Here is a 119,707-nt window from a genome sequence, read left to right on the forward strand (position 1 = left end):
GCGCTGAGGGTGAGCCAAAGTTCATTCGGTGTGTGTGCGTGCGTGCGCGCGCGCGGCCGGCTGCCACTGACAAGAGTGTGCGACTGTCGGCGCGTTGTGAAACAAATGGGGGAGTTTGTCGGCTGGCGCGGCCGCCGCTTAATGTGACCGGCGAGCACCGAGGTGGCACCGCAAACCGCGGCGTCGTGTGTAAACGCCGCGGTCGGCCCACCTACGTGTGACATGTAGCCGACAAGACACAAACTTGTTGTCTGAACAGCAAAAAAAAAAAAAAAAAAAAAAAAATCTAAAGTATGATAGACGTACCTTCCATGAAGCAAATTTCCAGGAACCTGGATGAACTTTCAACCCAGTGACTTCCAGCGCAGTGGCGGGAAAATTAGCTAAAAATTATTATCATGATATAAGTACCGTTATTTGAAAATAAAAAAAACATCTCGATAAAACTTTTATACAGTGTCTACGTTCTTCTTTCTAGCTAATAAAAACTGCTATAGTTCAAAGGTCAGTGTGGCGCCAAAGCATAGAATGGATGTAGACAAGCTAGGCTACACAATAAGAAAATGATTACCCCGACTCAAGTCAAGTCAAGTCATCTTTATTTGTATAGCGCTTTCAAACAGCCTTAGCTGACACAAAGCGCTTTACAGAAACACAACAAAACAAGCACAACATAAAAGCACATTTGTTATTTCAGTTAGCGCTGTTGAACTGTTAAATAAGATTTAGCATTTAGCATTAAGCATTTAGCATTTAGCGGCCGTCTAATCGCTAGAAGCCTCGACGAAGATCGACTAGCGATTAAATTTGGTGACATTTATTGTAGCGCCCTGTTTTTTAATTTTGAAAATCTGGTCACCCTAACATAAGAGGTTTTGCGTCACAGTTTGCGAAGCAAAAATTAGCATTTTGCACCTCACTCAAACACATTGAATAGCAAAACTGAGGACCAACCTTTGGAACATCCACAAACAGCTTCACAGGGCTCACGTCACCTGTCGCAGGTTGGCAAAAAGTGAGGGAAGGTCTGTGCTACTTGTGTGGTAGCAGCTAGCTAAAAACTGGCTACTTGTGTGACTAAGCGTGTTACGGAGTCACTCTTAAAATTGGAAGTCAATCTGAAACATTTCTTGACAATAATATGTGACCACACTAGTCTAAACATGACATTCTGATGAATATTACATTTGTGGAATATGAGCCGTTTTTGTCCATCTCAGGGGGCGACCATTTTGCCACTTGCTGTCGACTGAAGATGGCATCACAGTCGCGCAGGGATTATGCTGCATTCGAGGATGGTCAGAAGTGGAATGCTTATGAAATCAGATAAAAACAATAAATGAAGCAAAATTGCGAGCAGGTAGTTTGCTGGAGGTCAAAATAAAAAAGCAATTTACCGCTCTCCGCCATTTTGGTTGTTGACTTTCGCCTCGAACGCTTTCAGGTCGGAACTGGGAAAAAAACAACTCGGGTATATCCGACTTCCGACCGTCCTCGAATGCAACATCAGGCAACGACCAATCACAGCTCACCTGTTTTCTGAAGCTGAGATGTGATTGGTTGTTACCTAAGCAACTGTGATGTCATTTTCACTCAAGTGGTAAAATGGCCGCCGTCTGTTATTGATTGCTGCTTAACTCATATTCCACTAGCGTGATAGACTCGTGGGGCTGCATGGAACAATTTATTGTCAAGAATTTTGTGGGGTTGACTTCCCCTTTTTTAAGTCTGTAATCTTCCCCTCAGTGGTGGCGAGCGAGCAACGTTTCGGATTAGTATCATTTTCATGAAGTGATGACAAGACGGAGAAGCCATGCTAGTTGCTAAGCTAACCTAAGATTGACATGTTTAATTAAGTACTTGGATAATCGAGGTCACTTTTTTGCACTTCCGGCTAGAACCGCATTAAAGCGGAGAACAGTCAGCTTTAAGTATGGCGGAAAATGACGACTTTTACCGGATGTGCGAAAGGAGAAGTTTCAGTAAACTCCACCCACTCTTCTCATCCGGTCGGACATTTTAGTCCTCATATTGTGATGACAGACTGTCAGTATTATCTATTTAGCCCAATAAGGAAGTGGATTTTGTCTTTTTTTTTTTGCATTTATTTCCCTCACTTGAAGAAAGCTGACACCCACACAGTGCCACAAATGTTGTTGTCATGCTGCGAGGGCGTTTGTATGGGCCCGTGATGGTCGTTTGGTCTGCGTGTTGTTTGCAGAGGGCGAGTCGTGTCTCCGTCCTCGGCCTCATCTAACCCCTGACTTGACGCTTTGTCTTGGGCCAACCGTCTGTCTCCAGACACACACATGCAAACTTCTCTCCTCGTAGGCGAATGAAAAAAAAAAAAAAAAAAAAAAATCTGTCAAGCCTATGATTCTGGACTGGCTACAAATTGCTTGATGGCAAATCCAAGACCAACCCACCTAAAAGTTCACACAAAGACACAACAAAAACAATGCACTTTTTTTTTTTTTTTTTTTTTTAGCTCCATGCTCCAAATTTATCACAATAGTTTGACCTTCCTGTAAATGGTGCGACACAATTTCCTGTTATTATCTTACAAGCGGGCTGAAGTTATGATAACTGAAGTCGATGTGTGCATGCTTGTGGCAATGGAAAGATAATCTTTTCATCACAAGTTGTCACACTTGGGTTGCCGTCTCACGCCCTGTCCACTTTTCTGCTCGTTTAGATGTCCCTTTGGTGCTTACAATTATGTCGTTTTGAGTTAAAATTATGAAACAACTAAAGCTGTTTGTAGAATAATGTGCAAAATTGGTTGCCCCAAAATCCAAAACTGGTGAGGGAAGGAAGGTCGAACAGTCGTTTGGGAATTGGAGTTTACAAAAAGCAATAAAAACTCAATTAAAACATTTATGAAAAAATAAAAACTAATACAAACTAAAAAAACAAAAACAAAAACAAAAAAACCTACTCTATTGACGAATTAAAATAAACTGAATTAAAAAAAAATACTGATTTTTCATAGAGTAATGTGTAAATGTTGCTTGTTCTTACTTTTCAATGTGTTAATGTGTTTAAAAAAAATTGAAAAATTCCAAATGTTTGCACATTTTCTAGAAGGGGAATTTTTAAACGTCATTGTCTTTGTGAAAAAAAAAAAAAGTCAATGTGGAAAAAATAGCAAAAATCCATTTTTGTAATGACTTTTTTGGGAGGGTGATGTTTGAATGTCAACATTCAAATTATTTTTACATTGTAATTTATTATCTGTTAAGTTTTTGTTATAACTATATCGTGAGAATATCGTATCATGATGTTTGGATATCGTTACATCCCTAGTTAATGTAGTTTAAAAAAAAATAGCAAAAAAAACAAAATCTATTTTTACTGATTTTAAAAGTGGTAATATCGGCTGATTAAATGGCCCACCAATTAATTGGTCCTGTAGTTTTAAATTAAGTATTTTTTGTTTGTTTTGTTTACATTGTCAACATTTGACTGACTTTTACATTGTACTTTTAGTATTTAAGTATTTGTTTAACTTTTGTTTAACAGAAAGGAAATATGAAATATAGTCAAAAATCGACCTTTTTTTGCATTTTTTTGCATTCATCTTTGTCGCATGGTGTAGTGTGTTAATGTTAGGCATGTTAGGACAATATTGTGATATCGTGATATTAAAACTGCCACAATATCGTCGCCATGTTCACAATATTTAAAAGGAACACATCTGTTAAAAAAAAGTCAGGTTGATTTCCCTTTGTGCAGTTCTAGCACCCTCTGGTGGTGAGTTTTTTAGTGCAATTTAATTTTCATTAGGGATGTTTTGGCCCTTAAATTCTATGTTTAAAATCTACGCTAATTGTCAGATGAAGGGGAATGTAATGGGTGGTTTCTATGCATTTCTGTTATGTACAAAATCACAATATTGTGCTTTTTTTTTAATATGAGCTTTTTTTTTTCTTTTACAATATTTTTTAAACCTTTACCTTTTTTAAATATCACCAACCTGCCCACAATGTCGTGACAATTATCATATCGTGAGAATATCGTATCGTGATGTTTGGATATCGTTACATCCCTAGTTAATGTCGTTTAAAAAAAATAGCAAAAAAAACAAACAAACAAAATCTGCCTATTTTTACTGTTTTTAAAAGTGGTAATATCGGCAGATTAAATGGCCCACCAATTAATTGGTCCTGTAGTTTTAATATAAGTATTTTTTGTTTGTTTTGTTTACATTTTCAACATTTGACTGACTTTTTCATTATACTTTAGTATTTAAGTGTTTGTTTAACTTTACAACAGAGAGGAAATATGAAATATGATCAAAAATCGACCTTTTTTTGGGGGGGTATTTGAATTTCATTATCTTTGTCTTATGTTGGTGTGTGTTCATTAAATGAAAAAAAAAAATCAGCCTATTATTGCTGATTTTAAAAAGTGCTAATATCGGCCGATTGATTGGTCCCACCGTCGCTTTAATTGTACATTGCTCACATTTTTTGACTGTGTTGATTACTTTGAGTCCTTCTATTTATGTATGCAAAGTGGCAAGTTATGAATAACTGGCAAGGAACCACAAAAGTCATCTAAAAAGATGCGGTTTGTTTGCATCCACTGTGGCAACCGGCAGCCACGATCTCATTTCCACATCGACATTTACAGAAGCGAAACGAGAAGTGCATCCTTTTCTATTCCCTCTTCTGCCTTGGTGTTATTCATGAAAATCTGCAGATACGTTTCTCGCATTTCCATCCTCATCACGCCGCTCCGCGGAAAAGGGAACTGGCTTCGTTGTTTTGTTTTTGTTTCCCTAATGGCCACATTTGTCGATGTCGCTTGTGTGGCAACACGCCTCACATCCTCAAAAACGCACTTTTTCCCCGACTGAAAGTGTCGCGCTTGCTCAACGTCGCGGTTGTTATGTTTTGTTAATCGGGACATAATCATCGGAATAACTCCGGTGTCATGTTTTTAGTGTTTGCCATGAGCTCATCGCACCGCAATATGACCCTGATCTGTCACTTTTTTTTTTATTTTTTATCCTTATTGCACTGCACTCAAGCCACACACTGTTCTCTCGGATTAAAGTGCACACGCAGTCAAGTTGATTAAAAGGAGGACTTAAAGCGACAAATTAAAACGATTGAGATATTCAGAAACTTACCTTATAGTTGGGCAAGAATATTGTCATTATATTGCACTTTGTTATGTGAAAATGTTTCCAATTCAATAATGAATGGAGAAATGAAGAATGAAGGCAGATCTGGTGGGATAACCGGAATAATAGTCAATAATATCGATAGTATTGATATCAAGCCAGTATCTATATCGGATCGATACTGGCACTAAAATGTCGATCTCGTCGTTTAGTTTCAGTTTGGCTCTTTTATGCGCTGCTGCTTGTATTTGTAGTTTCTGACAATATATAATAAATCATTTGTTTAAATTTCTTTTCTTATGATCACCTTGTGCACTTTGTTTAAGAATGTTAAAAAATATATTTTGTCATGGCTGGAATGTTTATGGGGAGGAACATTGATAAAGTATGTTTTATTTATCAATTAATTTTGTGCTTTAAAAAAAAGAACACAAGAACACTTAAAGGTTGAAATTTGTTTGTGAATAATCAAAGATACAGCTACCTCTTTTTTTTTTTTTTTTTTAAATATATACTATAATTTAAAAAAGTATCGATATCGATGTCCGTATCGGCGATAGTGGTGATACTTGGTATTGGATCGATACCAACATTTGTAGAATCGCACACCAGTATTGAATAATATTTTCTTTATTGGCATTTTAAGTATTGGAGTAATCTAAAATCTAAAAAAAAATGATTACATTGCAATTTCTAAAGTAACCCTGTTGAGCAATAGCATCATGAGGTCATCGTAATCGTGCAGAGGGAGGAGCCTATTCGAGATAGACGTGTCGTAAAACTCACTGATCCTGACGCTGAATGAATATTATAAAAGTTGTTATTGTTGCACGGAATGTCAGGCATCCGCGTGTATGCGTGCGCCAGCTTATCAAGAGCGTGAGGTCAGCGCAGTGGAAAGTCTGACAGTGGAGGTGTGTCGCAGCCTCGGAGGCGTGAGCTTACGTAAGGAGCCAGGTGTACTTGTTTATGGCCACACAAACGCGAGCACGCACACACGGCCATGATGATGATGCTGCAGTCTGCCAAAAGCGTCTGCAATAGCGTTAGTAACATTTTCCTTATTTAGTGCTGAGAAACAGACGTTTATGTCTACACTGCTACTCTCTATCTACTGCATGTGTACTTCATCAATGCAACCAACAGATCTAGCTACACAGTATTGCGACGTTTTCTTGACACTTTGGCTTTTCCTGTCATCTAGCGAACAAGCCTGAGTCAAGAATTCTGATTTTATTTTCACCCCCCTGCGCTGCCTCTGATTCCCCCCCCCCTTCATCATCTTCTTGACAGTCATGCCAAGGTCGTGACATCCATGTGGCTCACAAAGGGCCGGGTGAAATACAGCCGAGCTGTCATCCGTCCGACCCGGCGGCCTGCGACAGTACGGAGGGACCCACACAAATATGCACGCGCGCGCACAACGTGACATTTTTGGAGCGTTACTCACTTGGTCACAGCAGACGCCTTTGTCAATATAGGGGGGTGCTGAGTGTTGGGGAGCTTGAGGAGGGAAGGAAGAAGACGACCTATCTATCTATCTATCTATCTATCTATATATCTAGTTAGCTAGCGAGTTAGCTATCTATCTAGTTAGCTAGTGAGTTATCTATCTATCTATCTATCTATCTATCTATCTATCTATCTATCTATCTATCTATCTATCTATCTATCTATCCATCCATCCATCCAGTTAGCTAGCTAGCAGGCTAGCTCACAAGTTAGCTCGACAGTGGGACCAAATAGACTCAGTTTTAGAGTAATATTTACACTTGGAAGAGAGTAAAATAAAGAATTGGGGGAAAAAAATAAAAGTGGCTCAAGGGTGGAGGAACAAACTCACGACCTTCTTGGGAGACAACCGATCGACTCCCCGAGCCACTCAGCTCCCGCTTTCTGTTCGTATATCGCTTGCGTCAGCTGCAGCTGTTTCCATGATGCCATGGAATTTTCCGAACTCCAAGAGACCAAAAACTTGGCTCTCTTAGAGAAAAGCAAACAGTTAGGAGGGGCATAGCTCAGGTGGTAGTGTGGCGGTCTCCCAAGCTGAAGGTCCTGAGTTTGTGCCTCAACTCTTGACTGACTTTTATTGTTATTTTTTTCTCAATTTTGTATTTTACTCTCTTCCTTGTGTAAATCTTAGCCGACTCTAAAACTGAGTCTATTCGGTCCCTCTCTAGATAGAGTCTGTCTATCTATCTATCTATCTATCTATCTATCTATCTATCTATCTATCTATCTATCTAGTTAGCTAGCGAGTTAGCTATCTGTCTATCTATCTATCTATCTATCTAGTTAGCTAGCGAGTTATCTATCTGTCTATCTATCTATCTATCTGTCTATCTATCTATCTATCTATCTATCTATCTATCTATCTATCTATCTATCTATCTATCTATCTATCTAGTTAGCTAGCGAGTTAGCTAGCGAGTTAGCTATCTGTCTATCTATCTATCTATCTATCTATCTATCTATCTATCTATCTATCTATCTATCTAGTTAGCTAGCGAGTTATCTATCTGTCTATCTATCTATCTATCTATCTATCTAGGTAGCTAGCTAATTAGCTAACTATCTAGCTATTGTCACCTCTGTGTACTGCATCTATGTTACCGTTTGTACTGTATCTCCACGACCTATCTATGAGAACTATATTAATATTAACTCCTATCTAGGTGCACTACAAATATGTATACTACCATTCTTGTGTAATCGTACACAAGAATCCAATAATAATACTAAACACGTTTTTGTCAAGTAACGTGTGTTTGGCCACACGTGCGCTTTGTGGTGTTGTGTGTGAGTACCGGTATTTCCCAGCCTCTCAGACAGGAAGTGCTACCTTAGCAATGTGACCAAAACACAGGAAGTGCCTCAAATTCCAACTCCAGTGACGGAGGGAGAGCCCCAGAGTGGGAACAATGGGGGCACGTACTCACACAAACACATGCAAGCTGACAGAAAAACAGGTCGCATGCAGGGTTGGGAGCGTGAGATTAAATTCTGTTTGGCTGTCTATCAAATGAGCATTCAATTCAACTGTTCAGCAGTCAGTCAATCAAGCCTCGTATGTCAGCATTCGCTGGTGGCCTCACGTTGTCGCAGCAAGGGAGACTAAATACGGAAATACTCAGGTTAGCTTAGTGCTATCAAAGCAGCTAATGCGACACATTCATAATGTGTCCACACTTTCATAAAAATAAATAAATACATTTTGTCCAAAAGAAGACCCAGCCTTTGGTTAGTATGAGGTTAAAGAGGTTAAAACTACAAAGGAAAACTTTTCCATGGGTTGATGCAGCTGCATTAGCGCATCATAAAAATGAATATGAGGCTCGGTAAAAGAGCTTTAGACAACTACCGCAGGTGATACAGTATGGAGGACCAAAACAGCCAAAATTCAAAATAAACAAATAACTAAATAAAAAAATAAATGACTAAATGTGAAAATAAAAATAAAATTCGATAATTATCCCCCCAAAAAATATATATAATGGTAATGAATAGCAATGAATTATATTTTTTTATATCCGTATTTATTTTCACTTTTAGTCATTTATTTATTTATTTGGTCATTTATTTAGTCATTTATTTATTTAGAATTTTGGCAGTTTTGGGCTGCACATTTGAATAACATCTCGACTTGGCAGTAAATTAAAAATAAATAAATGACTAAATAAATAAATACATGACTAAATAGATACATGACTAAATAAATAAATGACTTGATGATGAAAATAAAAACGGATATAAAAAATACAATGCAAAAATTAAATACAAATGTATTTATTTTAAGTATATATATAATGTTTTTTTATTTCCATTTATATTTAATTTCTTGTATAATTTTCTAATTACATTTTTTATATCCATTTTTATTTTCACTTGTAATCATTTATTTATTTATTTAGTCATTTATTTATTTTGAACTTTGGTGGTTTTGGTTCTCCATTCAGCACTGTACGTATATAAGTACACTCTATTTACCATTGTGATCAAATTGGATTTGTCATTTTTTTTTAGACTCTCTCTCTCTTTCTCCCCAACTGTATTTCTTTTCCTGAATCCTTCTTCCACCATCCATCAGGCCGAACGCCCCCCTCCGTCCGCCAACCACCTCAATCTCTTTTCCCTTCTCTCGTTCTCCAATCTTCCTCCATCTTTTATCTCCCTCCCCTTCCTCCTCTTATCCATCACTCCTCCTCTTCCATCAGCATCTTTCTCATCCTTCCCCTTTCATCCTCCACCTTCCGCAATCTTTCACCACTCTCACTCTCTCAACCATGACGATGTGTCACTAAAGCTGGATTGACCTTTTCTACTTGTTAACTTCTCAATCCTCACAGCTATATCAGTTGGAATAGTGTTTATGAGCACGTTAAAGTGTCCCCTGCGTCAAAAGAACGTTATGAATGTGACGTTAACGCCGCAGTCCATTAAAAAGTGTCTCGTTGGGGGCACCTCCCTCGCACCTGCGTCCCTCGCTCGCCCTCCTCCTCTCCTTTCTCTCCAACGTCTCTGCTCTGTTCTTTTTCTGACAGCGTGATCCATACGGGCATTATCTTCCCATTATCTGTCCATCCCATAATCTCTCCCCCCCCCACACCCTCATCTCAACTCAGCGCGTCTCGGGAGAATATTAATCAGCTGGCAGACAGGTCTAATCACCGCTGGCCGGCTGGATGCTAAAACAGACACTGCAGTCCATTCGGCAGACTTTTGCGCCAAGGAATTACCACGTGAATGGTTATCACACTTAATTGTGGAAAAACACTTAAAATTGCGGGTAAAAATATAGAAGATATGTTATAGCAAACACTTCACTGTAAGATCAATCCGCCCCCAACACATGCAGCAGATAATCTGTAAAACTGTCAGTTTATTGTGAATGAAGGATTCTATAGAAAGAAAATATGTGTAAATTCTTACTCCAAAAACATAAAAAAAAAAAAAATGTTATAAATTGTTTTGTTTTTTGTTGTTTATAAAAATAAAATTATGTTGTTATTTTTTTTTTATATAACTGTGATGTCTATATAGCAACCACCCTTAGATTGCATTTCTCTGCCCATGATATGAGCAACTAGTCTGGGTGAAGATCCAAAGTCACTTTCAAACAATGGTCTGAAACACAATCATACAGAGGCACAAAAAACGTCATTCCAGGTAAGCAGAGCTGCATTTGGTTTTGGCGGGATGAGCATTAGCGAGCGGCATTAGCTTCTGATAACGACATTTGTATAATTTGTCTCCTTTAAAGATCAATCTTTTATGCACTTCTACTGATTTTATTCATTATTTACATTTGTGGATTCATGGCAAATTTTTTGCTCAAATTCCAAAAACAAGTAAAAGTGTTTTTTTTTGTCTCATTTGCTCATTAGGGTTTAATTTCCATCTTTTTCTCGTCAGCCCAGCTCCTTGTGTCCTCCAATCAACTCCCTCCACCTACTTGTGTCTTGTCCAAGTGTGCCTCGTTGTCTCGTCAATTTGCTTATTTTTCCTTCCCTGCATTTTTGTGACAGGTCATAATTGTTGTTTTTTTCCTAATATATTTATTTATTCTTTTTTTTTTTTTTTGCCCTGAGATTGGCTGGCAACCAGTCCAGGGTGAACCCCCGCTTACTACCCAAAGCCAGCTGGGATAGGCTCCAGCACCACCCTTTGTGAGGAATAAGCGGTCAAGAAAATGGATGGATGGATGTATATTTTTTATTTTTTATTTTTACAGTTTAGATTTTAAAGTGTGCAGATCTCTTGCGCAGCATTTTGGAAACGCTTGTTTACAAAATGTGCTATTGAAATAAAGTGTATTGGATGGGATAATTGTTGCTGCCACCACGCAAACCTGTCGATGGCGAAATGGTTTTAAAAGTAACCCCCCAACCCCCCCCCCACCCCCCCCAGGTAAAACAGTTCGTAGAATGTCACCTTGTGCAATGCCGCGAGCTACGTCAACGTCAGCGCCGACATTAAAAAGTCTTGTGACTTAAGGATCCCGGGAATTCTCTAAGAGGATTTCAGTTACGCAGGTGGCCGTCGCATTGCATCACCCCGCAATGCAGCTGTAAGATGGAAGGACAGCAAGATGAAAGAATATTTTTTTCAGGAGGAGGAGGAGAGAGGAAGATCACAGCCTGAGGAATGTTCCAAACTCACATACTGTAACTGTGGGCGCATGGAAATGAATGCATTTCACATTTCTTTCGTCAGCGTTAATGGGGGTCACGTAGGACCTCACAAGTCAGATGACAATAATGCCTGTTTAAATAAGGAGAAAATATGGGCATCTGTATGGCACAGAACAATATGTTAAAGATCCCCTGATATGAGCTTTGCAGCAAGTTTAATTAACTCATAATTACCGTATTTTCTGCACTATAAGGCGCACCTTCAATGAATTTGCCACTTTATAAAGTCACAAATTTGTGAGTTTTTTTTCTTGCAAATTTGCGACTTTATAAAGTCGCAAATTTGTGAGTTTTTTCTATAAATATTCCGCCCACCCCCTGAAAAAATATATATACTTACCGTATTTTCCGCACTATAAGGCGCACCTCATTATAAGGCGCATCTTCAATGAATGACACATTTGAAAACTTTTTCCATATAAAGTCGCTACAGTAGAGGCTGGGGTTACGTTATGCATCCATTAGATGGTGCTGCGCTAAAGGGAATGTCAACAAAACAGTCAGATAGGTCAGTCAAACTTCATTAATAGATTACAAACCAGCTTTCTGACAACTCCATTCACTCCCAAAATGAATAAACAGCTGTTTTATTATTTTCTCTGAGGTAAAGCATTAGCATTAGCTAGCGATCCAAGATGGCGGGATCTTCTGCGCATGCGCGTCACCGATCGCGCAGGGTCACCGATAGCGTCTTGACAGCGAGACCTGTTGCGACTCAATATTGATCCATATATAAGGCGCACTGGATTATAAGGCGCAGGGTCAGCTTTTGAAAAAATTGAAGGCTTTTAGGTGCGCCTTATAGTACGGAAAATACGGTAATTAAACTTAAAACATTTACTTTGGACTAAATTAATTCAATTGTGCGTTACCAAATGAAGCAATTTTTTTAAAGTTGTCAACAATTCAATTCATAATCTTTAATTCAACATTTTTTTTTTTTTTTTTTTTAAGAGTGTAATGTGGTTTGCTCACTCTTCTTTGATATCGGCCACACTTTTGGGGTTGGAGACGCTCTCTGCCATCTAGTGGTGAAAACTGCGATTACAACTTAAGACTGCGCCGCTACAGGAAACGTTTTTATTTTCCCCAGTCGCTGATATACAGTATAGAACATGTTAAAGTCTGCTATACAGCATCGCTTCCTTCTCTCTGAACAAGCAAGGTGGTGGACAGCTTGGGATGATGCGGCAAATCGAGGATGAGGGCTTAGGTGAGGAAGTGTGTAAATTCCGAGGGGCACTCTGCAGCACACACAGCTGTTTCGCACCCGTCCAGATGTCAGAAGTGAAGGAGAAAGAGGGCACGCATCGGAGAGCGGGGAAGAAACATGCATGGGCCTATGCTGGGCGACATCAAGGACAACACACACACACACATGCGCGTGTATTACGAAACGTGCACACGTAGCAGATGGAAAAGGGGAAAAGCTTTCAACTCAGCGTGCAAGCTCGCCATCCGCACTGGGCTGAATTGATGGTGGACAACTGAATGATTTGCCAAGTTGCGATACAGTAGAACAGATAAAGTGGAACGCCGATGAAGTAGTGCAATTTGGAGTGAAAATACATACATATACATACACATACTGTATTTACAATATACATTATAGATGGAAAAATGTCAGATCATTTCTTAAGACACTTGGGAGCTGTTTTAAACTATGAAAAAAAAAGCATAGTATGTAAAAAGTCTAAACACCCCTTTTCAAATGCCAGGTTTGTTTGCTACATAATTTCATGAACTCATTCAAACCCAAAAACGTATAAATACGTTTTTTAATACATTGTTCTGCACTCATGTTTATATGCTTTTTAAAATATTTTATTATGCTAGAGCATACAGAAGGTTTTAATGCCGCTTCTGACCTGAAGAGGTTGCTTAAAGCAATGTTAGTTATTTCAAAAAACAGAGTATAAGAGATCAGCCAGGGCCATGTTGCAACAAGCTCTTTTTCCCAGTGTTTTCCACAAGTTTGTAAGTAATGATGAAACTTCGCTATATTCTAATGCTAATTGCTGCAAAACGGAAACAGATACAAATATATATTTTTTCCTGATGAAAGAAGAGACTCTAATCTTTCTTTTGGTAGGTTGCATGTATTTATAGCAATACTACACAATATTCTGTGGGCCTTGCAAAATCAGTCAAAATCCAGTAAAACAGGCCGGGAGCGAAGGGGGTTGCTTCAGTGAAAATGGCTGCGAGTGAATGTGTACGATGACCTTTAACCTGTACAACGCAACTGGGAGGAAAAAGGGGGAAAGTAAAACTGAGGAATTGTGGTTGCAAAAGTGTACACACCCTCTGATAACTTGAGGTGAGGCTTCGTTCACAATTAACCAATCATGTTCATTCACTCATGTTAAGTCAAAAATTTTAATTTGACTTCATAATGGAAACAAAATGCTTTGAAATGATTTATCTTGGTCTTGTCGTGGTACATCACAAGACAGGGGTGTGTAGACTTTTTATATCCCCTCGAACCTTGTAATGGAGCTACCATAGTAACAGTATGTCATGCCAGGTGGAATTCCAACTGAATGCGATTCTTGCATTTTATCTTCCAAACGCTCGCACTCATCTATCATCTTCCTGTCAACGTGTTGATGGGGGGGGGGGGGCGGGAACTTTCCTCATTACAGTTACACACGAGGGTGAGGGCACGACCGCAGACGAGAGCTGTATCTATTTCCCCTCCTCAGGATGTTTTGAAAGTGAAAAGCCTTTTCAAACATGGCCGCCAGCATCTCGACGTGCCTCTTTAAGAGAGGAAGATGTGGAGCAGGCACAGCTGCGCACTGGAGGATGTAGGTCAGGAAACAAAGCAAAAAGTCTCACGTCTGACTCTTTACAGCCAACAACCAATTACGTTCAAGCGCATAAAAGCCTACTAGAACAGCTGAAATGTATTTATATGAGGCACCAAAAATGGCGGCAGGTGTGTTCTGACTTCCATTTCACATGCATCTGTAAATATGTTATTAGTTTTAGATTAATATAGATTTATTTCTATTTATTATTGTTTTTATTGTAATGTAGGCATACGCAGTATCTACATTGTGCGTGATTTTTATTTTTACGTACACCACTAAGAAATTTTACTGTTTGATGTTTTTTTTCTGACTTGTTTTTTAAGCTATGGATCATTAATTATTTGTGGAAAATAAATGGATATTTGACATTATAGCATTTGTCCGAATAAAGATGTCTAACCTAAATAATAGAATAAATGATACTACCCAGCACTTTCTGCAGTTGAGCTAAAGAACACCCACAATCTAAAATTATTATTTTTTTCCTTAAATTACAATATGTTGTAATACTTAATGAACATAATTTGCTCATATGCAGGAAAATATCTTTATTTAAATTTATTATACATTTGAATAAACAAATAAATAGAAATACATAAATGTTACAAAACTACTACTAATAATGAGAATTCCAATAAACATCAAATAATATTAAATAAAAAATATATTAGTACTATACTACATGCCTGGCACTCTCTGCAGGAATAGGCATTTATTTATATAAATACAATATAACAAAAATAATAAAAGATGATTGATTCTTATAATACATTTTGTCTGCGATTGGCTAGCAACCAGTTCAGGGTGTACCCCGCCTACTGCCTGAAGCCAGCGGGGATAGTCTCCAGCACCCCCCACAACCCTTATGAGAAGCAAGCGGTTCAGAAAATGGATGGATGGAAAATGTCATTTCTTGAAATTGCACACCTTTGGTAATATCTCCCGACTTTTTGTCTGGAGATATAGCAACATAACATAAATAACATGCATGTTATTTAAAAAATATCAACAAAAACATCTTTTCAAAATATATTGATCAATAATTTGTAATAATAAGTAAATGTCGTTTTTTTTTTTCTTTCAAATAAGAAGACAAAACTGTATACTACTTTGCAAGCCATGAAGCAAATCTTGCATCTTTTCAGACCTACATTAGATGCTGTTATTGCAGCAGAAAAAAAAATATATATTGTAATTATCTCATTAGCAGCTGAGACAGTTAAGAAAATGGATGGATGGATGATTACATTTTGTCATAATAATAATAATAATAATAATAATAAAAAAGAAATAAAAGCCTGATTTCCCATGACAGGTTTGCAGTACACATTTTTGTCTCATTATTTATTTATCTATTTGAATGATTGTGCTGGAAACTGTAAAATAATTAAAAAAAAATATTAATAAATATTTACTGTACATCTAAAATAAAACAATAAATCCCAGATAATGATATTTTTTGCAATTAAAAAAAAAAAAGTTAATCAAATAAAGGCCTCCTCTATAATAATATGAAAACACACCAACCACGCTACATATAGGTTGATCCACCCCCCCCACTCCGAATAAAATCCCACCAAGTCCATCTCAGCACTCATCACCATTAATCTTAGTCACTTGTTTAAGTGTCATCGCCTCACTGCCAATACACTGAATCCCCTCACTGGCTTCTGAAATATGTTTCTCCAGCTGCTGCTCACTTGACAAAATGTTGCTGGACTCAACCCAAACACATCAACAGCACACAAACACACACAAATGCACACAGCATAGCTGTCCGATGTCAGCGTTGCTGACTTGTGAGCCAATGATATTGCTCGTGCGAAGTGTTTTGTAGTAACAGTAGTTGTGATGGCGCCATACGAGAGGATCTTCTCGCTGGGATCGCGACAGTGAGAGCGTGACGAGACATCAATGAAATGTCGCGTGGAATGTCCGTTAGATCGTCAGTCGATGACACCGTATGCCGAATATGACATTGCGTCCATCGCTAAAGTTCACTCAGATAAGAACCTTTATGTTTCATGCCAATTTCTATACCTTATGATAATAAAGTACATATACGATTCACCAAGTTTTACACCATATTCAAATTCATTGAGATGCACATTGGTACACAGTTTAGGCTTGCTACTTGCTAGATATTGTCCTAAAAATGAGTCGGGTTGAATTAAAAAAAAATAAAAATAAAAATAAAAATAAAAAATTGAATAATTGATATCGAATTTTCCTTTTTGAGCCATGAATCGATTATTTTAATATCTTTTTTTTCCCCTCATAGTCTAATGAAAATATAATTTTAAAAGACATCTTTTTAATCTTATGTTTTCTGATCGTTTACGACATGTGGTAAGGCTCCACAAGGATCGGGGGAGAAAAACCTGCAAGCTAGCGTCGCGCTAGCTAGCTGGTACGACAGTAGATTCATTTGTGAAAAGCAAAGAGCAAACTTGTGAGGAGATATTGTACTGTTCAACTAATCAAAGGCAGTTAGTCAGCGCCCGTCAAGTGCAGCAGAACAGCGTACAGTCAAAACCCAGCTGATTACGCTCCACCAATAAAGAAACAAAATGTCTGAGGTTCAAAGGCGTTCATTCCTTTGCGATGCCGACGCAGCAGAAGGCCTTCGAGGAGGAAGCGGCGAGCGAGATAACATTCACAACGCCGCGTTCCGAGCAAAAGAATGCTTTGTGCGGGGGGGGGGGGGGCAAAAAGGCAACCGGGAGACAAAGACAGACGGAGATGGAACAAAAAACGGAAGCGCGATAAGCAAATATGATGGATGCGGAACGCGAACGGCGCGCGCTCTCGCTCGCGGATCGGACGGGCGTCAAGGTCGCGCGAGGGCGGAGACCGAAGTCGCGCGGCAGATGGGAACAATGACGGGGAGATAATTGCAACATCTCATGAGTGCCTTGTCCCACTTTTCGGATGCTTTTATCAATATAGCGTGTGTGCGCGTGTATGTGCGTGTTCTGAGGGACTTTTCCAAACACTTTTTTTTTCTTTCTTCTGTGTATCCTCTGGATAACAATAGTCTATTCTTCCCTCCAACACATGCACCACGCCTGTCTGACCACTAAACACACAAATCAATTGCTACTTTTTTGTTAAAACAATAAGACTGAACAAATGACATCACAATCTGTTAGATAGGTTATAGAATATTTATTTTTGTAATTCTGCTCACTTGAATGTTTACACTGTGCAATACTTGAGTAGTCAAATTCCTACATCTTTCTACAGTACTTTTTTTTTTTTTGCACTAATTAGACTAATACGCTGACCTTCAAGGAAAAAAAAAAGTTTTTAAATTGTACTTATACTTATGTACAATGCCTTGCGCGCCTATTTTCTTAGTAGTTTTCTTATTATTATTAAGGCATTTTTAAATTATTTTATTATTATTATTATTATTATTATTATTATTATTTAATTTAGTATTTTTTATTATTATGGCATTATTATTATTATTATTATTATTATTATTATTATTATTTTAATTGTTAATTATTATTATAATTTAATTATTAATTTAACTATATTAAGGGGAAGTCAAGTAAAAAAATATTCTTTACAATATGTTTTATGCACCCGATCTGGTCTAAGCACGATATTCGGATTAATATCGTATTTGTGAAATATGAATTAAGCAGCAAAATCCACTTGTTTTCATCCATCTCAGGGGGCGGCCATTTTGCCACTGGCTGTCGACTGAAAATGACATCACAGTTGCTCAGGGCTCAGGTAATGACCAATCACAGCTCACCGATTTGCTGAGTTTGGTCATGTGATGTTCGCAGGCTGAGTCGTGATTGGCCGTTACCCGTTACAACTGTGATGTCACTTGCAGTCAACAGGGCTGGCAGAACAAAGTTTCACAATAAATAAATAAATAAATAAAGAATAAAGAAAAATATATTTAATAAATAAATAAATAAAATAACTAAAAAAAAAATAAAATTAAAAAAAAATTATTTAGTTGTCAACACTTTAAAAGTGCTTTGAAAAAAATGTTTAATCATTCATATTATTTGTATAGATTGAGGGATACCAGCAAAGTAAGTGCTAGTATTTCATTTTTATTGTACATATAAAAAATATCTTGATTCTTGAAGAGAATATAAAAACAAATGGTTCACACAGTACACTTTCCAGCCATAAAGCAAATCCCTCCGGCGGCGAAAAGTCACTGCGTGTCACGCGTCAATCACTTCTGTTGTCTTTCATCGCTAAGCTCTTTTCATGTAAATCCTCGCTACCAACTACACAATGAAGTCCCTCTAATCTCAGCACACACACACACACACACACACAAAACAATAAAGTATGTGTCCACTTTACAGTAATCCCCACAAACTGATTTTTCGGACTTTGAGTTGAAGGCATCCACTGTCGATTTGGACTAAGAGTGAAAAAGAACAAGTCACGCGCACGCGCAGTGCATCCTCACACGGACGTCTCAGGCCAAGCAGGAGACGACAGACTGTCTCGTCCACATCTTCACAACTGGCCGTCATCGTGTGTGCGTGTGTTCTTGACATCTCAGTTAGAAGCCAATTGGTTCTGTAGTTTATCCAACCAAAATAAACCTGTCTGTCACTCTGTTCTGTTTTTTTCTTTCTTGGATTATCGAACCCTCGTTAAGTGATTTGAACTAACAAGCAAGTCCATCTGTATTTTCCTCGTTAAGTTAACTGAGACACAGTTCTATCCCATTATGATAATTACATGACATAATATCGTCTATGATCTGTTACATTCAAGCATTACTTAAGTCAATAGCTAAATATAAAATAATATGGACAGTAAAACTATGAGAGCGTAATGAAAAGTGGTTCAACAGCGACCCCTTTTGTTCAGTACGCAAAAGCACAGAGCAAGCTTAATATGGGGATTTGTTCATAGGAGACTGTTATGTATTTTATTTATGCAATTTATTTGATTTTCAGTGTTCATTTTGGACTTTATTTATTTATTTTACATCTAACCTTTTAAATTCAAACATAACTTACCTATGCCAGCCTAAGATAATACAGTTCATAAAATTAGACAAATGAAAACTCTTACATCTTTAGAATGAACATGGTATAGTTTCTGATTTTATACCTCTACTTATTGAAAAAAATATTTTTTTTCAATGTTCTATTTTGCAATTTTATTTCGTATTTATTTATTTATGGATTAAGATGAATAATTTGCCTTTCCAAGTCTAATATAGGATTGTATTAACTGAAAAAATGTTCAAAATGTATATTTGACTATTCTGACATTATTTTATTTTGGCAATTTAAGTCAATTATGTTTTGATTGTTTTTTTTCATATTCAATATAGCTTCCCTTCTTCCCTTTGCAAACATGTTGTTTTTTTTAAGAAAAATTAGCATATTTAACATTTTCAATTTTACTTAGTAAATTGCATTATTTCTGCTGCTTTATTTTTTGTTTGTTTTATTAATTATTTTTATTTTACATTGGGCATAATTTCCCTTATGAGTGGGAGAGTATTTTTGTAAAATAATAATAATAATAATAATAATAATAATAATAATAATAATAATAAATTTAGCATTTTTAAAATCAAGATTTTATTGTTCCTGAAAATACATTGTGAATATAACTCAACTGTTTTTTTTTTATTTTAAAAATGTTTGTTTCTATTTTGTATTTTTTTAATTATTTCTAATTTAAGCATTTGCTTTAAATAGGCACTTATATATAGAAAAACACATACATTACATGTTAACAAGTAGTACTGTATTAGACTTAATTAAAATGACTTCTGACTAATTTTTAAATGTTTTTTTATTTTGCATTTTATTTTGTACTTCCTGTTTTGTTTTTTGTTTTTTAATTAAGTTGTAGTTCTAGCACAATTTCCCCAACTTTCTTCTTATGTAAACTAAAATCTTAGCAGAAAATGATCGAAATAATGAATGAGCATTATTTCTCATATGCAAATGTTTTGTAATGCTTTTTGTGAAAAGGGCTGAACGTTATTGTCGTAATCGGCATCATTTCAACTTTACGGTGTGATTGACCTTTCCCACAATGCCTCAATATAATCTCTTGTTCGTCCAGACTCCATTTTCAATGTGGGCATAATGCAATTTATGGAGAGAAATGCAATCTGCAGCGGCGCCACTTAAAGGCGTGCAGTTAGCAACACGTTCATAGGCTGCTTCTCGGCGAGCGAGGGCGGAATTTTATTCGGCGAGCGCTGCCAAAAGAGCGAGAGAAAAAGTGGGAGGGAGAAGGCGGCGAGGTTAAAGAAGGGCCAGGGCGGAAAAGAGGAGGATGTGAAGACAGGAGAGATCCATACAGGCACGTGTTGTGTTGAGTTGATCCAGCTTCATTGTGTTTAGGGGGAAATTAACTCAACAGCGCCCCCGTTGGAGTCTTGCAAAATTACACATTTTAGACACCGTTTTGACGTCATATTGTTGCATTTCATAAAGAGCACAAAAAGAGGAGGAAGCGAGTTTTAATAGTTGGTTTAGGTCGGCTTTTGCGTTATGAACGTCACCTGAAAACTGTTCTAAATGGTGAAGCAAATTCCACTCGATCTGAATCATTTAAACCGCAAACCACAAGAGCAAAACGTGAAAGGTTGGGCTAAAACATCCTTATCGTTGTCTCACTAAGCTACTTGTGCATTGGAGACACGTTTCACAGGTGCTTGATAGTAAATAAGTCCTTGGCAGGTGACAAGTACGCACGACTTGAGCCCTGATATTCATTAACAGCTTCATTAGGCCGAAGGGCAAAGCTCATATGGTCATTAGGGAAGAGAGATGACAGAAAAGCGTGAAAGTGACATTGTGTCACAAATGCTAATGCACAGTTAGTTGATGCAGCTACCTCTGAAAATAAACAAACAAAAAAAGAAAGAAATAAAACACCATATTATTCCTTTTAACTTGTTAGCTGGACCTGTAAAGTTAACAAAACCAAATGCTAATGCTATAAGCTACATTTTCAATTATCAGCCATTCGTGTCCAGCTTGTATCACTTCATTGCATCTGACTTGTTGCATTTTTTTGCGAATGCACTTAACGTACTGTTAGCATCCTTTCCAAAAATTGTCACAGTTACAAACGGTGTTGAGAGAGAAAGAGAGAAATCAATTTTCAACATTTTAGGTCAGTCACTTGTTTGTAAAAATACCAGACCCATGTAGAGGAGGAAAAAAAAAAAAGTGAAATTGACCAAATTAGGACAGAGGAGGTTTCTGCCCAACCATATGGCACATTTATCCTTTTATATACCACAGTACCCAAAATATCACATTGCTAGCTTAGCTAATAATAATATACGGTAGTTTATTTATACAGTATAGCGCTTTTCAATGTACTTATAGTCACTATACGTAGCACAAGAATCAAACAAAAAAAGATATTTTAAATGTTATTTGAAGGATTTTATCATATTTCAGTCAGGCACTTTTGTCAGTCTGACTCATGCTGCCATGGTGATAGATTTATTTGGTGGTAATAAATATTCGGCTGTCATCAGTTGAAAATTTCGACCATATTACATTTACAGTGGATGTAAAGCCTGAAAAAGAGAGGACCAAGCACTGAACCCTGGGGTACACCATAGGAAAGACAGGTGAAGAGGAACAGCGCATTTGTACAGTACACCACTGCAAACTTCCAAAACGATAAAAAAAACAAAAAAAAATAATTTTAAATTAATACCTCTCAAAAATGTAAATTATCTATTATTTAATCCCATCGTGTCAAATATACAGTACATGGTGTTCATGACTGGTTTGTCCAACTTCCCCCTCCGTGCAATTCAAGTGTGTGAACACGAGGCGTGCAAACTCCTCCTTCTCGTTGCCGCGTGGCTTGCCAATGTGTTCACGCTTCAAAAACGCGGACGCAATTTTCGCTCCTTTTCGCATTAATCGTAGCGACGGTAAACAATTCACGTGTGCTGCACGCACACACATCACTTCATTGTGGCCGTAAAGATGAAAACCATTAACACGCGACAAAGCATCCATTTACGCCTCCATGCACCCAGGGACCTTGTTTTGGGACTTCAGATATTATGTTGCTAAAAAAAATATATATTTTAGACTCGTATTAGACAGAAATGTATTGGAATGAAACTAGCCTGAATAGGAAAGACCATCAAGGGCATTTTCCTAATCGATCGTTTAGAAGAATAACAATTGGTCATGGCAAGACTGATTCAGCTACTTTAACATTTTTCAACCTTTTCAATACCCGAATTATACTAATCTTTCCTGTTGAAAATTAATAATATTCAACTCACTCATAACATTTTGGTAACTATGTTCCACCTTACTATAATTCCCTAATTACACGCTTGTAAAAAATGTATTTCTTCACATTTTCTTTTGAACATTTCTCAACCAGTTTAAAAAAAATATATATTATTCAACTGCGACAACCTCATACTGTTGAGCTCATCTTGGAAAGTATTTGTCACATTACTATTTACATACGAAAATTCAAGACATATTTCACTTACTGTATTTAACACCCTCCTAATTTTTCACCCGAATCAATATTCCATTTTCAAGTCTCACCTTTTAAATTTCATCAATTCCACAGCAGTTCTGTGCAGTTTCAACTCTTCAGCTTTCACATGTAAAAAAATGCGTTCTTGAGTTCATTTATACTCCTGCAGTAAAGTGTGAGTCTCAGCAGCAGCTCTTTTTTTTACACCACCTGTCAACGCAGGCATTTTTACACCTTTTTTCAGGTGGCTGTTTTGCATGAATATCACACAAATTAATAAATACATAAATAAATAAACTTGAACCTTAAAGCAGATCATATTGTGTCTTGTGACTCGACAGAAAAGGCCGCAAAATATGTAATTTTTCACTATTCCATTTTTTTTTTTTCAGTGTCAATCGTTAGGATTTTCCTAGAAAACGCCCTTTTTTAGTTTCCTCTTATTATTTTTTCAAGTGAGTGAGAATAATGAACAAAACCATTAACATTTGTTGCAGCCGAAAATAAAAATAAAAAAATAAAAAAAATTGGTCCATTTTTCAAAATCAAATCTTTATTGTGAGAACTTGATCAAGTAAAAAAAAAAAGCGTAGCCAAATGTCCCATTCCATTAAAATGCACAAAGCGAGTTTTTTAATCAATTTGAGCTGAACATGTTGCTGAGTTTGAAGAACTGTAATAATATGATGCAACATCAGACCAGATTATTATTAACTCTTTAGTTATCTTCCACAGCTCTACGCTTCAGTAAAAAAGCATTAGCTATCACTGAAATGTATAACTGCACTGTGGTTCATAACATGCTAAGTCAGGGGCGGAGCTATGCGGTGGCCAGGGGTGGCCAAAGGCACCCTTTGTCAATTTCTGGCCACCCCACTGAAAACTGTGAATAAAAGTCTTAAATAGCCTAAACTGTATGCACTATTCGTACTATTCAGTTTTTAAAAAATGGTGGGTAAAATTTAACCCATCAAAAATATGAATGAAATGTTTGAACATGAAGGTTTGGTTTACAATTCTGATTTAAGAACTGTAGAAAAAGAAAAAAGAAAAAAAAAAGTTTCAGCCCTCCACATTGTAAACGGAGAGGTCAGAGGCCATGGTCACGAGCAGTTCCCACGGAAACTGATTGACGGGCCTCTGTCCCGCCCCCGCTGCCTGACCTCGACTCTCCTTGATCATCAGCAGCACGTCCTCGTCGTCCAGCATGCGGATGAGGTCGCCCTCGTAGTCGCGGTAGTTCAACACGATGTCATCCACCTTGAATACGTCCCTGATAAGACACATACACACACATGCGCGCGCACGCTTCAATGCAGCAGTTGCCATGGAGATGAAAACAATGAACTGATCTCACATTGGATTAATGATGCTCTGTAACACATTACCTTCCTGCTTCTTTTTATTTTTAGCAAGGAGATACATATTTTATGAAGTGGAAAAGGTAGTTTTTTTTTAACATTCTTTTACTTTAACCCACTATTGCAAATACAGTATATCAGGAATACATAAATTAAACATCTGTTCACCACATAAAAGAATTATATTTGTTGAATCTAATTAAAAAAATGCAAAATAAAAATAATAAATTTGACTTTATATTAACATTTTATAACAAAGCAAGTGATTAATACTAAAATAATATTAATTATAGTAAATATTATTTTACAAAATACTGGTAAATCAGACACAAATGTTAATGATGAATGATTGATTTAAATGCAACTACTTTAAAATATAATATAAGGAATTAAATGAACTGATCAAATTAATTTTGAAACACATTGAAATAAGTGATTAATATGATAATATGTAATCTGAGCTGATATAAAGTGACTATACATGGAAACAAAACCATGTGATTAATCCCAGGCAAGCAGTCAGAACGTTCATTAATTTAGAAGCTATAAATAAATACACACAAATAATAACAAACATTTAATTATGCAATAATGGAAAATGCAAAACTATGTATACATTTGTATTATTATTATTATTATTATTATTATTATTATTATTGTTAGAAATATTTGTTATTTTTCCAATGGGACAATTGTTTATTATTGTTATTATTTAGTTGTTGCAACTGTCATGTAAATAGGATGAATTTTATTAGTAAAATAAGTGTACTAATAACTCATGAATATTGAAAATAATACAATAAAATGAAGTTCATATAAAAAATAAAAAAAATTTCCAATGATTTGCCGGTGTTAAAATCCTGAAGCGTGTTCATGACTGCCGATTGTGTTATGCTACAAACAAACAAAAGAAAGTGTTGTGTATGCATTCAAGTACAGGTTAAATTCAAATAATAAAATTACAGTATAATCTAAATTTCTATAGCTTTATACTGCGCCATTGGTACTACAACAATGTAAATATTGTATTATAGTGACATGACGTATGTTCATTTGTATTGCATTAAGCAAAACAATCAATCACGTTAAAATTAATTATGTCAGGAACCTACTTCTCATTTCATTCACCTGCCTTCATGTACTCTGTCTTACTTTAATAGACTTATCTGACAAACACAAACTAGGCGTTTGAAACCTGGACAACATTGCAGCATGAGTCAAAATGGCCCGACCCAGCACACAATAGAGGAGAGTAGAAATGAAGTGATGAGGGAACAGCTCGGGCTAATCACGTTAGTGCAGCTAACGAGCAGATACTCTGCCGTAATGAGCGCATTGCGCGCGGGCATGCTGCTGCGCTGCTCCGAGATGAGGGCACGGAGGACCTTCAGGGTGGAGAAGGTCCCTCGGGAGCTCATTTGATTGGCAGGCACCAATTTACAAGCTCAAGGTGAGTGCGTGTGTGTGTGTGTTGTACATATTTATACAAACATTCAAATTCAAGTAGGGCTGAACGAATTGGAAAAAGATCTAAATTAGATTTTTTTCTCCCTCAAAATTGCGATTTATTAAGCGTTTATTTTTTTCAAGGTCTTCTTAAAATATATATATATATAAAGCAATAAATTAATCTGTATTACAATACCCAATATCATATTTATTATACATAAATGTTTTGGTTTTAGAGATTAGGCTCATGCTAAAATTGACACCTTGTCTTGCAGTATTTCAACAACTTCACAAAATTCGCCGAAACAACTGTGGCATACATGGCGGAAGTAGCCAATTTATAAATTAGATTAGAACAATAATGGAAACAAATCAGTGGCGTCATCACGTCAACATTTTATGTTTCAGAAATCAATGCTATATAAACATGTGGCCTCCTTCTACCTGCGTGCATCTTCGAAAATACAACGAAAGAAGACTCCACCCTTGCACAAAGTTAGATCACGCTTTGCAATTGGCTTAAAATGGACTTTTTCTTTGACTGTTTATGAAAATAGAGCCCATTTTCTTGGAATTTCAAGCCCCTATCAAAGCCTTGAAAGTGAGCAAGTATATTTCTTTATGAATGGTGACAGATTATTGCCGGGATGTAACAGTGACCTCTGAACCATTTTGCTCTTTGCACTTCATTTTCCTCAATCATCACGTTTCTGTTAATTGTCCTCATGACGACACCACGAATGGAACTTCATTATTTCTGAACGTTCTTCTAAAAGAGGAACAAGTACTGAAAATGGCAACTACCTCATACGAGACATCAGCTCCTTATGTGTTGGCTGGATGTTGAGGTCCTCTTGAACGCACACGTCTCTGCAAGCGCACACACGCACACATTTGCAGTACATCCTGAGGACAATTAGGCCATTTAAAGTAGTCAAGTATACAGAATAATACTGTGTTTATATATATATATATATATATTTGGGGTGTCAGGTGATTAATTTTTTTTAAACATAATTAATCGCATTACTTCGATAGTTAACTCACAATTAATCGTAAATTTTATATCTGTTATAAATGCACAATAAAATGCACAATAAAATATTTTTGTTCTAAGTTTTCATACTAAAAAATGTTAAATAGAAATATGGCTGCATATTTTAAGTTAAAATTAAAAAGATGTACAGTAAAAACGAGTGATATTGATTTGTATTGAGGTCATTTTTCTGCCACTAGATGGCAGAATTGCATTTGTAAGACATTGGTGACAGCTCAATGCATTTTCCTTTTCATACTAAGAGCCAGCTAATCTTTATCATGAAGTAACTTGTGAAATTCTGCACATTTTAAAATTGTAAAATACAATTTGACCCCAGTTTACACAGATATATGCATTATTATTATTACATTTATTATTGACGTGGACGTGTATGCTGCATTGCAACTGGAATTCCCCCAGTTTCAATTCCAAGTAAGGGGCCGTCATTAATCCCGCGTTTAAAAAAAAAATTGTGGCGTTAAAGAACTATAAATTAACATTAAATAATAGGCTCTAAATTGTCTTTGGTATTTCTGAAAACGCGGCCAATACTTTTAATCAAAGGATCTAAATTGTCTTGCACGTTAGTTTAATCCAAATCTTCGACCCGTTTTCAGTTAGGTCCTCGCCTGATGACAAGTGCGCATGTGTTGATATACAGTAAATGTACCTGGCTTGGATTCCAGATGGGGTGAGCAGGTAGCATCGCAGGCAGCTGCAGGCGTGGCTTTCTTCCTCACCCTCCGAGTCACTCTCCGGGAGAGGCTTGATGATCTTCACAAAGGATTGTGGAAAAATACCCGTCTGGTTGTTGACCGTACCCTGTGGGAAATAATAATAATAAAAGACAAGTGTGAGGGATTCGCACCCTGAGACGTGTTAGTCTGACTAATTAGCTCGTGCACGATGTAAGACAATAAGCACAAAAGTCTTGTTACTACACTCTAGTGTGTGTACTGTAAGTGTGATTTGAGTGGAAAACACAACCAAGTAGAAGTAAATAATTAAATAAAAGTTAATAAACCAATTATCACTTTTCATAACACTGCTTGACCTACAAATGGAACGGAAATGGAAATAATTGTCCCTTTGGAAATACGAAAAAAAAAAAAAATACTGTTTCAATCATAAAACCTCTCTTTTATCTGTATGGCCACTATTTTAAGTAAACATTCTTAAAACCTGAACAAAATTTTTAACCACCATTAATATTAACAGGCCAAATTTGCACATGCTGACATGACACAGGAATCAAACTCTTAACACAGCAACAGAAACAATCCACTAATCAGGAGTGGGCGTTCACACAGTAAAATTTGCATATGCCTCTGAAGTCCAATTCTCCCTGACTGCGGAAAGGATGCGTTGCGTTTTCCGTACGGCTTCCGCACGGCTTCCGCAAGGACTGCAATTCACACCGCGTGTGTTGCGTGTCCGAAAATCTGCTCCCGACAGACCACAAGATCACGTGGGGTTCACGCTGGAGAGATCACCCAATAACAACCGTGTATAAAGAGTCCTATTTGTAAACAATACAACGCTTGCCTGTTGTCACGATATGCTTTTTGGAGATTATTTCTGGGACTTCTACCATGGCTGCTCTTCCATGGTTAAGTACGTTTTGTGTTTAAATAGTGTTATTTTGTCATGTTTAATTTATTCTGAGCTCATTTTTTGTCTTAAATGTCCGACTCATGTCACGCTATATAGCTAGCTAGCTTCCCTCCCCCTCCCCAAAAAAACGAGTTCGCAAACGGTTTTATTTTGAAATATACCGGATTTACCTTGATGCAAGACGCACGATTTCCTGTCCGGCTCGTCTAATTTCTTCAACTTCACGAATTCCGCATGCGCCGTCCGGAAGAAATAGAACGCTTGCGGAAACCTTCCGCATCGCCGCAGTCGTTCCGCACCGCAGACGCACCGCACTGCAGCTGGTGTGAATTGACACGTAGACTTGAATGCGTTCTATCCTTGCGGCGTCCGTACGGCCGCCGTACGGAAAATGCACTGCGTCCGTTCCGCAGCCATTGTGAATTGGGCTTGGTAGTAGCTTGGCTGGAAGGAAAACATTGAGTCTCCGCCCCAAAAATGTCCCGGACAGTCCAAAACAAATCCTTCAGACTAAAACTTTAAGTTTCTCAGTACTAGGGATGTCACGATAAGGGCAATATCGTGATATTACAACTGCCACAATATCGTCGTTGTCATGTTCACAATATTTAAAAGGAACATATCTGTTAAAAAAAAAAGTCAGGTTGATTTCAATTTCTGCAGTTCTAGCACCCTCTAGTGGCTAGTTTATTAGTGCAATTTAATTTTCATTAGGGATGTTTTAGCCTTCTATGTTTAAAATCTATGCTAATTGGCAGATGTAAGGGAACCTAATTTGCTTGTGAAGCGATCAATGTGTGCTTGCATTAGCAAGTAAGTGCCTCAATATTGTTATTAGAGATTGTAGGTGGTTTATATGCATTGCTGTTATGCACAAAAGCACAATATTGTGCTTTTTTTTTTTTTTTTTTTTTTACAATATTGTGATCCTTTTTAAATATCACCAACGCCCCCACAATATTGTGATAATTATCGTATTGTGACCTTCATATCGTGATAATATCGTGTCGTGATGTTTGGATATCGTTACATCCCTATTCAGTACTCACTAGTTACTCAGTACTTGAGTAGTTTTTTCACTCAAGTAATAGTTTGGAAGACTTCGTTTTACTTGAGTCAAATTATTTTAAAGCAATACTCGAGGACTTTTTTTTTTCTTTTTTGTTTAGCCACCTTTGCGATTTACTATTCAGTCCTGCTAAAAATCTGTCACGCTCGTCTGCACACAACAGCTGCATTCTGTTTTTGAAATGTATTTTTAGATGGCGCTTAAGCAGTGCTGCGTGACAATAAACAGATTATTTCACTTTTCCATTAGCATTATTGGATCTGTGTGCAGAGCAGCCAGAAGGTAAAAATAAGATGGAGATAAGTGCATCCTCCACGTTCGCTTTGTCACCCCCTCAACCGCCGTCCCTCCATCGCACCCACCTCCTGTTACCTCATCTTTTTTAGTAGCTTTTACTGCTGTCTACGCACTACACACTACTACTTTGATTCACTTGGAACCAAGGTTATTTTAGTTAACTAAAACTAACGAAAAAAATAAAACTAAAATTCAAAAAACAATTTTGTTGACAAAAAAAAACGTTTTTAAAAAACAAAAACTAACTGAAATTACATTTTATGTTTACAAAACTAACTAAAACTAACTATAATTACAGCAAAAAATGTCCTTCTTTTTCATCTTTGATAATTTAATGCATGAGCTTTTGGGGATGATTGTATATGTGATTTATTTTTATATTAACCGTAATAAGGACGACTGAAAGTGTGTCAAACAGAAGTGGCGTCATCTAGCAGCAGCCAATAGAAAAGCACATTCAGATGACGTTGCTTGCATGGTGGTTTTTGAATATTGTGCACAAGTAATACACATTTTTTAAAAGTAAAACGAACGAAGTAAAATTAAACTAAAATAAAGTATTTATTAAATAACTAAAACTAATAAAAACAAACAAAATCACATTGAAAAGTAATTCAAACTAACTAAAAAAAAAAAAAAAACTCAAAACGAAATAAAAACTAACTAAAATGAAAAATTCCAAAACTACAATAACCTTGCTGGGAACACAGAAATAATCACAATTTCACTTTTTTTTTGTTTTTGTTTTGTTTTGTTTTTACGGGGTTTTGGCATGATTCTAAGTCCATAGAGGTAAATCTAATCTAAATCTAACACGCAGATTAGCATCCACTATTTGGGATCTAACAGAAGTCAATCAGGCCTAACAGCTTTGATTTACGCTACACTACAGTTGATAAATGTTGCATCTTTGTGGAGGTCGAGTTGTGCATATTTTTTTGTCAAAAAAGCAAATTATTCTTTCCAGCAGCCCTGATGCGTCGGGACGACCCCCCTCAGTCCACTTAACCCCATCAGCTCCTCTGGATCTCATAATCTGATTTATTGTACCTCCAGCCAGTCTGCGTTGACTCGATGCAGCAGGAAGATCAAGTCTCCTCTCTTCAGGTTCAACTCCGCCTTGCTGCTGCCACAAAAGTCAAACATGGCCTGGTACAACAGCAGAAAGTTTTAGTCAAATTTTATATCGGAATTCATTCGTACTTTTTAGTGTAGCTTCATCCGCCGATTTTTAAGGGTATCGGTGACGAAAAGAGAAAAAGTTTCATGTGTCATGAAAAGTGGCCCACAGGTCGAATAACATGGCTCGAAAATTGCACAAAATCTTTGGTGTTCCTTTGACAGCACAGCTCAGCAAGCATTGGTGGATAGACTTGTGCGTGCGAGTGTTCATGCATGTGATTTTTTTTTTGCTATGATTTATTTTAATTCATATCTTGAAAGCTAGTCACATTAGACAAATCAGTCAGTAATACTATACAATTATGAAAAATAAGATAAAATACGGTACATACTGTACAAAAATAATTCAACAATATTATAAAATATAAAATGTTACACAAATAATAAAAAAGTTTTGTGAAAAAATACCAATATTATATTTAAAATACTAAATATTAGACAAAAATTAATTTTAAGACCATAATAAATATTTTGGATAAAAAGTGGAAAAATACAAATATGAAAAAATATTGGAAAATAATTTTAAAATTGTCAAAAATACCAAATATTAGAAAAAAAATTGTAAAAATGCTAAATTGGTAGAAAATAACACAAAATCCCCCAACGATGCCACGTGTATTTGATTTGATTGAAAATGTGGGTGTTTAAATACACAGTGTTTGATTCAACTTTGTTTCACAGTAAATTTCAACTGGGAGAGACCAAAAAAATGTTTTTCCTTTCATTTAGAGAACTGTTTGAGCAAGAGAGTCTTGTTTTTCATCCTTTCATTTTCTGAACCGCTTATCTCTCAATATGATGTTAAACAATATCTCCCGTTTATTGACAGTGAGAAAATGAGCGATGTGAATGATGTGATAACTCTATAACTGTGGATTTTCATTTTCATTTCTGGAATCTATGCACTACAATAAATGGGGGCTCAGTAGTTTCCAGTGTCTTGGAACACCAATGCCCTTGCTTTCCAACTTTTTAGCGACCCAAAAAGCAAGTTTCAGTGAAAAAGCGCATGTGAGCATCTTGTCCCACTCTCTTAAAATTGCTGGGTCAAAAGAAACCCAAACTGGGCGAAATAGCTAACCCAACAGTGGGTTCAAAAGGGACCGAGCCATTACTGGGTTATACCCAGCGCATTGTGTTGAAAAGTAGACCCAGCACATTGGGTCGAAAAGTGGACCCAGCACATTGGGTCAAGCTGTTGATCCAAAAAGGGGAAAAACAACCAAGAAACATGTTACTTAGTTATCAACATAAAGACAATACAAATTTTATGTCCAACATTTGAAGAAGCAACTTTCCTGTCAGGGGTTGCCACAGCAACTTACTCGCATATGTTTAGCAAAGTTTCTACCCTGGATGCCCATCCTGACCCAGAATGTGACATTACATCTACTTCAACTTCATTTCAAAACTCAAACATGGCAACCAGCTTCAGCTCTACAACCCTGCTGGAAAAAAAACAAAACAATTAACACAACCTTGTGTGGATCATCACGGCAAACATTAAAAGACAAGCGCAGAGGGAGCCGCGACGAGATGAGGCGCGTGAGAAGATGAGCTGGGCGGCGAGGCAGCAGCAGCAGCATCAGCACCAGCGGCGGCGGCAGCAGCAACAGAGCTCGGCTGGCCAAAAAAAGAACGAGGCGCGGCGAGAGCAGTAGGAGGGAGGTGAAGAAGAAGAAGAAGAGGAGGAGGAGGAGGAGGAAGAGGAAGAGGAGGAGGTAGGAATAGTGAAATTTAAAACAGAGGTGCGGGGCTGACAGATCACTGCTGCCTTTGCTGTCCGCTTGGCTCGCAGCGAGTGAGGAAGATCGGGATCAACTTCACGGGACGATGTGTGGTGAGCGACTTTGGATTATATTCAGTTCAACTATGTCACTATTAACAAAATGTTATTGTTGCTGTGCTGTTATTCACACATTCTTATAATTTGGTTTATGTTCTATCTCTCGCACTCTCAATTAGTGGTGCAAACACGGCATGTTAGTATCAAAAGAAAAGAGCAAAAAAAAGTGTACATTAGTCAACAGGTGGGAACGCATGAATACTTTATGTTGATCTGAGAAAATAGGCAACATTTTGATGAATAAATCCAACACATCAAGTTGTAAAGTTGACGTAATATCATGGATTTTGTTGAAAAGGAGTTGTTGGAGAAAAAGAATGCAATCGTCTGCTTGTTTAAAAAAAAAATACTGCACTCATTTATTCTGTCTTTAAATTGTCATCTAATGTTAGTGCAGTGTGACCTAATAGTCCAGGATGGGTCAACATGTATGTGTGTGACTTTAATCCCAGTGTGGACAGAAAAGACAAATCTGGATTAACGATCAGACACAGATTAATTTGACCGTGTTGACACCAACACTCTCACACCCAAAATAAGTGAAAGGCACATTAACGTCTTTGAATTAAGAACATATGACTGCACAGAACTTTTGTTGTGGCGTCGAGTTGTTTGTGGTGTTGATAGCGATAAACTACCAAATTCATGCAACGGTCTTTTCTTCTCTATATCTAAAGTTTGACTAGCTTGGTTTAAGTAGCATACCACTTTAAAAGTTTGTAAATGCTGCTCTACACACAATGTAAAACAGTTTATTTTTGTGGGAGAAATTTTCATTTTTTCCTTTAATTTTTGCTTTTTAATGGCGCTATGTTAGCAAATACACTGTATACTGTGTATTTGTCAAATTTTATATAGATTTGTCATTTTAGTATGGAAATACTGCTACAAAGCATATATGGAGTAGAATTTTACAAATGTCATTATTTTTCATTTATTTTTGTCTAATAATTTAGATTTCATTTATTTAAGTTTTTTTTTTAAGTGTTAATTTTTTTTATTTTTGTGTGAAAATGCTGAAACAAGTAAAAATTTCAAAATTTTAAAATATACTTTTCTTTTAAAATTTGTTCTATAATTACTACAATTATTTTATTTGCTACTACAAAAATGCACATACACATTTTTAAATGTATTTTCATTCAAATTGTATTTTAAAAATAGACACATTTACTTACTACTGTCTGTCCTTTCTTTATTTAAAAAAAAAAACCGTTTTAATACTTTACTACTTTTGCCAAAATGCTAGCCCACAAACAAAAAAGTACACATTTTTCAATGTCATTTTTAAAATTATTTTTAAATGATTTATTTATTTAATTTTATTTTTTTACCTACTTACTACTACCACAATAATGTTTGTCCAAAAATTTCCAAAATGTCGGACTTTTAATGTTATTGATTTTATTTATTTATTTTTATTTTTTTAATAATTGAAAATGCTGATACACGAGTAAAAAAGTACAGTTTTATAAAGCATACAGTATTTTTTATTTTTTTCATTATTATTTTTTTTTATTAAATCAAGTATGGTAGACATATTCTATCAGAGATTATTGGACCCAGAGATGATGTACCTAACTCTAACCCTTTACAAAGGCAACTAGAGTGTCGAAAGAAGCATAGAATAAGGGATTGCAATGATCTGCTTGGAGTTGATTAACAAATTTGTTAGCAGAAACTACACAAGGAATGTTAGCAAGATGTTTAAATAGAATGGAGCGTTTAAGTATTGTTGCACCGGTGCGATTCGTTTGCACAGGGAAGGACTGGAAATGACACCTGGGTTGACCCCGGCACAGGAGCAATCATCTTGCGCAATTAGACGCGCGCCCACCCGCCCTAACAAGCTTGTAAAAAGCTTTCGCTCCTTGATTAGCGGCAGCGAGCAGGGAGCTGGCTTTCCCTCGGTGAAAAGCCAAAAGAGGAATACTTTATGAGGCCTGTACTGTAGGTCCCTACTGGGGGGAGATTTGACTCGGCGGATTGTCAGGCCTAACTACTGTACCTGCAGGCCAATTCGGAACTGCCAGCCATGTTTCCATGGTTACAGCTGCACCGTGTCAAGTGAAAAGAATCCTCACCATTTCTGGCACGCTGAAAGAGATGTGAGGAATGAAGCAGGCTGAAAGTTTTGAGAGAAGCAAGGAGCTGCTGAAAGCAAACAGCAATGAAGAGCCAACCAAAGAAGCTAATCACAAACGAGACAGGAGGAAGTAGTGATGCCGCTGAGATTCGAAATAACTTTGTGACTTCTGCTTTCTTAACGGTGGCTTTCCTGTTTGTCCCATTTAATAAAAGAAAGTGTACCAGTCACCAAGGTTCTCCTTGCCCATTTGTTAGGGAGGACATTTCAATACCTAAAGCAGGGTACACGTGAAATGCCATCTTATGTCTCTCATCTCATGTATTGGTATATTTTGCTTCTGAGACTTCGACTTGAACTGATAAAAACTTATAAAAACTATAAATGTATGGATAGGTCTGAAGCCACTGAACATTTTGAGGCGTTGGAAGTAAAAAAAAAAATATTCAGAAATGACTTAGTTATCACACTTCCAAGAGGGCGCCAACTCTTGGCTCAAATTGAACAAGTGTTGTGGAAAATGTGAAATTGCCATTGTCCCCCCCCAAAAATTTGTTATGATATTAACATATTCAAGGCCCTAATTTGATCATATTGAATATCTATCCATCCATCCATCCATTTTCTTGACCGCTTATTCCTCACAAGGGTTGCGGGGGGTGCTGGCGCCTATCTCAGCTGGCTCTGGGCAGTAGGCGGGGGACACCCTGGACTGGTTGCCAGCCAATCGCAGGGCACACAGAGACATATTGAATATTCCAAATTGAATTTGTTTATATATATATATATATATATAGATAGATAGATCATAGTTAGATTTGCTCTTAGGACAATATTGCTTTTATTGTCCATAGAGGGCATCTAAAATTAAAAAAAAAAAATACATAAAAATGATACATGTATGGATAGGTCTGAAGCCACTGAACATTTTGAGGGGTTGGAAGTAAAAAAATATTCAGAAATGATTTAGTTATCACACTTCCATGAGGGTGCCAACTCTTGGCTCAAATTAAACCACAGGGTTATTATTTAATTTTTTTTAGGCGCACAAGGGTTAAACAAAGACTAATACTGGAATTAATTAAACTAAGCATTTTTAAAATAACTAAAACTAAATAAAAACTACCAGAACTGGCTTCAAATCTAATAAAAAAAAAAAAAAAAAAAAAAGTAAAAACAGGCATTTCTAAAATAACTATTTCTAATAAAAACTACCAGAACCGACCTCAAATCTAATTAAAACTAACTAAAAAATAATAATAATAAAAAAAGTCAAAACAAAATAAAAACTAACTAAAATTAAAATTCCAAAACTATAATAATATCTAAACTATAACAATAACCCTGCATCAGAGTAATGTGGAATTAAACGCTCGGCTCTCTGACGAGAATTGTCACTTAGCGACCATTTTACATAGTTGAGAGAACACGACGCAGGACGAGCGCGAGCTCCGAGAAGCACACCAAGGGGCACTCAGTTCTCCGAGAGAGAACGAGCTAAAATAAAATGTTGAGTAGGCTGGCAGCATTGTGGGTAGATTACACCAGTCTTTTACTGTTGTGTGGGGGAGAGAGTGAGGGAGAGAGCGAGAAGCAAGTAAACTAGAGAAGTTGAGCTTAGTATGCCAATAAAAGACCGCTGGAGTGTGCAGATTGTGTATATTTTCTTTTCTTTTTTTTTTTTTCTTTTTTTTATTAAATGCATTCATTTCTGAGCGATAGCAGTTTCAGGGAAGTTAAGTGTTTCTGCAAGGGCAATAGATGCGCGTAGAACAAAAGCTGCAGCAACACGTGAAGTCAGCCTGTGCACAGTGCGTCACACTTTTGTACAACCTGAAAAACTCGCAGGCCATAAAATTAGGTACACCTGCAAAAGCTAATCAAATCAAATTAAAGAGGTCCAGAAAATGTTGCCTTTGATTTGGAGCGACACTCGTTCGCCAAACATGTTTATTTTGTAGTTTGCAGTGGTTGAGACTTTCACTGCATTATACTGAGAATTGTTTTGATTTATATTCACAGTCACGTACAACGCATACAGAAAGTATTTCTACTCTACTCTAAATCAGTGATTCACAACCACTGTGCCTCAAGAGATTAGAAATGTGCAGTAAGAAATTATTCAATTCCATGTCACCGCTACGAATTAAGACAAATAATTTATATTTTTCATCGATCTATGCCAGCCACGTATAGTGACAGGCAGAACAATTAAATGCTCTTCCACTAGATGGCAGAAGGTCCAATTAACTTATTAACCTGTGCATCCAACTGTTGCCATTCAAAATAGTATGAATTTTTGTTGAACTAATTAAACAGGCTCAGATTTCACACCGAGTTATTCAATTTGTGAGAAAACTGAGACAAGATCATGATTGTTTCAGTACTTTTTGAGATATTTTTGTTTAGTGGTCTGCTGTAATATTTTTCCAATGTGAAACGTGCGCCTTGGCTCAGTGAAAGTTGGCAAACATTGCACTAAGTTGTTTAAACATCTTCAGTATGATCAGTAAAATTATGATGCAATCAATTCAAACTCAGTTGAGCGTAGCATTGCAAAGGAGGTGAATGGGTGATTTTCCTTTTTTTTTTAATACATTTGCATAATTTCTAAAATAAAATTAAAATGAAATAAAAAAAAAATCCAGTTTAACATTATTGAGTATTGTGTGTTGAATTTTGAAGAAAAAACAAAACAAAACATAAATTTAACTTATTTTGGAACATGGCGCATGTGTGGACTAAGTGAAGAGGTATGAATGATTTGTGGAGTCATTGCAGCTAAATTCAGCAGCTAAAAATAACCATTACAATATTAATACCTATATGTGTTCACTTAAATTTGTAATTATACACTGTGCCAATGCAGTACAAATATTCTCACCACAAATGGCAAGTTAAATGTTGATGCATTCACTCCAATTGTGGAGCTAATTGTGTAACATGTTCTGAGCAAACTCGGTATTGATTCTTCACATGTTTGTCTATATTGATTTTTAGTTTGAATGTGCGCGTCTACTCCCCCGCATGGTCACGTGTGATGCTGTGGAGCTGGCTGTCATGGGATGGAGCAAAGTTTTGCTCATATGGATTCAGTGTGGTTGTTACTCTGTGGGTGGCCATGGAGACGGTAACCAGAGCAACAATCACAATAAAATAAGTGCGCATGTACCTCAGCCCTGGGTGATGAGAAGAGGTCTGTCTTAGGTTTGACTGTCTTCCTAAAAGAGCAAGAAAACAATGTGGGTTTATTTGTAATAAACTCAAGAACATTTGGAACAAGCACTGTTTCTGGTGTGGGGATGAAACAAAAGGGAAATGCGCGTGAAGGGGAAGTAATGAGAGTCAAATTTTGCTTTATTTCCTCTTGAGAGAGTCTCTCCTTACCACATATTCTCCTGGCGAAACACGCCATGCGCTAACCATCGGATGGATGAACGTTCATCACAAATAAGGAAGTAGGCTCAACTTCTAAGTACGCCTCTGCGCATTATAAATGAACAACTTGCTCACCTGTTTTAGCATTGAACCTTCTGATAAGACACGGGTGATCATTTGAATCCATTACGTTGATTCCATTTTTTTAGATAGTTTCTTTTTTTTTTTTGTAATTGTACGGTTAAAAATAGACAGCTTCCAGATTATTGCGCGTGTACATGCACATGCGGCAAAGATTCTTCCATTAACAACCCAAGCTTAATTTAGCTCCTCCCTGATGTACAAAGCTTGTCTCTCAGTTGAGATTTGTCCTTTCAACATAGTTCCATGACATGCAAAATGTATTACTTTAAAAAATGCAAATTTTGAGTGAGTTCTTCATTAGGATAGGTCCTCCAAAAAAATGAACCGTAACTGGCATTGAGACTCTCTCAATATATCTCTCTATATATCAATTAAAAAAGAAAAAAATGTCACGCAAGGGTTGAGGAACAAACCCACAACTTCACGTTGGGAGACAGTCAATCTACTCCCTGAGCCATACAGCTCCTACTGTGTGTTAGTATATCGCTCGGGTCAGCTGGAATCTCCGTAAGTCCAAGACCAAAAATTTTTGGTCTCTTTTTGGATACAAGCAGAGAGTAGGAGTGGCATAGCTCAGGTGGTAGAGTGTCAGTGACTGACTGGGAGTGCCAGTCTCCCATGCTAAAGGTCGTGAGTTCGTTCCTGAACCCTTGTATAACTATTTTTGTCTTTAAATAAATTGGTAAAAAGTTAAAATCTGTCTTTGAAAAATGTACTTATAATTTCAGAATGTAAAGTCTTGAATAGTTTTTTTTTTTGTGATAGGCAAATTCTCTCATACAACCTAAACATACTTTGAGTAAAATTTACTCTGAATATTTTACTCTCTTCCCTCCCAAGTGTAAATTTTCCTCTGTTTAGAGTGGGACAAAAAGACTGTTTTAGAGTAAAATTTACTCTACAGAATTTACTGTGTACCCTCATTAAATACAGAGATGTGATTTATGATGCTAATAAAAATAATTGAATTATGCGTTCAGTTCAATTAATGTATTTCTATAATTATTCATAAATGAAATGTGACGACACCCATGGACATGGCTGCGGAACTCAGAATCTATCTGCCTGTGCCCATGACCAAATTCACCAAAATTGTGCATAGATCAGCTGCGCCAATATTTAGACGTGGTCCGAGCAAAAGTTGCACCAACTTTAGACCAACTATCTGCCACCAAATTGTTATTCCGTCAGACGTCTCTTCAAAGACACACCCTCGCTACGACGGAAAAACTCGCATGGCGCAGAGTGGTTTGTCAAATTAATTGTTTGGAAATTCAAGCAGGTGACTGAACTAGATTCATAAAGATTTTGGACTTTTGTTATTCATTGGCACAATGTGGACCAACATAACTTAGCTGATCATTCTTGAACTCTTTCCCAATTCTGCGAATGGTGCTTAGCGAGATACATGGACAAAGGGGCTTACACTCTGCGGGTGGGCGGCCTCAGACGCCTGAGCGCTCGAGGCCGGTGTTGGCTGTCCTGCTCCGTCTGGTAGAAGAACATCCTGAGATCCTCGTCCAGCAGCAACCACGTCGGCAAACCCAACAGTCTCTGCAGGAGAGAGAAGAGAAGGAGGAATCTGATGGGAACGGAAGGGTTGTGGGAGACTAGCGAGGTGGAAAGTGTGAAGCAGGAAAAGATGGTGGGGAAAAAAAACAAAACACGTAGGTTGCGGCCAAACAAGCAAGGCAAGTGAGTAGGAGAAGACGACGTGGTGTGAGTTTGTGTTTTTTTTGGGCTGCACGCAGCGTGTCAAAAGTCCCACAACTGCTGTCAGTCAGGCGTGATGTGGGCACGGGGCAGAAGGAGAGAGAAGAGAAAGAGAGAGAAGAGGCGACGCCTACGTGCGCAGCTTCATCTGCAAACTGATGCGCCAGTGAACGTTCAAGTCAGTGCGGCACCCACCTACAGCATCACTCAGCCCACTTATAGGTGAAGGCGCACAAGTTGGAGCGAGGCGCAACAAGACTTCGCTTCGACTCGAACGCAGCGATTACCTTCATGTACGTGTTCAGCTCGGGAATTCGGCTCTCCGCGATCTCCCGTTTGTTGCCGATGAACACTTTACCTACAGACAGACAAAATGCACTCTAGTATTGTACTGTGAAAAAAAAAAAAAAAAAAACTTACTGTACACCATCGGTGTTCAAACTTTTTTTTCGAGCACCACGGAAAAATGGAAGTATGTAAGGGACACTGACTTTAATTTATTAAACCAATAAAGCTATCTGCTCGTTATTTTTGAAAAACTACTACCGTAATTGCTGGACTAGAAGGCGCACCTGATTATAAGCCACACCCAGTACTTTTCTAAAGGAAAAAGTATTTTGTACATACATAAGCCGCACCTGACTATAAGCCGCATGTGCCCACATTGAAACATGAGATATTTACAAAGAAAGATGGTACACAGAAAGAGTTTTCAAAGGTTTAATAATATATCTTAGCTTTTCTTTTCAAACAGTGCCTGTGTCGCGGCAGTAACACAGCAGCAATACGGTCGTAACTAACAGGGCTGGCTAAAAATAACCATTAAAAATACCGGTAAAAGTCACTGAGACTTCTTGTATTTTCCATGATGAGAGTCTGTTCATGCTAATTTTATTCATGCACAAAAAGCACCAAGTTACATTAAACTTGCATCTTCCTCGAAACATATATTCCACCTGTCTCACTCTTACCTTTTCCGCTCGAGCGCCCCTGGCGGCGGAAAAAATACATATATTAGCCGCATCATTGTATAAGACGCAGGGTTTAAAGTGTGTGAAAAAAGTCGCGGCTTATAGTCCGGCAAATACGGTACATAACTTTGGGTTAAAAGCTAATATTTTAGGATTTTCAAGATTTTTGGGGTGTCCATGGTCTTCTTGCCCACCCCTGCACCAAACAAAAGTGATAAAATCCCATCTCCACATTCAGAACCAAAACAAGAGTAAACTGTCGTGAAGTATTTTTTAAACAGTTACTTAAGGATCATTAATGTTCATAAAAGTGGAAGAAACAATTTTTGCCTTCTAAAATTAATAAATTTTAAAAGACGATATAGAGTATATGCCTGTGATTAATGTTATGTTGCTCAAAGGGTTTTAAAACAGTGCAAAGTCAATCCTAGCTTCATTAGACTGTCTATGGCATTTTACCAATTTGTTAGTATTCAGCTAGTGGTGGTTTTAGTTCTGAAGTTTAGTACTCAACAGTTTCTCAAATGAGGCCCACATTATAAAGACAGAAATCCAAAAACGACACAACCATTGTAAGTCTAGAAAAGATGAGGCGGCACCGAGTAAATCACTCCCGGCCCCAAGGCCATCTAATGCTGTTATTAAATCCCATTTAGCCCACTCTTAATGACCCTCGGTCTTAATGTTCAGCTCACATTCAATCAATTCCTCCTCCTGCTCTCATTCACGCTAAAGCAGTAAATGACTCAGCCACTCTGTGACACGAGTTTGTTTGAATCGAATCAAATTGTCTTTTCTAACCTTCATCTTTGCAATGGTAGAGATCTGTTTCGCAAAATCGACATGGCTGGAAAATCCTGGATTACATCAAAATTACTAGTCAAAAGAGAATCATTCCGCTTTCTAATGACTTGTTTCAAAGTGCCCTAGAAGACCATATGTCTTTTTTTTTTCCTGTCGCCTGACATGCTATCATCCCATGCCTCTCCTTCGGTTTCCCTTTCCATCTTGATGAGCTCCGCAATTAAACGCGTCAGCTCTAATATTATCCACCAGATTCCTCCGTGGCAGATGCTAAAGTTTGTAGAAAAGTTGCGCCCCCCCACCCCCCACCCTCCAAAACCACCCCAGTCCTCCCATTCAGTGAGTGAGACTGATTGAAATCATAATGTATTCCATTTCCGCAAAAGATAAATGGTGATTGGGTAGCATACATTCAAAGCAGCACACTTTTAAAAGGTTTTGCTACTTTCGAATTCCAAAAAAAGGTGCAATCAAATCCTGAATGTAAAAAAAAAAAAAAAAAAAAAAATCAATAATGCAATACTGGGCTGAAATGATGAATATGAGTCATTTCAATTCAAACCCACGCTGGTGAATAAACCAACAAACTTTAAAATAGCACATTAATCAAGTTCCACCCATGAAAACCCAGCAGGCGTAAAAGAAATAAAACTCAGATGGACAACATACAGATGTTTTAGCTCAATAACTTGCTGTCCAGTGGAAAGGAGGTACTGTATCTCCAAATTCCAAATCTGAAATACAAGTTATTTTCTGGATCAAATTCCCTATTCTCATTGGACAGAAACACGACGAGAGCAGTCGTGCTAATGCTACTTAGTGATGTTACACACACTGAATGTTAAAAATAGTCTTTCACTGCATGTTGTACATATGGATGACATTTTTGTTTTAAAAGGAGAGCAGTTATAAGCAAGCTACACACTTCTAAGTCACAGCAGCTTCCTCAAGCTAGCAAGCTAACCAGATAGTGATGGCTGACACTAGCTAGCTCAATGTTAGGCGTCTTTTTATGCTAACTAGCAGGCTCAGTGTTGACGTCAAACATTGATGGATGTACCTTTTCATCATCAAGCCACTGACTTATACTTGTCAATTAAATGCAATCCTATAAAATGTATTTAAGGACAGTAATTCATTCATTCATTACTTCCCACCACTGACTTCTCCCACTATATACCACAAGGCTTCAAAACAGTCAGTTTATGAGCTAACCAAGTCAGTTATTGCAAAAATCCAACATTGAGTCACTACAAACAGCTGATATAATACATAAGTGTTTCTGGCAGTCCAACACTTTCATGTTTTTCTCCATTCTAAGCGCTTTTATTGCTTTCTCAGTACTTTTGGTACAAAACGTTTAAACGGCCTCCTGTGGTGCAATCAACAGCTACACCGATCTCGCAAACAGGTGTGCCGCAACTCCAGCACCGCAATCAAAGGCCAAATTGTTTGTAAGCTACTTTTTGCACACAGCAGGCAAAAAAAAAAAAAAAAAAACTTTTTGGATGCCAGAATGAATAAATCGACAGTGACTGAGAGGTTCTCTTAACCAGATACCTGGAAGTATGGGCAGCACGCAGGTGTTGGGACCAGGTCTGTCCGGATCTTCTGGAGAGTATCTGGACTCCAGGATCTGGTGAAGACTGAAAAACTCTCGGTAGCGCCTGTAGATCAGATACTTGCTCGATCCTTTGGTCTTCACCTCAACAACAAATCTCTGCCACAGTGGAAGGAAGACGAAGACGTTTTCTAGGTCGCCGTGAGCCTGCTTTTAGATTGTGTTATTTTTCAAACTCACAAAATAGTCGATGAAGCCTTTTTTCTCCTCGATATCCGCAATGGTGGCACTGATGGGGACGTTATTAGGTAGCTGGTCAAAGTCACTAGATGGGTAAAAAGGTAACAGGAAACACTTTGTTGTCCAATCAATGACAGTAGCGCTTACCTTTCCAATATGTACTGACAGTTTGGCAAATATGAGAAACGCACAACATGTATACATAGATACAACAGGACAAACATACATGTAAATATGCATTCCATACATGCATATTTAAACAAATTACTCATGTTTACCAAAATTTTAGTATCTCAATACCAATTTCTATTTTGTTACAGAGAATTAAATTTGCTGTGATTTCTACATTCTAAAATGTTACTCAATCAACTCAATGTACATATTATTTTTAATGTTTATACTTCAACAATGGTCATTTTAATTAGTTGTGGTTTCTTCTATGTTAAAAAACAAAACAAAACAAAAAAACAGTAAATTACTGGACCTCAACCAGTGAAAGGACACTCACCTCTCATCACGTAGCTGCTGCGGTAGCGACATGGCTGAAGGTGTCAGACGGTGTAGAAAGCAAACAAAATGGCTTCAAAAGTGTGAATGACTGTGCAGTGGAAAGAAGCATCAGGAAGTGAGAGTTCCCTCTGATGATGATCCACATACGCACGACCAGGGGCGGACCAGAGCGAGACTGGTAACCAGGAAGTGTTATGCGGTGCTCCAAAGCCACCAAAAAAGGGAAAACAACTAACAACACATTGTCTTTTGAATTGCTGACTAGAAATAAAAAGTATACTAAATTAAACTATGCAGATCATCCCTTCCAAAAAATATTTGGACTCATTCATACTTTTAGTTGAAGTAGCCCGTTTTAAGAAATGTGCCATTCTATGATAGGCTATCATCCAATCATAATTCAGTGGTAGCTCTCCAACGTAACGTTAAAATACTGAACATTTCATTTAAAATTAATTTAGGGATTTCCACATATCACGTGTCAATTATTTTGTGGCCTGCTAAAACAATTTGTTTCATGTTAAAGTTTGTACCCAAATTATTTTCACTTTTAATAAGACTAAAGTCTTGCAAGCATTTTTCTTACCTAAACCCTTTTCAAAATAAATTCCTCAATAGTTGAATATTCTACAGTTTGTTCCTTGACTTCTTATTTCAAACCAAGCTATCCATTATTTAGGTGTGTTCAGTGATCCAGCTCTGTTGCAAATGGTGAAAATCCGCAAATAGCTAATGCAGCCACTAAATGGTTTGCAATCACGTATAGGTGACACAAGATGGCGGCAAATCACTTAAAATGTAAAGCATCAACACCATGCGTTTGACACGTACACGATCATGAATTTATATTACATAAACAACTCTACTCAATACTTAAATTATTCACCACCTTCACCTTCATGAGGTTCAACAATATATTAGCTAACATACTAGCATTAGCATAAATACCATCCTAGCACAACCTGACGTGGGGCGTGGGGAAGCTATTCTGGTACAAAATCTCGATTATCGGGACATTCGTATCCCACCTAAAACGCAAAACACTTCTTTGTAATGACTGACAATTAAAATTGGCGTGGAATCAGGTGTGCAGTGTGATGCAAAGTGCAAAGTGAAGGACAAACAGCACAAGAGGAGTGTTTGGCTGTGTTGTATGACACTGCAGTGAAAAGATGTATATAAATACACAAAAATACACGACACGTACAACAAGTTCAGCTTCTTGCGGCTGGCAGACAGACACCCCTCACTGTGGATAATGGAAATGAGTTTTCGAGTGGCTATTCATTTTCAAGGACAGGAGGGATCTCTGCAGCTTGTTTGTCCAAGTGAACACACGAAGAAATGCTGGGTTGTTTTCCTAACCCACTAGAGTTTGAATATGTTTAAATATGCATGCTGGATGGGTAAAATTATATCTATTAATTCATTGGGTATATATTTACATATGTATGATATACTTACCGGGCGGGTCACGGTTGTATATCTACATTATTATCATTATTATTATTATTATTTAGTTTGTCACTTGTCCGATTTCCTGTGTCATTACATAAGAGGCTGACTGCGTAACAGGCCAAACTGCCAACAACTTGGTGGATTCCTTTTTAAAAATGCGCCCACAGCCGCCCTCACATGCAAAAGATTTAGCGTGCACGCTAAATATACCGTTGTTGGCGCCCGTGCATATTTGGCAAACAGTTGGGGCCTTCCGTCTCCCGCTCAAGCTGCTTACAGTAGTTAGTCTCAGCTGCTAATGAGATAATTACAGTTAGTTTGTTTTCTGCTGCAATAACAGCATTTACTGTAGGTCTGAAAAGATGCAAGATTTGCCTCATGGCTTGCAATACAGTATAGTTTTGTCTTATTTGAAAGAAAAAAGTTGACATTTACTTATTATTACAAATTATTGATTAATATATTTTTAAAAGATGTATTTGTTGATATTTTTAAATAACATGCATGTGATTTACGTTATGTTGCTATATCTCCAGACAAAAAGTCTGGAGATATTACCAAAGGTGTGTAATTTCAAGAAATGACATTTTCAAAAACATATTTTCATTGGATTAGCAACATGATAACGAACATTTGCGATGCAAATGTTGATGCAAATTCATTCACAAGTCGTGAACTTCAGGCACTAATTTCGCAGTGGTTGATGTGTCCAGACTTTGACACCCCTTATAGCCAATTATTAAACAAAACATTGATATAAATATTGACATAAAACCCCACAAAGGAAAAGTGGGACAGTTTGGGCTGGAAATTTTGGAGTTGGAGAAAACAAGGCTTAGAATGCTACTCCCCACCATTCAATTTGAAATGTGCTCATGCAACTCCTAAGTTTAATGGATGTCGGTTAGGCACTAACAACAGAAGCTTGAGTGCAGCTTGTACAGTACCTTGTTTGCTGATGGTATTGTGGACTGTCCTCGCAACTTACTCTGTACCTTTTGTGTTTCCTCTGCATCTCCTCCAGCTGACAGGATGGTGATGACGGACCTGTTGAAAGCGGAGGAGATCAAGAAAGCTCTTGATGCCTTTGCAGGTTGGATCGATGACCTGTGTTGTACTTCTCACTAGATGTCCATTTAAAGGCCACACTACAGCATCACAATTGGTTTTAAGTTCAGACTTCTTCTTCTCCTTAAATAAATGACATATTCATTTACAAACCCCATATTATGTTTTACATGGGTAGCCTTTGTGAAATATTTGAAACTGACGATCGGGATGCGCTAGGTTTTACGCCCAAGCACGCGTGCGCTGTCTGCGAAAATGGAGGCCTGCGTGCAAAAAGTTTGAGAACCACTGATCTGAAAAAATAAATAAATAAATAAATAAATAAATAAAATGTGGAAGGAAGGAATGAGGTAAATACTTTTTCTCACGCCTGAACCTACATAGCATTTGTTGGAACAGAGCTTATAAAAAGTGTTTGGAAAAGGTTGGCACTAAAGGCGGGTACAACACATGCTAATTGTTAACACTAAAGATTTCACCACAGATGAATCTAAGCTTCCTCCCCCAAACCTGATTTCTGTTGTAGTACCAAGACTAACCTGTGAGAGGCAGCCTGATACCACATTGCATCCAGAAGAACAAAGAGTGGTACAGCAGGGACTGAGTCCTGTGAAAAGTGAAAATATGTGAGCAATTGACACACACAAAAAAAAAAATAATAATAAATAAAAAAGAAAAAAGAAAAACCTTCCCCCCCAATTTAAGCTTCTCAAGTCTCAACTCTCTGAGGACTCGAACCTTCGAGTCCAGGCTCCGGCCTTCCTGGGTGGAGTTTGCATGTTCTCCCCGTGACCGCGTGGGTCTTCTCCGGGTACTCCGGTCTCCTCCCACATTCCAAAGACATGCATGGCAGGTTAATTGGGTGCTCTGAATTGTCCCTAGGTGTGCTTGTGAGTGTGGATGGTTGTTCGTCTCTGTGTGCCCTGCGATTGGCTGGCAACCAGTCCAGGGTGTCCCCTGCCTACTGCCCAGAGCCAGCTGAGATAGGCGCCAGCAGCCCCCGTGACCCTTGTGAGGAATAAGCGGTCAAGTCTCAACTCACTTAAACATTTCTGGTCACCAAGGTGCCACCTGATGGCGCTACAAAACACAAAAACAGCCAATGGGTGAGCTTCTTGGCAAAAAATTAGGAAAGGTCTGGAAGAAATAGAAAAAATCAGCAGAGATGAATCCATGAACCACAATTCACATACAGTATATGCAGGAGAAAAGTGTCGTTGAATTCATAGACGAAGCTACTCAGTGTTAGAGAGGTGAACAGGTTCAACATTGACACTTGCTGGCCAAGAGTGTTTTCATTCTATTTGGTAGGAAATATTACCTGGAACATACCCCACAACACAGCATACTCAGCAGGATAATCTTCTCAAGATGTCCAATAATCAGGCTCTTGCTGATTTTGATCAGCAAAGATGGAAACATGCTCAAATCCGGTCCAATTATCTGTATGTGTAGCCCACTTAACACAAAAAGGACACTGGATGAATATTGATGGGCTCTTTTGCCTACTTGTTTGTTTTTGCGGAGTAGCAGAGACGTTCGACCCTAAAAAGTTCTTCGACCTGGTGGGAATGACGGCGATGTCGGCCGAGAGCGTCAAGCAGGTCTTCCGGGTTCTGGATGTGGATGGAAGTGGCTTCATAGAAGAAGAGGAGCTTAAGTGAGGCGAAAAATTAGAACATTTTTGTCGAGTCCTCCTATAAGATGCAGAGAAACATTCCATCTTCCTCAGGTTCGTGCTGAAGGGTTTCTCCAAGGACGGCAGAGATTTGACAGACGACGAGACAAGAGTGTTCCTCAAAGCCGCAGACAAAGACGGCGACGGCAAGATCGGCATTGACGGTGAGAGAAGAGCGGAAGCTTTGTCTGACAACCTATGCGGTCAAAATAAGAAACAGTAGGATAGGCGTCCCAGTTAATAACATGAAACAGTAAACTATTAAGTTTTCGGAATACAAACAATGCCATGTCAACCTATAAAAATTTAATCCAGCTCAAACTATAAGTCTACAGAGAAATTAAAAGGTAATAAATGTAAAACTCAACTCAACTCAACTTTAGCATTAGCATGCTAGCGATGACCATTTAAGGTAAACAAACAGTAACCACCATTTAGTTCGCAATACAACATACGTATGTGAATTGAATTGAGTGGATGTCTGTGCATGAGCATTATTACAAAATTAGACACCAACAAAATTAGCCTAAGCTAAACCGTTAGCAATCGCAATTAGCATTACTGCGCTATCGACTCCTATTTAATAATGCTCGTGCACAGAATATAATAACACGTTTTTTGTTGTTGTTTTTTTTAAGAAAAAAAACATTGGGGGTAATGGGCGATTATTCGAAAAATCAATCTATAAAAAGATGAAATAGTGACAGCCTAGTCTTATTCATTTTCTTCCTCACCAGAGTTCGAAGCGATGGTGCATGAGTAGGAGACAGCAGGACGTCCTCCTCCACCTCCCTGAATTCATAGTTTGTACCTGCCACCATCAAACTCCTCTCCCCTTCCCGGGGAAACCCACACATGGAGTCGGACCGGCCTCACCCGCGACAACAGGCAGCGTCCTAGAAGAGGTGTTACCAGATTTGGGTTTAATGTTTTTTGTTCGGTATCAAATGTACTTCTGTATCGGGTCACAATCATTCTTGATGAGCTCATAAAGATAGCTTGGTGCTAGTGCTGTTGTATTCCAAATGATTATTTTTCATTATTTGTTATTTTAATATTTTGGTCACATGCCAGTGCACCTCCATCCTCCTCCTCTTCACCATGCACCCCCTCTCATCCACCTCTAGATGACACAAAAAAACACAACCAAGAAGTGAGAGAAGATAGTAAGAAATGATAATAAAAGAGTATTGCGTAATGGATATTTCTTTTACTTGTTGTTACATTCAAAACAAAGCTGCTGGACATCAAAATACACGATCAGCATTGAAATAAGAGGAGTATAAACCCTGTCAATGATCCGAGACGCCAAATCAGCATTGAGTTAATCACAGTTCATGTACAGAATAGAAAACGAATGTGGACAGCATATGTTTACAGAACAGAAAGTCTAAGAAAGATGCATATGTACATATTTTATATAAGACCACGGCAACGATCGATCAATAACCAATAAATATAATATACCGATATATACTTTACAAGTAAATCTGTATTTGTGTTATTTCTGTCTTATGTAAGACTACTGAACTAAAGTGTAAACATTGAAAACAGAGTTCGGCTTTGCGTCAGGGCAAACCCCCAAGAATAGTGAGGGTTCACTGTACAGATGTGAAAACATCCCACTGAAGAACGAAAATCTATGTAAATATGAAATTAAACGTGCTTGTGTTCTCATCATTGCCGCTTCACGTACAAACCCCGAACCTGGCCTGGTGCAATCAGTGGATGCGAGGGGCGGATCGGTCATCAGTCTTGGTGGGGCGAAGCTTCACGGTGGCAAACGGGTTTGTGCCTCTGAAATGAGAGGATGATGGAAAATGTCACACAATCCCTTGCAGAATTTGCCATTGTCTATGTACACACGCACGCACACAGATCTAGTTGGAAACGTAACACCATTTTTTTTACCCTTCATCTCCAGCGAGTCTCAAGTCACATAACATGAGTCACTTAGTTCACAAATTGTAGGACTAGCTTGGCTAAAATACATTAATTATAATGACTTGGTTGAAAGTTAGTGGAGATTCATCTTGACTTGCTTGTTTTATCCCACACTAATCTACTACATGCTTGAAACTTAAATGTACAGTGTGTAAAAGTTCACCACTAGATGTCGCTAAATAATAGAATGCAGCTGAAGCGCATGCGTTTCAAAGTACGCGCAGTACGGTGACTCAGAGAGACCACACTTCGCAAGCCCACCACGAATTATTATTTGCTGTGAGCGAGCAAATATATTGGCAAAATACCGAGCGAGCTGGGGTTAGCCAGAGCAGCTAGCAAGAGTGGCTAGTGGGAGCTACCCTGATCCATAGGCTGGATCGAGTGTCTAACAAGAGCAGCAAAGTCAAGTCATCTTTATTTATATACCAAGTGGAAGAAGCGAGTAAAAATCTTGCGAGAGCAAAGCAGAGGGCGACCCCCAGCTGTGGAAGGTAAGCGGCAGTCGACCCATTGGGCCCGACACTACCTGTAATCAGGGCTAACTACGTTCACAAAGTTGTCCTTTGGGCATCTGGAGTGGGAAGATGGCGGTGAAACATGTCAGCCTCTTGTTAAGGTAAGGTTCCAACCATGTAATATAATTACCGACTAGACCTATGATTATATAAGACGTTTTTTTTTTTTGTTTTTTTTTTTGCATATTATTGAAATCAATAGTGTTTTTTAAAATGAATGAATTAGTAGTTCACCACTAGATGGCGCTAAATATTACACACTATGCCTTTACAGATGAAGACTTAAGTCCTACTTATGACTTTCACATACGTGACTTTCTCCCACTTTGACATATTTCATATTTTAAAACTCAGTTAAGATGTTACAAATCGTGTGTGATAGAACACGAGTGGGAGTCAAATGAAACAGAACCTTGTCAATTGAATTACCTTGGAAATAGAGGGTTCTCGGGTGGGCCGTTTGGTGATAAAGCCTAAAAAAAAGCATTCAATCACTCTTTTTTTTTTTTTTTGTAAGATGATATTCATCGCTGATCAATCTACCATCCTCTATTACCTGTGCGTCAGGCGCGGGAGAAACCGGTCGCAAATCCACAGAGCCCCGTTGGAGATTCAAGCTCTTAGGAAGAGGAGGTGGAGGAGGTGGAGGTGGCGGTGCCTCAGATACCTGAACAGGTTTCGTCTCCAACACTTGTTCAGCCTTCTTCTCAGGGAGCGGCGAAACGGGACGGAAGTCTACGGACGCTCTGTGGTTTGGTGTGGCGGGCGGAAGGACATCGCCGTAGCTCTTGCTCTCTAATTGGTCATTTTGGGTGTCGACCGGGTCCAGCAGGTTGTTCATACTGTTACTCCGGAGAGAATCGCCACTGAGAAAATTTTTTTTAGAATATCAGATGTGTGGACTGTAGAGAGTGAGCGAAAAGCTGCACAAATGAGGTCAACCTGTCGAAATCATCAACGGGGCCCACGTAAGCAGCGGGAAACCATCCCTGCCTGGAGAAGGTCAAAGCAATTAATGAGATAATTTCTTCAAAATTGTCACATTCCCAGACAGGAAACACACCTTAAGCTGCTGTCGTTGCGACCGTACAACCAGCCGTTACGTGGTTCCTGGACCAGCACGGTGACCGTCTCGCCCCGGGTGAATGGCAGTAGCTTGGGGTTGGATGAGGCGGGGTGAGACACCAGGGCCTTCATTGGGAGCCCTCCACCCAGGCCCAGAGATTCTCCCACCGAGCTGGAGCGAGAGCGGCTGGGGAGGGGTGATGGTGCTGAGTTTTGGAGAGAGGACAAAGAGATTACTATGCAGGAGATGTAACTGCTTCCCATGGTAGTACCCGGTACGCCAGCTCACACAAGGTTTCCACATTGCATTTGCACATGCCTTCAACCAGCAGGGGGCAGCAACACGCTTATTGTGTCTGCAACAATAGAAATAACAGGACTGTACAATAATGCCAAATAAATTCACCCTAAATAGATTTGCTGGTTCTTAAACTTTTAAACAACTAAATTAAAAAAAAAACACATGTTTTTCACCAAGTGCAACCATAAGGAGAAAATCTGAAATACTTTAGAGTAGTAGGCCCATAGTTGGAAGTGTTCATCAAAAACAGGGTTGAGGTTGTATTTCTAAAATTTATATGTAATATAACTTTATGCCACTGTAACATTATGCAGAGTTTGGACATACAAAAAATGATTTAGGCTTTAGGTTTAATAAAAAACCGTACCTAAATAAATATTTGAAAAAAAAAACTTCTAAAAGATTACATTAAAATGTATTGTACCTAAAAATTAAAGACAACTATCTCTGCTTAACGAATGACTCCACTTGATTCGAAAAAATATTTGAGATTGTGATTCTTTCGCCTACCACTATAGAGGGAGGGAGCCCTGTTCACAATGGGTACTCGGCAAAGACTCTAGTCTCGCCAATAGTTTTCAGACTGGATTCAAGTTCGAATTTCCCGTCCTCTGTCTGTGGATGTGAAGTCCCAGTGTGTACTTGAAGAAAAGAGTGCGCAGTTTCATTTTTCAGCCACACATGGCAGTAGCGATTCGAAATTCAATTTCTTGCATTGAGCAGCTTTAAAACAATAATAGTTGATGATTGTTACTTTTCACCATAGTCAACAAAGGAAAATTTGTCAAATGAAGAGCCTTTGGGGAAAAAAAACAAAAAAAAACCCCAAAAAACCCCACATAGAATGGTTGTTCGAGAGAGCTACAATTCCTCAACTAGGGAATAAAAATGCTTGAAGTACTGGCAACCCACACCATTAATATGTTACAATATGACAATACCAAAACACAATCCCAGTATTTGTGCCATTGACTACAAAAATTGCTGGACGCCCACCTCGTGAGGGCACCTTGCCCAGCGCCTGCTGCTCCCGCCTGGCCCAAGACATGTCGTCATCTCTGGCTACCGTCTGCAGCAGGGAGCTCACGGACCCTCGCAACTGCAGAGACGTGAAAGTTTATGTTACATACATCGCTAGTTGCTCATTTAGAGTGCTACATGTCCAACAAGATGCATCATTGTGCCAATCTGTCATCTCTAATCGACTAAGAAATAGCACCTACAATTGTCACTCAACTGAACTGAGAATAACTCGTACCTGTGCATCTTGGTCCAAATTCGTGGGCGTTCGAGATCCGGAACCTCTGGTCTCATTGACTTTCTCCTTCCATCCCTCCGCTTTTTGCTGGAGAGACATGCCTGTCTGAATACAAATGAGAAAAGGTGCTCACCTCATTAAATCCTGGCCTGATCAAACAGCAATAAGCAGAAAAAGGCCTGCAGCTGTTTGCTTATTAATGCCATGCCCTTGCTTGTTTGTGACTTTGACAAATAGTTTCTTGAGACGCATTAGATAAGCTTTGCTTGTAAGAACATTGCAACTTTTGCTCACTTGAAAGTTGCAGCTTTGTGTGTGTGTTTGGGTGCTTATACCTTGTTAACCAAGAAGAGAAGGGACTGGGTGAGACCGCAGTGTTTCTCTGCCAGAAAACGATATCTCCTCTCCTCCTCCTTCAGGATCTCCTGCTGGCTCTGCTTTAAGTATTGCATGTAGTCGCTGCTCTCCTAGTAACACAAAGAACACACAACTTGAGTTTCTGTTCATGTAAGTTGTTTGGATTCACTATATGCACAAGTCACATTGTTCTCCAAATTCATGTATAGATGTTACCAGAGAGTCCCTGAAGGCTCCCCTTCTTAGCTGTTTCTCCAAAGCCTCGGCTTGATTCCTCACCTCCAGTTCATACACTCGCCGGCTACCCTGCAAAACACACTGTGACACTCAGCGACACATTTTTGCTTTTCCTTGAAGCCATTTTCGAGCCTCACGTCGATGTACTCCTCGTCCAACTTGACGTTCTTCTCCATGGCTTGTAATACCTCCACCTGGAACCATCGGAACTGTAGCAGGGAAAATAATAACATCAGTAGGCCATTGTTTCCATTATCAGGTTTAGTGGAAATACAAATATTTACATGTCATTAGGAGCCAAGTGTGGAATTAAAGGGGAAGGCAACACCCCCCAAAAAATCTTGACAATATGTTCTATGCAGCCCCATAGTCTAAATACAGTATTTTGGTTAAGATTGCATTAGTGGAATATGTTAAGCAGCAAAATCAGTTTTTATCAATATCAAAATGTTGCCATTTGCCACTTGCTCGAGTGAAAATGACATCACAGTAGGTAACAACCAATCACAGTTCAGCTTTAGAAAACTGGTTAGCTGTTATTGGTCATTGCCTGAGCAACTGTGATGTCATCTTCAGTGGACAGCAAGTGGCAAAATGGCCGCACCCTAAGGTGGATAAAAACGGCTGGATTTTGCTTCATAACTCATTTTCCACAAATGTAATATTAATCAGAATGTCATGTTTATTAATTCTGTTATTATTGTCAAGAAATGTTTCAGGTTGACTTCCTCTTTAAGAATGTGAACGTGTATTATGAGTACTGACAACTCCCTCCATCTCAGCAGTGAGTCTCCGTTGTGTTTCAGATATCTGGATCAGGACATCCCCTGAAACAGGACCGCGGACAACTGCGGTTACTATTATGACATCAAATAAAGCATTTACTATTGCGCTTGCCCTCATTATAGTCACAGGTGAACTTGAGCCTATCCTAGCTGACTTGGGGCAAGAGCGGGGTACATCCTGGACTGCTCGCCAGCCAATCGCAGGGCACGAATAGACAACCTTTCACTCTCTGAGTCTTCAATGAACCAAACTAGCATGAAATATTTTAATAATAATAATAAATAAGACTACCTTTTATCAAGAATGTCTTTGAATGTGTGAGGACAGAGTTAAATAGAGGCACATTGCTTTTTTTTTTTTTTTTTTTTTAAATTCAGTTAGTTTTAATCAGTTTTTGGAGCAAGTTTGTAAGATTTTATAGTTTTATATTTTCGAAAAGGCTTCCTTTTAATTTTTACTACTTTAATTTTGTTTTTTATAATATATATTGTATTCGTCAAGTTTAGGATTAAAAGTACGGTCACTGTAAGTATTGTACAATAAAGTAAACTACAATTCTAAAACAACTTAACTTGGTTATTCTGTAACTACGGATATATCCCAATGCCAAAATAAATACATAAAATAAAAACTCTTGTATGATAGTAATTGACAAAAACGAAAATGAAGGAAATTTGATTTTACGTTTTATGAACGTAAGTTGATTTTTTTTAATTGATTTTATTTTGTTAATGAAAATGTTTTTTGCATTTTTTCATTAACCTGCAGAATGCTGGGTGACATGGTTTGCAAAAACTATTAAAAAAGTTATGAAATCACAAAAATGACCGCCAACCAAATGTTAAGTTGAACCTTGTGCCACCAATGTGCTTGTGGTGAGGACGCCGGTAGACTGAGTGAGCACTTCTGAAAAAAAGCAGCCCCTCACCGCCCCCATCAATATTTTAACACACGTCACTCAACAGGACCGCTCATCAAGCTGCAGTACGCTGACCTTCTCAAGTTATCTAAAGTACCAGAAGCACGTGCGCTCTCATCAGCGGAACCAATCACGTGGGACTGAATACAACGGCATGTCCCGGTGGTCATAGTGAAAGTGACACTAGTGGAAAATACTGGAATGCACTCATGCGCTCACAGAAGTGCACAGTCATGAAAAGGTAAGTAGTATAAAAACGGTTAGAATTATGCTAAGGATTTTTTTTGTTGATTGTTGTCTAGTGTCATAACTTACCAAGAGAGCGGGAAGATAGTGTGTGAATCGCCTGGTCGCCCATCTTGGCTACAGCACTGAAGTAGGCCTCACTACAAACGGCTAATGCTGTCAAAATATACAGAAAACATGAAACGGTAACACCACTTTGGAAATTCTGAGCTCATTTACTACAGAATACAAATGTGTAATTAAAATTTGCTTCTCCCATTGGTCGCTGAATCAGTGGAGGCTGGTGTTTGTAGATCTCACACTGTTTCATCTATCCTTCCTTTCTCTTTAGTCTTTCCTCTGGTCTTTTGAAGTCTTCCTAATCTGTTGGAATGTAGATGTTTCTGGGGTTGGTGAAAGATTCTGGTTTTGTAACTCTGTGGGTGGTAGGTGGTGTCTGGTTGGTGCTGGATTTCACTTTCATTCATCTTTCTTTCCTTTGATCCTTCCTCTGGTCTCTTGACAACTTCACAACTCTGGCGGGACTGAAGTATCCGGGTAAGGTGAACGGTTTGGGATTTTTAACAGGTTTCAGGTGAATTAAAGAGCACAATACTCGCACGCACGCACATGCACACACACACACACACACACGCAAAAAGAAAAACAAAAAGAGAGCGATGATGATGCTGACATGTTGACTCAGGAAGGCTGTCGAATAATACTGAGCTCTCAAGAAAAAAAAAGATGTTTAACTTCATTATGAAGAATACATGTGCAGATGTGTCAACCACTACTCCAACATTACACAAATGGCACTGAAATTATTCAGGAAACTCATTCACGGATTTTTAACTGTTCCACTTTGTTGCAGCTGTTCATTCATAGACACACACAAACACATACCTTGGAAAGCTTTGACATAGCTGTTACCCAACGCAACGAGCTTCTGAAGCCCAGGGTTGAATTGTTCCATCAGATTCTGCAGTAAGAAAAACAAGCATCAACGCGTGCGCGTTCTGCTCTCAAGTCGAAAGCCAAAATGTGTTCCAGAGACAGAATACAAAATTGGAACTCACCGAATAGACAGATAAGGTGGATCTGTGCAGCTGGTCACTGCTGGTTCCTGACATGGTGCCCGACGGGAGAGCAAATATGAAATTCAAATATGTAACAGCTTCAAGAGAGGACAGGCTGAACTGAACAAGTTTAGAGAGTCTGGATCCCCATTCAAACTTTTGCAGTTCCTCAGGGAGTGAGCGTGCGCAAGCCCTAAAAGTCACCTTCAAATGGTCCAAAAACTGAAAACACCTGTCTAATAGACTAAAACTTTTTTTTTTTTTATCCTTTTTCTGCCCTTGACCAGTTACACTTGCAATAAAAATTCAGCTCAGCCTGAGGATTAGAGCGGGCAAGCGGTCGAGGGCGAGAGAAAAAGGAGCAGGTGCCATCGATATGAGCTGCCAGGTAAATTATTGATTAGCAAGCCTGAAAGGAAAGGAGGCAGAGGACAGCCAGCGAGCCAACGAGCTGTGAAGTGACCTCATTAAGTTTTGTGATGAGAACTACTGGCTTATTTATACAAATAAAAACGGCAGCAACAGTTCTTAAAGTGTAACTAAGAGCCTTCAAACTAACTTTTAAGCCTTCATGAGTGAATGTAAAATACTCAAAGTCCAAAAAATGTTTGCTGTTCATGACATTACTCACCCTGGAGCAGAGGAGGCGAAGGAGGACTGCACCCTCAAAACAGGCTTCATCCAATTCCTACAATGCTTATCCACATTAGGGCCACAAGTGAAACTATTACTACTCTATATAGATGCAGATGCTAATACATTAGCAATGATAATAAAAAAAAAAAAAAAAAAAAAAAGAACAGTAATACCAAAATTAAATACGGTAATAAAATTCAGATCCCAAACCTATTTAAGAACCATGTCGCAAACAAGGGGCTAACTACAAGGGGCTGCCAAGGTTAATTTCAGTAAGAGAGAGAAAAAAAAATACGGGTGGCAGAGTGGGATATAATCTTGATCCTTGCAATATTAACCAAAAACGTGTCTAAGGCAAGTTATTAAAACACCAGCAGACTGTTTTAAAAGACCCATAAAGCAGTCATGGATTTGCATTCGTCAAATATGAATATGAATCTAACTAAATACAGATATTCAATAAAAAGAACATATTTTCTTTCCAGCTATACAATAACTACATTGAATCCAAAATGCACTATATTGACAAAGATACACTTTTATTCAACTGGCTGTCAAAATGACATGTGACTGCGTTCCAGAGCACAAAGCAAGGTGCACAAAGCGATGCTAGAATGACTTTGTTTGAGAAGATCTGAAAATCCCTGACCTTAATCTCATCAAATACTTTTGGTAGTAACTACAATTGAGATAATGGCCCGGTGACCCAATATTTTCCTCTTTGTGACATTTTAAAAATAAAAGCTTTAAAGCACTGAATTGTTACATGACAATAAATGATGCCTTTTTAAATATGGCAAATTACAGTGGTTAAAATAAAATAAATGGAAATGGCACATTAACCCATTGCAGCCATATGCTTATTCTGGTAAGCATGGGTTGGCCACCAGGGGGCAGTATGCAAAAGACATACAAATGCAAAAAGTTTCACAACTGCTCAGTAGCTGCAATAGTATAAGTAATGTGCCATTTGTGCTCAAAAATCAACTGCTTAGTGTACAACAAATATATTGGTGCTAGTTTCATTACCCCAATAAACACTAGACTAGAGTGTTTAGCTGTTTTCAGTCCCACGGACTTTCCAAAGACAAAGTAATGTGGTTGTTTTAAATATGATAGTATGACGGCAAACTTTGACTAGGAGAGGCAATAAAGAGCTTGAAGCCTCAATTTGTAAAGAATTGCTCACAATCTGCTGAAAACGGTATTAACTTAACAAATCACTCAGGTTGATGGCTGGACACAGCAGGAGTTTTCATGTCCTTTGTTTGGCTGATGTCATCATATATGACCTCGTCAGCCCCGCCCTCACTGTGCTTCTCCATGCAGCGACTTACGGCATCCAGCACGGCTTTCAAGCGCCGGTCGAGGGCGGCGAGGTGGGGCTCCGTCAGCAGCGGGGCCACGCCGTGGAGAGGGTCGTGGGAAAGCGAGGCCCGCATGACATCGCTGAGGCGATACTGCGGCCGGGATAGGAGGCGCAGGCGTAGCCAGGTGGAACGGCGGATTCTAGAAGAAGAGCAAGGGTATGAGAGAGAGAGGAGGAAACCGTAGTCTGATTTGTGGTTAAACCTTTTAACAGAACGTCTAAAGCAGTATTTCGCAACCACGAGAACTCATCAGGTGTGCTATGGGAAATTTCTTATCTTTTTTTTCATGTAATTTTAACCAACAATGAGTAATCTATCATTAAGAATCTATGTATGCCTACATCATATAGTGACCAGCAGAATTAAAGTGGAATTCAACCTTAACATTTTTTGACAGTAATATGTTATATGTGACTTCACTAGTCTAAACATGACATTCTGATCAATATTACATTTGTCGAATATGTGTTATATGAGGCAAAATCCAGCCTTTTTTATTCATCTCAGAGAGCGGCCATTTTGCCACTTGCTGTCGACTGAAGATGACATCACGTTTGCTCAGGCAACGACCAATCACAGCTCACCTGTTTTCTGAAGCTACGCTGTGATTGGTGGTTACCTGAGACCTGAGCAACATTGATGTCATCTTCAGTCGACAGCAAGTGGCAAAATGGCCGCCCCCGAGATGGATGAAAACGGCTGGATTATACTGCTTAAGTCATATTCCACTAACGCAGTATTAACCAGAATACCATATGTAGACTAGTGGGGCTTCATATAATATATTATTGTCCAAAAAAAGGGGGGATATTTCCCCTTTAAGCAGAATTTCTATGTAAGACGGGATTCAAACCCAAATCTAATTATTTTGAAATTTGAAAAAATTAAGGTCTAACCAACATCCCTCAATGTATGATGATCAACCTTCAGTGGTTCACCTTAAAAAAAATAAAAATAAAAATAAAAAATAAAAAATAGTCTGTTGCTAAGCAGACGTGAAAGGTGGCAATTTCAGCAAAATTGTAATAATTTACTGCATATTTGTACCTGCAACACTGCTCTAATGGCACCAAGATGGACGGCTCGTCTTTGGAGTGGCGCCCGAATCTATATCGACAACACAGTGACGCCATAAAGTCGCTTGGGTAAACAGCACGGCTATGTTATGAAATTCTGTACTCACGCCCGGCCGTTGTCGAGGTGCAGCAGGAAAGTGTCATTGCCGAATTTCTCGAACGTTTCGTAGTGGTGTCTGTCCATGTTACCTAGAGGATGAGTCAGAAGAGCAAGACCCACTGTTTAGAATGAGGAGTCATTCATCATACTGAAAAGGGGATTGTATCACCATTACACCACATTACAAACAAACCACTGACTTGTGGAGAGCCTGCAACCTGTAAAGTTGCAAAGATCTAATATTCCAGCCTCGGATGATAAATGGTCAGACACAGGGAGTAATGTGTTATCAATCATTATTTAAATGAGTAATAGCGTGACATTTCAGATTTAAATATGTGACAGTCCGGTATAAGAGGCATGGCGCTGTCTCAGCTGGTTTGTAATAAATCAAATAAAATGGTCGTCAGTATTCATTATGACAAGGCAACCTTTTTTAATGAAAAAGCAACATGGACAACAGATTCTAAAGCGCTATGTGCCAACTCCACATTCATATATTTGGATTTTTGAATACATCATATTGCACAAAAAAATAAGGATTCAATGTCCTATCACTCGACCCTGCAAAAGCACATATTTAGGAGAGAATTGACCATTGAGAATTGACCACAAAATTTATTGTAGTAGGAACAGGTGCCAAGTTCACCACTTGAAACTAATTTCTCAAAAATAACCCAACTATGAGTTAAAAGGGCACTGACCTCAGTTGGGTCAATTTTACCCAACATTTTGGTTATTGATTTAATCCAAATTGTTGGGTCACATTGATGCTAAGAATTTAACCCAATAAATCTTTCAACCGAGCAATCTAAAAACACTTGGGGTAAAAAACAACCTAACTGGATCAAAAAGGGACTCACCACCATTTGGGTCCATTTTAACCCAAATACTTGGGTCAATTTGACCTAAGGGTGTTGATCCCTTTTGACCCATAATTGGGTTATTTTTGACCCAACTGTTTTTCGAGTGCTGGGTTGAAAGAAGTATTTGATACTCCTGTCTGTTACCGTTCAGATGTGGCACTTTAACGAGATTTTAGTGTAAAATGCTACTAATAATCCTGTGCATCACCAAGCCTACTCACAAGCCGAACCTTCCGTAAACTACACAAGGAAGGCTCTAACTCGGTAGGAAGCGGAACTGTTGTGACTATGCTAAAGTCATCTCGTCCCTCCTCTCCAGTGTCCAAGTCCTCCAGATAAATCGGACAGTGATAAACTTGATCGGCCTTCAGATAACGCGGGAAGTATTCATCTTTCACTTGTGCCCTGATGCAAATGAGAGGCATGGAGCTGGGATCTGGAGAGAGAGATTTTTGTAAGGCCGTCCTCTTCACGTCCCACAATGCTCCTCTTAGTTCCAGGTCGCACAAGTCCACTATATCCTTTGGACGTGGGGTGAATAATGGATCGTCACGAACCTGGAATGATGAGAAGACTGTTATCGTCTCAGTCATAAAAAGTGATAGTGATGTTATATTTAGGCAATAATCGGTATATCGGAGCTGAGGTAGAAGAGAGTTTGTTGTCACTTTTTAAACGCTCTTCAAATGTATTTCTTATTCTTTTGTTGAATGAAAACTAGACAGGTGACTCTTAACTCATTCAAATCCAAAAACATGTAAACACATTTTTAAAATCTTTCTTTCGCTACTATAAACGTATTTAAACGTTTTAATTTTTTTTTTTTTTTTTTGCAAATAGTATAGAGAAGGCTTTGATGCAACTTTCCACATGAAGAGATTTAGTTTTCCACGATAATTTAATTTGTTGTGATGTATTTAAAGGGGTATCTGACCAAACTATGGAACTATAAAGTTGAACACCCCATGAATGGCATAAATTCAACCCAATTTTTTAAGGAAAATTAAGCCGATACGTTCACACAAAGCTTTGGAAATCTAAATTTCAGGATGAACCTAAATGAATTATTACATTGAAAACTGAATTTTATGTAACCATTACTAAACTTTTACTTTTTCTTGTCACTTAAATCTGTCTCAGTGTCATTTCAACATCAATAAGCTTTACCTCAAGGTGTAGAACGATATCACTGATGTACTTTTGATGCACTTGAGCGGCCTTTCTCATCAGTGCAACCAGGAATCCCTTGGCATTGGCAAAAGCAGAGAGTCGGTAGGCAGCGCGAGGTGCCGTTTCATTGTCGCGCCACAGATAAGCGCTGAGCAGCTCTGCTCGTCTCTGCAAACGCGACAATGCGGTGAGTGTGGGGAGGGACGGAAAGGCCGCCGTCATGTATCGAAGTGGCTGTTGGAGACGAGAGAGCAGCAAGGACGCCGAGTCACTCAGCTCTTGCCACTCGTCCAGTAGGAAGTCGTAAAGAGGACTCTGGAAAACAGCTCCGGCGTTTCTTGATCGGATTTCGTTTTGGTGTGTGATGTAATCTTGCAGAGCATGCAGACACTCTTGAGCCTGGCTAAGTTCTGGCAGCACCGCCAACACACTGCTCGGACATGCAACAAGCCCGTGAGGAATCTGTGAAGCCAGAAGCATCTTGTTCAGATTGTGACTGTTGACTTTTACTATTTCAGCTTCCACATCAGCACTGAAACCCAACAGAAGAGGTTCACTGATATCCATGGCACGCAGAAGCTGTCGATTCACCATTCGTTGGAGTTTGGTAAAATCTACGGGTATGAAATAAAAATACATTATTCAAAATCAAAACTTTTTTCAAATCATATATATGTAATTTTATTTTTATATGGGTGAAGGGCAAACCAAAGAAAATCAGGAACTGGATTACGTATTACCTAGCCTTAGTTGACAGATATATTGTACGCCGAGTATGCTAGCAAAGTTGCTAACGCCATCATGCATCAAGCATTCTTCAACTTGACTTATTCATGATACAGATTAATTGAAAACTGTCATGTTACCACGGTGCTCAGTTCTGATGATGTCATTCGCGAGTATGTGTGGTCCGCTGGCCATAGGTGGCGCCATGCTGAAGCAGGTTTCTGCAGTGTTATGCACCACCTCTGAATCCGCAGACTCCAGAACATGGCCGCCATGCACAAGGTTGACTAGAAATGTAAAAAATAAATGACAAATAAGAGTCAACTTGCTTAAACAATCACAGTAAGTCAACTTGAGCACAGTTTGGAATGAGGGGTCATCAGGAACATAGTTCAGGATTACCTCTCTCACACTACTGAAATGCCCTAAAACAACTACTGAAGTGATTACATCCAAATCACTCATTCTTTTTCGACTCATATACATTACGGAAAGTCCCTCACACAAGAGCAAATACTCTCACTCTCACAACTGAAATTTATTTTGCATGTATATACAGTATATACAACTGAACGGAACAATTGAACTGATTTAATTCATTACCTGCAATGTATTGTAAAGCTCTAGTCTTGTCGTGGCACAGACTGGCAGAAGAAAGATGTGCATCCACTAAAGCTAGAAGATCTGACTGGCTCCTACATGTAGGAATAAGTGGGAAACAAAATATTTTACATGTCTACATTTTCAAATGCAACGTAAGGTAATTATCAGCTCACGACATGTTTTGAGTTCTCACCAGCTGTAGATTCTGGCCTGGCCCAAGTATTTGTAGGCCTCTCTCTGTAGCAACACAGAATGAAAGGTTGCACAGCGTAGAAGGAGCTCCATGTTATCGGCCACACTTTCCGAGTGATGCTGAGCGACGGATGACAAATATTGCAAGGAACAGCTCAACTCTTCCTTCAAGTTCCAGGAAGAGTCGCAAACCAGAGGCAAGCCATGCATTCGCACCAATGCTGGATTCAATTGACATCAAGACCATAGTCATTATTAGTTACAACATGGGCAAGTATCAGTTTAAATGTGCCAATAGAACAAGTAGAGTTTATCTATAAACGGAATAACACCAATATATACTGCCATACAATTTATGTTAAGAGGGGCATACACATGATACATAAATCAGCAGCAAAGGCCTGATAATGGGACAATCAGTAAGCATTGTTGATTTTTTTTTATTTTTTAACATGTCGTGGGGGTCTCTCACATTTTAAAAATTGATTAAGACCACAACAAGGGCAGAAGTGATAAATTGAAAAACCTACCGGGTAGGAAGCACTGAGTAGTTTCTTCAGTTAGAAACCACAGTCGGAAGTCTGCGTGAGGGCTATTTATGTGCGTTGTTGCTGTGGGGCAATTAAGAGTTACAGTTAAATTGGATGTAGAGGGTGTCCCAAAAATCAATATAAAGTTTTATTCCTATTTTGTTCAAAGTATCATTCACATAGAGGTGAGTGATCTTATTCATGGTAGTGTTTAAATTGCCACCTGGTAAGAGGTTTTTTTTGTCCCCTACTGCTCTATGGCTGTCACACTGTTCCGACGAGTTTCAATTTACACTACCCAAGCCAGGATAAGTTCTGTTGACAACCCACACAGCAGAAGGCCTACTACTACCACCACTGATGAAAATATCAAACTCTTAGAGCAGGCGTTTACACGAAACAAGGGAAAGTCTATCTGGCGGGCATAAAGTTGATTCAGCAGAAGGTTAGGAGAAAAAGCTTGCTAAAGCTTGACCTGGACCAAAGTCCATGTGCAAGAGAATGACTGTTTACAAAAAAAATGTAAAATAATTCAAATGCTGCTGGACTCAATTGCTGCCACACAAAACAACAAGACATTCTTACCTCCAAAAGGGGAAAACAGCTGATTGAAACGTGCCACTAGTTTGGGATCCCAATGCTCCAGCAGCTCACAGTTATTAAAAACCAACCAGTAACCTTCTCTGACTGCTTTTTCCAGGGTTATCATGATGAAGTCAATGTCAAGTCCTCCAACGGAAATTACTTTCACCTACAAAGTATATACATTCTTTTGAAAAGAAAAAAAGAAAAAAAAACATCAACTACATACATCCCATTAAACCAATGATCCTTACCTCCTTTGTATCTGCAGCCTTGGAGGCCAAGAGATTCACTAAGTGGAGAGGCTGAATGCTTGTCCACTTATCTTTGGATGGACGAGGCCATGTTAGGATGAAAGGTCCCTTGTGCTCCTCAAGAAATCTGTAAAGAGCCCCTGGGTTCCCACAGTGAGGCACTGAGGTGAGGCGAGGTGGGCGGAACTGGCTGGCCGCCATCGCTGCAGCTAGCTCTTCTGTGGAGTGCGGGTGCAAGACTTTGGAAAGGAGAGCCCGCTGTATCAAGGACAGATGGGAGTGGGATCCGCAGGGAACTGGTCCTGCTATGACAGAGGAAGCCAAGCGCAGGTACTCTTGCCACTGCTTGTGTGAAGAGGTCAGTGAGGCAGTCAACCCTGTAAAATCTGGAATCTTCTCTAAACAGAGGAGGTCAGAGTCAACCTGAGGGGATATCCAATTTTCCTTTGAGGAAGGTGGAGCTGAAGGAGCAAGGATATCTTTGAATCCCATGAGGAAGGCTGTCCTCTCGGGTAGAGAGCAGATTTGGTTGGTCTGCATCACAGCCAAAGCCACCAACAGCTTCAAAACCGCAATGTGGCTTCTGAACAGACATGGCCTGTAATAGAACATCAATTTGGCCACCATCGCGTTCCTTATCTCCGGTATTACTCCCCCTATCACTTTCCCAGTGCCATATGACACAAGCCTACTTGCCTTCTCTGCGAAGGCCTCGTGCATCACCGCAATGAAGCCAGATAATGAAAAATAATAAAGAGGTGAGAGGCGTGACACCTCCTGCAAAGCTTGGTAGAAGAGCCAAGCCAGCTTAATCAACTGCTGGGGAGCAGCCAGCAGAGGCTCATGGAACTCCTGGCTCTCATCAACCAGCTGCAACTCTGTCTGCGCATAAGACATTAATTCTTGGACCTCAGCCACTTGGGTGAGGAACTCGGGCGTTTGCATTCGTGTGGTGTCCGACTGCAGGACGGAGTCCATCACAGAATCCTACAAAAAGATTGAGTACTGTAAGTTTAATATGCAAAACTTTTTCACTTCACATGACTTTATTATTATTATTATTATTATTATTATTATTGATGTTTTTGCAATGACTTGTGCGGGGTTTAATGTGTCTTCTAAGTCAGGAAAATCCTTCTCGAACAGTCGAAATTCATTTGAGTTAGTAAAGGGCACTTTATATTGAGAGATGTGTATGCTGACTATTTAATATGAGTTTTAATGTAATATGTTAATTCTGAACAGCCACATCACTTCTAAGAGAGTTGTATGTCAGTTGTTTATGTTTCTTCCCCTCTCAATAGGATTTCAGGGTTGATTTTTTATTTTATTTTTTTTTTAAATTGAATCAGACGGGTTATAGGTCAAAATGTTTTGAAATGATTTATTTTAAAATTGGCTAGATCACAAACAGGGGTGCATAGACTTATTATATCCTCTATATTTTTTTCATATCCAAGTTAAAATATGTACAAGAAATGTATTATTTTAGTCATAAAATTATTTATTCAAACACATTTTATTATGTATAATCAATTTAATTATAATTAACCAATTATTTAATAAAAGCAATATTCTTAAATGAGTATACAACAATGTTAATATTTACTTATTATATTTACATTAAAAAAAAAATAATACAGGATGTATTACTTTTTTTTATTGGGCTATTATTTTTTTATGCATTCATTTTAATTAATCAATTATAGGGGAGAAATGGACCCTCAGTCACTCATAGTGGAATTATGAATGAAATGCAATATTTTTTGTTTGTTTTGTTTGTTTTGAATACCTGCCAGTCTTGACCAGATAATTGGGAGTGCACATTTCATTGTGCTCTCATCTGAGTCTGGGTGTACATAATTGGATTATTACCTCATTCTAGTAAGAATTGATTCAGCTAAATGCTGCCAAATGTCCGTGACAGCTACAAAGGATACAAATGTGAGTAATGCCAACTTGTAATGAGGTCACCAATGATTTAAAGTTGTGAGAGGAATAGTGTTGTACAGTAAACGCCTGCCTGACTCACCTCGTCCGTGACCAGCTTCCTCTGCAGCAGCTGTTTGTCATTCTGCATCCGCAGGTGTTGAATCAGCAGCACTTTGCACTCCGACTGCAGTAGCTGTGTCAGCATGAGCTCCTGGATCAGAGCCGAGCTTGGCGAGAGGTCAACCACATCCACCTGAGCCAGCATGGACGGATGGATGGCTGAGCAGGAAGAAAGCACAATTAGGCATCGCTTGCGGGGGTTATTTGAAAATCCACGTTTTCCTGGAAAAAGTGAAATTCCAGGTGTCGCTTCCTACCGTTACTGAGGAGTCGGGCAGGATAGTGGGTGCTGAGCAAGAGGAAGAACGCAGGGTGGGTCTGGTGGGCAGTCGGCTTTGACCCTGGGGGGCAACTCGCAGCGGGGCGGGCCAAAATAGTGAGAAATTCTGGACTGACTGATACTCGCTCAATGTGAGTAACCAGAACTTTCAAGCCTGCAATAAAAAGAGGATATACGGGTGTCTCTTAAAGATGAAGTCAAGCCCAAATTTTTTTTTTGACAATAAGATGCTCAATGCAGCCCCACTAGATTAAATATGGCGAATTTCACCCCACTTAAAAAAAAAAAAAAAAAAAAAAAATAAAAAATAATAAAAAAATAAAAATATAAAAAAAACAAAAAAAAAACAAAAAGAATTTCACCCCACTTCGGTGGATGTGACAATCAGTGGTAGTTTAATCCTTAATTTTTCAGTGTTAATTAATATACCATAAATATAATATTAAACCGAATGTCATATTTAGACTAATGAGGTCACATGTAACATATTCTCATCAAGAAATGTTTAAGGTTGATTTCATCTTTAACAAAATTAAGATTATCGTACAAATGATCATTTGATTCATTTAATGAATTGATTCATTAAACTTGGTGGAAAAAATACTTCAAATATAATTGATAAATTCAAATCAATTTAATAGGATTTGTTTTATTCTAATTTTGTGAGATGTAAGTAAGCTTTATTTGTACAGTGCTTTTCACAGATGAATTTGAGGGTTTCTTTAGCTTTATAAAATCATCAAAATAAAAAAAAAACATGAAAACATAAACTCCACTTTTCAAATTAAAATAGTGAAATAACTTCAGTTCTCTACAATATTAACATTTTTCATATTCTACCATGCTAATGTGTTTTGTCTTTTTTTTATCATTATGTTTGATCTTTTATTTCAAACTGCTTAAATGTTGAGATTTTTTCTTGATTTTTTATCTTTTTAAACTCACTGTATTTGTCTCAGTAAAGCACATTAGTAGGAATGGTGCTATACAAATGAATTTATTCTGCCTATGGCCGATTTCGCTATATTTTACTGAGCAACCGGGACTGAGACAAATCACACTTATATACTTTGCAAGTTTTGTTCTTGATGTCACGGATGACGGCTGTGTGACTTCTGATGTGTGGATTTCTTGGATGTTGGTCAAATTCCCAATTGTAAAACTTTATGGGATTTCAAATTTCGAGGTCCTACTGTATAATGATTTCAGTTACCAGTTTCAGGTACCTTTCTCAGCAGCCAGGTCCAACTGGCACATTAGCTTTGGATCGTCGGCACAAATCACCATGTCACACTCAAACTCTTTCCCAAGACTGACATCATCTCCTGTTTCACCTGTACAATGGACAAAAATGTGTTGTTTATTCAGTAAAATTTCACATTTTCCAACCCGTTATGGTCTTGAATGGACATAGACACCAACGCAAGAATGGTACCAACTTGTGTCTGACAAACACATACCTGTAATGACCCCATTTTTAGAGTTTGTCTCCAGATGATGCTGAGTGTCAGCCAACAGAGGCCAGTATTTAACCCAACTCCTCTTGCAGCCCCACAGCAACAGCTTCACCATTAATCTGCTGGTTGCCGTCTCGTGCGGCGGCCATTCTTTTACACCCAACACCCGACACAGAAGAGGCTGCAGCATCTCGGACAGAGCGACCGGAAAACCAGAGGTTGGCTGAGGAGGTGCCGGATCGGTGGGGGTGAACAGGGAACTTCGGGGGTCTCTGGGATTTGTGTCGATACTTCCTGTCTTGCACAACTCTCTCCACTTGCTCAGCAATTTGGTGCGTACATCAGCTGCAAAGGGGCCTAAATATGAGATGATGGCAGCCAGGAACATGGCGTCTCCTGGTAAGCATTGTCTCTGCAACTGTGCATCCTGAGGGAAGAAAAACGTAAACATAATAACACAGCAACTAATAACATTTCTGGACTAGACTATTTTTCATATATCATATGGTGCCCATATGCTTATACACCAGTTGTCAGTTGCTGTCATGCAGGGCCCTGCCATGTCGACTGGGACCAAATCGGGGCTCAATGTCTTCCTCAAGGACATCGACATGGACACAAGGGCTGAAGATTGAACCCACAACCTCATGGTTGGGAGACGACCACTCTACCACGGAGCCCGGTGACAAGCTTCATACGTCAGGGCGATGTGAGTGAAGGTTATAGAGAGTCTAAATCTCATATGTATGTAAACACACACTTGGGGTGTATTTTTCCAAAAACTAATTATCTGAAAGCCAATAAGAAGAATCTGGATGTGTGTATCAGTGTTACCTTAGCATCAGCCCTCCACACTGTTGTGTGTTTCAACAACAGTTCCACAGCATTAGCAGCTTTTCTCTCCAGGGACTCAGCTTTGTGTAGTAGCAAAAGTTGCTCATTCAGCAATTTCAACTCAGGCTGCAGCTGAATATCAAGCTCTTCGAGGCAACGGTTTATTCCCGCTATGCACTCTTTGATCTGCTCAAGTTGCTCTTTTGCCCTTAGAAGCATTAAGTCCAGCTGCTTCCTGACCATCAGTTGGTATCTCTTAGAGCCGCAATTGTTGACAGCAAGGATCCAGCGGCATAGAGTCTCACAGGCCTTGCTCACCTCGCGGATGCACTCCGGCACAAACAGGGGGTTTTTAATTAACTCGCCCAGTTGGAGCATTTGTATGTCCGTAAGGCTGTAGAAGTCAAATGTTTCCAGGCACTGGGGGAAAAAAATGTGAAGTTTTTGAACTAAAAAGAACATCAGCTGTAATTGAAATAGAGTGGTACCTTTAAAGTCAAATGCTTGTAGATTTGTAATATTGAGAATTTGACCAGAAGTTTTGGGCCTCATAAGTCTTCTTCAGAATTTGAAACATTGTCATGTGTGACTACATGTGGGATGTCACAGCTCCGTTTAATGAACATTACAGGATTAACTTCTACACGTGTTTAGCTTTTTATTTTTCTATTTTTCGATATATGGCGTCTCATACATTTAAAATTTTGTCACGTTATATAATGGAATCATTTTGTTCCTTGAACTGAGTCATTCAGTTCATAATATTTCCATTGGGAAAATGTGTTCAACTTGTAGTATAATTCTAAAATGTCATGAATTCACCATGTGTAAAATCTGTTAAACTAATAGAACCCATTAGTGTGGAATGCTTTTAAAATATACCTTATACAAGTTGCAATGTAGGAAGAGTCTTTTTGAATTGCTCCAGCCAAATGGCCGGTCAAAGAGCAATAGAACGGCATTCATGACGAGCACCACCCCATCAGGTGGATCTCTGTAGTGGCGCACTTCCTCAAGGTCTAACGGGTCCAGACTATGGAGCACATCGAGTGCTGCCTGGAAATATGGGCTCAGCTGAGAAGAATAAGTGGAAATGATCAGTGTTTCCAAATTCACTCACGAATAGGCATTGTATCATCAGTTAAGTCGAGGAAACAAATATTTCATGTGTTTACCTCCTTCTCGGATTCAGCGATTCGGTCCTCCAGGATTTGTATTTTTCTCTCCTGTTTAGCACGTTTCTTTTCAGCTTTCTCAAGCAGACTATTCTGCTCATCTATGGCTCCAAGGAGCACATCCACACGCTGAAACAGGGAGCAGGCTAATATCATTCCAGTATTGAAAATGCGCCATGACATGAGTAACACAGACTAGACTAGTAAAGTAATAATAAATAACTTTGAAGATGCTTTGCAGTAGAGTTAATATAATGTAGCCAGTTACGGTTAGGCTGTGTATACGCTACCTGCTGTATCTCTGCAACTATTCCCTGCATTCTAATTAACTCCTGTTTGTACTGCATGGCCGTGTCGTCCAGGGCATCCAAATGAGACAGACCAGTGTTAAGTCTATACAAATAAAATATTTATCACAGATCAACACATATTTTACACATCAGAACACTAAAAAAATCTTTAGGACTTGCATCAAAGCATAATGCTGATGTCTTATAAAAATCACTATTATATTAAGCTAGCTGAATACAAAAAAATGAATATTTATTAAGAGTAAAATGCGGAATATCACCTTTTGGATCGGCTCTCCAATTCACTGAGCATAACTTTGCACAGGTAACCAAAGTGGGAAATGAATGCCATGTACGTGTAAGGGTTGAAAGGCTGTGCCATTAGTAGGACAGAAGCGTACTGATATGCAGACTGGTGGATTCCTGCCATTGCTCCCGCCAGGCCAACTTGTGAGCCTTCTAATTTCACTGAATTCAAGGGGTAAACTACAGTTATCTTATCATCACTGGCATTTAATAAAAAATAAAATATTTTTTGCGGTCTAACTTACAGTTTTGATAAATATTCTTCAGGCGGTGAGCAGCAACTTCTGCTAGAGACTGACTGAACCAAGGCTGGTACAGCTCCACACAGCAGAGGCCCAGAGCCTTGGTCATTTGCGCCTACAGTTGGTGACAAAGGGGTTGCAATGTAAATTCCATTAGGCAGCTTCAATAAGAACCCATAATGTTGGTTGGGAAGCAAAACACAAGATAGCTTAGTGCGCATGTCTGTGACTAAAATATGTACAATATATTAGTAACACTGGTCTGCATTAAAAAAAAAAAAAAAAGAAATCAGTGAAAATAGTCAACAACATTTTCTAGGGCCGTTCTGGATGTAGAATAGAAATATCTCACTAGTTTTTCTCTATGCACCTATTTTTTTTATTTTTTGACACTTATAATAATAATAATAATAATAATAATAATAATAATAATAATTATTATTATTATTATTATTATTATTATTATTATTATTATAACTAGACGTGCAATTTCTGGAGAAATTGCGTGTGAATGATGAAAGCTGAATGCAAACATTTGAATGCATGTGGAGTGCTTTATGCCAACAATGTTAAATGACATTGAATAGACCTTGAGCTGGTCCTTGATAAACATTTACCTGTTTCAAAGCCACAGGCTGCAAGGAAAAGTAATTTAGAGGGGAAAAAAGTAACAAATATCTTCTATGAATCCCTTGGCAGTTCAGATATTGTTGTTGGACCTATCTTAAAAATTAGTAGTGTGCAATGTTCCCTTTAAATTACACGGCTGTGCCAATGTGCTACCTTGTTGTAGCCTACCAAAACGGCCCATATAGCACATATCGAATAACAGAAAAATTGGAGCATATGGGGCCAAATGGTACGACTGTCTTCAGTCCGAACAAATTAATCTAGAAAATATTTGTCATTCTTGTTAATTTTTTTTGATGCAGACAAGCGTAATATGTATTTTACAGAAAAAAAAACCTTGTATTCATTGTTTCCACTTCTGGCTGATACAGCGGCAGGCATCAACATGAAAACATGCACGTCTTTGAGGTTTTGGCACAAGTACCTGTTATAAGGATAAAGAACATTTGTTGCCACAATCACTACAATAAAACCAAAGGTCATATTTTTAGGTTAGAATAGAAGAAAATATAAACAGGGTGATGTAATACTTTTCCTTACTTGTCAAAAATCCAGCTGTCCAAGAGGAATCTTTTTGTTTTGTACACAGCAGTTACCCTTGAAACAAGCTTGGCCAGCTCCTGGTCTGTGTAGAGCCCCGGGTAGGACCTGAGAGCCACCAATAGCTCTTCTCTGACAGAGGGGCTGATATTCTCATGAACCAGTATAACGGTATTAATTTCATAAACTCGAGTTCGATTCCCGGCTATTTTCAAAATGGTATGCAATTCACTTTCGTTGCCGGCGTGTACCTCCATCAGGTGACATCCCGAGATGTAGGCTGCTAAACGAACGGTGGTTTTGCGTCCTGTGCCACTACCTGAGGCCATTAGCAATCCATGACCTCCAGGTATTAGCAGAGCCCTGAAAATACGCAACATCTGACACATCCTTTGTTTGTGAACACTGTATTTGAATGGAAAGTGGCTATTAACGTCTTGTTTTTCATTGTCTTTCATGTCAATATGGGCCAACAGTTGCTGTATCAGCACACTGAGATCTTGCGGCTGATAAGAGCAATTTTTGAATATAGGAAAGCGATTTCCGACAAGCGCTGGGCCGTACGTAAGCTTTGTCGTGACTTCCAGCAAGTGCTGAAGAAACTTTGCTTGTAGTCTTGGGACATTCAATTCTGTCGATGCAGCTGAATTTGGTTCCTGTACTGGACTTCTCGGCGTACAGGTGGCTGCAGGGCCTAATTGTACAATGAGACGAGTGGAACTTGGAGGGAAGAGGGCATCGAGGTTGGATTCGTCTCGCAATTGCACTTTAAAGTGTGCTGTTGCTGTCTTGGTAATGAGCGATTGCAGTTTCGTCATTTCATCCTCTGAGCTGATCCGATCACCAAAGGTGCGCATGCATTCATGTATCCAAAGATGCACAATGTTGAGCTCCATAACGAGAGGCTCTTGGGGGACCGGGGAAGATTTTGATTTTACCTTGGGGTCTAGCGTCTCCGTTTTTGGAAAAACAGGCTGCCATAAGCACATCCCCTCAAACACCTTCTTCAGGTCATGGTGAGAGAATAAAAAATGGGGCCTAGGTCTAGTGGGCTGGAAATTGTTGCAAACATCGTCATACAAATTCTCTGTCGCGTTGATGATACAATGCACCATGTCCACCACACTTGGGATAAACGGCACATTCCTCAACCAGAGTTTAAGCAGAGGCGAATGAATAGAAAATATAAACTCTGTGGTTAATCTTGGCAGGGCAAAGATGGAGAATAGACGTGATAGCCTGGAAGATATTACACCAATGTGGGGATTGTCCAGTTCAAAGATACAACAGGTCGCCAGGTAGGTAATAGTCCCCGGACTGAGCACCTTGAAGTGGTCAGAATCAAATGCAAGAATCCCTCCTTTTGAAATACTTTGTCGTAGAGTCTCTAAGATTTTTGAAGTCTTCCCAGTCACATCTATTCAAATAAAAATTGGAAAACAATGATTAAAATATACATCGTCCCATTAAAGTTACTCTATTTTGCACTGTACTGTTTCTTACTCACCGCATGGCGTCTCATGCAAGTCATCCACGCAAAGCATTAGTCCTGGCTGTTTGCGCATGACACCCTTGGTTTTTTGACAACTCTTCTGGTAGCTAATTCCACACAGTAAACGGCGCAAGTCTGTGGGACCCTGTATCGAACTCGCTGGTATTTTAATGTGTGGCTTATCAAAACACAGCAGGGTATTGCATACAGTGGATTTTCCTGAGCCTGGCTCTCCTGCAAGCAACACAGGCTGGATCGCCTCTAACATGACGGACAGCAGACAGGTATACTTCCAGTACTGTGTAAAGATGGTGATGTTTTGCTTATAAAACATTCGATTTGATTACAGTATACGTCTTTCTTATAAAAATAAAATAACAAACCTTGGGAGTGATGGACTTTGTCAATAATGTGTTGTTAGAGTATATCTTGTTGTCAATATCGGAAAAGAACTCAAACACAGTCCCTTCAGGTGGAATCACAATTTTAGATCGACTATCAAACAGTACTTGGCGGGCAACAATGTCAAACTGTGGCCAGAGCCTGTTGAAATGAGGGGGGGGAAATGTAAAAGAAAATGAAAATTGTCAAACATTATAATATAAGTCAAGAACCTTTGCATAGTCCACAAGTGTAAGGTAATAAGAACATAAAATCAGTACCTACCGGGGATGTAGATGCCCTCCAAACCCCCAAATATAAGACAACACAAAAAGATCTTGACTAAAATTGGAATTTCTGTCTGCAGGCATATCTGCTGGGAAAAATATGTCTAATTAACATCTGTCCATATTTCTAATCTTGCAAGTAATTATACCTCTTGTGTCTTTTTGTGACAAGGCTTTGTTGTTTCTGGGTTTCTCAAAATGCTGCAGGAGGGCACGCAGAATTCGTATGAATGATGTGATTTCTGCCAGGCCGTATGTTGAAGGTTGACCTTTATTAGAAATATTGTTCTCCTTCAACAAACTGAGAGTGCTGGAGAAAAGATCTTCTGACAGCTGTGTCCACTTTTCCAGGGTTGCTTCATCCACAGTGAACCCGTAATGGAGAGAATCAACTTCACTCTTCCACACACAGTTCCAAACATCAATGCCAGTGAAATAAATAAGGCTGCAGCGGGTCACTGCAGATGGGCTTGCATCACTTAAGTCAATGGTCTCCACAAGTAACTTGAAGTGTGCTTGGGATGGTATTAGAGTTTCACCAGATGGGATGCTTAAATATGGGTTCTCAAGATCACTTAGTGTGCTTATGTGATCTAGCCAGCAGGGTTTTCCGAGTGGCTCTCCATCCATTACCAGCCATTTCACTGCATTGGTCTCATAAACCGGCGTCTCAGTGTTGCATATTTCTAATTTTCCAGTCTTATGTCTTTCTGAATCTCTCAATGCTTTGGTCACAGCTCCATCTTGCCACCCAGTTTGATCGCAGAATCCACCAAATAACTCCTCATGGGACATAGCGTTTGGAAATATGACCACCGTGTTGATCGAGCTCCAATTTGAAGCAGAGGTCTGGATGTTTTCCTGAGGAGTATCCATTTTAAACATTTCTTCATTAGATATATTTTCACCTGTTTTGTTTGCAAGCCGACTGAGGCCTCCTGCCAGAGCATTGTAACAGGTTGTTTTTCCACTTCCAGTGGGTCCAACAAGGATAACTGCGTGAGAGAAATTCATGGTCTGGTAGAGTTTAAGAGCTTGGCAAATAATTTCTGCGTTAGAATGCAACAGAAGCTGATCTAATTCTTCTGATACTGCTTCTTCAAGTTTGTAGTTTTGTTCATCCTGAGTATATTCTTGAATAAAAGGAAGCTGACATGCTATAGGAAACAAGTCTTTGAAAATGGAGTCGAACTCTGAGACTTTCTTAGACACACACATAAATGGTGATAAGACTGAATGAACTGCTTTGACAATGGCTATTTCCTCCAATAATCCAGGGAAAATGGCTTCTTCTTGATCTTCATTAAGCTTGTCGGCATATTCATTTTCTGGAGATTTAAGAATAGCTCGTATTACTAACAACTGTCTTGCCTTACCTGAAAATTTCTCATGCCCAATAATTTGTTTTAATAGTTTTTCAGAGGCACATATGATATTCTGCAAAATGGCAAGGTGGCTACTCCGGTTTTGTGTGATGAAGACAGGCAGACAAAGCGAGTCGTTGCTGAGACCGATGAGCGATACCAGACGTTGACTTAAACATTTGGCCTCTTTAAAACCAAAGGAAGTCAGCATTATCTCCACGATGATCCTGTAATCGGGGTGAGTTAATGCCACAGGTCTGGTTGAAAATCGCAGACTTTGTGAAATCTCTGACGCGCATCCCTTTGATGAAATGAGAACACTTCCATAGTTTGGGCTAGCAGAAATGCTTATCCCTGAAAATACCATCCAGACTTCTGGATCAAATGCGCTTTTGCCACCGAAGGCAGTCTTTTCCCGGTCCTTTTTGAAAGATTGATAAATGTCCTCAAGCTGTTGTGCCAGTGATGCCTGGACACCTCGAGGCAGCAAGTCCACAGAGTCCAGCACTAACCATGCTCCCGTCAAAAGAGCACCAAGGAGCATCTTTTGAAAAGTATCAGATGACATGTTTGGACAGCAGTGTAGCAGCACAACATGTCTCCCCAATGCTTTCCCTAAATGGACCACAGTATTTGTCTTTCCTGAAGAGCGAGGTCCATTCACAAATCCACATCTATAGTTCGTTAGAGCAAGGAGAATTCCCATTGTCACTCGATCTGTGCAGGGAGTATGCACCATTACCCAGTCTTCGGGACCAAAATACTCATAACCATACGGAAGTCTATGGCCCAAAATGTCCACGTAACATTTTGGACAATCAGTTTCTTTTAGACTTTGATCTTCTGAGGTCATACAATACTTGAGAGAACTCAGCCACTCAAAAGAGAATTCTGGCTGACACTGCACCTGCATGAGTTGAGTTAGTTGCTCTGCGTGTTTAATTCTAAGGATCACTAAAGCACGCAAGCATGTCATTGTGTATTTTTGGAGTTGTACATCGTCTTCAGACCTTGCAACTGCTTCCCTTAGGGATCGGCAAAGCTTTTTCAGTTGTGCATTGTTTAATGTGTTAAGCCTACTCATCTTAATGGTGCTTGAGTCCTGGAAGGTTTGATAAAGGACACTGCACCAGACGATCTCCTCTGCTACAAGAAGACACTGAAGAGGATATTTAGATGTCATATCTAGCACAGGTAAAACATGTCTATGTGAAGGGTCCTGATTTGATGGTTCAAGTTGTTTTCGTTCATCGGCACACTGCCTCAGGAGATGTTCCATGGTTAACGTGAGTTGTTCATGAAACATCCTCAGCCAAATCAAAATATTGTGATTTGGTTGCAATGGAGAAAGAAAGGTAATGTGCTCTTGCAGGTCGCCAAAAACCCCAACTACTCTAGTCTGTGTGTCACATGTATCCTGAACATCCTCTGCTACAGATATTTCCTCCACCTCCAGCCACTGTACTCCTTTAAAGAATTTCCGTACAAAGGGTAACAGAGTGGTCGGTGTTGGTTGCAAAGAGTGTAGTTCCACTACTTCCCTGTCACTTAAGAAGTAGAGCCTTGGAAACAATTTGCAGCGAGAATGGAAACGATTTGCCATCTGGTTGGCAATAGCGTTCAACGTCGATATATCATTTAGTAGAATTTGGCACAGGTTTGCGCCATGGGGATTTTCAATCTCTGTTTTGGGACGGACAAGATTCAACACATTGGGGTGAGTTGAGTTGCAACACATCATGGTCCTGAAACGCTCATCGACTGATCTGAATTCTGCCAACTATGAAAAAAGAGAGCAAATTTTTTTCAGCGAAGATATATTTCGGTTAAGAAAAAGCAAAAATCATGTTGGCACATACCAAATCCCATCTTTGGACATCCAAGGTTCTTTCTTGAAATATGTTGGTTAGGAAGATCCATTTTTGCTGATAGATTTCAAACAAATGCATCAACTTGTCTATATGGACAGAACAGAAAATCTTTTTAAAATTCTCACCCTTAAAGGGCAAGTCGACCCGAAAACAAAAATCTTGACAATAATATGCTCTATGCAGCTCCACTATTCTAAATATGGTATTCTGGTTAATATTGCGTTAGTGGAATACGAGTTAAGCAGCAATCTCCAGCAGTGTTTATGAAGATCAGAAGGCGGCCATTTTGCCACTTGCTGTCCAGTGAAAATGACATCGCCGTTGCTAAAGTCTCAGGTAACAACCAATTACAGCTCAGCTTCAGAAAACAGGTGGTCTGTGATTGGTCGTTGCCTGAGCACTAAGCAACTGTGACGTCATTTTCAGTCGACAGCAAGTGGCAAAATGGCCGCCCATTGAGATGGATAGAAATGGCTGGATTTTGCTTCATAACTCATATTCCATAAATGTAATATTAAACAGAATGTCATGTTTAGACTAATGAGGTCACATATAACATTATTCTCAAGAAATGTTCATGTTTGACTTCCACTTTAAAGTTTGAAACAATATGTTAGAACTGTAGCTACAGAGTAACATGTTTACCAAGCTCTTGTAATAAGTGCATCCACTCTTCTATTTGCAACCTGAAGTCGTCACTGTGCCGTGACCTGTGCATGTTTTTCATAGTCATCAAATCCTTTTCTATCTCAGAGAAGAGAAATTCTAGGCCTGATTGTAGAAAATACATGAAGTAAATGTGTGTTGAGGATTATTTTACATGCTACATTACTAAATTAATAGTCTTACCAATTATAATTGTGGCATCATATGAGGCACCAGAAGCGGAATCCTTTGTTAATACTTGCAGTTCAGCAAGATGGCAACGAGGAGCTGTACAGTCATGCAGCTGGAAAATACGGTTCGCCCACGCCTGTTGAATTGTTCGAAATTTCTGTTCCATGGAATTCTCCTTTTCCGCATCGTTACAAATCTGAAACAAAATATTGACTTACTGTGAGTGAGTTTATTTCTGCACTGTATCTTCAACAACATTTTCCCCACCTTGTTGATGAGTTCCTGGTGACGTTCAAAAGGCTGATAAATAAGCTGCGCAAGAGTTGCATTCTTATCAGAGGCATTCCATAACCCGATGCCTGTCACATGAGAAATATATTTTTAGAAATAGATTTTAATATATACAGCACATTGTGTGCCATTCAGTATATCAACAATGAAGTTTAGGTACTGACCTTTGAAAAAAGTGCTCCGGTGTTTCGGTTTGATTGTCATGCTCCGAAACCTGGCCAAGATTTGTAGACGACAGCTTAAATCATCAATGGTTTCTGAAGTATCGTGAAGCACTGCGTCACCAGCAGGTATGATGTTTGATAGGTTTGCAACTTGCTGCTGCCATTGGCTGATTTGCTCTTGAGCTTGTGACAGTGCAAGCTACCGGAAGGATAATCGAAATTGTTTGAAGATAAACTCAACCAGACAGGCTCAATTACAACAACCTACAAAATTAGGGTTGGTTTTAAAAATGTACCTCTGTGAACAGGAACTTGTTCCATTCCTGTAAACATCGTCTGCAAAGAGCTGTGAGCTCCCAAAGCTCCTTACGGGCAGTGAGTTTAGGAATATCAGACAAATCACTCAAGTCCACTGGATTTTCTAATGAGAAATTACATCACTTTTATGTACTATAATTAGCTGTATTTTACACATATATTTTTTTAGAATTTCAGACAAGTAGAATGAAAATTCTCTTTTTCTGACCTACGAATATTTCACCGGTCCTGGAAAGCTGTTCCAGATTGGACGTGGCAGTCTCCACACGTAGACGCATATAATTGAGTTCTGAGGCCAACTGTTCAGCGTTTTGTCTTGGATCAAGAAATTGCCCAGAGGTAGCATTTGAGACTATACTTCTTAAGTCGGAAGACATCCATGGGAACATTGTGTACAGCGCTGTAGCCACTGTGGGAAGACGGGAACGCAAGGTGCTATCTGCTTGCTTCAAGTGGGAATAAAAGCAATCCCACATGTTCAATATCTAAAAGTAAGATGGAAAACATTGTTAACAAAGCACAGTGTGTGCACAAAGTGGATGAGAAACATATATATATATATGTTTCTCTTTTTTTTCTTACCTTGTTCTCCAAACTCAGCTCCTGGATGGTCATTTCTCTATAATAAATGCAAATACTGTCCTGGAGAGTTTGATTGTACTCCAACTGTTCCTGCATTTCCGCCAACATGTTTAGAGACTTCCACACCTGAGAATACATTTGAATATTAAATACCTCTCACGTTTCAATAAAAGAGTAGAAATTAAACAGAAAAATGTTTAATTTATTTTCGTGATCACAGACAGGGTAAATTCAGTAATATCCGCCCAGAAATGAAAGGTGATGCAGGTATTAAAAAAAATACAACAACAACAACAACAACAACAAACAGATTACTGTGTCCATACCACATCAACATATTTTGGCAAGTCATGCAAGTCTTTGGGTTCGGTCCTGAGAGCAGCAAGAGCTTCCTCCAAATCGTGCAAAAAGCTCTCTGAGCGTAGTTTCATTTGCTTCACTAACTCTTCCTGTACTTCATGTTCAATCAAACTCAACTGTTGGCCTAGAATAAAGAGTAAAAAAACAGAATAAAAACACAAGTTGGAACCTTTCCTCAAATAGTGACCTCTGCCATATGCTCAACTAATTGCCATGTTCATACACTTAAATTAACTTATTGTTACCAATCAATATCAATTAAAAAATAATAATAATGATGATGGAGAACTGTGCTATTAGGCTCTAGGAAGATATACTACATTTGGACCAAAAATGTTTGTCAACAAAAATTAATTTCTGTGTGATTTTGCATACCTAGATACTCCTTCATGCGGCTGCTATGGATAACGAATAGCTGGTTGGAGGTAGAGATGCAAGAGGGAGCAGCTTGGACTTGTTCATTCCATAGGCGCAGTATCTTAATTAGTTCCTGATACAGTAAAGCAGGTTGGCCCTCCAAGTTTTCTAAAAGGGCTGGACTCCATTGGCTGATGAACGCATGAACACCCAGCAGCCACATGTAAGGTTTTAACAGCTGTTGGATCTCCGACTCTGCTGCCTGTCCAAACAGTAGAGACTAAAATGAAATATATTGTATGTTGATATTGGAGACGGAGGCTGTATTTTCTTGGAACAGAATGCTTGCCTGCATCAGCTCAGACTGTTCTTTGTTGATATGTATTGCCACATCATTTATGGTAATATACCACAAAAGTTGCTCTTTGGATAGAGGATAGTATGAGCCAGCCATTCTGTGGCCCTGCATAGTCATCGTTAACTTCCACTGGGGGCGCTGTTCTCTGATCCATTCACAACAGCTATAACGTGTGAGACCAGGCATCCCATCATTGTCCTTAAGCTCACCTATGAAGGTGAGATATAATAGGAAACTGAAGAAATTTGGAAGCATTTGTGCAATGCTGTTAGTGAAAGTGAAAATTTTAAGAAGAGAAGTTGTCACAAGTGGGCACACTCAGTTACCACCTTTAGTATTTTTCATTTGATTGTTTTATATTTATGGTCATACGCGTTTTCATATAAATATGTACTGTAATTGCAATTGTACTGTAGGTGAGTAATAGACTATGGCATAACTAATGACTTCTGCATAAACCTGGGTTATGTTGCAAATATAAATAGGTCTGAAGATGATTATGTAATAACTACAAATAATGAATCTTTACTAAATGGCAGAAAGTACAAGAAAGGATAGTTCAACTGTATTTAAGTTTTATGTACAATAGAAAAGAAATTTCTCAGGATATACTCTAAACTTTAACTAATAAAAGATACCTTGATAGTCAATGACATCAGGATATGGACTACAGGTGAGGTCAGATGTTTCCTCCTGACAATCAAGGATGCTGCTGACCTCCAGGAAAAAGCCACAAGTGTCACACATCTACCAGAGAGAAGTCACGAAGACAATTAAAAACTTGTAGTTAATAAAGCATTAGTTTTTTGAAAACATAGATGTCACCTGGCTGATGGAGTCGCCGGCAGTCAGCAGCGCCTGAGTGAGTGTTTCTTGGAAGAGATGTAAAGGCGGGTCGAGAGTCAACTGACCAGCACCAAGACATAAGTCAGTTTGGAAGAGGCAGCTATCGTGAGAATTTTCTCTCTGACAAGGAGAAAAACATATTAGCTTTAGGACTGTGATTCCCAACCACTGTAAGAAATCAAACAGATGTGCCACGAAAATATGTTCAATTCTAATTGGTCCGAATGTTTTATTTAGCAAAGGTGATGCATCAACTAAGTAAATTGAGACAAGATCATCATTATTTACGTGAATATTCTTTTTGTGACATTTTTGTTCGGTTGTATGCCGTGACCTTTTCTAATGTAAAATACTGTATGTGATTTGGCTCAATAAGAGATTGCAAAACTCTGGTTTTAGAAGCCAATCATTTAGGGGAAAACAACCTCTTGTTACCTTCACAACATTGCTGAGGAACAATGTGACATTTTGCTTGATGATGGTGACAAGACTCTGCATGATGACATAATTAACGAGCGCGGCGAAATTGCCCAGCTTCTGCAGGACGCTCTCAGCATGCGCAACGTCCTTCTGCAGCTCATTCAGGTGGGCCTGGTGCAGGTGCATGGGCTTGCAACAATGATGTGGCATCTGCGCATAGCGGAGGTGATCCTGAAGCTCTTTGAGGACCTTGTAACTCTCCTCTTTGGCCTGGGGGGAACATTTATGTAGGCTCGATTCATTTTTTTCCACAAGCTTAAAAGCAACTTTTAAATGACACTGTTTAGATCATAAAAAATATATATATATATGTACCTTATTAAGGATGCCGGTGCGAAATTTGGATAGCTGCCTTAGACTGTTCAGAACGTTTTCCGTACAGCTCGCAAGAATTTGATGAAATTCCAACAACGTGTATGTTTTGGACTCATCCAGAGGTAGCAAGTGTATCATTTTCAGCTCTTCTATCATTCTGTAGAAAAGTACATTCTTAGTCGTAGTAATAAAGCTGGTTCATGTAATTTCAAAAGCATTAGAGAAGAACCACCAAAGCCAAACACTTAAAGGTTCACTTCCACTCTAGTCATTATTAGCCAATGTCTTTTCAGACATGCTTTTACTCACATAATGTCACATGACAATGATTTTAGTTTTTTTTTTTTTTACCCTAGAGGCAGATTTTCCCCCACAGCATTTTGATTAAAGTCCAAATTATGTGAATCTCGGGGATTAAACTTCAAGCGACCTGAAACAAAGACTTGAGACTGACCTGGATAAAAGGAGGAGGCCATTTCTGTACTGGGCAATGTTTGTTAGCAGGAGAGCCTGCACTTGCTCAAATCTTCGCTTATAAACAGTCTCACGCACATTTCTATACCACCTAGTCAGTACAAAAGACAAACAAGAGGGGCGGACATTTGTATACATACACAAAATAAATATTCATGAATAACACATCATAGTCAGGTGTACATAATAAAGAGTCTCATGAGGGTTGTTTTTATGTAAATCTATGCACTTACAGAGCGACAGCATTTCGCAGAATGAAATCCCTAAAAAAGGGGACCGCCTGTAAAGCGGTCCACAGAACCGACTCCCTGTGCCACTCTTCCAAAGTGACTAGTCCTCCGTAACCCCTCTGTGTGACGTGCAGCACTGTATTGGGGGTGAAGATGTAGTGCTCGGAACCAGCCTCACTGGCTGGGACAACTTGCAGGTCATAGGGTCTTAAGTGCAAGAGACAACAAACACACATTTAACGCTGCATGTTCGTGCACGAGCAGTTGGTGTAGCAAAGCCGAACTGTACCTGTACAAGTCACCCTCTTGTTCCTTCAAGTAAAACACCTTTAATTCTCCCACATCACTTTGCTTGACGAACAACTGAACTATCTCCATGCCAGTGATGGGAACCTTTTCAACAAGAGTCGCCCTGGAAAACATCACTCTATAGTATGGAACTTTATTTAAAAAATAAATAAATAAAATAGTAATAACATAATTTAACAGAATGCAAACTATATAATAGTTTGTACACCATGATTTAATGCTGTCAGTCAATTCAATGTGCTGCTCCTTCTGTAGTGCCTGAGACGTGGTTAATGTATTGTTAGCATTACTGTAAATTGGGGGGGGGGGGCATTACTCAATATGTATGCTTCAAGAAACATCAAGGGACAAATAGCAGTCTAAATCACATGTGTAGTGTACCTTTGTGCTGTTTCTTCATCAGTCGCGATGATAGGAATGTCAGCGGATGATAGCAAGGGCTTCTGTCTTGGTTTTTCTGTCCATTTTATCTCTGTGCCGGATTTCTGTGATCCTACAAGACGGGGGCTTCCAGGAGAAACACTCGGACCAATGGTGGGAAGATTTAACAAGTCCTTTCTTGTGACTCTTGATGCATCTTCCGCTGTAAAACTGAAACAACAACGGAGTACGGTATTATGAAATGATTGTATCAGCAATGTTTCCCAAATTTTATTGAGCCAAAGCACATACTGTGCATTACTTTTGCATCGTGGGGATTCACTGGTATTAAATACATTATATGAATGCATATTATTTATCATCACACTCATACCTCTGTGCTACTCCATCACCAATCTTAACTGGGATGTCAGTGCATGATGCAGAGGCATTGGCTGGAGGTTTTTCCGCCCATTTTGGTTCTGGTAATTGCATTGGAACCGTGGAACAAGGACTTTCAGGGGACACGCCCGGAACAATGGCGGGAAGACTAAATAAATCCCTAATGGTAAGTCTGGGTTCATCTTTATCTGTCAAACTGAATGGACGATTAAAATTATGTGGGAATTGATATTATTCTAAATTATTTATGTGCTATAATACCTCTTTGCTGCATCATCAGAATGGTCCGCGTATGACACCGATGCTCCTGATAGATGTCGTTCCTTCCATTTTGACTCAGTCAGGACTTTTACTGATCCAGCATGAGCCACAGGAACAGGGGTGACAGAGGAGTCTGTAACAGCAACGATGGTAGAGGGATCAAAAAGGCTCCTGCGCAGCAAGGACGCAGAGGGAGAACACGGCGCAGGCCATAGTGGCGGCAAAGTGGCTGGATTGTTGCAGACCACAGAGAGTTCCTTTTTCTTTGGCTTAGAGTTTGGCTTCCCACAGTCTGTTGATCGCTTCAGAGGTTCCATGGTGGGACTCTTCCCTGTGAAGTGGCAGCAAACATGCTGCGCCAATATCGTCAGCAACTCTCACCAACTGTGTCTTTACACATTTTTCCCTAATCTTGTCAAGGAAGAACACAGTGATTAATGAATAGCACAAGTCCTATGGAGCATCCGCGTAAACATAAACATACCAAAGATTGTTAGCAATAATTTTTCAAATGTCAACTACAAAATTCATTTTAGACAGACAATAGTGACACTATCTTGTGTTCAACCACTTCTTCAACAGACATCAACTCTATACACTTAAAATAGAGTATTTAACGGGGGGGGGAAGCTAATTTTCAGGAATTATGAACTGAATGAATATTAAAATATTGCAGTAAGCACACACTTGGTGGGTTTTGTACCATTTGAAGAGCAATGTGACTAAGTTTCCCAAAAAATGACAATGCTGACTGTGGTTGGAATGGTCACTTCAACTGAGTAGACTACTACTACTTGTATTTTTAACTACTTGTACTCTTTTTACGAATGTAAATAAAGAAAATTAATTTAAGAGCTACCTATTTTACATCAGTTAGTACTTAAGCAGCCCCACCACCACCACCACTTATTCAATAAATTGTTTGTATGAGTACTTTTTAATACAGTACAATATTAAAATGTAATACTGGCCAGTAATGGTATTCAGTGTAGGTCAGTATTCACCAAATAATAGCTGCAATATGATTAAGTTACTCGTACCCAGTGAGTTATTTATGAGTACTGTTATAACTGACAAACGAAGTGAAATTAATTTAAAAAAAAAAAAAAAAAAACACTAAATGGTGACTAAACGTTACCCTTAAAGAGCTAAAGTTGCATAAAGTAAAGTAAAACTAACTAAAGTTTGTTCGCTAGCTCGGGAAGCTAGCGAACTCTCATGACGTCATTCCTTGATGAAACTAGTTAATGTATTCAGGAAAAGACAGAACTTACACTTTGGAAACCCCTTAAATATAACAGCTGTTCTTCGACAATCAGGACGGTGAATTGGACAAATTCGTCGATTCTGTGTTTTGCAACGTCATGAAAGTGGTCCGCAGTGTAAGGAGTTGAGACGCTTTCTTTTTTTTACCTGCATACTGGTTACCACGGCAACACTGACAACTCCATATTCCGGATCTTTTCGCCTGACCTTGAACGTCACCGTATCGTGCCGAGTCAACTTTAGCATTGCCAATGAACTTTTTGAACTTCACATAAAAAAAGGACCTAATACACCAGAAAGACCGTCAGGGAGACAATAAATCAAAGTAAGTCATTATATATTAATTCAACATCTTCTCGTGAAGGTACTTATTTCCCCTACTCACTGTTGGTGAAAAGGTATGCTAACCTTCATGGTTTCGTTCGTTTGTTTGTTCCCCCAGAAAATCTTCCAAAATCAAATAGGTTCACACATTAAGACAGATCTAGAATTTGGTCGGAAACAAAACAATCAACCACATTGGACTAGTTAGTTTTATGTCATGTAAATTCACCACATTTGACTATTTCTGTGAATGAATATTAAAAAAAAATCTACACACCCTTGTTTAAATGCCAGGTTTTTGATACTTAAAAAAAGTAATAATTTAAATATAAATTATTATAAAACATTTTCCATGCCATAACCTAACTTGTGCAACTAAATGAAAATCTTTTTGAGAAGGGAATTAAAAATAAATATGTGAAATAATGTACACAAGTGTGCACAACCTCGTATATAGTTAACCAATGAATCACATTCAAACTGTGTTAAATGAGTTCAGTATTAAAGTGCCTCTGATTACCCACACATAAATCAGATGTTGTAGTAAGCTTCCATTGCATAGTTTCTAAATCTCCCAAACGTGGGGGAAAAAAAAGTGTACTATAGTACAGTAAAAGTATAGTATAGTAAAAGTAAACTTTTACTATTTATGAACCTACTCATCAAAAAGTCCAGTATGACCATGTCAATGAAGTCAACCAGCCTTGTGCCTTTGTCGTAGGGTGCTGTCTTCTTGATGGTTGCGCAGTAGTCTGGTTCTGTCTCCCATCTGAAACACAATTGAGTTGCGGTGACCTCACACCCCGTTTATCACAATCACCCCCTTGTGTACCAACTGTCCGCTCACGTTGCCAGCTTGCTGCGGCTGTAAGAGCGTCTCCAAGGCGATCGCCAGCTCCTCCGGTTGGCCAGGGAGAGGTCAGGCAGCATGAGGGCCAAGGAGGCCTCCAGATCCGTAGGCCGGCCGCAGATTGCATGCTCTGTGGAGCAGTAGTAGGAGCACCGGCCGTAGAAGCACACATTGCCCACTAGGGGGAGCCGCAAGAGCATGGAGAGTGAAGTGGAGGGGAGTGAGAAGTAATGGCAGGAAGAACATGCAGAACTGAACTGCCCAATCTCATACATATGTTGCTATATTGCAATTTAACACAATGACTACCGGGGGAGTTAAAAAATGTCCGGGCCAGCCTGCGATCCGTCGTGATGTTTTTAATCTCTTTTATCACATCCACTTGCCTTCCAACTACTGGAGGTATCCTCCGATACCCCAAAATCCTGCACAGTCAAGAAAGACAAAAGATGAGAAGTGACAGAATGAGCACACCATAAAAGGACCGAGACACATGATGAAATTACAGTGGATTTTTATGTAACAAGTAAACTCGGCTGCTCACTCATACACTTGTCGTTTCCTATAGCGGACACCAGCAACTAGGCCGGATTCGCGCATTTCTCCCGACTTCCAATCAAAGTAAGCAAGGGACCGATTGTTAGATCAAAACTATCCTGACTGATTATTCTGAGTGGATGGTTTTGGCCAACAATTGTAAATGTGAAACCTGTTCAATATCTACGATCATAAATCCTTATGTGTGTGGTCAACGACTAGTTAGGTTTAGCATCTAGTGCTGCTTTTCCATTAGTCCCGCACGCACGCCACCACACCTCACGCAACCATGCCACACCGCACCCGTCGCTTTTCTATTACAACTGCTGCACGGCGGGAAGGGGGCGGGAACATTTGAACTGTCCGGAAGGGTGCGGGAACATTTGAACTGTCTAAGCCAAGCTTACACTCCCGCAGTGAGTGCGGATCTGAGATAACATTTAACGAGTGGCAAGCCGCGCCAACATTGAACCATATTTGCAATTTAATATGAACCACCATGGATGAAATATTGAGATTCACGACCGGCTCGCGAAGCTATTTCTGAATGGAGAGCTCTGCCGCTGGAGCTCTCATTCAAGTGAATGAGAACACACGACCAGCGAGCGTTGTGCACTCGTGATTATTATATAAACAACAAACATTACAAATCCATCAACAAGTACCTTTTAAATTGTAAATATAGTTCAGTGTTGTTGTAAAACATCATATTTACTTTATATACTGTATTTTTATGACTTTGGCGAAGACCGACGGGCGCCTTTGCCTCCCTCACGAAAAACAAGGAAATGGGCGTGTGCCAAGCGTTGCTTGCTGCGATGCTGTCGGCCAATCCGATGACAGGTGACATCACGGCCTCGCTAGTCCCCCGACGACCTGCATTGCCGAACCACTGCCTAAAGGGTTCTAAACAGCGGTTTCAAAGGAACCACTCTGCCCCAAAAGAGTCCCATGGAGACGCTAACATCCGGGGGACAAAAATGCCGCTTCGGTGTGGAACCGCTCCGGTGGAAAAGCGCCATTAGTTCATATGTACCCGCATGTACCCCTCTTTATATGCAAGTGAAGTCGTACCTGTCTAGGTGAAAGGCTCCAATTTCTGCATTATGTCGCTCAAAGTCAGAGAAATAGTAGAGGTTGTAGTTGGTTTCATCATCTCTCTCTTGCCTGCAAGCACAGAATGGAGACACCGTGCATTTGTCCACTTTCTACTGCTTGCTTGTCAATCATGACTGGGAAACAAAAGGGGCATTGATCACAGATTCCTTCTCATTATTTCCAAGGTTGAACAGAGAACCAGAATGGCTTGTGTTTGACCTGACAGGTTCTGCTGTAGCAATACTTGATTGGAATCGATCTTAGGACCTGTGCAACTGTTTGGTTTCCTTGAGCAAGGCATCAACCCCTGAAGGATTCACACTAACTAAGATTTTTTTTTACACCAATATGTTTTTTTGTCGTCAACTCACTTCATGGGTTTGAACATGGCCTGTCCATAGTTTGGAAATGTCATCACCAGCTTCAGCTGTGTGCCGCCGGTTTTCTGCACTGGAAAAACAAAGATCAGAGTGTTGTGAGAAACGGTCCCAAAAATGGCAGCCTGTCAAAATGTCGAGTGTTGTTGGAATGGAAACTACAACCAGAGCACAGGATTATGGGTTCCAAAGGAATTGAGTTTATTGTGTCGAAAAATGACTGATTGTCAGCTTTGCTAGATCGCTATGTGAAAGAGTCACTAGAAACTTTGGCTTATCAGCCACATCAGATTTGACTTTGTTGATCACAGGGCAATTGTGGCTAGTAAGACCCATTGAATAGTTTCTCACTTCTACATGCTAAAGTAAGTTGTCCATTTTAAAAGTCAAGTTATTGTCGGACAAACCCACCAATTCAATTTTCACTAGCCCCATGTAATTGCACTAACAAGTGGAAGTGTGAACATAATAAATGCAAAGCCCCAACCATCCTTAGCTGATCCTCCAAGGTTATTAAAAGCCTCCTCGAAGCTTCTTGATTCTTACAGCATCAAACAGAGAGAAATCTGCATTTGAAAGTGACACTCAGAAACTGCGAGTGTCAGCTATTCTCCACAACCCTTGCCTACGAGCTGTTATTGTCCTCCAAGGACAACCACCCTTTGACCTAAAGTGTTGGCTCTAGCTATTTTTAAAACACTCTTTAGATGGACTCCTTTGTGCAGCCCCTTCACTTGAGACCACCCCGCCTTTAGCAGTCATAACATCAAATGGCCACAAAAGGTGCGTTGTATCATACCTGCGCTAACGATGCGGTGCGTGGCGAGCTGTTGGATCACAGACTCCATGTTGGGGTCCGGATGGGGGTAGAGCTGCCAGCGGGAGATGGCCAGGTGAAAGCGCAGCCAGGGGGGATGACTGTCGCTGCTGCTGTTCCAGTGGGCATCGTCGTAACTTTCATGGCTCGCGCTAACCCTGCAGACACAGTCATGGTCCTTTTGGTCATATGTGCCAATTTCTGCCAACACAAATGCAGCATAAACCGACTGAACAGACAATTAAATAATATGGTGTATATATGTATGGAGGACCAACTGCCTGGGAAGAGTCAATCCAGGTCAACCAAACAATATCTGACATTTGACATTTTTATTGTTTACTTCATGAGCAGTCATTGTTCACCGGCTGTTGTTAATAGTCGTGGCGTTATTAGCATGCAGTGTGGGTGTACGCAGTTGTTTCATGAGCTCTGTGAGTGTCAACACAGTTACATTGAATATGTGTCACTTAAAATGTACAAGGAAATAAAAAAAAAAATTGATGTACATTAGATATTAAATTGGAATTGGACATTTGAACCTGCAACCAGTGTGAATCTTCTACTGACCACTTCCGGGAGCTGCTGTCAGACCTCAGCTTCGGTTTGACCCTCAGCAAGAAATCGTCCTCTTTAATGGACGTTATGGGCGCATTGTAAAGAGGATGGTGAAACAGCGCGTGTAGCTTCGCCAGACTGGACGCAAGCGGCTCAACGCTGGGCGCTTTCACCGGTGCAATCTTTCCACCTTGGAATTTGTCTGGAGGTGCTCCATCATGACCCTTGGAGCCGGGAGAATCTCTTTGTGGTCCGTCAGCTAGTGACTCGGACAAAACTGTGATGCCTGTTTTGTTCGCCTGGTGCTTCGAAGAGGGCATCCTGGTGAGTGGCGACGGATCACAGGGTTGGCGGTATAAGGAAAGGGAGACAAACGCCAGGAGGACATGCAGGAAAATGGAGACCAGTACCAAGGACAGACAGACTGTCCTGGAGCGACGGCGCATTCGCCATATCATCCTCCTGGGAATAGGAATAAAAGTGACAAGAGGGGGGGACATGTCTAGTAAAGCAAATAGAGAACCTGTCGCTCCTACACGAGCTAGCACTCCATTCACGAAAGTCACAGAATATTTAAACATCCATTGAGGAAAAAAAAAAAAAAAAAAAACTTACTTCTTCAATTGAGCTTTCTGCCTCACTGCTGCAGTTGAAAAGGAATCGTCAGTATCAGCTGCAGGTTATTCGTTACCCATTTGTTTGTACACTGCCAGACTGGACAGAGTGCCAGGTTAAAGTGATCCTAGTACCTCTCAATATACTCCTTTGAACTGTCCGAATTGGCAGAGGCTCCGTCAGCACTGATTTTATTGTGGATTACATTTTTTTTTTTTTTTTTTTTTGTACTGATGTATTTTCGTTTTGGGAAGCGCCATGTTTGTAATGAACCATGTATCACATCAGTGAATTAGGCTTATAGACTGAATGGATTTCCCTTATGCACTGCAGTACACAGATTGTTCGCTCTCCAATTTGCTTGAGACTTGGTGTTGATTCAAATATAGTCGAATCTTGGTAAATTGACTAGACATTCATATTTGATAAGCCTCAGGGTTCTCAGTGTGGTCTCCAATTAAAGTAGGCATATTATGTGATTGATACCCATGAGCCACGTCAAGATCCAGTTCGTGCATTTCTGTCTTTTATGCTTTGGATGTCACATTTTACACCAGAAGAGTTTTCATTCCCTAGCAGGAAGCTGGCGTCTTCATATGTCTCCACTGCGTTAATGATTTGTTTTTCTCCTCGCATGCACCGTGCTTCTTTCATTTTTTGTCTTTTTTTGGAACATCTTATGTCCCATGCTGGTGTATTGTAAACAAGCTGGGTAAAGCCTTGATGTGCACATCAACATCCACTGAGTAGCTTTTATCCCTTTTCACACATCCCCTAAAATTCACTGCGCTCTTTTAATTTCACTACGGTGGTCAAAATGGAAGCCGCACACAAAACATTAGCCCACAAACGCACTTATATTAATATTAAATTATGTTTTCCATTTCGCCACTACAAAAGAGAGCCAACAAACCAGTGACGTTCAGATGAAAAATTAATATCTGTTCTGGCCTGACTCGTTTCTGGTGCAATTTCTTTGTATCCTGAGGTGACTTTTGAGACGATCGCTCTGCGTTTTCTTTGTTCCACCTGTGTCTTTTCACCCGCCCCACGCACACTCGTGCAAACACTCAGAAGCTGCTGCAACCTTCTTTTTCAGGTGCTGAGGAGGTTGCTAAGATACAGTGCTCAGCTTTCAAACTCCAGAGAAACATGGAATGAGGACACAGTAAGTGGCAACACGGAACAGATCAAAATTCAGTGGGAAATGGTGGTTCAGGTGTCAGTTGCGTGCCTTTTTGTGACTCTTCCAGTCTCTGCATCCCTGTTGTAACCTGCTGAGGACACTGCAAACTCATTGGCCGCTTGACTCAGAGAACATCCTGTTTGAATTACTGCAATGTTAAGGTACGGTTGATGAAATGTAAAGTGTTGTCTTGGTTTTTTTATTGGTTTAAATACCAATTCCAGTTGAAACGGGAAATGAATTGGCCCATTAATGTATCAAAAACCAGCTGTCTATTTAGCCATTCTTGTACAAAATACTGAAACATTGACGAAGCACAACATACAGAATGGCCACTCTGAACATGCAAAATGAACTTCCAACAACTTCCAAGACTGTTTGTCATCTGAGACTTTCAGGTGACTAACAAAAAAAAAAGCCATTTTGATCATTTTCTTGAATCCCCTGTTGATACTATTAAGTTTGCATGCAGTTTAACACCATCCACTCGTGCCAACGTCCCTTAGCTGTAAGCGTTTGTGCAAGATGAAGCCTTTTCAGCGAGCCTGGAGTGTGACTCCGAGTATGAATATTTAAGAGCGAAGCGATAAAGGCGGTGGGAGGAGATATTTAAAGAGGGGGATGGTATGAATAATGAATGAGTTGCGCCAAATTGTCAGCGGGTTAGGAGGGGTGGGCTATGTTTACAGGACCCACTGGAAACATCAGAGTTGATATTGTCCATGTAGTGTTCACGAGTGTGTATTTATTTAGACCAGTACAATAATCACTTTTTGAGGTGTTTTGGGGATGCAGACGTTTAATAGATGTTAAAAGAACATGGACTCTACCATTAAGATTACTTTAGTGTGAATTCTGCAATACAAGCACAGTATCGGAGTATTGATTTTATTCTTAGCTTTTTACTGAAAACGTTCTCTTCCTCTATATGCAGATAATGGAAACGTCGGTCTGTCCACTGTACAGTCACATGAACATTAACAAAACTGTTGGTACCCCTCTGTTAATACTGTAAAATGTACGTCTATTTACACACACATACCCGCATACTGTTTATTATACAAACATCTGCCTGTATGTTGACATAAACAAAATATAAACTTGTTTACTGAGAGTGTTCCCTAGTGAGTGCACAAAATTCTACCCTCTTTGTGGCTAGAGTGCAAAGTGACCTGATTTGCGAGTTTGGGTACATTAAACTCATTCTGTCAACATCAGTGGGTCACGGTGTCCTTGTGTTGGTATAATGCAATGGGCAATGACGTCACTTCATAAAAGCCTGGGGAAAACATTTCCTTTCAGTAAACACCTACAGACCAAGACTTAATTGATGATGTTCTATCTAAACAAAAGACACAATCAAGAGATTCATTTTAACTGGAGGGATACAATGTCCCTGATTTTGCACCTTTGACACCTCAGCCTACATTCAGTTCTGTGTTTGTACATCGAGGAAATGTTCGCCTCAGTGGCATACCTTGTAAAATGAGGTGATGCAAACCACCTATCCTTGTTAAGACACCTCTTTCAAAAATCAATAGCTTTCCGTGTCCAGAATTTTAACATCCTTTTGTTCTTGGGATGAACCAGCTTTTTGTTTGAGGGTGTTAGTGGTATGTTGATTGGAAATGTTCCTTTTGAGTTTCTCTGACTAACTAGCTACTTATAGGGGGACACCACACAGAAATATACAGTAAACAAGTATTTTGGTAATTGCCATGCTGCTATATTTAGGGCGGCTGTGACAAACCTTACATAGTTCCTTGATATATTTGTTCAGCACTGTACATCAATCAAATGTCAGACTTGAAATTTTAAAAATCACTTACAATTAGATCATGGGAAGACGTTGCTAACTTGGGAGTAATCGAACTCCAGGACAAAACAAAGTTTTCAGCTATTTACTAGGAATGACATAGTTGCTGAGTATTTTTGCTCCAGTCAGTCGCTTTGTGAGGATGCCACAAATCTCAACTGTGAGAATATACAAACAGAAACTTTCTGTTTGAATTCCTCTATGGCTGATTAAAAGCGTACACACTCATTCCTCTTTGTTGAGTTACTTCGGGAGAGATCTTTTGGAGTTTCTCCCTCTGTATTTGTTTGAAGAGTTGTACAGTATGTTATCTGGCGGGTCGGTATTCCTCGGTGACAAGTACGCATGCTTTTTAACTTTTTCAAATCCAGCCACATCATAAGACGACGTGTGCTTGATGCGGTCGCTAATGACCGTTGTGCCTGTAGTGTTATTTCCTTGCTGTACTAGAACAAAACTGATCAAAGCACTATTGTGTCCCGTCAACAAATACCAAGAGCACAGGCTGCTGTTTCACATTTCAGTTTATTATCCATCACTGTTTATTATATCATTTTTTTATCTCTTTCACACATTAGCCTTTTGCACAGAAATTATTTAAAATTGCAGCAACAAAAAGATCCAGAATTTCTTCACCTTTGACACAGTGCCCGGCTAAAGGTGGGATTATTGCCACTAATGTGTGCACATAATCAAATCGCCAACGTCAGCATCTAATGTGACGTATAAAATGTTTGTCGGACGACCACAGTTGGGAGAATTGAGTGCATACTTCACACTCCTGGCCCAGTGTTTTGAATACCCTTCGACACAGGCAATTCCTCCTCTTGTTATGGCTCTGATACTACCTCAGGAAGGCAAAAATTCACGACTGCCCCAGCCATTACTTTTTCACACAGGCAGTTCCACCTCTGTTATGGCCCGGGGGATACTCCATCAGAAGGCGGAAAACTGCTGGATCCACTTCATCCCCCTCATTCCGTGTCAGTACCGTTTATACGGAACAAAGGCAATAAAACATGCCGGCTTATTATAAAAACCTTTACAGCAAGAAAAAAAGGTAGATCGGGTCGTTTGTAAGAAGATGCCACTTGTTAAAAGTCGCATTCAACTATGTACACATTTTAAAAATATAAAAACACTGTATTGAAAGACAAGTGCATCTAATTGTAAGAAAAGTTGTAAGATGACGTGGACGTAGGTGGTGATGTTCGGTGTACTGTAGGTTTAAAAAAAAAGAACAGTGTATGCGCATGTGTGTCCTGCACACCTGCACACCAGACGCTCCCTGCAGAGGAAAGAGGACAAAGGTGTTTGGAGACCCTGGCCGGCTTATTATGTCAAAGTGAGTGGTGACACCAAAAAAAAAAAAAAAAAAAGACAAGTGTAAGATAAGGCAGGAAGCTGTTCAAGTGTCTGCAAGTCCAGACTTGATGTCACAGTTCTTCTCCCCAAGTCCAAGCAATCATCAACCTCCGTGACTTTTTGTAGCCAGAGTCCAACTGGCGGCTGGTTTTCCTTCACCGAATCGGTGACCAGAGTACGGGACGAGCAAAAAAGGGAAGTGGTTACGTGTCTGCTGTGTGTGTGCTAGGAGCACTTCCACACGCACACGGCCAGACTCCCGCCGAAGAACATGTAGAGCAGGTTTTTCACCTCGTGCGTGACCTCGAAGCCAAAGCCCTCACCGATCACCACGTGCCACGAGCTGCCGAACTTTTTGTCCATGGACTCCTTGATCATCTTGGCGGCGCTCTGGAAACCACGGACAAGGAATCAGAACAACTCCCGCCAAGTGCAAACAACCCTAGTTTGAATTAGAACCAATTGTACAGTTATGCTCCCACTAGTGCGCCCCTCATTTTTTTTTTTTTCCCCATTCAGAATGCTTGTTGGTGGTTCATTCCCACGTATTCAAGAATTGGTGGGGTTTAAATAAAACAAAATATTTTGCATTATATATGGATTTGCACTATTCGTGCGCTAGCTCCATCGCCCACAAACAGCAGAGGTCCACTGTAAGGGTTATAGGTCACATTCTTGGTGTCTTTTTTTTTTTTTTTTTTTTAAATCAGAGATGTGTAGACTTATATCCACTGTAAAACAATGTTATTTAATCAGACTTGTATTGCAATTAAAATGGTATGTAAAACTTCCCTGTCCAGTTAATGAGAGCTTTATTATTGTCACAGTTTCATCCCAGAAAGTAGTTTTTCTATTTACATGATTTCATTTGGGATTTTTTTTTTTTTTTACGTGATAATAATGGTTGACCTACTTCGTTGAATAGATTGTATTTAATCTGAGGGGCGGTCGTATGTCAACAACAAACATTTATACATTGCAACCACAGTTTAAGGCGCGAGGGGGGGAAAACTACAACAACAAAAAACCTTCGTGTTGCCATTTAATCACCGACAGAACCCACATACCTCATTGTTGGTGGCAAACTTTTCACAGGCAGTCACACACAGCTCCATCGTCTCCACCCTCATTTCCTCGGGCATGTCGGTGTGCTGAAGACAAATCAATTATCTTATTTTCTGATGCCTTAATTATCATTTACATTTTACTTCTTTCTGTGTGTATGACAAACAGAATACCACTCTTATAGCCATCAATTTCCTATACTGTTTATAATTTTCAGGGTCATGGGCAACTGAAGCTTAAACTGATTTTGGGGAAGAAAGTCACACTTGGATGATTTAGGGCATGGGAAGAAAAAAAATTAAAAATAAAAATAACAGTTGTAATTTGAAACAGACTATTATTGATGACGTACCAGTTCACAAAGCATTATATTTTCTTGTCTGGACAATTTTTCAGTAGTCAAGTCAATGTACCACTGTACCTTTGTAATTCATAAACCATGCACATAAATCATTCTCTCAGCATTCTCTCATCTTTTTTGGTTTGTTTTTACTAATGCACTCTCCTAATCACATTACACGTACTGTACAGTGCACAGAACATCACGAATGATGATGTGACCACTCTCCTACCCTAATGAGAGGGAAGCTGTGTAGTCTCTTGTAGTCGGCCTCTTCTTTCTTTCCCTCGCCGGTTCCTGCCATTCCGACTCCTGTGCATAGACACCACGAGAAAATAATTGGACCTAAAAATGTACATCTCATTTGTTAGTACCTAGCAACACTTAGCAACAACACACAAGGAGAAACCTACCAACCTCGCTAGAGCTAGCGACATAACGAAGCATATACTTGCGAGAATTACATGTCAATTGCCAAACAAATGGCAAGTTTGTAGGCTGAAAAACAAAGGACACCTGTGGTGCATTGTGGCGAGTTTGTAAACACCAAGCAGGCGGATAAACTGGACCCTAAGCAGCGTTTACGAGCTACCCAGTTAGCTTAGCTTGCAGCTCCGTGGCGAACAGAGAACATTTGACAACATCTCCTTCACCAAACGCTCGTCGATTCGTCAGGGTTTGTTAATGGCGAATAGAAAATGTTGAGTGGCTTACTCGGGAGGTGTTTGGACCGCTGGAAAAGTTCCACTACTTGAGTCCCAGAGTCGGTTGTTAGGGAGACATTTTAAACAAGAACTACACGGACAGTGGAAGCCCCGCCTACTAATGACACAGAGCATCTCTACTGGCTCTTGGTCTTGTCAATCAACTCTGAACTCGCGCGCCATTATCTATTTATTTTTATTTTTTTACATTTGTAAATTGTATTTATTTGAATTGGGTTTATGTATAGTGTGTTTTTATATTTCATAAATTTCAAATATATTAATGTGGATTATTTTTATATACTAGATGTATTTCATGTCATGATTGTTATTTATATAAATATATATTTTAATTATATATGTATATTTTACATTGCATCTGTACTTATTATTTACATTCCTATCTAGGCTTATTTGTGTTTATATGTCTAATGTATTTTTTCCAATTTATTTGTTATTTAATTACAGTACAAGTATTTGGAGTTTTTATGACAGTTAAGGCACCTCAAAAACAATGATCTATTATCTAACCTCAAGTTCCAATGAAATTTATTTATTCAATGTGAAATCTGGGATTTCTGAATTGAACATAAAAGGTCACTTGATATACTTTTTTGCATTGGATAGCAACAGGTGGATACTTTGGAGATTCCAGGTACATTTTCAGTAGTGCATAAAGAGAACAACTTTTTCATCTTTCAAAATTGTCTTTATTTTACTCTTCAGCAAAACTTCATTTTTCATTATACTGAAAGTTACATTTCAAGTGAATGGTTAACTTTGAATGGAAAACTGCCTCTTATTTCTTGACTACTGTGTACACCTGACAATGCGTGACTATAAATTCTAAAATATGTATACGAAACCAAAGCACACTATTTCAACCACATACAAGGACCGCAAATCTTTCAGAATAAATGCTTCCACTGTACAGGTTATTTTCTTTTGTGTGTCTTTATTTAAAGCATACTTAATAGACACTTGTTTCGCTATTGTTCCCTTTTGAAGTCACTCAACTGTTATTTCGAGTAAGCGTATTATCAGGATATGAACATGGGAAGCTTGATCATATTGCTTCTAGTTTCTTTAAAGTAGTACTATATATCAAGTGATTTTTGCAGACCGTAAAATGTGTGTGTGCCTACCCTACTTAGCGTCCCTCTTACTGATTGTGACCGACATTGAGCATGAAACATCTGGATGGAGTCCCCAGGTGGATTTTCCTGACCCAAAATTGCTGCGCAAAATTCCCAGCGTTGTTTGTGCTAGTGGATTTGTTTTAATCTAAAACAAGTACTCCCTCCTCCGTGGATTAGAGTGGATTATGAATCTGTGGACAGGCAGGCAAACATGGCATAATAATGATATTCCTAGTCTCTTGTTTGGGCTCATCCAGGCTTTCTGTCTGCTGTCACAATGATGCAACCTGGTGCTGTCAACAGGTCAACTCTAGCATGAACATCTCAGTGTGTGGCCTTTGAGCAAGTAGATCATCATTGTGTTGTATGAACTAATTGTGTGGCACCAGATTATGTAATTAGCCAGTTTTAATGACATAAATCCAAATGACCCAGTTTGAGTGTGACAGCAGTGAATAAGCATGGCAGACTATGCATAATTGCAAATATTTGCACATTTTAAAAGAAAAATTGTTTTGTTTTTTATCTAAATGTGGAGCCTTGTCTGCTGGTTGCGGAAAAAGGTCTAATCTGTCCAAAATGGTTTCTAGTTATATACTGTCTTTGACGTCCACCCACATGGGGGATGGCTCAGCCTAACTATGTGAAAATGTGTGACCTGATGGTCTTAACTAGTTTCAATCAGAAAAGTGTGCCAGACTGAAGCAAGATGGGAAGACGCCAAGCCAGGACAGGTCACGGCAACACAACGGCCTAGCTCAAGTCATCTATCTAATCATTAAAAGGCCTAATCTTTGAAACCCGAACTACTTTAAAACCTTCGGTCACACATTCTGATTTTTTTTTAACTGTATTTTGTCACCACTGTTAAAAAATTGGGACCTTACTTGGAAAGCAAACCTGCCTTTAGAATGATTTTAAAGCCTGAGGTCACAATAATTGAATAGTGATAGCATATTGGATCCACCTCCAATGACATCCATTACAAGTATTGTTTCGTGTTGTATCAACATGCAAACTCCTCACATGAGAAGAGTCAAACCCAGAACATTTGACAGCGAGTCAGCTGTTTTAATCACTACTCTGCAAATCTTGCAGCATATCCTAATACTATGAAGTATTTTTGATATTATATCATTAAAATGAATAACTCCAACTGCATGCTAAATGTGTGTTGGGATTTTTCTAATGATGTGCTGGTCTGATGCAGCCCTGCTATAAAAATGTAGACTGTAGAAATTGCATAAAACTAAGACTATTGACTAGGGGTGTTAAAAAAAAAAAAAAAAATCGATTCGGCGATATATCGCGATACTACATCGCGCGATTCTCGAATCGATTCAATAATCGGCAGAATCGATTTTTTTTTTTTTTTTTTTTTTTTTTTTTTTTTTTTTTTTAGGATTCACACCTTGAGCATGGAAGAATGTTATATGAACGGAACATTAAGCCTTAATATTTTATTTTAATGCTGTTCAAACATGAAACAAATTACAACCTCTATAAGACTGAAATTTCAGATAAATAAATAATACATTTTCATATAAATCTTACACTCTACAAGCTTACTGATTAGTATTTTCTAAATTTGAATGAAAAAAAATCTCAACAATCGACTTATAAATTCGTATCGGGATTAATCGGTATCGAATCGAATCGTGACCTGTGAATCGTGATACGAATCGAATCGTCAGGTACTAGGCAATTCACACCCCTACTATTGACTGAATAACCAAAGGATGAGGAATGTAGGCCTGTGATGAAAATGCCTCAGGGAGGATGTGAGCTTCTTTTAAACATTTTCTCAATGACAGAAGAAAAACCAAAAAAAAATTCTTCGATGACTTATATAGACTAACCCGAGTGGGACGAGTCACAGTGAGGCAACACGAGGCTGTAGAAAACTTTCTTTATGTTCTTTATGTGTTTGTGAAGGCAGAGCGAAGATGGAAAGGTCAACCAAAGGTTTGTGTAAAGTGTGTCTGCCTGCAGGAAAGCCAATTAGCGAACATCTATAATTCATCAGTCGCAGATGCGGGTTGTTAGGGCAATGAGGGAAGAGGGGGGTAAAGTAAAGACCCATATGACAATTACTGACTGGATGACTTAAAGACTCAAGACTCTTATTACGTGCCCCGTGATTGACAAGCGATTGATCCAGGTCGTTTTGCTGAAAGGCAGATGGAAAAATCTCCATCTACGCAACCCTATTGAGAACAAGCAGCATAGAAATGAATGAATGGGATGCAGCTGACTCCCAGTACATCCGTGATGTTGTCATGACAGCCAGTGTTGTTGCATCTCTGCTTCTCTAAAACGAGCAAGGCTATAATTCTTCAGCTCGTATCTTTCTCAAATAAGCCCCAGGGGTGTTGTCAGTAAAATAATCAATTACCAATAAATTACCAAAAGGCCTGTGAGTTACGCCTCAATCGCAGACAGTCTGTCAGAACCTTGTCTGAAACTGTTTGGTGGTGATGTGATTTATTGCAAGTTCATAAATGGACTCAGAACAGCCTTGACTTGAAGTGAACAGAAATTGAATTGACACTCCTTTTGTCATTTCTCGACTTATGTTCAACATTCCAAGGTCTTACAATCTGTAACTCCATAAAATAGTCACTGATGTGGTTCCCCAGCCTGACTTGGAGACAACACATGGTTCATTTGTCTGTCATTGACTTGACGGCGCGAATGTGAGCGTAAAAATGGCTGACTGTCTCTATTCTGTGAATGCCGGATGTGAATGCCATCCCGAAAACGACAAGCTGTAGTGAAAATGGATGGATGGTTGGATCAATAGTCTCATTATTAAAACTGCTAGCTCAAAAGTAACCCAAATTTGGTAAAATAGCACAGCAGTGGATCCAAAAAGGACAGAGCCGATGCTGGGTTATTTATATCCAGCACATTAGGTCAAGATTTTAATGCAAAAAGGGGTAGAAGCTACTAGTGTTGTTCCGATACCGATACTGGTATCGGCAGAGGTGCCGATACTGCATTAAAACAGCGGTATCGGTATCGATGACTACTCATAAGTAACATGCCGATACCATTAATTCCAAAGCTAATATAGGATTTTGGATGCAGCATCTTGTCTTGGTCGTGCACGACATTCACTGATATGTGACATGATCACTGCGTGCCAAGCTAAGATATCCTATTGGCCGTTGAATGCTGTGAACCAATGGCAGGACAGCTTTTTCATGTTGAGGGAGAAAAAAAAAAACACCTTAGGTATCGGTATGGTATCGGTATCGGCCGATGCTGCAAAGCTGGGTATCGGCCAAAAAACGGTATCAGAACAACACTAGAAGCTACCCATACTGAAACCAATAAATGGGTTAACAGATTATCAGTATGGCAGTGGTTAAAAATAATACTAATTTTATTACCAACATTTTCAAAGAAGAAGCAGTTTTCAGAAAAACAAATCACTCGTGTGATATTCAGTATCTGATACACATTGAACCTTTTTCCAAAGTCAGTAAGTGGTGTTACCCATGGAGCTTATCCAGCAGCCGCTGATATTTCAACGCCAGTACACATAAAATGGCGATCAGCTTCAGCACCTCAGCCCACCCAAATCCAATCTTCTGTTCTACCCAATCTGCTGCATCAAAAATAATTAACCCAACCAACGTTTTGGCAATTTTTAGTGTGCTTAGAAGAGCCTTGACTTGAACAGAAGTTGAATGCCCCAGAAACCAATTTCTGGGAAAAACAATAAAATTGCTCATTACCTGAAACATGCAAGGAAGCAAAATGAGTATTCAAAAGGCTTATAGTCTGACTAAATCTACTAACACTGATCTAATTTGTTTTTCTGCAAATGCAAATGTTTTTTGTGTGTGTGTCAATTAAGACCCACTCAGTATTTTCCACAAGGCGCTTTAAGCGTTTTTATCCTAGAGAGACAAATCTAGCTGAATTTGCAATGCAGAATACCTTTTGTACAATTTTAATTAATGCAATAAGCATGGGGTTATTGCTCTCCTCCAACACTAATGACTAAAGAATCTCCATCCTCCCTTGTGCATCTGTATTTATGGTGATAATTATCTCTGAGGTTGTGTTTGCGCTTATGTCTGTTTGTCCATCTGTCAGAGCCATTACGCAATTAAACTGGGAGTAAAATGTACAAATTTGTTTTTTTATGTATCTCAGATCACTTCCAGACTTTGACATCCACCTGGTTAGTGGTTATATGAAATAAATTTTAACAAGGCCAAGCAGAGTGGAGCAGGACTCATCAGATCACGCTCGAAATGTCACACGTGGGCGGATGAGTGAATCATACCCGTCTATGCATCAGCAAACCCGTTGCAGTGACACAGCAACACATAATGAACGTCAGACGATGCCATCAAATGCATTTTATTAAGTTTCATCCACCTAGTTCACAAATATCAAGTGCATGAGGTGCAAAGAGGACAAACACTGATACGGCCTTGAATGATGTAAAGCAAGAGAGAAGACAAAAGAGGAAAGTATTCGACTACTATTGTGGGCGTTTGAGGCCCAGATAGGCACTGACAAAAGAAATGTGGGGGTCATGTTATATGGAGCGGTGTGAGAGCCACACTGAAAAGAGAAAAAAACAAAACAAATATCAGATTATTGGGGGGGATAAAAAAAATAAAATAAAATAAATTACATGAACAAATTTAGAATCGGATTTGAATTTGATTTGATGTCGGAACATGACAACAAAGCATAAAGTCTAATGCTGCCTTTTTCTGTTACATTTCTAAGTACATTTACTTCTGTAAACTGTTCATTTGATATTGGAATTTATTACATATTATTATTGCAAGATTACATCTCTATCCTCATTAAATTATGACTTAATTCACATAAAAATACAACTTAATTCTTGTGATACTTGATTTTTTGTTACTGACAGTATCATAACTTTAGAGGTGAAATACATTTATTTCTTGTAATATTACAACTTTTTCACAGTATTACAATTTTATTTTGGTGATGTGAGTTTATTCGTAGAATATTACCATTTTTTTTCTGGCATTATTACAACTTTTTCTTGCATATTTTGCGGAGATTACGTATGACTTTTTTTCCTCGTAATGAGTTTATTGAGTAGAAAATGGTTCGTAGAATATTAAGAATATTCAATGTACAATTTGATTCTTATGATATTTTAGTTCTCATGCCTTCTATGATTTGGTACTTTTTTTTCTGGTATGAGAACTTTCTTAATTCACAGGTACATTTTGCCTTCTTTTGAGCGTGGCCTTATACCCCTTTTGTACTCATGTTCTGAGGTAAGAGTTTAAAGCAAAGTACACTTGACTGCACAGTGTTATATGTTTTTGTGTAGTAGGAATTAAATCCCCCCCCCGCCCCCTAATTAAAAGGTGAGTACCTTGTGTCACCCTTTGGACAATTGCCACTGACATAATGACTCTCAAAAATGTCAACTACAGAAACAAAATGGCAGTCTTGTTGCAAACAATCCAAGCCTCTTAATGCTCACACAACAAAATTTTAAATGCATTATACCGGCTGTAATCCCTCCTAATGAAGAGAAGCTATACATTAGCTGTTTTTGACACTTTATTACTGGACAGTAATATAACAGAGAAATGCACCATGCAACTGAACCGTAGCAATTCAAAGCCATTATTATTTGTGGGAAAGCGATTAAATCTGAAGGCCCCACTGGACTCGCTCATGGAGTGTGAAGTACAAAATCATTTTTTATGAAATTACTTGATGTCTTTTGAAATGGTATTTCGTGAAAGTCACTTTACCCAAACAAGACGTCTGAGAGGCACAAAGGGGACTGACACTGAACTGCTGTTGACACAGTGCTCGCTCAAAATGGCATGCAAATACAAAGGGGGGAAAAAAAAAAACGTTCTGTGTGGTTTAGCCAAGGTAAAATGTAATCTTCTGGAGCTCACAGCTTGACCACAAGTGTTTACTTCAGGATTGATTGATTAAGAGTGCTGTTTTTCCTGCTTGTGACTGTGCAGATAACATCAGGCTACAGTGGGGCACCGGGAGCGAGCAACATTAGCAAGGCTACATTAACACACAATAATTACACGTTTACGGTATAAGATCACTGTTGTAGCAAATGGTGGGAGGAACTTTACTGTAAAAAATCTACAAGTATGCAGGACCATGTACACTTGAACATGACGTCATTATGTTTCTTGTTGAGAATGTTAAACACGCGTCTCAGTTTCAGCATTAAACACAAGCAACGACATGAGGTGACACAACGGGTTTTCATCATCAGTGACCAAACCTGCATCAAACCCTAAGACCCAAAATGTCTGGTATGGTTTTTTCGCCTCACAGAGATTATTGACCCAAATTAGCACAGATAGTCCATCTACAAGCTTGTGTTTTGACTCTCCCACGAAGGTAATCCCATGACTAACCTCACTCCCGCTTTAGAACTAAACACCGAACACACCGACATGAAAAACAGACGAGCTCTACATGTCCGATTAGCTGCGTCCCATCACTTCCCTAGTTCCAAACAAATACTTTACATTCTGAAGGAATTGAATTTACCCCTCAACTACATTGACCTTATGTGAGCTCTCGTAGTCTTACGCCCCTCACTGTTTGGGGCTGGAGGGGTTGGATCTCTCCGCAGCGTGGCAGGGGTCTAAGGACTCTTTGGTGGCTCCGCCATAGACGTCCACGTCCAGATCGGTCCAGGGGGCGATGTTGCCGAGTACTGAGGAGCTGCATTCCGCCAAGGCGGCGACTTCGACGGGCTTCAAGACCCGGTCCCACAAGTTGAACTGGGAGAGTTCACCAACTAGCGCCTGGGAGGCGTCGAAACGTCCGCCAAGGGTGTCCTTTGGTTGGGGGGAAAAGAGACAAGTCAAGTCAAGTCAATTTATATAACCCTTAAGCTTGGCAAACATTGAGCTATCTAAGAGGAGACGGAAAACAACAAAAGAGTAAATTAATGCAACAAAAAAGTAAGCTAACATTAGTGTGTCCTCAAGTGTTACAATGACTCTGCTTGACCAGTGACCAGCTGTGGTTTACATCAGTGGATCCCATCAACTGGTCCTCACTGATTGAAAAATATAAATATATATCCAGATCTTACTGGTGTGCCCACCTTTCCCACCAGCGACTACAGTTTAGTCTTACAATCATTACGTGAACGAAAATAACTCTTTTGAACAACACGACAACAAAGTCAGATCAGGATCATTTCTTCTTGTTCAACTCATGTGAAATGCAGGCACGAATTTCTATGAATAACACTAGGAAGTCTTTGGCTATTATCCATTTCATTCACACTTCTCCGCCCGCAAGATGTCCTTTATAGCACCCACCCGAGAAGAATGTGTGAGGTGCAAAACCGGCAGCCTGTTTTCACTCCTCATCTCTCAGGGAACGTATGCAGCTACAGATAGCATGCAAGTACAGATGGCTTGAATGAAACAAGCGAGGAAAGGACAAATTACCAAGGTTTTCAGAGTATTTTTTTCATAGTGTGTACGGAGTTTATTGATATTTAAGTATGTTTTGGAGCGGAACGCGCAGTACCAACAGCTACATATCCTGTATACAAACTTAATAGCTTCATAAGCTACAAATCTCTATTGAACATTCCGAACAATCTGTCCGCCCTCATTTTATTACCTGCTCCTGGCCCAGGATGAGCACCCCACCAGGTTTGATGGGGTGCCAGGCGGCCAGTCCTTCCCCCCGTCCCTTCATTTTGCCACCCTGGTAGGCCTTCCACACACCGTCCCTCAGGGTCCAGCTGACACAGATGTGCTGCCATTCGTCCTGAGGGAGCGACAGCGGCAACTGCGCCACCTAAGAGCGATGATAAGGATGAATTAGCTTTGCGAATTTTCCAGATACAGTGATATAAAAAAAGCCCTTTTTTGTGACCTTCAATGTTCTGAGTGCTCTAGAATTTGTGTGAAAAATATCTGACACAATGATTGTTGTTTTTATTCCCATTCCTGTTGGCTTGGTAATACTCTAATGTATTGACTTTTTTTTTTTTTTTTTTTTTTTTTTGGTCTACAAATGACTTAATTTGTTTTGGATGTTCTGTGACTGGCGTTGTTTTGGGTCCATGTGTTAAATGTGCTGTTTGAAAAGAAGGAGCACTGAGTAAATATCAAGACTGCTACATTAGCTTCTCATGCTAGCCAACTGACTTGCTACCATATGTCTGCTGCTTCTGTCCCAAAAAAAATAGACTCTTAGCTAAATATATATATATATTTTTAAAACAAAGGTCTTTGATTTAGATCAAATCTGGCTGGTGTCATGCCTTTGTCATACACTGAGTGATGATGTAGGCTTCTTTTCTCATGCTAGCTGTCAACAATTGTCACTTGTTATCAAAAGGTAGGCAGACTGGCTCAAAGAGCTTCCATTGGAATCTTCAGTCACTTCTGTCGCACAGACTGCAACATTAACTTCTCATGCTAGCCAACTGGCTGCCACGTACGTCAGTTCTGATCAAAAGGTAGCACAGTAGGGTTGTAAAACAGCAAATATTGATGCTGTTAGCAGCTCAATGGGATTTTAAATAGGGTTAGGACAGCATTACGTTCTTAAGCTGTTTCGTTGTTTTAAGTATACAACATGTAATTAATTGTCTTTGTTTCATGTTTTCTTTAACAGTAAATGTCAACTGGAAGTGGCATTAAACAGCTTGAAGATCCATATTTAACGAAATGTGAGTTGAATTGAGTTTACTGCCACGATACAGCACCTCTAAGCAAAAAATTGTCCAAATGATGCCACCGTATCTTGAAATACCATTGGGTCACTTGTATCTCAAGACACAAATAAGTCTGTGCTCACACTTTTGTTTTAGGCATTTTACATGACAGTAGAAATTGATCTGGATCAGGATTTGGCTTAGTACCTTATCATTGATGAGCAGCTCCACAGGATTGTGGACACCCTGCAGCAACACCAGCTCGTTGGGCTGTCCGGGCACCGAGTAGGAGAAGGGCGTGCCGATCCCGCCTTCTTTAGCCTTCAACCACACACAGGCGGTGAAGGCGTACATCTCGGTTATCTCCTTCCGGACCAGGCCATACATGTAGTTGGTACGCATGGGGAAGGACAGCACAAACCCGTCGGGGAAGGACGGCTCTGTTAGGGCTTCCGAGAAAAAGAACATGGACAAAAGAGCGGCAGAGACAAACAGTTAAAGAGCAGAAAACGGGGGCACTTGCGAATGGTTACACAAGGACATTGTTGTTTCTCCGAATAAGAGCTCCACTAATGAGCTACAGTAGTGCCTCTTCGAGAGCTGAGATAATCTAAAAGCAGCATGAGATGGATGGAGAATGACATGCTACTGCTTAACAGAGAATAAAAAGGCTCCTTAGCAAGCCTTGTTAAAAAGTATTTTTGGTGTATCATGAACTCTCCCTGAAGAGCCACACTCAACTATACTTTTTTTTTTTTTAAGTCTCTCAACCAATGAATAACTCAGCAAAATTTGCCCTTGACTCATTTTGCTGCAGGAAGCTGGCTTGATAAAACAGATGATTCAAGGCTGAAAATGGAAATTCAAAAGAGAGAATTAAAAATCTGCCTTCACATTTCCGCTTTACAAAGGTCCGCTGCAGCGAAGTGGCCAAACCCTCATTGAGTGTGCTGGATTAGGCAACTAGTTTTTATGACTGGCTTTTGGTTGGCTACTGGTTTTGCAGTTCCAACAACCACAACAAATTAATTTCCGGATTTTAAGCTAGTGAGACCCAGCTGACCGCCACGTCAGCGCCACCCATACAAATGCACTACAGTATTAGAGGTGCAACGATTAATCGACAACTAATCGCTAATCAAATTAATTGATCACCATTTTTGATCATCAATTAATTGTTTAGATACATTGTTTAACTTGAATCAAACCAGTGTTTGAGGCACAATTTGAAAGTACTGGACTGGTTAACATGTCTGTCTCGTAGTCCGGAGGCTTTCGATTTGAATCTCAAGTTCATGGAAGACTCCAACGTGTTAAATTAACCACTCAACCTCTGTGCTACCCCTCATGTTTTAGTTATAAATGTAGAAATGTGATTCTGATGCAGCTTAGTACAAGGGCAATCTGTTTGCGTGGGATAAAGGGCCACGGTGTAATCCTGAAAAATCTTTGACTTTTTGCTTCATCACCTAATTGGCCCTTGCATCTTTCAATTTTTCTGCATGTGTCCCTCGGAGGAAGAACAACCCTGCTGTAGGCTTTCTAATTAAATTCACTCACAGCTACCCAGTTAGATAATCTCCTTGCTTAGAGTCCCAACAGTTTCAGGCAAGTTAAATTCAAGAGTTGTTCCATTCCATTTCAAATTAGATTTAAGACCAACTTTACAATGTTCCCAATGTCTATCCATCCATTTTCTGAAGCACTTGCTCCTCACAAGGCTCGCGGGAGGTGCCAGATCCTATCCCATCTGGCAGTAGGCGGGGTACACCCTGAACTGGTTCGCAGTGTTCCCAATGTCACGTTGTTCAATGTTGCTACAGTATACACAGTAAATGGCATCTGCTCTTAAGAGTCCTGGCTAAAATCACATCACTCTTGTGTTGATTCACAATCCTGATTGCATGATACTACTATTTGGTAAATTGTTTTTTTAATTATTGAGATTTGAGACTATTTTCAATATTAACTCATTCACTCCCAAAAACGTATTTATACGTTTTTTTAAAGGTTTTTGTTTGCTAGAGTTTTTGTATGAAGGCTTTGATGCAGTTTATGACCTGAAGTGGTCGCTTAAAGCGATGGTAGTTATTACAAAAAAAAAAAAAAAAAAAAAAAAAAAAACGGTGGCAGGTGGCAGCAAAGTATAAGAGATCAACCAGGTCCATGTTGCAACACCCTCTTTTTCCCAAGTGTTTTCAACAGGTTTGTGAATAACGATGAAACTTAGCTAATTCTAATACTAATTGCTACAAAACATAAAAACAGATTTAAAAAATATATACCGTCCTTTTTTGTTTTTCCTGATGAAAGAAGAGACACATTTTTTTTTTTTTTGGTAGGTTCCATGTTTTTATAGCAATAGAACATGAAAATGGCTGGGAGTGAATGAGTGAATATCCTACTTATCATGTGTTAAAATTGTTAAAAATGCGAAAGACTGATTCATACCAAATAAGACCTTCATTTTAGATTGATGTCATTTTAAGACTTACTAAGGTTCTGCAGGAACCCTGTTTTGTACACTCAGCAAAAATATAAACACAATACAGCGAAACTGAACATTTTATGGTGGCCTTCAATTCTAGGCAGCTGACATCACACCTGTGCAATAATCATGCTGTAGTTAGGATCTTGATATGCCACACCTGTGAAATAGATGGATTATCTCGGCAAAGAAGAATCAATGTAAAGGGAAATGTGTAAATAGTAAATGTGAACAATGAGCAGCATTTTCCAGACATGGAAAAAGTCTTACTTTTTTTAGTTCATTGTTAAAAATGAGCACTAAAACAAATACAATAATACAAACAAATTTGTGTTCAGTGTATATTCGGCTTCCATTTTGTATAGCTGACTCACTGTGCTCCAGTTCGCTGACGCGGTGGTTGGCGGTGTCGATGCCGTGGTTGATCTTCTCATACTGGCCCTGTGTCTCCTTCCTCATGGCCTGCCGCTCCTTCTCCAGCATTTTTATTTTCCTCTCCAGCTCGCCCTCCAGGTCCTCCACCCTCCAGGGAGCCTTTCCGCGACCGGGGGCCCCCTTGGCCGAAGGCTTGGAGGCAGGGGAGCCCGGTCGGCGGTGCCCGGGGCCTGCTGCCGCCGGGCCGGGGGCCACGGGGTTGGCGTTGCCGGTGGGTGGAGTAGGGGGCTTGGTGGCTACCGGGGGGGTGCTGCTGCTGCTGCTGCTGCTGCTGCTGCTGCTTGTTCCTGTAGACATGTCAGTGAGGTTCAAGGCAGCTGGGCCAATCTCTGCCTAGAGGAGAGCAAATAAATTAGTTAGTAATAAAGTGCAGCAATACAACAATACAAAGTCAAACCCAATTTGATTTGAAAAAATGTTCTTGTCATTCAGAAAACAATGTGAAAATGGTTCCGCTCACGTCTGTTCCTTAGGTGATTTAAAAGGCTCTATTTGCGTAGGCAGGGGCGCACGCGCTCAGAAAAACTAGCACATCTTCATTGTGACGCCAGAGCAAGTTTAGTTTACAATGCTTGGGAAATTGGCAGACTGCACGACGCCATGTTGGGCATTCCGGCACACCTGCAAATTTGATGACAGAATGTGGACCAAACTTTAGACTAGGGATGCAACGATAACGGCAATATCGTGATATCACGATATTAAACAGCCGCAATATCATTGTTGTCATGTCACGATAGCACGAAAGTAGCACATCTGTTTAAAAAAAAAAAAAAAAAGGTCTGGTTGATTTCCATTTGTGCAGTTCTAGTAGTAACCTCTGGTGGTTAGTTTTTTTTAGTGCAGTTTAATTTTCATATGCATGTTTTGGCCCTTCGATGTTTAAAATCCAATCTAATCGTCAGATGAAGGGCAATGTAATATGCTTATGAAGCGAGTCAAGATGTGGAGGAACTCAATGCCTCAATATTAAGACTTATTAAAGATTGTAGGTTGTTTTAGCATGAGCTTTTTTTTTTTTTACAATATTGTGAACTTTTTATATCGCCAACCTCCCCACAATACCGTCATAATTATTGCATTGTGAGCTTCATATCGTGATAATATCGTATTGTGATGTTTGTATATCGTCGTTACATCCCTACTTTAGACCAGGTAAAACCAGGTCTAAGTTGAGGTGCATTTGGTACAAGTGATTTTGGTGGATTTGGTCCAGGCGAAGGCAGAGACAGATTCTGCGCTTCGCTGATATGCGATATCTGTCCATTTTGAATGTTTTTGTTTAAATGTTCAAACTCTCATAACATTTTGCATGTTTAACTGGCATTAAGTTTATGAGGGAGCAAGCCCTAGGAAAAAGTTATTGGTCCCTGCCTGGACCCCAAATTTTGAGAACTTCTGCTTTTGATGGCCATTGAATTGAAGTTTATTAAGATTTACTCTCACGTGATGATGGTTTGATGTTTTGTTTGTCTTCTAAGGCATTTTTTTTCCCTGAAGATTTTGGTTAAACTCTAAATTGTACCACTTTTGGCACCATTCAACTTTTGGGGTTTCGTTGTACGTGGTCAAAAGTATTGGGACACCGATTTACCCAGGATTATTGGATTTACAGTTGCATGTCCGTAGAATTTAGACAGAAAATAAAATAAATTAACTATTAGTACGTGACAATTATTTTTCTCTGATTCACCAGAATAGAAACGAGACTAGTCTGCAGTATATTGATTGGCTTATTGATTGACAAAGCTGATTGAAACATAATGGGGATCATGTTGTGTAACTGATCACTTGGAAAGAACTACAGTGGAATGTTACACAGAGGGAGATGAATAAATATCAACAAGAGTTGCTGAGGCAAGGACTGCAAGTCCAGGATGTAAATTGACAGTGAGAAGGATAACCTTGGAACTGTTTATTTATTTCGCAGTGTGCCCCTGTCTCCATCTCAGCCCACATACAAACACACAAGCTGTTAAGAAGCTGACCTCTTCTCTGCTCAACCCGGCCAGCTTCATCTTTTATTTATGCCTCTCGATCCTGCATGTGGAGCGAGGGGAGGGAGAAATGCTGCTGTCACAGACAGCGTTGGGGCGTGTCGAGGTGAAGGATGTGGGTGGCGGACACTTCCTATATCGGGTATTCGTTATTTATTTGTTTACATAAACGTATATACATACATACATATATTCAAATATGTTGTCATTAACATTATTTCACACTAAAAAATAGAGACTTTATACAAACATTGTCCATATAGTATAATATTACCAGTACCTTTCTAACTTGACCCAATACAAAAATGATGCCTTTACAATTTAATTAATGCCCTTTTTTAATGGAAGTTATTTAACAAAACGTAATATAATTGTGTTAATAATTGTGGTGGTAGCTTGCAGTGTTGTAGAACTACACAAAGGAACATCATACTATAGTACATGAAACAGCACTAAAAGTAAATTGAACATTATTATGTGTAATTGCAGATGATATTTATTTATTGTATTTCATGAAATATCATTGACTTTAGTTCAATTTAATTTTGAGTTGAATTAATTATACTCATAATCCCGCAAGGGTAGTTTAAATACATGGAAGTTCTCCGAGACACATATTAATATGCCAATGGGGTAATATGCCAACTCAACAAAACATTAATTTATTTTAGAAAGGTTTTGAAAGCAAGAAAGAGTTAAACAAATCCAACAAGATTTGTCTTGATTCAACATTTGCAGATTATCATGATCTGAATGACTAAAAATCTACACAAGGTATAAGCACAATTTTTTTATCAAGCACATTATTTTTTTTAATTAATACTGTGAAAGTAAGTTAAAATTGACTTTACCAATTACAAAAACTTGGACTATTAGGTTGGGCTGGGCAATTAATGGAGACTCATTGTGATTTCAATTTTGGCTTGTTGGATCATGAAAACATTATAATTGAAGGAAAAAGGCTGTCTGATTAACTTGATGTATGAATAAAGACTTTGAACTTGAACCCAATGAATAATCGTGCTGATTAATCGTGATTTCAATATCAAACACAATTATTGTGATTATGTTTTCCCCTTAATCATCCTGCCCAACTCGCAACGGGTTTACTACTCTCAACAAAGAATGAATTATAGAACATCAGGATAACTTACCTCCAACTTCTCTATTCGATCCTTCAGGTCCATGATGGCCCGGGCCAGCTCCTCCACGGCTCGGGCCGTCTGCAGCTGCGATGCGGCCGAGGAACTGACGTCGTCCCCGGCCATGACCCGCCGGTTGCCGCTCCAGACCCCGATGCTCCGCTCGGGTCCGGGCCTCTCACCGTCCTCCTCCTCCAGGCCGCTCTCGCACTCGCTCAGCTTGCCCGTCAACTCCCGGATGGTCCTCTGGTCCATGAGGATCTGGTCGTTCTGCTGCATGACCATCTGCCGGAGCTCCTCCGCAGTGGTGCGGAGGAAGGTCCACTCCTCGGCGGCGAGGGGGTCGTCCGCCAGCGGCTGCTGCTGCCCTGCTTCTTTCCCCTTACAGTCCCCGAGCGGAACCGGCGTGCAGATGAGTCGGCTGTAGCTGAACGCCTTGGCCGAGCCTCGGCCGGTCTCCTCCCCGAGGTCGAGCTCGTTCAGCGTGGGGAGCCCCAAGCCGAGTCCGTTCCCGCCGCCGTAGGATTCGGCGCCGTGCAGGGCACCGAGCGGGCCGGCGTGAGCCACCGCGCCGGGCCGCTCCAGAGGCTGGAGGAGCGTCTCCGACGTCAGGGTGCCGTTGTCGGCCAGAGCCGCGGCACGCTTGCGGGGGTAAACGCTGGCGAAGATGCAGATGACCGCGCCGAGGAAAGCCAGCGTGCCGGCGCCCACCAGAACCACCATAAACTTCATCTTACTAAAAATAAAATAATCCTCTTCTGTCTTCTATGAATAATGGAAAGGGGACACTTGGAGAGGATTCTCTTGGAGGTTGTCTCCCGCTCCGGAGTACTGAGCAGTCTGGATGCTCGCCGTGTTGTTGCTAAGCTGCTCTCTCCTCTGGGCGTTGCCATGGAGACCGTGCAAGAGGAGGAGGAGGAGCCAAGCTGTGTGCCTATGCGTCAGTCGCAGCAGGCTGGCAGGGGTGAACTCGCAGCAGCAGTGTGAACAAACAAGGTAGTGATGGATCATTGTGTTTGTGTGTGTGTGCGTGTGTCAGGATGTTGCATGGCAAATAGCAACAACAAAAAAAAAGGTGAAGATGAAATGTCACAATGTTCTATTTGTAGAGCCACTGCTAGGTTGAACATTGGCCTAGTGGTTAGATCTTCTGCCTCAAAATCAGGAGGTCACAGGTTTGGTTCTTGGGGTAGGCTACTGTATTTTGGTCTCCTTACAATCAATTACAAAATCATCCTTTTTCGGTTCAATCTTAGGTGTCAAAACTAATTTTTGTCACACATGAAAATGACATTTTCTCTTATAAATAAGGCTGAACAATTTTGAAAAAATATATATAATATTGCAATGGCAATTTATGTGATTAATTTTTCCAAGTTCTCTTCGCATTTTTTTTTTTTTTACAAGCAAAAAAATTATTTTCAATACACAATATCCACTTTATCATACATGCAGTAAATGTTTTGTTGAATGAAACGAATTAATAAGAAAGACAGTTTGTCCATGTTGATAATTTAGTAAATTGACTTGTATGTCTTTTAGGTGTTCATTTCGACGACTTCACAAAATTGTACAAAACAAGTGCGGAGGAAACATAAATCAGTAAGTCATAAATCTGATTACAAAAATACATGTGTGGCTTTAACACTTCAAATTTTAATTTGATTATTAGTTATTATTCTTATTTATTTTGTTTTTATTTTATTGAATTCATTATTATAATTTATTTTATGTAATTATTTTAATTTAATTTCATTAAAAAAAAAATAAAAAAAAATTAAAAAAACAATGCAAGCTTCCGACCAACCGAAATGAAAGTTTGTTGTTTGTTTTTTCCCTCCGCAATTCAGCTCAGCTCCTCCCATAGCTTCTCCCTATGACAGTAATATTAGTCACTCTTCGCTGGGGATGAAGAATTAGCACCTATGAATATTGTAATATTCCACGTGTTGCAGCACTGTTTGTATTCAGATATCCGTGACTTCCAACAACACCGCCACAAAGATGCTGATCGTTATCCCATGTGCCGATGGCATTTCCTAATGTATTTTAGCATTCATGTAGCAGAGGCTATGTGGATGCTTTACACGTGAGCGTACCCTTCAGCTGAAAGTGGCAATTAACAGCTTGGTGAATATTTTTTCATTTTTTCATTTGTCAAACGGCTGCTTGTTGTGAAGTGATTTGAGTCACCCGCCACCATACAGTACCGCTGAAGTACGACTGTATTGTGTTTTTAACTCATTCACTCCCAGACATTTTCATGTTCTATTGCTATAAAAAACATGGAACCTACCAAAATAAAGATTAAAGTCTTTTCTTTCATCAGAAAAAAAAAGTACATTTCTATCTGTTTTTACATTTTGCAGCAATTAGCATTAGAATTAGCTAAGTTTCATCATTATTCACAAACCTGTTGAAAATACTGGGAAAAAGAGCTTGTTGCAACATGGCCCTGGCTGATCTCTTATACTTTGCTGCCACCTACTGGCCATTATTTATTTTTATTTATTTATTTTTTGTTTGTATAACTACCATTGCTTTAAGCAACCTCTTCAGGTCTCAAACTGCATCAAAGCCTTCATAATGCTCTAGCATACAAAAACCTAAAACAAAAAAACGTATAAATACATTTTTGGGAGTGAATGAGTTAAAGGCAAAATGACTGATACAGCTTTTGTATTGGAGCTCATTAGAATGTGTGCCTAATGAAGTGGGCCGGTGAGTGCGTATATGGCCTCGGTCAACAACATCAGCGTTTCTTTGCCTCCACACATCCGTGACATTAGAGAAAACTGGAACCGAGGCGTCATTAAATATTAATGGACCACATTCACAGTTCTCAAACACAATGAAAGGGAATAAATCAATTGCTTTGCTTTGTTGAACGCCAAAGGGGGGAACCCTGTATAGATGAGCAAATATAGGAGAAAAGTTGAACAAAGTGAGCTAGAACTCAAATAAAAGCAACCTTATGATGCTGCTGAAAATGCATGCTAATGTGTTAGCCACATCACGCTAACAAACTTAAGGCCAAGCGTGGGTGTGCGGTCAAAAGTATTGGATGCCACTTGGACAGCATGGAGGACTTCATTGAATCTAATAGCTGACTGGGGAGTTAGTGGGTGTCCTTGTGAGGTCGTTAACAGCAGATGAGCCACCGGGCCAGATTCTGTATTCTATTAGGCTATAAGAGCTCTCAAGACTGCTGTAAGTGCGACTACACTTGATTGTATTTTGGCACCACCCTGCACAGATGAACTCTGCTACTGTGGCAGGTACGGGGCTGTAAAAAGCTCAGGATATTTCTTGATGTTTTACAAACTTTGTATAACTTGTTGAAATGGGAACCCTTCCATATTATGACAGCAGAACGAAAGGGTGAGGCAAATTGGGACAAGACGTTACAGATTGCTTATTGTCAGAGCCTATTGACAATTCCGAACATCCGAGCATTTCTGATATTTCTGGCTGGTGGCCATCTTGCGTTGCCATACCTACAGTAAGGTTATTTTTTTCCTCTAAGACGAAAATACCAAAGTGTGTGGAGTACGGTTGGACCAATAAGTATAAAATAAGTGTGTGAGAAACCCTAAATGCAGATTTCATCAGTAAAAATGTGAATATAAATTTTCTTTCGTAAGATATTTTTCCAACTGCTACTCCAAGATTGGTCTGCATCATCATGTTGTCAGAACCATCAACAATGAAATGAAAGCAAAGCACACAAGAAAAAACAATCGCTGTAAAATATAAACCTAACTTCTGCAAGTCAGTGTGTGTGTTGCTTGAACTAATTAATGGCATTTTAATTTTGGTGGTGGAAGCCCATTTCCACCATCACCACCGATGGGTAGAAATTAATAGAAAAGTCATCTTAACATTTAGCTTCTCATTACAGAATCTAACTGGTCAAACCGAGGTACGAGCGTTAATAAATGGGTGCGACCTGCAGCCTAGATTGCAGCTTAATCTCCAGAGGTGGCCCGACATGACATGCGCACGCACGCACTTGCACAGAAGTGGGCCACTGATGATGACACCACGGGGACGACTTTAATTCCGTCTGGCCTCTCGATAGAGGGCACGCGCTGCAGGCGTGGAAATAAGTCAGAGTGCCTCTGGTGTCATCTGAAGTCGTTTAAGAACAGAAGGAACGATAAAAGATCAGAATACGTTGACATTGAGGCAGCCTTCATAACGCATCTCAGGGCACCACCGTTGGCCGTCTTGTGTGGCTCAACAGCGCCACTCTGTGGAATATTGAAAAACTACTTGAGCTTAATGTGCTTCAATTATGAGTTAATATATTTTCTTTGCTAATAAATCACAATAAAGCAATAATAAAAATAATCAAAACTTAATAGGGTTTGTTTTTAAAATGGAGACAAATTGGAACAAGAGGTGAATATGACCTTACCTCAGTTGGGTTTCCCCAGGTTCTTCTTCACTCAAAACGAGCTAAACCGAAGTACTGCAACTAATAAAAACCAATAGTGAAATCCTACCTATTTGCGGTTCTCTATTTGGACTTTCACTAATTCTGTGGAGCACACTCTCAGCTAGTCACTTAAAAAAATAAAAGTAATTGACCAATTTGTATTCCTGTATTTATTTAGTGCGCTTCTGATAATGCTCTAAGAACATTTTCAGTGGTTACATTCACATTACATTGAAGAAAATTGTTCAGAATGCCCATTTGTCTAAGTGGTTAAACGTGATTATGTTGTTTAAAAAAACAAAACAAAACAAAAAAAAGGCAAACTACTTCTTGACAGCTTTTTTTTTTTTTTTTTTTTTTAATTTAAAGCCTCGTAAAAGGAAAAACACCAAAAGCAACAAGTTAACATGTAACATGACAGGTGAATATATATCATTTGTACAATTGAAAACATGCTTCAGAAAGAGACATACATTACAATGTCACCCGTGTAATAAACGACAGCCTTCTGGTTCAAACTCACGTTGAATTGCATCACATTGAAAGTAATTATGCATAATTTCACAAATGTCATAATACAGTACAAAGAAAACAAGACTTGAAAAGCACGTTTTTCAATTCATTGAACAAGGATCCTTCCTTAAAAAAAACAGTGCTAAATAAAGCACTGGAAATTATATAAGAAGCTAGCCATAAAAAAAGGGAAAGCACAGCTAAAAAATAAAATAAAAAATCCTAAGCCCTATTTAATAGAAATATAGGCCACTAAGTGGAGTTGTGCTACCCCTTATGACAACAAAAAAGGACGAGAACGCCTATAGCAGCCTAACACCTTGGCACACTTCTACACAACTTCTAACCACAACTTAAACATAGCGGAGATATCCGGTCCTCGGAAGAGCCCATTCCAAAAACGTCAAAAGACGCGTTGGTTTCTTCATTTTTGGAATCAGCCCCTCCGAGCGAACCTGTGAGTACTGACAACAAAGAGAACCATCTAGTATGCAGAAGAACAAACAGGAGACGTCTTATCTTTTTCTTTGTACAAGCTTGCGTCTTCATATTCATGCTTAAGTTGTGGCAGGCTAACGGAAGTGTTTGTTTCTTCGGAGTTGAGGCGAGGTAAAACGGTCGTCGCCCGGAGTGCGGCTTGGGGTGAACGGGAGCAGCTATAAGGCAACGTATTAGGGGAAGTTTGTAATACTGTATGACATGAGGGTACAACAGGATGTTAAGGTCTGAGGAGGTCTTGGATCAGCATAACAATAGAGTAAAAACTGGGCTTTGTCATAAGAAAATTCCAATAACCGATTTATTAATTTAAAAAATATATACATAATGAATAAAAGCACTTTTTTTGGTGTTATAATTTTTACAATAAAGATATGAGTTACAGGCAGAAGAGCACTTTGTCCTT

General features: G+C 39.3%; 7 protein-coding genes and 1 long non-coding RNA gene across 19 annotated transcripts; 2 read left to right on the forward strand and 6 right to left on the reverse strand.

The window, feature by feature from the left end:
- Nucleotides 1-23,165: 23,165 nt before the first annotated feature.
- ncf4 (neutrophil cytosolic factor 4) lies at nucleotides 23,166-47,103 on the reverse strand. Of its 5 annotated transcripts, XM_077524467.1 has the most exons (11): nucleotides 46,964-47,103; nucleotides 43,897-46,403; nucleotides 43,389-43,473; nucleotides 43,148-43,307; nucleotides 40,100-40,170; nucleotides 39,526-39,653; nucleotides 37,750-37,798; nucleotides 30,514-30,612; nucleotides 27,154-27,305; nucleotides 26,249-26,314; nucleotides 23,166-23,907 (listed from the first exon to the last, which is right to left on the reverse strand). In XM_077524467.1, exons 2-11 carry the CDS (start codon nucleotides 43,926-43,928, stop codon nucleotides 23,697-23,699), a joined length of 1,053 nt encoding a protein of 350 aa, XP_077380593.1. In that variant the 5' UTR covers nucleotides 43,929-46,403; nucleotides 46,964-47,103; the 3' UTR covers nucleotides 23,166-23,696. The 5 variants fall into 5 exon arrangements, with proteins under 5 accessions (XP_077380593.1, XP_077380594.1, XP_077380590.1 ...); XM_077524468.1 differs by lacking the exon at nucleotides 46,964-47,103 and having other exon boundaries at nucleotides 43,897-46,414; XM_077524464.1 differs by lacking the exons at nucleotides 43,897-46,403; nucleotides 46,964-47,103 and having other exon boundaries at nucleotides 43,389-43,889.
- On the forward strand, nucleotides 32,208-49,300 carry pvalb7 (parvalbumin 7). Its single transcript, XM_077524469.1, has 5 exons — nucleotides 32,208-32,485; nucleotides 46,381-46,449; nucleotides 47,955-48,084; nucleotides 48,157-48,266; nucleotides 48,840-49,300. Exons 1-5 carry the CDS (start codon nucleotides 32,479-32,481, stop codon nucleotides 48,863-48,865), a joined length of 342 nt encoding a protein of 113 aa, XP_077380595.1. The 5' UTR covers nucleotides 32,208-32,478; the 3' UTR covers nucleotides 48,866-49,300.
- On the reverse strand, nucleotides 47,949-57,844 carry baiap2l2b (BAR/IMD domain containing adaptor protein 2 like 2b). 4 transcript variants are annotated; one of them, XM_077524463.1, is made up of 14 exons: nucleotides 56,792-57,844; nucleotides 56,619-56,694; nucleotides 55,803-55,889; nucleotides 54,548-54,609; nucleotides 53,920-53,991; nucleotides 53,762-53,851; nucleotides 53,524-53,655; nucleotides 53,189-53,293; nucleotides 52,927-53,029; nucleotides 51,628-51,835; nucleotides 51,507-51,557; nucleotides 51,121-51,430; nucleotides 50,994-51,037; nucleotides 47,949-49,899 (listed from the first exon to the last, which is right to left on the reverse strand). In XM_077524463.1, exons 1-14 carry the CDS (start codon nucleotides 56,843-56,845, stop codon nucleotides 49,824-49,826), a joined length of 1,470 nt encoding a protein of 489 aa, XP_077380589.1. In that variant the 5' UTR covers nucleotides 56,846-57,844; the 3' UTR covers nucleotides 47,949-49,823. The 4 variants fall into 4 exon arrangements, with proteins under 4 accessions (XP_077380589.1, XP_077380587.1, XP_077380586.1 ...); XM_077524461.1 differs by lacking the exons at nucleotides 56,619-56,694; nucleotides 56,792-57,844 and adding an exon at nucleotides 50,576-50,620 and having other exon boundaries at nucleotides 55,803-56,555; XM_077524460.1 differs by lacking the exons at nucleotides 55,803-55,889; nucleotides 56,619-56,694; nucleotides 56,792-57,844 and adding an exon at nucleotides 50,576-50,620 and having other exon boundaries at nucleotides 54,548-54,728.
- A 105-nt stretch (nucleotides 57,845-57,949) lies between these two features.
- LOC144020718 (extracellular serine/threonine protein kinase FAM20C-like) lies at nucleotides 57,950-91,631 on the reverse strand. The gene is made up of 11 exons (XM_077524458.1): nucleotides 91,484-91,631; nucleotides 90,881-91,330; nucleotides 90,293-90,468; nucleotides 89,488-89,566; nucleotides 89,093-89,185; nucleotides 87,791-87,906; nucleotides 87,479-87,659; nucleotides 87,291-87,400; nucleotides 59,981-60,062; nucleotides 59,845-59,904; nucleotides 57,950-58,936 (listed from the first exon to the last, which is right to left on the reverse strand). The coding sequence occupies exons 2-11, from the start codon at nucleotides 91,324-91,326 to the stop codon at nucleotides 58,648-58,650; spliced, it is 1,632 nt and encodes a 543-aa protein (XP_077380584.1). The 5' UTR covers nucleotides 91,327-91,330; nucleotides 91,484-91,631; the 3' UTR covers nucleotides 57,950-58,647.
- Nucleotides 60,386-87,284, reverse strand: dnhd1 (dynein heavy chain domain 1). 4 transcript variants are annotated; one of them, XM_077524454.1, is made up of 46 exons: nucleotides 86,316-87,284; nucleotides 85,042-85,452; nucleotides 84,773-84,976; nucleotides 84,400-84,609; nucleotides 83,999-84,121; nucleotides 83,713-83,916; nucleotides 83,460-83,570; nucleotides 83,006-83,162; nucleotides 82,646-82,900; nucleotides 82,190-82,330; nucleotides 82,003-82,111; nucleotides 81,356-81,573; nucleotides 81,025-81,268; nucleotides 80,616-80,773; nucleotides 80,290-80,415; nucleotides 79,916-80,192; nucleotides 79,686-79,810; nucleotides 79,390-79,588; nucleotides 79,202-79,293; nucleotides 78,947-79,130; nucleotides 78,743-78,868; nucleotides 78,086-78,183; nucleotides 75,012-78,006; nucleotides 74,861-74,951; nucleotides 74,578-74,737; nucleotides 74,210-74,492; nucleotides 72,703-74,119; nucleotides 72,499-72,586; nucleotides 71,536-71,647; nucleotides 71,266-71,452; nucleotides 70,985-71,087; nucleotides 70,695-70,823; nucleotides 70,402-70,593; nucleotides 69,520-69,939; nucleotides 68,689-69,112; nucleotides 68,455-68,562; nucleotides 67,206-67,382; nucleotides 66,929-67,107; nucleotides 64,897-65,883; nucleotides 64,646-64,811; nucleotides 64,061-64,141; nucleotides 63,532-63,751; nucleotides 63,339-63,430; nucleotides 62,876-63,022; nucleotides 62,007-62,623; nucleotides 60,386-61,396 (listed from the first exon to the last, which is right to left on the reverse strand). In XM_077524454.1, the coding sequence occupies exons 2-46, from the start codon at nucleotides 85,356-85,358 to the stop codon at nucleotides 61,028-61,030; spliced, it is 13,422 nt and encodes a 4,473-aa protein (XP_077380580.1). In that variant the 5' UTR covers nucleotides 85,359-85,452; nucleotides 86,316-87,284; the 3' UTR covers nucleotides 60,386-61,027. The 4 variants fall into 4 exon arrangements, with proteins under 4 accessions (XP_077380580.1, XP_077380582.1, XP_077380581.1 ...); XM_077524456.1 differs by having other exon boundaries at nucleotides 84,773-84,928; nucleotides 85,042-87,284; XM_077524455.1 differs by having other exon boundaries at nucleotides 74,861-74,948; nucleotides 85,042-87,284.
- LOC144020724 (uncharacterized) lies at nucleotides 86,499-94,628 on the forward strand. The gene is made up of 3 exons (XR_013283953.1): nucleotides 86,499-86,632; nucleotides 92,583-92,651; nucleotides 92,737-94,628. It is a non-coding gene; the product is annotated as an uncharacterized LOC144020724 (long non-coding RNA).
- A 363-nt stretch (nucleotides 94,629-94,991) lies between these two features.
- Nucleotides 94,992-98,091, reverse strand: LOC144020723 (dynein axonemal light chain 4). Of its 2 annotated transcripts, none has more exons than XM_077524470.1 (4): nucleotides 97,970-98,091; nucleotides 97,488-97,567; nucleotides 96,918-97,001; nucleotides 94,992-96,240 (listed from the first exon to the last, which is right to left on the reverse strand). In XM_077524470.1, exons 2-4 carry the CDS (start codon nucleotides 97,557-97,559, stop codon nucleotides 96,076-96,078), a joined length of 321 nt encoding a protein of 106 aa, XP_077380596.1. In that variant the 5' UTR covers nucleotides 97,560-97,567; nucleotides 97,970-98,091; the 3' UTR covers nucleotides 94,992-96,075. The 2 variants fall into 2 exon arrangements, with proteins under 2 accessions (XP_077380596.1, XP_077380597.1); XM_077524471.1 differs by lacking the exon at nucleotides 97,970-98,091 and adding an exon at nucleotides 97,673-97,949.
- Nucleotides 98,092-103,459: 5,368 nt separating this feature from the next.
- On the reverse strand, nucleotides 103,460-114,746 carry nptxrb (neuronal pentraxin receptor b). The gene is made up of 5 exons (XM_077524992.1): nucleotides 113,862-114,746; nucleotides 110,650-111,043; nucleotides 107,995-108,236; nucleotides 106,743-106,922; nucleotides 103,460-105,940 (listed from the first exon to the last, which is right to left on the reverse strand). The coding sequence occupies exons 1-5, from the start codon at nucleotides 114,579-114,581 to the stop codon at nucleotides 105,695-105,697; spliced, it is 1,782 nt and encodes a 593-aa protein (XP_077381118.1). The 5' UTR covers nucleotides 114,582-114,746; the 3' UTR covers nucleotides 103,460-105,694.
- Between the last annotated feature and the right edge of the window lie 4,961 nt (nucleotides 114,747-119,707).

Source organism: Festucalex cinctus, chromosome 6 (genome assembly GCF_051991245.1).
Source record: "Festucalex cinctus isolate MCC-2025b chromosome 6, RoL_Fcin_1.0, whole genome shotgun sequence".
In the NCBI taxonomy this organism is placed as follows: domain Eukaryota; kingdom Metazoa; phylum Chordata; class Actinopteri; order Syngnathiformes; family Syngnathidae; genus Festucalex; species Festucalex cinctus.

Excerpts from the sequence above, each read along its gene's own strand:
- nptxrb (XM_077524992.1), bottom strand. The coding sequence starts at position 114,581 with ATGAAGTTTATGGTGGTTCTGGTGGGCGCCGGCACGCTGGCTTTCCTC. Across the intron at positions 111,044-113,861 it reads ATCGAATAGAGAAGTTGGAG|GCAGAGATTGGCCCAGCTGC; the intron begins GTAAGTTATCCT and ends GCTCTCCTCTAG. Across the intron at positions 106,923-107,994 it reads AGCTGCTCATCAATGATAAG|GTGGCGCAGTTGCCGCTGTC; the intron begins GTACTAAGCCAA and ends CATCGCTCTTAG.
- baiap2l2b (XM_077524463.1), bottom strand. The coding sequence starts at position 56,845 with ATGTCAGGAACCAGCAGTGACCAGCTGCACAGATCCACCTTATCTGTC. Across the intron at positions 54,610-55,802 it reads ACTATCTTCCCGCTCTCTTG|GGGATGTCCTGATCCAGATA; the intron begins GTAAGTTATGAC and ends GTCCTGTTTCAG. Across the intron at positions 51,038-51,120 it reads CTCCCGCGCCTGACGCACAG|GCTTTATCACCAAACGGCCC; the intron begins GTAATAGAGGAT and ends GCTTTTTTTTAG.
- LOC144020718 (XM_077524458.1), bottom strand. The coding sequence starts at position 91,326 with ATGATATGGCGAATGCGCCGTCGCTCCAGGACAGTCTGTCTGTCCTTG. Across the intron at positions 60,063-87,290 it reads CATACTGGACTTTTTGATGA|GTAACATGGACAGACACCAC; the intron begins GTAGGTTCATAA and ends CTCATCCTCTAG. Across the intron at positions 59,905-59,980 it reads CACCTCGACAACGGCCGGGC|ATTCGGGCGCCACTCCAAAG; the intron begins GTGAGTACAGAA and ends TTGTCGATATAG.
- ncf4 (XM_077524464.1), bottom strand. The coding sequence starts at position 43,637 with ATGTATGGAATGCATATTTACATGTATGTTTGTCCTGTTGTATCTATG. Across the intron at positions 40,171-43,147 it reads CGTGCTGCCCATACTTCCAG|GTAAAGTGTTCATCGGCAAC; the intron begins GTATCTGGTTAA and ends GTCTGTCTGTAG. Across the intron at positions 39,654-40,099 it reads AGCTGAACACGTACATGAAG|AGACTGTTGGGTTTGCCGAC; the intron begins GTAATCGCTGCG and ends TCTCTCCTGCAG.
- LOC144020723 (XM_077524470.1), bottom strand. The coding sequence starts at position 97,559 with ATGGCAGGAACCGGCGAGGGAAAGAAAGAAGAGGCCGACTACAAGAGA. Across the intron at positions 97,002-97,487 it reads ACAGCTTCCCTCTCATTAGG|CACACCGACATGCCCGAGGA; the intron begins GTAGGAGAGTGG and ends ATTTGTCTTCAG. Across the intron at positions 96,241-96,917 it reads AGTTTGCCACCAACAATGAG|AGCGCCGCCAAGATGATCAA; the intron begins GTATGTGGGTTC and ends CGTGGTTTCCAG.
- pvalb7 (XM_077524469.1), top strand. Across the intron at positions 46,450-47,954 it reads AGCTCTTGATGCCTTTGCAG|CAGAGACGTTCGACCCTAAA; the intron begins GTTGGATCGATG and ends TTTGCGGAGTAG. Across the intron at positions 48,267-48,839 it reads CGGCAAGATCGGCATTGACG|AGTTCGAAGCGATGGTGCAT; the intron begins GTGAGAGAAGAG and ends CTTCCTCACCAG.
- dnhd1 (XM_077524454.1), bottom strand. The coding sequence starts at position 85,358 with ATGGAACCTCTGAAGCGATCAACAGACTGTGGGAAGCCAAACTCTAAG. Across the intron at positions 79,589-79,685 it reads ACAAGTTCCTGTTCACAGAG|CTTGCACTGTCACAAGCTCA; the intron begins GTACATTTTTAA and ends TCCTTCCGGTAG. Across the intron at positions 74,738-74,860 it reads GGAGGGCATCTACATCCCCG|GCTCTGGCCACAGTTTGACA; the intron begins GTAGGTACTGAT and ends TCATTTCAACAG.